Source organism: Haliotis cracherodii, unplaced genomic scaffold (genome assembly GCF_022045235.1).
Source record: "Haliotis cracherodii isolate W230 unplaced genomic scaffold, xgHalCrac1.p SCAF_2, whole genome shotgun sequence".
Lineage (NCBI taxonomy): Eukaryota > Metazoa > Mollusca > Gastropoda > Lepetellida > Haliotidae > Haliotis > Haliotis cracherodii.
In genome coordinates, this window is record NW_027266275.1 from 15,760,095 (window position 1) to 15,870,061 (window position 109,967).

Genomic DNA, 109,967 nt, shown 5'->3' on the forward strand with positions numbered 1-109,967 from the left:
TTCTGGTATGTGTATAGATTGATACATGTGGTTAGTGTTGTGGGGTGTGCGTGTCGATTGAATGACACATTTGTCCCCACCCCCCCCACCAGCCCCCACCACCCAACCCCCCACCCCCCCACCTCACCCCTCCCCCATGAAACATGCTTATGATACAGTCGGAACTAAACAATGGATTCAGCAGAGATTCGTCGTTTTTATTTAAGAAATTGTATAAAAACTTCTTGAACCAGTTTTTTTGGGGGTTTTTTTGGGGGGGGGTTATAGTGTATTATATTTTATATCATATTTTGGGGCACGGTTGGCCCAGTCGTCTCAGTCGCCGCCTTTCGCTGTGCAGAGTTGCGTCCCTTGGGCACGCCAGAAACCGATGATTGTGGGTTCGGTCAGCGCCATATCCGTGCTCGTGGGTTTCACCGAAGTGGTAAACGTCTAAGACCTGCATCACTTTCACATTAGGCTGACACGCCGTGACATAACTGGAATACTGTTAAATCGGCGTTAAACACAACTCACTCACTCACTTATATTATAGTTCATCATGGAAACGATTTCATGATATATGGTGTACCTTTCCTAGCGCGTTTATATGTTGGGTTGAGAATAGTCGGTAAAAGTGCATGTTCCCTATAACACAGGCAAACTTAAAATAAATGGAATCCCAAATGTCTACTTCGTGTGCAGTAACCGTTCCAGATATCAATACTATCTGTTAATGCGTTCTTGATGTACATACATTTACACAAGGGATTATTGACACTGCCATAACTTGAAGACAAGAATTCTTAGAGCTTACGGTTTTGGCATAACATGAAAAATTGATCTGAGGCAAAGACTTACCATTTTTACGAACACCTGGTGTCATCACTGACCTTAAGTGACCCATTCACATCAATTTTAACGTCGCCTCTTACGCCAAGTAAAGGTTCAAATTAGTAACCTGAACTAAATATTAATCTTTCCCTTTAAAATGTTTAACTCACAAAAGTTGATGTTACCTTCATCAGACGGGGGGTAGTGGTTAAAGCGTTCGCTCGTCACGCCAAAGACCCGGGTTCGACTCCCGACATGGGTATAATGTATGAAGCCCATTTCTGGTGTCCCCCGCCGTAATATTGCTGGAACATTGCTAAAAGTGGTGTACAACCATTCTCACTCATTCACTCACTCACTCAAGCCAGACGCTAATTGTGTTTAAATAGTCCATGTTGCTGTCTCATTAGACTCATTAGGCGAGACATGATCAAAACAATATGCAATATATGGCGCTGAAGAACTTCTTTAGATGGCTAAAAAATAGTTTTTACACGTGAACATACCTTGAGCTGCATCAAAAAAATTATATTTCATAATATTTTGTTATTTTTAAATACGTGTATCGAAAATCAATCAACATACACTACAATACATACTACTCACTTGATAAGGAACTGTTTGTTTTTGGATTATTTAATTTGAAACATGATTTTCTTGACAAACGATATACAAGTATGTGTTGAAAAAAGGTGAAACGGTGATCAGCAGGAGATTAAAGGTGAGGTGAAATTGGGTTTAACGTCGCGTCCAAGATTATTGCACTTATATAGCGACGTGCATGTACGTGTGTGTTTGTGTGGCTGCTTGTACTCGTCCGGACTGATGCCGATTTATAGTGCTAGCTCACTGAGATACCATGCCGCAGTTTAACATGAACACCCCACTCAGACACAGTATACTGACTCCGAGCCGACCAGTCCTTGTTTTAGTTCCTTAATGCCGAGCGCCAGACAGGGTAACAACAAGTACCATATTTTAACGTCTTTTGGTATGAGGCGGCCGGGATCGAGCCCGGACCTTCCGCTCTCCGGGCGGACGCTCTACCACTAGACCACGGAGGCGGTCCAGCAGGAGATTGAAACTATAATCGATATAGTGTGTTGATTTTACATGTAAGTTGTATGTGAAGAGTATACAGTGTGCAACTATAATATCCTGTGGTCTCTAGTTTTATTGAATCCAAATAAAAGAATACATTCTCAGAACGAAGGACGAGGAGAAATATATATGTATATTTTATATATATATGTTTCTGTTGAATATTATATGGGTACACAAAGTTTTGTATGGAGGCTTCTTATTATTTTCATGTACCGACGTTTGACATAATTCTGATAAGATTATGATTTGAAAAATTCTAAAGTGAAAGTGACATTTATATGATTTCATGCACACCTATTGTACACATGAAATAATGTATGTCGACAATTGAACATCTGAAACCTTTAGAACTGTATGCTCAAACTGAACAGGGGAGATAACATACTGTAATAATGGAGGTGGATTTGAGCCCAGCGGGAGTAATCTGAGCATTGGGTGAATGTTTTAGGCTTAGTAGAGGGGAGTGACCTGATTCGTGGCTTAATTACTCTCGAGTGATTTGTAAGGGATTGATTTGAGCCTGCTTAACCAGGAGACTGAGCACATTTATATAGACAAGAACATAAAAAGGCCTCAGTGCCCTAGTACCGTGAACTTATCTTATTGTTGAGGGGGTGAAATAGCAGGACTGATCCTTCTACTGGCAAGGATTATGTAGCAAGGCTGATCCTTCTGTTGACAAGGATTATGTATCAGGCTTATCTTTCTGTTGAAGGGATTAAATAGCTCGGCTGATCTTCTTACCGCACGGACGGGGATTATGTAGCAGTGTTGATCCTTCTATTTGCGGGATTATGTAGAAGGACTGATCCTTCTGTTGAGGGGATTATGTAGCAGTGCTGATCCTTCTCTTGACAAGGCAACTGGCGTGGGGGTACGTGCCCAGACGGTGCGAAATCGTCTGCACAGATAGCATGTTAGTGCACGACGTCCACGTGTCATCCCACAACTTACTGAGACCGCCTCTGTGGTCTGGTGGTAGAGCGTCCGCCCGGAGAACGGAAGGTCCGGGGCTTGATCCCCAGCCGCCTCATACCAAAAGACGTTAAAAGACGGTACTTGTTGTTACCCTGTCTGGCACTCGGCATTAAAGCGGCTTAAACAAGGATTGGTCGGCTCGGAGTCAGTATACTGTGTCTGAGTGGGGTGTTCATGTTAAACTGCGGCATGGTATCTCAGTGAGCTAGCACTATATATCGGCATCAGTCCGGACTAGTACAAGCAGCCACACAAACACACACACGTACATGCACGAGGGGCGGTCGGGTAGCCTAGTGGTTAAAGCGTTAGCTCGTCACGCCGAAGACCCGGGTTCGATTCCCGACATGGGTACAATGTGTGAAGCCCATTTGTGGTGTCCCCCGCCGTGATATTGCTGGAATATTGCTAAAAGCGGCGTAAAACCTCACTCACTCACTCACGTACATGCACGTCGCTATATAAGTTCAACAATCTTGGACGCGACGTAACAACCCATTTCACCTCACCTCACCGCAACTTACTGAGTGCCATTTGAATCAGAGGAGTCAGTGGTGTAGGGAACATCAACACTTGGATAATCGACGTTGGGGGAATAACATATTTTCTGACGAATCGAGCTTCACTCACGACTTCACTGACTGAAGGAATCGAGTCCTAATGAGCGTATCATGAACGCTTACGTCGCACAGAATGATCCTTTGGAGCCTGGGACCATAATAGTATAGGGTGGTATCACAATGAATGGCCGAACTGCGATCCATATTGCCCATGGCAGAGTCACAGGTCAATACTGGAGAGACACGATCATTTGATCATTGCAACTTCATTCGTGGTGCCATTTGCACCATGTGTTGGGCAGCGTTTCGTCCTTCAAGATGGTAATGCACGTGCTCATCGTGCCTGGATTATGACCCAGTTCCTCCAACAGCAAAACATCCATGTCATGCCATGGCCAGAACTCAGTCCTGACCTACACACTCATTTAACACGTCAACGCCATAATCCAGCCATTACTCTCCATGAACGCTGCGCTGCTCTCACCAATGAGTGGAATAACATGGGCTGACATTGGTCGACTCATCAGAAGCATGCCGCGCAGAGTTCGTGCATGTCCACCCTACAGAGGTGACCCGACATTAGTGACGTCGGCTGCAAAATGCAAATTTCGAATTTGACCCCCCGACCTCTTTAACGACCTTGTGCGCCACAGTCTCATCACACCAACCATTAAAACCCATTAGATCTGATCGTCCACTACCGAACAGATTATGATGCTGTCATTTCCATGTACCAATTCCATATAGATCAGAAGATATGTTTTAATGATTCCCGCTATTCCATGCTTTTTTGGCATTATATATATATATATATATGACGCTTCTCTACGACAGCCATGGGAAAATAAAAAGGCACACTAAGTTAAATACATATTGTATGAATGTGAGTGAGTGAGTGAGTGAGTGAGTTGGGTTTAACGCCGCTTTTAACAGTATTCCGCTTATAATATCACGGCGTGTCAGCTTAATGTTGGAGGAAAGCCTGAAGTGATGCAGGTCTCAGGCGTTTACCACTTCGGTGAAACCCACGAGCAAGGATATGGTGCTGACAAACCTAGAAACTTAATCGGGGCGAACCGGGATTGTATGAATGTGAATATGGTAATATTTGGTTACAGCAACCTGTAGACTTACCACAGAACTTTATAAGCCGTTTGGAAAAAACCTCAAAGTACACGTATCATGGGTATATACAACTTTATTATAATGACATGGACTAAGACCGGAGATAGACGTACGAACGTACGAACTAGTGCGTCTATTAACACAATCATGACGGGAGGCTAACTCGCCAGAACGACAGTGGCTGCTTATGGAGCGGTCTTTTTTACGGGGGGCAGAGGGGATGGGGCGGTCTGTGTTTTTTATGAACTATTGTACTAAAAATAATGACCCTCCCCATGTCCTTGTTCATTATATTCACGACTCTCCCAAATATGGGATTCATGTTTACAACCCTCCGCTAGGAACTATCATATTTATGTCACCCTCTCCTGATGATACCCTCTCACACCCCTACCCCACCCACCACTATCCGACCCCCTATTATAAATGACCTGTCCCTTAAACATGTGGGGCAGTCAGGTAGCCTAGTGGTTAAAGCGTTCGCTCGTCACGCAGAAGACCCGGGTTCGATTCCCGACATGGGTACAATGCGTGAAGCCCATTTCTGGTGTCCCCCGCCGTGATATTGTTGGAATATTGCTAAAAGCGGCGTAAAACCATACTCACTCACTCACTTAAACATGTTAGATCAATGTCAGAGCCGGACACGGTAGTTCAGTGGTCAAGTGCCTGCCTCCGAGTCACCTGACACTGCTCCGACTGGTGCGGCGCTTCACGGGCGACATGGTTTCTGAACATTACTCTGATTTACCACATTTGTCACCACACGCCCCTTTCCATAACCTGCAAGATGCTTGTTCCGGAATAACACGAGTTGGTTGAATTACCCAGCATTCATCCCCATTCGTCTTTTCCCGTAACCTACCAGAATTCCATTTCCCTGGAGTGACACAAGTGGTCACGAACGTCTACCCAGCTGTTCAAAGGGTACCTGGAGGGTTTGAATGGTGACGTACATGTGCACTTGTCACGCTCATATTCACGTCGAGGGAAGAGAGGTAATGAGAATATATCAGGACATATCAGGAGGTTCATGACCAGCTGTTTGGGAAGAAGGCCAAAGAACACGCAGAGACGTCCCTATCATCCATCCCATGATACATGATCGATGCGTGAAACAACTTGATAGCGTGCGAATCTATTATATCCTCAATAAGTCAACTATCGCGAGATTCGGTGATATTTGAAGCGTACATAAAATACGCCATCGTTGACCGTGAAGTGGAGATTGTTTTCCACGTTTTTTCTTGGTTTAGGGTTTCTTTGACTGAAGTGTTCGCTACGTCGAGTTATTTAAGTGCATTCCTTCAATACTAGTTCATAGTTGCATCTAAAACGTTAAACGTGCGTCCTTATGTTTAGGAAACGTTTGCGGTATTGATCTTGAATACGAAGTTTTCGAAGAGCTGCTTGTTTAAAGAGAAACTCTCACATCACGTGATTCAGTGTCTCACAACTAAGACCGCCTCCGTGGTCTAGTGGTAGAGCGTCCGCCCAAAGAGCGGAAGGTCCGGGCTCGATCCCTGCCGCGTCATACCAAAAGACGTTAAAAGATGGTACTTGTTGTTACCCTGTCTGGCGCTCGGCATTAAGGGGCTAAAACAAGGACTGGTCGGCTCGGAGTCAGTATACTGTGTCTGAGTGGGGTATTCATGTTAAACTGCGGCATGGTATCTCAGTGAGCTAGTACTATAAATCGGCATCAGTCCGTACTAATACAAGCAGCCACACACACACACGTGCATGCACGTCGCTATATAAGTGCAATAATCTTGGACGCGGCTTTAAACCCAATTTCACCTAGCCTCAACTCACCTCTCACAACTGAAACAAAGAGGTTCGAACCTGGTGCATGTAAGCCAAGAAGCGCTGTTTGACCTATGCTTCTGCGATATGTACGTTTTGCCTGTGCAGCCCGGGGTTGATCGTGTTGAACTACCGACTGTGAAATAAATAGTGTGTGACATGGGTTTTGCGCCGCTTTTAGCAATAATCCAGCAACATCACGGCGGGAGACACGGCATGGGCTTTACACATTGTACCCATGTAGGGAACTGAACCCGGGACTTCGGCTTGACGAGCGAACGATTCAACTACAAGCCTACCCAACCGCCCCCTGAAATAGAGATTATTAGCCGCCGAAGCGGTTCCTATGTCGGAAACATCAAAAGTGTTTTGAGCAAGTGAACAACGTGTCGGTGCGTGCAACGTATTATAAGTAGTTTCGGCAAGGTCACCTCATTTGCATACTTATCGTGTTGTGATATCAAGATTATCGGTTTGGTGTATCACATCAATATAACAACCCGTGAAGATCCGGGGTAGAATAGGTCTTCAAGCAACCCATGCTTGCTGTAAAAAAAACGAGTAAGCTTGTCTTACTGAGGCGACTAACGGGATCGAGTGGTCAAGCTCGCTGGGATTTTCAGACAAAGTGTATTACTACATATACGTGCTCAACATATTAGAGCTAAATAATTCTTTTGATTTGTCACCCAAAACGACGAAAAATAATTTTCCAAATTGAAATACTGGTATCCACGTACAAAGAAATGGCATCCAGCTCAGTGCACTGCCGTATCCAGAATACCACAGGGTTCGACACCCGGAGTACCAAAAGGGGTCCGGCACCCTTAGTCCCAGGAAATTGTTCGTCTTTTAAACGCTCTTTGTTAGTCTGCAAAATCAACTGTCATGGTACACATAAATCTAGTGGTTAAAAATTACTCTAATATGGCACCTAGACAATGATCGAATCAATTTTACACATGACACGAAAATCAACGTCTGTTTAACATCTCTTTTTAACCGGAAATCAAATACATGTAAACAGCTGGTAAACAAGTATTGTAAAATATATATAGATCTGGGGAAAGGGACAAAAACTGCTTGAAAAAAAAATCGATCAACCTTCATCTTGTTTTAAATTCCCCGCCATCATTATATAGTTTCGGAATTTGTCATGTGACTGTCATGTGATCAAGCCCCGACCATCTAGGTCATCAAACGAACACAATGGCGGCAGGGTCTGAAGGCATGGAGCGAATGCTCCCGGAATTACGTCCGAACAGAAAGCACCCTCGGAGATCTATGTGTGCCTGCACTGCATATAGCTGCAACAAACTTCTGTTGTTTCTCTACACCTTAGTTTTCGTGGTAAGTTGGCACTATCTGACTCCTGACGTAGAACGCGAAACAGGTGCGCTCAGTGAAAGCTCTCTCTCAGCATGAAAACTGTCAGGGCAGGGAGTGTCCAAGTGGCACTGTACCGATGGAATGCATGGGGTGTGTTGACAGTGAGAATCACCCGCTTGTCAGTGTGGACAGACTGTAGAATTATTTGACAGATGCGGTTTTAGCAACTATCCACAATGAACACTTGTGTAGTTGGCACTAGAATTTGAAGGGGATACCCATGCATTGAGGAATTTTTATGCCGGAAACTCGAAGAAGTTTTGTTCTTACTTGAATATGCTCTCTGGGTCTGTTTTCATGCTTATAGATTATCGCTTGTTCGACATATATGTTGTTATTGTTGTTTGGATAACTGACAGATGTGCACGATAATGCACTCTTAAAGGCACTGAACAGGTCAGTCCTCACGTATTGATTTTTCTGTGGAGGCCCATGCAGCAAGTTGGATGCAACATGAGTGTGGATGGGGCGTCGCAGGACCCCTGTTGTAACAGTATGTCCAGCATATAGCTGTGTGGTTTGGATGCAGATGTTCTTGTAGCACGTTAAAGTGCCTTGTAATCAGGAATTTTCAACATGCAATATAGCAAAGGGTCAACGTTTGTTGACTTCATTTGATCTTCCCAAACGTTCGTTCATAACAATGATTGTAAATTGGTCACAATTCAGATTTGCAGAATGTGTCATCAGCATGTGATTCATCATTGTTGTTGTCATGTCATGCCCCTCAAAATATACCACTCCACTTTTGACAGGGATATGTAGTTTTCTATGATACACAAAACGGGTTCACATAAGCAGATAAGATCACATGTGACTATTGAATAAAAAGACATATCTGATTATCCCTATCGTAAGTTGAGCGGTATATATCAGTCCCCTTATGGGTTGTTGCTCATGCTATCAACCACTAGTGTGCTTCATCTGGACTTGATTACTGATCGGCTGCTGGGATATAACTGTACGTAATACTGAAACTGCACTTTGCAATAACATTCACTCACTCAGTACTACATCTAAAGATGTTTTGTAATAATTGTAAAGTGACCCCCCCACACACACCCACATACACCCACACACCTTGGTCTGGAACCTGTTGGTGTTGGAAACCATGAATTCCAGTAGGCTTGGAGTATCCATACTACTCAAAAGAAGTTAAATAGCAAGCCAATTTTTTATATATGACTATAGTTATTATAGTAATGACATGACAGATTTACCAAATGTAGGAACTAATTGGGTGTTCTTTAACTTTGTTTGAGTAGTAAATATCAAATAAATAGTTTTTTAATAATAACCTGTGTTTCTATGCCATATTGTTGTTCAACATCATTGTTTCTGTTATTAGTGTTAAAGATTACATCACATTATCATGAAAATGCACCAGCTTGTCTATTAATAAGTTTTTCTTATACATGTGTCATTATTTCTATATACAATGTGTTGCCATGGTTATCACACACATTGCAGTATAACGGTGATCAATATGATTAATGCATGCAAACATTTAATAGAATTAGATTGTGTTTTTAAAGTTGTCATGCAATAATTATAGTTCTGATGCACATTAGTATGATTAGTGCATGTGTCATATGATCCATTGCTGCCAGATGTATTTTTATATGGATGCTGAACTGAAAGAGAAATTTGTTGATAGTATTTTATTATTAGTGTACACATTTAAGGAACAGTTATGGTGATGTCTGAAATTTTTTTGTCACCATGATGTGTAAAGCCACATTGATATCAGAAAGTGAGACTGTGAGTTAATATAACATGTAACAAATGTTATATTTGGGATAACGCTTTCTTAGTGAAGTACAGTTTCTCATACATATTTGGGTTGAGTCCCATCCAGGATTCGAACCCACACTGCCAGAGTGAGGCACCTAATCACCAGCACACAGCGATCTAACCCACTCAGCCTTCGAGGCTTCCACAAAATGAAAGTCCGACAACTGGTCGTCTAGCTCACGTACTTTGTGTACCCCTCTGACAAGTGTAAATTGGCACGGCTCCCATGGCCGAAAGCTGTGAGTTAATAACTGACACCATACATCCAGTACAGATAATTATGAATAAAGTCACAACAGTTTTTATATCCAAATTACTAAGAAAGAACAACACCAGCTCCTCACTTTTGACTGGATTAATCTCACAATCAAACAAATCATCCACTTGTTTCTGCATAATCCACAAGAATCTTCTCTCTATTTTGTACACATACTGTGGTAGTATAGCGTCTACCCAGAGAGCGGAAGGTACGGGGTTCGATCCCCGGACGCGGGGGGAAATCACTCATCCTGATTTGACATACTTGTCTGGACTTTTAGGCTGTATGGAGGAGATTTAATAGTCTCAAGAAAGTCAAGTGTCTTTGCCATAACCCTAGTGTTACGAGTTAAAAGCTCAAGGGTCCCGAGGTTCAAATACTTAGGACCAAATCTCAAAGACTCCAGGAACCCCTTTTTCGAACACTTCTCAATAATATTTCAGCATGTGTATCAGCTGGAGTTGTTGTTTTCTTTGCATATTTCCTAAATTCCATGCTTAAACTACACAAGTGAGTACAATTATATAAACAAGTAAATTACAATGTATTTGATCTATATACCATGTCTATTCCTCTGTAGATTTGAAATGTTAGGTTAGAAGACAGTAATTATGTGATGTAATCATTGCTAGACAGTTGGTGAAGGCTGTAGGCTCCTGTTACAGGAATCGGGGATGTGTTCACAGAGATCAAGAGGAACAAACTTGCTGTGAAAATGTTTTTCGCTTCAGAGATCAATATTTTCCTTGTGTACTGTAGAGGTCTATAAGGGAGCTGTTTCTGCTCTTTATCAATAATCACGGCTTGTTAGGAATGGTTTGAACAGATTTGACCACAAAAGTGAAGTTAATTGACATTATTAGATTCCTGGGGCGGTCGGGTAGCCTAGTGGTTAAATCGATCGCTTGTCACGCCAAAGACCTGGGTTTGATCCCCAATATGGGTACAATGTGGGAAGCCCATTTCTGGTGTCCCCCATCGTGATATTGCTGGAATATTGCTAAAAGCGGCGTAAAAACCATACTCACTCACTCACTAATAGATTCCTGAACTTGACCTATCTAACTCTTTGTAAGATCTGTGTATTATATGTACTACCCTAAAAGAGTTAAAGAACACCCAAAGTTTTTATATGACTATAGTAAATCTATCATGACCATAGCTACTGTTCTAATGATATAAGTGTGTAGGTTGCTTTGCATTTTGTTTATGTGGCTGATTTGTTAAGCAAAAATCATACTCTTTTGAAATGAGTGTATGAAAAGGTCCTGAGATGCTGTTTGGGTTGATTTCAGTGTGATTGAAACTACTTGAAATCTTACGTTAGCTGCCCCTCTTTCAGAAAAAAAGTGTATGCTATACTCTAGAAAATACAGTGCAGGGGCCACTTGCACAAAACCATCTTAGCGCTAAGATTATCTTAAGCCTATGTTAAAGTATGGGAGTTACAATCATCTTAGCGCTAAGATTATCTTAAGCCTATGTTAAAGTATGGTAGTTAGAATCATCTTAGCGCTAAGATTATCTTAAGCCTATGTTAAAGTATGGGAGTTACAATCATCTTAGCGCTAAGATTATCTTAAGCCTATGTTAAAGTATGGGAGTTACAATCATCTTAGCGCTAAGATTGCTTTGTGCAAGTGGGCCCTTGTCTTTGGCATTTACCGCTTTGGTAAAACCATGAGCATGATGTAGACAAACCTAGAAACAGTATAAGGGAAAGCCGGGATTCAAACCCTATCATAGGTTTCTAGCATTGTTTCGTGCTCCTTAGAAGGAGCAACTCTGCACCACAAGGCATAGGCAATAGCGCTATAGCTCAGTAGTAGGGCTGGGACAAGTCCAAATTTACTACCCAGGTACCCAACCCCCTATTACCCGACCCTACCCAGGTACCCACTGTAGGTCTCAAGAGTAGGTACAAAATGTTCAATTGGGAATTGTTTACCGGAGCCCTGAAAAAAGTGTTAAGATATAGTGTTAAACGATCTGATCATGCATACACTGAAGTTGACTGACGCTTTGTCTTTACTCAAACATATAAAGGTCGGAAAGAATGTGTGCATAGTCAGAAAGAAATGTGAACATTAGCGAGTTGTACTAGTGTAACCATGGAATTTTATTGTTATTGTCATTTAACCATGTATCACATGACTGACCATGGGTACGGGTAGTCCTGGGTTCGATCCCCAGCCGCGTCATACCAAAAGACGTTAAAAGATGGTACTTGTTGTTACCCTGTCTGGTGCTCTGCATTAAGGGGCCTTAAACAAGGACTGGTCGGCTCGGAGTCAGTATACTGTGTCTGAGTGGGGTATTCATGGCGTCTCAGTTGGCTAGCACTATAAATCAGCATCAGTCCAGACTAGTACAAGCAGCCACACACACACATCTATCAATGTGACTGGGATTTTGTTTCGAAATTAGATCTTTTACAGCTTAGCTGCAAAACCAGATATTCCTTTTTATTTCTAACTGTGAGCCTGTATTTGTTTTTAGAAAAACACCTTGCACAAATGTAATTTTCATTGCAGGCAATTCCTTTTTTGTCAAAGGCCAGAAGTATACTTATTTTTTTCATGGACAATTTATTTTGGGGGGCAAGAACCCATTTTGTATAACCTTGAAGAGTTTAGCATTGTAAGCCATAGTCAACGTCATGAACATCTTGATTGGAAAACATTAAAATAAAAAGGAATTTCTGTTTGTTTCTTTTGGATAATTTTCAGGAACTAGCACTGAATGATCAAATAGGACTCATAGACATTATGATTAGGGGTATTTGGGATAAAAATGCCATTTAACCATATACTTTGCTTTTAAAGATTTTATTGATTAATCAGTTTCATACAGGCGGTGTAAATTGATTCATCAATAACAGGATTAAAGGTCTGTGTCAGTGTTTGCACATAATTTCCAAATGTTATGTTTTAGTTTGGATCCTGACATCCTGACTTTTCCCTGAAGTCTAGAAGATTAATATTTGTTAAAATCATGAATATGTCCTACTGGCATTTGGCTCCAGCCAATTTCCTGGTCTAAGGACTCGATAGCACAGTGACTATGCTTGTCGTAAGCAGTGGTAAGGGACAACTAACTGCATCGGGTGATCAGGTTTGCTGACTTGGTTGATGCATGTCATTGTATCCCAATTGTGTAGATTGAAGCTCATGATGTCAATCACTAGATTGTCCTGTCCAGAATAGTTTATTTACAGACCATTGTCATATAGCTGGAATATTGCTTTGTTCGGCATTAAACAACAAACAAACAAACAAACTTGTGCCTTCATGTGTCTAATTCAGGAATCACAAACAAGTAACTACTTTAGATGATCATGCAGATATATAATATACATGAGATGAAGCGCAGTGTTATGAAAAGCAAGACCACACGAAAGGTACATAACGGTAAAGGGTAAAATATGTTTTGACACATCCTTAAACACGAAGTGTTCATTTCTTTAGGTGCAGGTGTACTTCTTGTTTAATTGAGATGCACCTGACAGTAGGGCTGGGATGGGTAACTCGGGTACTCGGGTCGGGTGGGTCCTGACTAGGACCCTGGTACCCACAGGACTATCCGGACCCGTGGTGAGTCACGTGATCTATTGTTTAATGACAAAAATGATCTAGAACTCTACAGTTCGCATTTCTTTCTGACTATGCACCAATTCCTTCTGATTTTTCATATGGTTGAATAAAAATATAACTTAATTCAACCTCAGTGTATGAATGACCAGATTGTTTAATACATGTATCAAAATACGTTTTGCCAGGGCTATGCTAAAAATGTTCCCGTTTGGACATTTTAAGACATCTCCTGAGACCTACAGTGGGTACCCAGGTAGAGTCGGGTAATAGAGGGGATGGGGGTGGGGGGGTACCCGGGTAGTAAATTTGGACTCATCCCAGCCTTACCTGGACATTTTCATACATGAAGTATCTTAAAACATCTCAAAAGTGTCTTAAATTTTCCATTGAGATTTTCATTAGCCATGTCTGATGTGAAATATTTTTCAGTGTCACTTCAAAAGCATAGCAATTGATTCCGGGTTGAAATTGCGTTCCACTCAATGATTGAATTAGCAGACCCCATGCAGACTGAGCGAGATGGAGGGCATTCATTACTTAAGGGATGTGGTAAAATATCTGTATTTGCTTGCAACATTTTGGCCGCAGGGTGTGAATTTGGCTTTTCAATTTTGAGCTGGTGGCACTCTGGCTATAAATAGATGTCTCAAGACATTTGGATGGAGGGAGAGATCATCGAAATTGGAAATTTTGCATTATATTTGAGTTGATGGTCTATAAAACCTGATGTAGCTGGTTTATTAATTGGCCAGCCGGTATTCAGGCTGTGATGGTGTTCATTGTGGAAGGTATGGGTTCGGCTGCTGCTATTGTGTGTGGAGCTGTCAGGCTGAGGTCTGCCATCCCTCATTATCCCATGGACACTATAGCCTGGCCTCCTGGTGGATACATCCTTTCATTAATCTCCACTCGTTATTGGACAATTTGCACATTTTCACGACTCTCTTGATTTGCGTGTTATTGTCATCAGTTTCATGGCTGCTGATTGATGGTGGATTATGTCTTAAATGTCTCCTCCGTGTTGCGTTTTATTGGTGTTGGAAGCAGCGTCAACTATAGCTATAATATAATAAGGACACGCTTTGATTGTTTGTTTGCTGTTTCATTTTGCATTCAGCAATAATCCAGCTATTTCTTTGCGGCCTGTAAATCATCCAGTCTGGACCAGACCAGATGTTATGAGCAAAATCTCACACTGTTGGAGCACCATAATCAACAATCAACCAGGAGGGGGACCTGCGAAGATCCAGGTCAGAATAGGTCTTCAGCAACCCATGTTTGCCATGAAAGGTGACTGCTTGTCGTAACAGGCGACTAACTGGATCGGGTGGTCAGGCTCGCTGACTTGGTTCATGCATGTCATCAATCCCAATTGTGTAGATGGATGCTCATGATGTCAATCACTGTATTGTCTGGTACTGACTCGATTATTTACAGACCGCTGTCATATAGCTGGAATATTGCCGAATGTGGCGTAAAACAACAAACAAACTGAGGGGGCACAGGTCTGATGCTATATATGTAAGGGAGGGATTATATGGTTTGTTCATGTTGTAAGGACATGATACATGATGTAATTGAACTTCATTCCAAAATCTAAAAAAATTGTCACAAAAAGAAACAGTTGAACATGGATAGAGCGAACACACGAATACCACAAACCCTTACAAAATCCCTGACTTGTTTCCTCTATATAATCTTATAAAATGTGCGCATACAACAAACTCTCTACAGCGAATTAATGTATATAGCGAACTGATATCTGATCTCAAACAAGCCCAAATACCACTAATTAGTGACGTGTATAGGGAACTGAGAAATCTCACTCAGTGTCAAGTGTCACTGAAAATTGGCGATCAGCGTGAATCAACACAATCAGCAGTGACAATTTGAACTTGTTGAACTTACATTATGATACTCTTACCTGTAACTTGTGTAACTGGACTAATCTTGTCTGTAAGACAAACATAAATTTCACGAGATTGTGTCAAAGTGTCACTTCACTTGCATATGCTTTCATGGCTGGCAATGCTGCAATTACGTGATACTGTGTTTTGTTTGATCCAAGATGGATGTCTCCGATCGAAAACGTATATAACGAACAACCTATATAACAAACTGATTTCTCCAGTCCCTTCAAGTTGGTTATACCAATGTTCTACTGTATTGAACTCAGTCTTTGATGCAAATAATGAGACACTGAAGCCTTTCAGGCAAATGACAACCAGGTTGAAGCAGTCAGCTTGGTGTACTATCATGTTCATGGAATGAAAGGCATTTCCTTATCAAAAGTTGAGTGTTGTTTTATTAAGCTGTCAAAAGTATTCCAGCTCTATCACACCGGCCTGTAAATAATTGAAATCCGTTATTTGGGGGATCACGATTTCTTTCTAAGTAAGAAAGGGGCAAAACAATTTACTTCAAGGTCAGTCAAGGAAGTTTGATTTCCGAACTCTGTTAGTGTGCAAACTGTCGTCTGTTCTGGGGAAGTCTGTGCAGCTGGGACAAGGGACATTAATCTAGATTTATTATGCACTGAATCAGTTATGACTGATCGATTTTGCGAAATTAATGAATGTCAAATTGAACATTATGTTCGTGTCATTGATGCCGTTTGTGAAGTTACTGAGTAATCACAATGTATTATCTTTTGTGTGTGCTGTGTCATTAGAAGAAAATAGGTATACGGTTGTGTTTCCTTGTTCCAGTTTTGTTGAAAACAACATGGCAGATCCTTGATTCAACAAACAGAACAAAAATTGAGTGTGAGGATAACCAGGGGCTGTGAGACAAGAACACGTTCTTGTTCCTGGAAGTATCTGTCTTATCGGTCGACTGGTGACATTCAGTCCTGCATCATCTCGTTTACAAGGATGAAGATGGTCGTTCTGTACCTCTCTGTCCAGGACCCTCGTGGGTACAATGTGTCAAGCCCAATTCTGGCGTCCCCTGCCGTCATATTGCTAAAAGCGGCGTAAAACAACTCTCACTCACTTTGTCCAGGGGGCAAGAAGCTTGCTTCAAATGGCTTCAATTCACTGTTCTAGTTTTAGCAGTAGTAGATTCTTTAAAATCATATATAGACTCCTTATGTTTCACAGTCTCAAAACCCGAGAAATTCTTCTGTAACCCATGCTTGCAGTAAAGGCCGACTATGCTTATTGTAAGAGGCAACTAACGAGATCGGTGGTCAGGCTCGCTGACTTGGTTGATGCATGTCATCGTATCCCAATTGCGTGGTTCGATGCTCATGATATTAATCACTGGATTGTCTTGTCCAGGCTTGATTATTTACAGACCGCCATCATAAAGCTGGAATATTGCTGACAAACACTGTCACAATGCTTGTCGCAAGATGCGACTAACTGGAGGTCAGACTTGCTGACTTGGTTGATGTCATCGTATCCCAATGGCATAGATCGATGCTCATGATGTCATTCACTGGATTGTCTGGTTTAGACTTAATTATTTACAGACATATGTGTCATATAGCCGTAATATTGAGTGAGACGTTAAACATCTACCAGTAACCATCCAAACCACTTCTCAAGTTTTGAAAAGATCTATTTGTAAGAGTCTGGAATGTGTCTCCTTAAGGTCGTATGTGTGGAGTTAACATCTGGGTATCATGTATTGTATCCTTGCTATAGAGCTATAGATTATGTTGTGACAAAGGGTATCTCTAAAGCCTTTGTCTCTCAGCATAATAGTTCAACTCTCGACCTGGCTGGCACAGTTTAATGGCTAGCAGAAAATGTCATTGTAGAGATTAATGTGGACATTGAGAAGACTTTATAATAGGCTCAATGGCACAAGATTCCTTGATAGTTATGCTGTGTATATGGCTATGAGTTTTTATTATACAGGCAGATTGTCCGACTGCAGTTTCAGAGATCATATAGTTATGAGTATATTCATTTATGACTACATGCTAGGGCTGGGACAGGTAACTCGGGTACACGGGTACTCAGGTCGGGTGGGTCCTGAGTAGGACCCAGGTACCCACAGAGCTACCCGGACCCGTGGTTAGTCTCGTGGTAATCATATTGTTTAATGACAAAAATGCACGATAACTTAGTGGTTACAATGCAAGTCACTAATGCTCGCATTTCTTTCTGACGATGCGCACGAGGTCTGGGGCGGGGTACTCGGGTCGGGTGGGTCCTGAGTAAAAACTGGGCACCCACAGGACCTGTGGTTAGTCATGTGATATATTGTTTAATGACAACAATAATAAAATTCCATGGTTACACAAGTACAAATTACTAATATTCACATTTCTTTCTGACTATGCACACATCCCTTGAGTTTATATGTTTGCACAAAGACAAAGCTTTGACAGTCTTCAGTGTATGCACGATCAGATCATTTTTTACTACATGTGTATATCTAAATACTTCCTGCCAGGGCTCTGGTAAAACAATTCCCAAATGAATATTTTGTACCCAACTTGATACCTACAGCGGGTTCCTGGGTAGGGTCAGGTAATAAGGGGTCGGGTACCCGGGTAGAAGGCGTTTTCATAAATTATAACTGATTGTCCATCATGGCATTTTAATGTTGATGATTTGTCACAGTCAGGACATATGGTTCTTACACAGCAGAAAGCAAATGTTTTAATCATTTCCCTTATCATTTCTAAGTGATGGGAGGATATTGACTAAATTGGCAATTTGGGAAATTCAAATACAACATTTTTTCTGAGAATGTGGAGATATGGATGAAAATGTTGCAAATCTTATATTTCTGACCCAACCCACTTTCCTTTGTATTGTTACAGATCTCCTAGGGTGGCCCATTGATTAAGTGTGCTTATTAGAGTTATGTCCCTTAGCTAACAGGGTCCTCAGTTTTCTAGTTTGAATCCAAGATATATCCTGATCATGGAACTTGGTGTGTTGGTGCCACACCAATACATTTCCCTTTTAGTGGCCAAGTAGTTCAGTTGGAAAACACTGCAGCTTGCTGTGCAGAGTTTTGTCCCTTTGAGATCAGTATCCTGGTTGTAGGTTTGAATCCAAGATTGATCTCGATTATTATCCTCGGTTTCATGAATTAATCTAAATGATGTTACAAGCAAATTGCTTACTCATTAACAGGAGTTGTGCTACTGTCATGTTTTGAAATGACAAGAAAGATGCAAAGAAATAACAATACATGCAAACATTTCAACATTCATGCTGAAGTTGAGTATCTAAGTAAAGACTCAAGATACCCAACCAAATATGTTGGGTACAAATATTATATTTGAGATAACACTTTCTTAGTAAAGTACAGATTTTAGTCCTTATTTGGGATGAGTTCTATCCGGGATTCGAACCCACACTACCAGAGTAAGGCATCAAATTGCCAGCACACAAAGTAAGTGATCTCACCCATTCAGCCACTGAGGCTTCCACAAAAAATGAAAGTCCAACAACTGGTAGTTCAGATCACATACTTTGTGTACCCCTGACATTTTTCCTGCCTTGCAAACAAGCTGTATGTGCTATTACGGGAACAACTTATCATGTGTAGTTGACAGTGAAGAGGACTTCTGTTGAAAATCTGAAATTTTAGTTATAGTGTAATTGCAGCCAAAATAAGGATTTATGGCATTGGTGCAATAGAGTTGGTATTCTTAAAATTATTAACAATGATACCTATTGTTTTGATATCTGTGTATTGACTGTAAGTAAACAATTTGTACAACCTCATCAGTTGAAATGACCCCAATCAAACTCAGCTTCAAATCCAATCCTGAGTGTTTGCTTGCCAGCCTCAGTTACCTGATCCTGGTCAGTGTGCTTAATCTCACTGCATGTAAATTGTGTTCACCACATTAACATGAGGAAGGCGTCTTATGCCAGAAAATGCTTGATCACTGTGAGTGTTCCTTTAAACATGCATGTATATTTTTTCCTGGAAATTTGTTCATTATTTGATGAACAGATGAGATAAATACTTCAGATGCAGATTTTTAACTTTGAAATTTTATGTGTGCAATACATTCAACAGATACCAGATATCCAACATGCCCAGCATATACATTAACACTGGTCCTTGAATGACAGATCCGGGGTAGAATAGGTCTTCAGCAACCCATGCTTGCCGTAAAAGCCGACTATGCTTGTCATAAGAGGCGACTAACAGGATCAGGTGGTCAGGCTCTCTGACTTGGTTGATGCATGTCATCAATCCCAATTGCGTGGATCGGTGCTCATGATATTAATCACTGAATTGTCTGGTCCAGACTTGATTATTTACAGACTGCTGTCATATAGCTGGAATATTGCTTAGTGTGGCGTTAAACAACAAACCAACCAACCTTGAATGACAACCGCCTCTGTGGTTTAGTGGATAGAGCATGTATCCAGAGAGGGGAAGGTTTGTGGTTCAATTTCCATCCGCATCATACTAAGATACATTTAGGTACTTGTTGGTATTTGTTGTTACCCTGCCTGGTGCATGGCATAAGGGGATAAAACAAGGACCTGTTGGCTCGAAGTCAGTATACTGTGTCTGAGTGGGGTATTGAAGTTGAACTGCAGCATAGTATCTCATTGGTCTTAACACTATGAAACCGGCATTAGCCCATGCACACATGTTGTTGTAGAAGTGCAGTGAGACTCAATTAAGTCCATTTCACCTCACCTCACCTCACCTCACCTCACCTCACCTCACCTCACCTCACCTCACCTCACCGTGGGGGCACGGTGGCCCAGTCTAAGGCGCCGCGATTCGCTGGGCAGAGTTGCGTCCCTTGGGCACGTCAGAAACCTATGATTGTGGGTTCGAATCCTGGTTCGCCCCGATTATGTTTCTAGGTTTGTTAGCACCATACTCGTGCTCGTGGGTTTCACCGAAGTGGTAAACATTTGAGACCTGCATCACTTCGGGCTTAAGCTGACACGCCGTGATTTGTAACTGTCACTCATTCACTCTCACCCACTCACTCACTCACTCACTCACTCACCTTGTATCACAGAGGGTTGATTATTGGGTTCAAACAGGAATTGTAAAACAAAGGCAGTGAAACTTCTGGCTCCAGGATACACTCTATAACCTATAGTAAGCATGATGAGATTAATGGCCGCCCTACACAATCCTCAGAATCCAGCATTTTATATTTTGTACTTTTCAGCACATGAGCAGAATATGATTGTGTTATTTTCTGAAATCCTCAAGAGATTGATAAATGAGACGCTCTGCTCAGATGAAGCATATTAAATCACCAGACAAGAATCGAAAGCAAGTAATTTATTTTGATTTTTGAACCCAATGCTAGAAAATCACTTGCCTGAAGGGAAGCATGCCTTGAAGAAGTCAGTTCATTTAGCATTAAGATTGCTTAACTCAAAGGAGTTCACTTAATAATGATGCTTCAAGGTTCTGGCCATGAGGTTTAAATTATTCAGATCGATGGAGCTTCCATGGAACTGGTTATAAAATCATATTTAAAGGTGCAAGATCAACTGTCCAATATTTTTCTTATTTCCAAAATCTAATTTATAGAGCAAAACAAATACAATTTCTTCAGATATGGAACAGGATTGGCCTCTGCACATCATAAACATGATGCAACATATACACCACCCTGAACCAGTCGGTGTATAAGAAGGATTCCATTTCAGCATGTGATATTTGTTATGGCCTCTGTCGCCCATGAAATATCTTTGTGAGGAGCCTGCGAGTGAGTCTATGTGACTCTATGGTTTAACGTCTCTTTTTGCAATATTCCATCAATATCAATGACGAGGACACCTGAAATGGGCTTCACACATTGTACCCACGTGGGGACTCAAACCTGAGTTTTCAGCATACCGGCTTCTGAGACTTGTATCACTTCAGGATTTTCTCCCACATCAAGCTGAGACGCTGTGATAACTGGAATACTGTTCACAGTGGTGTTAAACCCAACTCACTCACTCACTCACTCACTCACTCCTGTTTTAGACCTTACTTTTTACATCCAGCTCATTTTTTGGGTTCTTTTGGCTCAAAAATGCTTCCTAGCGGATTTCGGGACGCTAGCCTGTGCGCGCTTATATATAAGCAAAGCTCCCATACAGGGAAGAGGGGACCCAAATACTGCAGTTGACCCAAGTCCCGGCTGGTTCTTATAACTGGTGTCGTGTGTAGAAACATAATTCTGATGTTACATGTTTTGAGTCACATGTTACTTTGAGTCTTCCAGCCTAACTGTGATGCTTGATGGTTTCCTTTGAGGCCATAGTTAAACAAGCTTTTTGATCTGAATAATCTAAACTAAATTAGAAAGTAAATTCAAAATATTCCTCTTAGAGAATATGCAAAAACACACCATAAATATGATTAAAAACAAATGTATATAAACATTATAAAAATGATAAATGATTATGCATCTTTCATACCCAGCCTAATGCTGGTGTATCATGATCTGGTCCAGAGCCTGGCTTTTTCGCTTTCCTGAAACTGTAATGGTTGTATTGAAAGTTTTTTGTCGGATTTTCCATTACTTTGGCTCGGTAATGTCAAAGCTATAGTGAGTCATGTTTTGTGGACAATCACTAATGTATAAGGGTTGTGTAATCGGCAGCTTTTATCTAAATAATTTATGGTATATGTCCTATTACAGTGATAGTTTTGTAAGTAGCGTTTCACATCCAAATCTGTTTGTAACGATCAGTGAGTAGTTAACAAATAGTATTTGGTTTGTTTTGTTTGTTGTTTGAGAGGATCTGTACTATGCTGCAGATAATTATTTAGCCTCATTTGTAATCTGTGTATGTTTGTTTGTTGTTAACCAAACCGTCGCACACAGCAATATCCCAGCTGTCTGGAAATACTCAAGTCAGGCCCAGAGAATCCAGTGATTGATAGTGTGAGCAAAAAGCCACGCTGTTGGGTTACAATGACGCACTAAGTCCACAAGTCTCAAAAGCCATTAGTGTGTAAGAACAATATTCATCATTACCCAGTGTGGCCTTTTCAGCTTGCATGCCTGCATTTTCTCACAGATCTCTTTGTACTGATTGAATGCAGGCATCACTTCCATGAATTCTACTGCAGTGATTAATGGGCAAACGTGCATTGTCTTCTTGCTTGTCAGTTGCACATGTATCAATATTGTGCACTTAATGGACATGGGACATACTTCGGGCCGCAGTTTAGCAGATGCATATCAGAAGTCACCTCAAACAACATTTTTATCAGAATTACTTTTCAATAAATTTCTACCCATTGTTTAAAAACACACCAAAAATGGGACCTCAGGGAGTGGAACATTGAATGCTGTAAGAAAATTGTTATTACCCAATGATACGACTACATGTAGATCCTAGGTCCCCAGCAAGTTATGCTTGTTGTAAGAGGTGACTTAATGGATCCGGACTCAGTGATTTGATTTTTAGGCCTGGGACGAGTCCAAATTTACTACCCGGGCACCCACCCCCTTTTACCCGACCCTACCCGGGTACCCACTGTAGGTCTCAAGAGATGGGTACAAAATGTCCGATTGGGAAACGTCTTATCAAAATGTATTTAGATGCCTATGTAAACCGATCTGGTCATGCATACACTGAAGTTGACTGAAGTTTTTTATTTTTTCACAAACATATAAAGTCAGAAGGAATGTGTGCATAGTCAGAAAGAAATGTGAACATTTGTCCTTTATTAAACAATATAATCACGTGACTAACCATGGGTGTCTGGGTAGTCCTGTGGGTACCCGGGTCCTACTCAGTGCCAACCCGCCCTGAGTACCCGAGTTACCCGTCCCAGAACTGGTGTCATTGTACCCCGACAGCGTGGATCACAACATCAATCACTGGATTGTCTGGTCCAGACTTGTCAGAGAGCTGGAATATTACTGAGTGCAGCACTAAACAACAAACACACACACACGATTACATGTGAGGTTAACAATCAACTGCATCACTGCAATTGCTCCTCTAATTCTGAACAAATGCCTGAAATTGGTTCCTAACTAAAGATCATCTCTCGGCTTTTGTCACCGACATTAATTAGTAAATGGGCGTAGATTTCCCCCACCTATACACATGGAGTGCAGGGTGGGGCCTCAGGAGTGTTTGGTTCAGTTACAGCGCTGATGAATGGGGGTGTTGACTGATTCATGAGGGCACCTGATGTACTTTATTCATTCAAAGATGCACTTTATTCATTCACAGATGCACTTTTTCATTCAAAGATGCACTTGATTCATCCACAGATGCACTTTATTCATTCAAAGATGCACTTTGTTCATTCACACATGCACTTTATTCTTTGAAAGATGCACTTTATTCATTCACAGATGCACTTTATTCATTCACAGATGCACTTTATTCATTCAAAGATGCGCTTTATTCATTCAAAGATGCGCTTTATTCATTCAAAGATGCACTTTATTCATTCACAGATGCACTTTATTCCTTCACAGATGCACTTTATTCCTTCAAAAATGCACTTTATTCATTCACAGATGCACTTTGTTCATTCACAGATGCACTTTGTTCATTCACAGATGCACTTTGTTCATTCACAGATGCACTTTATTCATTCACACATGCACTTTATTCATTCAAAGATGCACTTTGTTCATTCACAGGTGCACTTTGTTCATTCACAGATGCACTTTATCATGTTTATTCCTTCACAGATGCACTTTATTCATTCACAGATGCACGTTATTCATTCACAGATACACTTTATTCATTCACAGATGCACTTTATTCATTCAAAGATGCTCTTTATTCAGTCACAGATGCACTTTATTCAGTCACAGATGCACTTTATTCAGTCACAGATGCACTTTATTCAGTCACAGATGCACTTTATTCAGTCACAGATGCACTTTATTCATTCACAGGTGCACTTTGTTCATTCACAGATGCACTTTATTCAGTCACAGATGCATTTTATTCAGTCACAGATGCACTTTGTTCATTCACAGGTGCACTTTGTTCATTCACAGATGCACTTTATCATGTTTATTCCTTCACAGATGCACTTTATTCCTTCACAGATGCACGTTATTCATTCACAGATACACTTTATTCATTCACAGATGCACTTTATTCATTCAAAGATGCTCTTTATTCAGTCACAGATGCACTTTATTCAGTCACAGATGCACTTTATTCAGTCACAGATGCACTTTATTCAGTCACAGATGCACTTTATTCAGTCACAGATGCACGTTGTTCAATGAGTACTTGGTGCAGGTCAGTTTAACTCCATCTACGGGATGGATGTAGACAATAACATATGAGCAATTACCAGCAAAAGTTGGTTGGTTGGTTGGTTTAACGCCGCACTCAGCAATATTCCAGCTATATGACGGCTGTCTGTAAATAATCGAGTCTGGACCAGACAATCCAGTGATTGATATCATGAGCATCGATCCACGCAATTGGGATCAATTACCAGCAAAAGTAATGTCATACGTGAGACTATTAGGATTTATATAGGTATTAGGCAAAATTTGGGGGTTTTTTTTAATATAAAAGAATATCTGATAAAGAGCTGAATCTGTATTTGATAAGCATGATGAATAATTTTATACAATTTGCATGATTAGTATGCTGGTTACCATGGTTACGTAAGATAGGTTAGGTTATGAGAAAACCACAAAAATATTTTTTCCTTAATAAATCGTTTCTGCACTAGTGAAGCACTTTGTGTAATTTACCATTTGATAATTTGATTTACATTATGCATTGTATTTCTGTGTTGTACACGTTGACACGGTGTTCACAGAACCCTTCGTTAAGATGCACAACAACCACACGAAGGTCTAAGTGAAGGACATTGTAAAAGATTGCTGAGATTCATTAAGTGGAAAAAAGTAAATTACAACTTTAAGGGATTTTGTAAAGCAGTACTCAATTCCTAGATTCCTGTAAAGCTGAGCTATAACGAAATACATTAACGTTTTTAGAGAAGTTAGCTTTCAATTTGTAGCATGTATTTATTCCAACAGATTGAACCATTCTCATTGTTCGAAATCCTAATGAGCAGATGAATTGTGCTAAAGTGTCTAACGTTGTGTATTGATTGCAAAGTGTAGCTAGATTGTCCCCATGGTCCGATCATGATTCAACTCCTATCCGGACGATTCGATACCCTTGGAGTGGCCACTGTTGACCAACTTGTCTGATTACCACTTGCGTTTGGAAGGCATAGACGAGAGATGTATTTACTGTGACCAACGCTATATTTAGACAGTTAGGATTGAGAAGCTATGAAAACACAGACAGGAAGTCGTCTGCTATGGTCTTGGCCTGAACTGAGCAGAACTGTTATCACTGGGTCAATAGCTCAATGCATCATATCACCAACAATCAAAATCTTTACTCTATTGTTGGACCCTGTGAAGAATTCAATGAGTCTTGCACAGTTGGAGAATTGAACGGTTGATGATTAGACTATGGAACGTCCCCATGGCTATTGTTTGGGTAGCTTGTAGGAAGTACTTTATAATGAAGAAGGGCCACTGGTTCAAGCATAGCATGATTAGTAACATTTCAGAAATTACAACCAGAATTAGCATAGCATGCAATGGCGTGTTCCATGTCATCTATGGAGTCCCATGAGGCGTGGCTGTGTGCGGATTTGGAGTGTTGGGAGGGGAGGGGGTATTGGGAGGTCGTATTGAGTCATCAGCCTAATGGAGCTGCCATTCCTTGTGCAGAGTTGCTTGCCTTGATAATTGTTTGTGTGCTGGCGCTGATGGGTTTCAGCAGTAAACATCTCACTCACTCACTCACTCACTCACTCACTCACTCACTCACTCACTCACTCACTCACTCACTTACTCAAACACACCAACTCAGTCACTCACTCAAACACACCAACTCACTCACTCACTCACTCACTCACTCACTCAAACACACCAACTCAGTCACTCACTCACTCACACCTACCCACCAACCTACTCACTCACTCACTCACTCACTCACTCACTCACTCACCCACAACGATATAAGGATCTATACCGAAACGTTGCTTTTTACAGTATTAAAGAGTTTGTTATCCATAAAATTTTGTGTACCTAAGGTGCGCAGTATAGTCAAGACAAATACAATACACATTGAAAGTCTTCATTTTAAGTGCTGCCATTTGGATGCAGTGTTGACATTTATCAGAACAATGGCCATATAAATATCAACAAATATCAATTTTTTAAATATTTTTACAAGCTTTTCATAATGCTGATGTGATGGCATCGCCGATAACATCGTGATCTCAATGAGGCATCAGTCCACTTTAAATTTTATTTCTACTCGCGATAGCATCAATGAGAACTCAGTTTTATATAAAAAAACACTTTGTATTTCGGTATCAAATTGCATTGAGGCTCAATTACATTGCCTTAGCCTGGCTGGAAGTGGTGTCAGTGATGTTCAGATGTGCTTCATAATAATTCTGTCATTCAGGATCCAGAACCTTTAGCAAAATGGGATTATCAGAATGGCTGTCACTCGAAAAACAAGTTTGTGCTCAGGGAGAAAAAATAACTTTCAAAGAATTATTCCTATCATGGATCTAGATAATCATGATAATGTGCCCTGATAATATGTCCTAAAAAAGTGCCCTGATAATATGCCATGATAATGTGCCCTGACAATATGTCCTAATAATGTGCCCTGATAATGGCCCTGATAATGTGCCCTGATAATTTGCCCTGAGAATGTCCATCACGGAAAACAAACAAGCTAAAGTGATGAGTTGGCACAATATTTTGGTAAATGACAATATATTTGTGTAAATGTTGATACCACACAGCACCGACTCCAGTGTCGGTTATCGGTTGTCAGCTGACCAAACTAAGCTGTGAAGGACTTGAACAATCATTATATGGTGCTGAAATTTGCTGTGTCGAGTTGCGTCCCTTAGGCATGCCAGAATGGTTAGGATGGTCGTGTGTTTGGATCCCAGATGTACCTTGATTGTTTCCAGGCATCTTTGATTATCTGATTCTATTTAGATCAATCAAGGTAACCCTCCACTGGTTTGATACTACAGCTTTGTGTGGGAAGTAACGTCACTGTCTCCATCTGTGTTATCGGAACTCAGCACATATCAAGGATAAATTCTAGGTTTTCACCATTATATATATGTAACCCTTGTTTACCAAAGTGGTAAAGTTCTAAGACTGGAGATCTAAGATCACTTTGTTTTTCCATGTCGTGATATAACTGAAATCCAATTCAAAGCGATTTTAAACCCAACTCATTGTATTCTAAATGTCAGCGTATGGCGTGCCAATGGTCCCAGTGCATAAGCATGCTCGATGCTAGCTAGGCACCATCACTTGTCCATCACCATTAACTCATGAACGACCATGAATGGAAGTTAATACCATATCGTTTCGGGACATAAATGCTATAGCAACAAGTCACTGATAAACATAGAGATCCTATCGAAACAAAATCCTGATTAATCGGTCTATCAGTGTTGAAAGTTCTTGAAAGAGGTGATGCGTTTCTGTCGTGCAGTCATCGATGCTGAAGTCACCAGACCTGCTTCCCGAGTCTGCTTATTAGCCGTGAGCGGTATGATCAGTGACACAATCTCCCATCAGTCACCTCCGATTTCCACCCTGTAATTGTATTTTCCTGTCGGTGATCAAATTAACGGACTTGAAAGTGACACGACCTGGTGAGCCAGTGGCGACATTTTTATTGACAGTCCTAGCGGTGATAACAATCCTGGTATTTCCTGTACAGTGTGGTGCAGTCAGTTGATTGCTTGATTGCTACAAATTTGGGAATGTCTGTTTAACCCATATAGTTTATTGTGAGGGGAGCCTTTGTAGTTTACTTCGCCTGTTATTTCAGGTTTGGTGCATGAAATGAGCGTGGTTTGGGTTGGGTTTTTTTGTTTAACGCCGCACTCAGCAATATTCAAGCTATATGACAGCGGTCTGTATATAATCGAGTCTGGACAAGACAGTCTAGTGATTGACATCATGAGCATTGATCCACGCAATTGCGATCCCGTTAGTCGCCTTTTACGACAAGCATAAGTCGCCTTTTACGGCAAGCATGGGTTGCTGAAGACCTATTCTAACCCGGATCTTCCAGGTCACATGATTTGTGAAACCATTAGCACAAGTTTAGTATATTTTCTGACTTCATCAATAATTAAACTGAACATGAAGGATAAATAGTTTGTTTAAGATGATGCAAGATAATCGTGTCAGAAAATGAAGTAAAACTGATGTTTAAGGAACCAGTTGAAAAGTTTGATGTCGGATACAAATCTTAATTCCTTAAGTTTAAGTGTGGTGGGGTTTATGGCCCTCCAAGTATTCCATAGACAAAATCAACTTACCTGATTTGTATGTTTTATATAGGAAGTAAACTAAGCAAATACTCTGATCCTGTTTCACCGATCCCATGTTTTATTCATGTGCTGTTAGCACTGTCATTAAATACATCCAGTCTTTCCATGAGGTAAGGGTTTATTGTCATCAGCACTGGCCCTTCGAGTGGAGTGCGGAATATAGAATGGGGGATGTGATCTATAAATAAATACAAATGATTTTCAACACCTTGTAAATAAACTTTAGTTGTTATATAAAGTTTTCTGAAAAAGTAGGGCAAAACACGAGAATGGGTGACAATAGAGGCCACTAATCTAAGATGTTCAAATTTTCAGATTTAAGTTGTTGTTTTGTTTTGTTTTGTTTTTGTTTTTGTTTGTTTCGGGGTTGTTGTTTTGTTTTTTTTGTGGGGGGGGGGGGGGGGGATAGTGGGGTATGTCTCTCAAAACTTAAGGAATAAAGTTTTTATACAACATCAAACTATTGAACTGGTCCCTAACCTGACTCTAAAATTCTAATACTAATCCTTTGTATGAAAAACATGCCCTAGATATTTTTTAAGTCGTGTTTGCTCAAGAAATAGAAGGTACAATGGGTAGCTCAGAGTTATCATATTTGTGTCATCATTCTCTGGGTATTCAGTATATTTTTATAGCCTTGGGTCCAGTCTGTTGGGGTTTGTAATACATTAAGTAGACTTTTTTTACAATAATTTTACATCAATGCAGTTTTAGGTAACTTCTAATTAGCATATATTCATGTGCCGCCCCAAGTGAGTCACATGTCACATAACATGGTCATACAAGTCTGGGTTACAAAAATAATACATAATAAAAAAAGACCATTTATATTGCGCTTTTTTCCACTCTACACAGGGGCATGTTCAAAGCACTATCATTATCCCAGTCACTGGATCAGTTTGCTCACATTCTCAGCTCCCTGGGGAGTATACAACCCAAGCTACCTTATAAGCAAGCTATTGGATTATTCACTGCATTAGAGTCCATGTATACATGCTGCTATACCATGAAGGGGATGAATACTCCTAAAACTGCTTCAAAACTCTAGGGGCTGTCGGGTAGCCTAGTGGTTAAAGCGTTCGCTCGTCACGCCGAAGACCTGGGTTCGATTCCCGACATGGGTACAATGTGTGAAGCCCATTTCTGGTGTCCCCCGCCGTGATATTGCTGGAATATTGCTAAAAGCGGCGTAAAACCACACTCACTCACTCACTGCTTCAAATCTCACTTCTGGCATACATGCTTCCATATTGTTAAAGAGATCTTGCCATGTCGGCACACCAGATACCATAGATGCAGCACTGATGGTCACTAGGTGGGGTTGAAATAGAGTGCTGGCCTCACTCCACCACCCCGCGGTGTCACAGGGGCCCCAGGGTGCAAATGAGTCCTGTCAATATTCCTGTATGGTATCGTGAAATAACAAGATGTGTATGAATGGTTGGTTGGTTTGTCGTTTAACGCCGCACTCAGCAATATTCCAGCTATATGACAGTGGTCTGTAATAATCGAGTCTGGACCAGACAATCCAGTGATTAATATCATGAGCATCGATCCATGCAATTGGGATCGATGACATGCATCAACCAAGTCATCGAGCCCACCCGATCCCGTTAGTCGCTTTTGATGACAAGCATAGTCACCTTTTACGGCAAGCATGGGTTGCTGAAGAACTATTCTATGTGTATGAATGCATAGCCAAGTGCGTTGGTAAAGCACTCTTCTTTTGCTCAGTACAGTCATTTTACTTGAACTGGGTAATTTAAACCAACTTGTATCTTAAAACTCCCTACTGCCATGAAGAAATAGTATCATGCAGACATTCAAAGTAATGGGAGGTTTGCCATTAATAATTCAACATTGACATTTATTTCAGGTGGGAGGGGAGTGTAGATTTCCAGGTGTGATCTCTGTTGCTAAATATACATGCAGTTTCCTCTCAACCAAATGAGCTGTGGATTTAAATTGACTTTGCTTTCCTGATTCTGAAACAGAAGCAGCCACTCGACTCTTCAAGGCAACTGAATTCTAAAACGGGAATGCTGATGGATTTTTGTTGAACAGTAAAAATCTTGCTGAAGAAAGAAGTTTAAATCTAAAATACAAATGCTTTTAATGGTAAAATAAAACATTTATTTTTATTTTTTTCTCTATGTTTTATTTTTTGTTATCTTTGTATTATCAAGACTATACTATTTCAGAAAGTTGCACCTTTTATCATGTTCAAGTTCTCATGAGTATATAATCTTTGAGGGCAAGCTAGCAAAAAATGCTACATACCAACAAAATGCTGGATTTGATTGTATGTGTTATTGAAAAAGCACCAAAGTACATAGTTGCATCCCTTGGCTGTAGCAGGATCTGCTTATCATGGGTTTGAACCCAGATTCATTTGTCATTTGAACCAATTTCTGTTCGCACCATACTAGTTGATGATGAATTTTCACATTGATAGATAGATATTGTTGAGGGGCACAAATTATCCCAAGTTTTGCATCTTACATATATAAAAAATCGTGTTGTGTGATTGATTGAATGATTGATCCAATCCTGCTTTCAGTACCTGTTCTCTTCTCAGTACCACAGAATCACTCAAACACAGCAGCTCAAGGACATGCCTTTCAATTGTTCTGGTTTAAAGATTGATGACTGTGTTACCAAACAGGGACTTGTTTTACACTTAAATACAGTTATTTAGATATTTAAGCCGTAGCTGCATTTTAAGCTAAATTGGCCCTCTAACCTGTCTCATCTTGTTTCAGTGTGTTGGAATTATCTTGTTGTGCATCGGGATTATTGTGGAAGTTGATCGACTCTAGTATGACCAACTCTAGTATAACCCGATCTAACCTGTCTCATCTTGTTTCAGTGTGCTGGAATTATCCTGTTGGGTATCAGGATTATTGTGGAAGTTGATTGACTCTAATATGACCTGGTCTAACCTGTCTCATCTTGTTTCAGTGTATTGGAATTATCTTGTTGGGTATCAGGATTATTGTGGAAGTTGATCAACTCTAATATGACCCGATCTAACCTGTCTCATCTTGTTTCAGTGTGTTGGAATTATCTTGTTGGGCACCATGGTTATTGTTGAAGTTGATCGACTCTAATATGACCAACTCTTATATGACCTGATCTAACCTGTGTTTTATTTGTTTCAGTGTGTTGGAATTATCTTGTTGGGTATCGGGATTATCGTGGAAGTTCATCGACAGGACATCCAGTCAGTAAACAACCGACTTGCACTTCCTGTTGCTCTCCTGATCGTGGTGGGGCTTCTCATTGCCATCAATGCTTTCTGTGGTCTTGTTGGAACCGTCACCGAGAACCCAACTTTACTCAAAGTGGTAAGTGATGTCTTTGATGCAGAGTCTGGCACAATGTGAATATGTCTGAGTTGTAATGGTGAGAATGTCATTATTAACACTGCAGAGACAAGACAGTCCAGATTAGGAACGATCAAAGAACCCTGAGTGGCTCTTTGTAGCTTTATTACCCAAGTAGAAGTGGAATAAACAGTATAAAGCACACAGGTCTGACATCAGGTGAAGTTAAGCAACGTTGGTCACGGAGAGTAGTTGGATGGGTGACCACATTCGGAAGCTTGACTCTGAGTATTTAGGGGTTGGGTCCTGCCCCAAACTGAACCACATGTTCATGTCTCCTTAGGCAAATGACTTGTTCAAAATATGACTCTACTCACCCAGCCGTGAATGGGTAACCGGTAGGAAGAGATGTAATTTGACTGTTCACCTTTCCTTCTTTGAAAGTGAGCTATATAAATTAATTACATCTCGTCGCATCGCATCACATCGCATCACATTGCACCACATTGCATCACGTTGCATCACATTGCACCACATTGCATCACATCGCATCACATTGCACCACATTGCACCACATTGCATCACGTTGCATCACATTGCACCACATTGCACCACATTGCACCACATTGCATCACATTGCACCAAACTGCACTGCACCACATCACATAATTGCTTAAACCATACTTACATAGATTTAGAAATTACTCTTTTTGATTGGTTAAATATCAATTTCAGAAGTCTGTTTGGTTGTTCTTACATTATATGATTTTATGCCATTATGAAGTCCCCAAAGGGACATTACATTACCTGAAATGTCAAAAAAAACACTACCGGTAATTTCAGAACTTTACATCTATGGGAAAGGGTTTTTTTCAATTTGATTTCATATTAGGTAAACAATACAACTCAGTTGTCCATGTTGACACTCGGAAATCTTCATCTCTCCGTCATTTCCCTGTAAAGGTCCAGGTTAGAATTGGTCTTCCACAACCCTTGCTTGTCGTAAGAGGTGACGAATGGGATGGGGTTGTCAGTCTTGGTGACTTGGTTGATGCATGTCATCGTATCCCAATTGCATAGATTGAGGCTCATCATGTCAACCGCCTGATTGTCTGGCCCAGACTCATTTATTTACAGGCCACTGTCATATAAGTGGAATATTGCTGAGTATGGTGTTAAACAACCAAACTAAAAATATGAATTAATGTCGTAATTTGAAAATGTGGGAGTTATTGTTGTAAATAATTTTTATAGAAAAAAAACAAAAAATGTTCACTGGGATGATGACCTTAATAAAATTTATGTGGATCCCACCAAAATGGTTTTGCTTGAAGAATTCAAGAACAAAAATCCTAGCCAACTTCATGATATTAAGTCCTTGCTAAGTAATTTGCTCACAAGTGTGATATAATGAGACCTAATATACTGACTCAAACCTCAACTACTCAGTTGAACCCCACGACAAGGAAGAGTTCCCAGTGGCCATGATTATAGTGACAATCAAAGTACTCGGAAACACGTTGGAGTCATTAAGTGGCTCGACTTGGATCAGTGATGTCACAGGAGAGTATCATTGTAGTCTGACCCATCGATTCATAATGGCAGGTCAACGAAGTATGCTGTCTTCTGACATTTGATTGCTTGACATTCGTCTAGATAAGACAGTATGCCTGTAACACATCATACCATTATCCAAGACGCGGATCACCTGGTTGTGATTGTCTTAAGTGTCTGCATAAAGTTGTTACTCTACTGTGCTGTCATTAGAATGAAGATTAGATGACACCAAAAGGCGCTCTCTAGATCTAGATGTATTTGCTCTGTGTGTGAAATGTAGCCATTGTGTTGCATTCAGTAATATTCAAGCTAAATGATAGCGGCCTGTAAATAATCCAGTCTGGACTGGACAATCATGTGATTTGATATTATGAGCAAGATCCACGCCATTAATCAAGTCACAGAACCTAACCATCCAATCCATTAGTGAGTGAGTGAGTTGGGTTTAACGCCGCTTTTAAACAGTATTCCGGTCATATCACAGCGTGTCAGCTTAATGTGGGAGGAAAGCCCAAAGTGATGCAGGTCTCAAGACGTTTACCACTTCGGTGAAACCCACTAGCACGGGTATGGTGCTGACAAACCTAGAAACATAATCGGGGCGAACAGGGATTCGAACCCAAAATCATATGTTTCTGGCGTGCCAACGGAAGCAACTCTGCGGAGCGTTAGGCGACTGGGCCACCCCCCCCCCCCCCCCCCCCCCCCCCCCCCCCAATTCATTAAGTCACCCCTTTTAACCAGCATTGGTTACTGTGGCCAAATTCAACCCCAGTGTCCCCAATAAATAATTACCTCTTACAACTGGCAATGGGATGCTGGGGCACATTCTACCCCGGGTCTGACAGCCTCCGTGGCCTAGAGGTAGAGCGTCCGCCTGGAGAACGGAAGGTCCGGATCGATCCCCGGCCGCATCATTCCAAAAGACGTTAAAAGATGGTACTTGTTGTTACCCTGTCTGGCGCTCGGCATTAAGGGGCCTTAAACAAGGACTGGTCGGCTCGGAGTCAGTATACTGTGTCTGCATGGGGTATTCATGTTAAACTGCAGCATGGTATCTCAGTGTGCTAGCACTATAAATCAGCATCACTCTGGGCTAGTACAAGCAGCCACACACACATACACGTACATGCACGTCGCTATATAAGTGCAATAATCTTGGACGCGACGTTAAACCCAATTTCACCACACCTCACCTCTACCCCGGGTCTGTGTACAGTTGTATAGTACTCAACTTTTGATAGGGATACCAGATAATGTCATTCTATTTATACATACACTTGACATATTAAGAGAGCCAGTTTTGTGTGGCGTGGAAGGATCAAAATATGCCTATCATAATGGAGTACTGGTAGTTTCTGTTGCTAGATTGATCAGCATTATTAACTGTGAGTTTGCAGACAAATCTCTGATTGTATGATTTTATGTAAATTTGCTAGGACTGCATGTTGGGTGGAACCTAATCCCCCTTTAAGATGAAAGTGTCTGCCTTAAGGCTTTGTCTAGAATATCACAGGAATTCACCTTAGGACATCATGTTGGCTGTGTCATGATAGCGATACTTTCTACAAGATGCTTGTAGCACCAACTCATGTGAATGTTAATTTGCAGGGGGTATAAATTAACACTGACATTACACTAAAGAGTACACTTATGTGTTAGACCAGGGCCCACTTGCACAAAGCGATACTAGCACTACGACCATTGTTAGCCTATGTTATAGTATGTGAGCTACAATCATCTTACCGCTAAGATCTCTTTGTACATGCGGGCCCAGGCACACCATCACTAGTGCTAGAGTCAGTTCTCCTTTTTCTTGGGGGAAATGAATATGAAACTGAAGGCCTGATATTTGTGATGGATCACTGATATTATTTTCATTGAAATCATAATTGAATTTTCCACGTCAAAATGTGTACTCAAAGGAAAGACCTTTCATATTGCAAGTTGGGTAAACAGCGCAAAGTACTCGAAGACCTCACCCTAAAGTGTCCCACTAACTGCATCCGAGTCCGAGGAAAACATTTTAGCTATTCCCTGCATATCATCTTATCAACGGATGGGATTCAATAACTGACGAGAGAACAAGTCGAGCTGAGATGGAGCAGCGAAAATTTGCCACTTAGATTTACCATAATAACAAGCCTAGGGCCACGGGAGCTGGAATCATTTCATCCTGTTAACTACCAGCCTTAGGGCATGCTAGGAGTGTTTTTGACAACTGCCATTTCCTCCGTCCTTTAGCCATGGCCAGCACTGGTCATCCACGGCCCAAATAGGGCTGCAGTAGTCGATACTAATTTCAAGAACATGATGAACACTGTGTTATGAGGTTTGGTTATCAAGTGCCTATAAACTGGTATTGGTTGACCTACAAGAGTTAAAATGCTAAAATTGGGTTTGACCATCGATTCCAGCTTCATCATTCGCCATCCTTTAGATGGATATAAGCTTCAGATGGATTATAATATAGCATGGTTATACAGGGGACTCTATTTGATGGCAACACAGCCTTCACCCTACGATGGTTCAGGTTTGTCAACTGGCCTGAAATAAATGTTCCATTAAGTGGCTTCTTGAGGAACCTATAATGAAGGGGACAGCTCAACTCATTAACTGACAGGCACAGATGATGCCATGGTTACCGGAATTGAAGCCATGATGACTAGCCTTTGGCAGGAAGGAGTGGACTTTAAGCTGTCTAAATATCTTAAAGTGTCTCTTTAGTGGTATTATTTGTGCACTGAAAACCTGCTGCTCTCTTTTCCAAAGTTTCTGACCAAGTCATAAGGGTAATTGATAAGGTATCCATATTGAAGTCAAAGTTTTCTGTTTACTCATCAGTGAATGGGTACCAGGTAGGATGAGATAGTAATGTGAATGCTAAACCTAACACCAAGCAGGAAGGGTCTGTGATATGAAACAGCAAACTTGTTTTTTGATAGCTATATTGATCTCTATATTATACCTGTTAGACAGTCCAATACTGAGCAGGACTGTGTCCAATAACAGCCTGAGTGGATTCTGGGTTAATGTAGTACACCTATGTGTGTCATAAGAGGTGGCTGATGTATTTTGTCGTCAGTCTTTGTGCAATCTCATTAAAATCAGATCACTGTAATGTGATGTCTACTGATCTTTGTTTAGCGGTAGCGAGAACGAAGATCTGATTCTAATGAGATTTGTCTTTTTGATGGTGATTGCATGTTATTGTACCCCGAAGGTATGGGACGTTGCTCATTAAAAAATTACTGGTTTGTCTGGTCCAGACTCTCTTTACCGGCATCATATAGCTGCAATATCAATGAGGTCAGCATTAAGTAGTAGACAAGCAAATATGATGCATTAAGTTCTTATAATTCCCTACTTGACGTGCTGACTGTCAAACAGTGTTCCACACATGTTGTGCCTCTTATAAGTGTTCAGTGATGTAGTGATAACACTCCGATTGTGATGGCGACAATACCCCCTGCAGCTGTGACATCAAGTATGTGTTATGCATGATGTCATCATGTTCCACTGGTTGAAGACGACAATTGAACAAGATTGATGAGAGTAATCCCCCTTTGATGACTCTTTAGCCTATAAATTAGAATGTTATACTATTCTACTGCCTAGACAATCCCTAATGAAGAGCCTTCAATGTTACGTTTAGTTCTTGGAAGTTAACGATGGTATTTGTCTATTAAGGTTGACAATGTCCGGGACATTAAGTTGGTTGGTCAAGATTAGTTACACATTATGATTAAAGGGTTGGGTGCTTTCACCACTCAGTGCTGATATTGCAGCAACGAGATCCAACACCAGTGATGGTGTGTGAAGAGGTATATTGACCTTGTGTTGGAGTTGAACCACATTTGACCTCTCATCTGCATATTAAATAGGACCGAGCTCATCTAATTGGCAGTCCTAAGTGTGAGTTGTCAGTATTGCAAGACCACTTTGTTTGTCTGCTATCTGAAATTTTATTATGTAGATCAATCAGAGAGTTGATTACTACCCTAATTACAATAAGAAAATGTTAATATTCCACATTAGGTTCAACCTTGTCAGGCCACTTGATGAGATAAACATATTATTTGACAAGAAAATGCAAATAGCTTCTGTAGATGACCCACAACAGATCAAGGGATTGAACTTTCTGATTTTTGTGCTTGTGCACTTTAAAGATTCTCAAGGCTGATAGATTTGTGGAAGCGATATGATGTCATATTGCAAAGAATAGGTCCTCAGGCAACAACCGTTACATGGTGTACAAGACGACTGTATGGATCTGGAGTCAGACTCAGTGACTTAATTGAATGCGTATCAACGTACCCTGTCAGTATGGAACATTGCTCAATCACAATTTATGTCTGGTACATACCATCATATAGCTGAAATGCTGAGTGTGGGGTTAAACATCAAAAAACATTCAACTGATATTAAAGGATTGGCAGTGCTTTGTGATGTGCACAGGTGTTATAGGGAGGAGTACTACAGGTATAACTGTACATATTGATACAAAGTCTCCATGTAATCCACTCCATCTGGGTCTAGCAATGTATTTACTCTATGTTACCAGATAGCTGGTGCATATGAATTATTTATACCCTAACTGACACGTGTTGTGTTTCACTGGGTGATTTTATCAACATGAGTGTTGTAAATGCCCATCACATAGGCTGCTGATGATGTTGTGGTTGTCACGGGAGATGAGGGGGTTCATGCCCAGGCCTCACAGTGATGTATAATCATAATAATTGAATGTTATCAGTCTAAACAGATCTAATGGAAAAGAAATAGTTTAGATTACCGTGTTTACCAGATTAACAGTGAATGTTGGTTTAGGCTGTAGTCAGCAGTATTCAATATATACTACACAAAAGAAGTTAGAGAACACCTGATTCTTTTATAATACAAAAGTGAATCTGTAAGGTCATGACAGACATATAAACTAAGTAATATGAAAGAGTTTGGTGTTCTTTGACTTCTTTTGAGTCGTATATATTAAATACTGCTGACTACATCTTGGAAATGTCTAAGTATTGAGCAAGTATTGTCAGTGCTTGACAGCCTGAGCATGAAGGAATACTGATCAGGGTAGGTTCTCATCTCCCCGGGTCTCCATTCCAGCTGACCAGTGACTGGTTACACTGTGAGACCACACTAATAGTGTGTCATCATGTCCCCATAGTCTGTCATCATGTCCCGATAGTCTTGTTATCGTGCCCTGACAGTGTTCTTCATGCTGTCAACCACAGGTTTGCCTGAACCAATCTTACTGATTTAGTGACAGCCATAGAATATCTGGAATATGAACTATCAGTGCGGCTTAAACATTGAACATTCACTCCCTACCAACCCTCTTATCACACATCTACCGATCCATCTTATCACCAATCTACCAATCCATCTTATCACCAATCTACCAATCCATCTTATCACCCATCTGCCCAACCATCTTATCACCCATCCACCTATCCATCTTATCAATCATCTACCCTGCCATCTTATCGCCGATCCACCCATCTCTTATCACCCATCCCTTATCACCCTTTTACCCATCCATCTTATCACCCATCTACCCACCCAACTTACCACCTATCTACCCATCCCTTATCACCAGGGGTCCGGAAACCGTCATATGCGCCGGACATGTCCGATTGGGAATCTCAAATGTCCGGTCTAAAATATTGCTTACCGGACATTTAAATTTTTCTGTCCGGACATTTTAAAAAGTATTGTCCGGACATTCTTAAATTTTGACCGGACATGATCAACAGTTAGGACTGAGCAATTTCTGTCTGCAGTTGTAACACAATGAAGATTATCTACACTGACAAGCTTTGTTTGTTTTGATTGCTGTAAATACATCGTACCTAGAATGATAGTCCAATCGGTCAATCACTGTAATAGGCAATAAACTGAGTTGACACTGATTAATCAAGGATTTATTACTGAGAACATCTTGTTAATTTGAGTAAAATGTATTTACAACTGTACATAAATATCTTGCATCATCGATATACCTCATTATCCTCACAATGCTACGATACGTAACCTCAGTCAAGAAGCGAAAGCGTGACGACAGCCAGTCGACCGATGCAGATCAGTCGAGCGGATCTGCCAAACCCTCAAACCCTCAAAGTCTGAATGATCATTTTGTAAGTCGTGGCTAACGACTTTCACTTGGTTGACATACAACAAGGATTTGCAGATTTTATTGTTTTCAGTAGCTAGTCGTATATTGAATCTTGATTGACCGCCATTTTGCTTTCTGTGACGATCGATAACAAATTTTTTTATGGTCAATAATTAAGTACAGATGAAAAAGTATTCAAATAACTACTGCTATCAACAATAGTTTAGGATTTATGATTATATTATCTGTCTTGTTTTAAATAATCTCGATCCAAATGTTACAACGCGTACACTCTAGCAGACTCATGAATATTAATTAGACCGTTCACAACGTTGACAGATCGTTATTATAACAGAAACAAACGAATGTTTTCCATATATATCTAAAATGATATTATTTGTTATTAATTGTCCGGTGAATTAAACAATTTAAATTGAAACAATTCATAATTCATCATATTATGAATACGTAACAACTTGTAATTTGTGTGTAAAAAGTCGTACTAAAACACGCTGTTTGAAGGGGGCGTGGCATAAATGTAAATGTCCGATTGGGATTTTAAATTTTCCGGACCCCTGCTTATCACCCATCTACCCATCCATCATATCACCTATCTACCCATCCATCTTACCACCTATCTACCCATCCCTTATCACCCATCTACCCATCCATCTCATCACCCATCTACCCATTCCTTATCGCCCATCTACCCATCCATCTTATCACCCATTTACCCATCCATCGTATCACCCATCTACCCATCCATCTCATCACCCATCTACCCATTCCTTATCGCCCATCTACCCATCCATCTTATCACCCATCTACCCATCCATCGTATCACCCATCTACCCATTCCTTATCGCCCATCTACCCATCCATCTTATCACCCATCTACCCATCCATCGTATCACCCATCTACCCATTCCTTATCGCCCATCTACCCATCCATCTTATCACCCATCTACCCATCCATCGTATCACCCATCTACCCATTCCTTATCGCCCATCTACCCATCCATCTTATCACCCATCTACCCATCCATCGTATCACCCATCTACCCATTCCTTATCGCCCATCTACCCATCCATCTTATCACCCATCTACCCATTCCTTATCGCCCATCTACCCATCCATCTTATCACCCATCTACCCATGGCTTTTCACCCATCTACCCATCCATCGTATCACCCATCTACCCATCCATTGTATCACCCATCTACCCATCATCTTATGTCCGATCTGCCCATCCAGCTTCCCACCCTTCCACCCAGTGTTGTATCAGTCAGTGTCTCGGAGATATTCGCATCCTGGACTCGCTATCACAAGATCAGCCATCCATGAGACGAGCAGATCAATAACGGTTTCCATCATCAATCAAGTGCAATATGACTGTTTCTGCTGCAACTCCCTTCAAGCTATAAACCTAAGCAATATGAGGAAAGATTAATGTAGTGAATTTCAAAATATGCTCAATAAAAAATTATCGTGAATCCCGAATTCTCCTCTGACATGTCTGATAGATTTTCTTGCATTATCCTGACAGTTTACATTAGGGGACTGGGAATCAAATTTATGGTTAATTTACACATGGAATTGAAATAGAGCAAACTTTTCGCCTGTTATTTTTTTGCACTTTTATGGAGGCAATGATCACGATGATAACCCTGAGGGAATGCCACCACAAATCCATAACTCACAATATACACTTTCCATGATGCCAGCCATCAATACAGCCAGTCCTTACAATTGTGTTTACATGATATTTATTTCATCGCCCAAAGGAATCCTCGGCCATATCACCAGCAGCCCAGGGGAACTGAAATTAAGCCTCTAAACTCGTACCAATTCACACTTGGTAGTGTCATGTTACTTCCTTCAACTTCCTTCCAACCAATCAATGATGGGTATGCTGGTCACTCGTACTGATAATCCATTTAAATTTTCACTGATCACTCGTAAATTTTCTCGATAGCATGTTAAACCCTTGTTGCATAATAAATACACTTGGAGGCATTTCATGTATGTTGTTGAACCAATGAATGCAAATCCTCTGAACTGAGACTGACAGACTTCCTGCCCAAGTCTATAGAGACTTAGTGGACAATGAGCCCTTTTCATACGGGATAGCTTCGTGAAGAATCAATAAGCGATTCACAATGAATTTTGTTCGATATTCAAAGGATTGTCATGGGTGATGAGACTAGATTGGTGTGAATCGGCGCAACCCTTGTGTCAAACTGTTATGCACCTATTCACTTTCGTTTACCAACTTCCTCTTTGATCACTCTGCTAGTGACAAGAGTGGATTAGTTTCATGGTTATGTGTTCCATATTAGAAATCGTGCTAGATTCACGGACAGTGTTGATGAAAGGGAGGTGGGATTCAATTTTTTAGGTTATAAATAGACTTGATGCAATCCAGTTGGTCCGAGGCTGAAAATAGAATGTCATGTTGCCCGCATAACTATTTAGTTTGAGACTACATCAAAGGAATCATTTTCTGTTTCTAATTTTGCGCTTGAATAAATGACTCATTGTGCTGTGAAAAGTGTTTGTTCGTTCTGTCAGAAAGAATGTGTCCCTTAATGGGAAAATGATGAAATTATGCCAGACAGAAAAATTGTTGGAGGGTTCTTAGTGTTTAAATATCAATCTTGACATTTCTAGATTTCTACAACTGATTTATATAACTTTGTACAAAGTATTATTAGTTCAGAGCTATGGATACCCTTTTGGTTATTTGGGTATTTTAACCAGGGGTTTGATTTTGATTGGGTATCGACAAGTTTTAGAGGGTATTCAAATACCTGTTTCTTCACATTTGGGTATTTTCCCAGGAGTTTGATTTTGATTGGGTATCCACAAGTTTTAGAGGGTATTCAGATACCTGTTTCTTCACATTCGGGTATTTTCCCAGGAGTTTTATTTTGATTGGGTATCCACAAGTTTTAGAGGGTATTCAAATACCTGTTTCTTCACATTTGGGTATTAAACTTAACACCTGTTTTGTAACTCCCTGTATTCCTTTTGAAGCTATGTAAATAGTAGTATACCCGTCTGTGTCTGCTTGCGACTCCCTCCCCGGAAAAACATTTTTTGTTACTTTGTCGTTTTCTTTAAGCACCAATCAGTAACTAATTAAGATACAAGATGTACACTGACGAGGCACATTGATGTGTTTTTCAATTGGCAACAGGATGTTTGTTGCAGAAGCTTTCCGCATGTAACTGTCGGTTAGTGAATGTGGTGCTCGGCTGATGCACAATCATTTTATCTAGCAGTTATAATATACGCAGTTAGTTTATTTCAAAGCATATTTATTGTTTTTGTTAATAGGATTTGATTTGTCTGCATATTTCCGTTATTTTGTGTGTATTTTACGCAAATACACAGCTTATCTCGAGCTCTGAATAGTTTCCTGATAAAGGTTTGTAATGTCATTTAATTCTGACAGGTGGGTAGCACATGATTCAAGCTTCTCTGTGATTTGTGTAGAATTTGATTGGAAATTGACCTAGTATTACACAGCTATGTATACATTATAACGAAAACTGCATATAAGACTTGATGAGTCCACATCGTATTCTGATGTCCATCTCAAATAGCACCTATACATTTATACAAAATCCTTTTGATTCTTGATGAAGCAGTAAATTGATTGAAACATCCATTGAAATGTACTTGATACAACTGGTGAAATAACAATTTGAAGCATGATTCAATGATTTCAATTTGTGTCTTTGAGTAGAAGCACAGACAGACTGTGTTTTACCACAATACAAAAGGCCCTATACTAAATTGGTAATGGTTCTGTTCTGTTTGTTGTTTTACGCCGCACACAGCAATATTCCAGCGAAATAATGGCAGTCTAAATAATTGAATCCAGTGAATGACATCATGAGCATCGATCCACGCCATTGGGATACGATGACATGCATCAATCAAGTCAGTGAGCCTGACCACCCGATCCCATTAGTTGCCTCTTACGACAAACATATTATAAAGTCGCCTTTTACAGCTAGCATGGACTGCTAAAGACCCAATCTGCCCCAGATATTCATCATAATTGTGACCAACCATGAGAAAGGGGACCTTATGGGTGAAAAATCACATTTTGACTTCTTATTATGTTTTAGAACTACAGTATCCTAGGACCCGAAAAATACAATTCATAACATTCAGTTCATATATATTACAGTGATACATGACATCAAACTTTTGGACTCATTTTCTACAAAGTCCCATTTTCAGACTCATAACTGTTTATGTAATGATTGCAGTATTTTTATATAGCGTCTGATAATTGAAAGAAGACATGTATGCTGAAATGTTTTGAAATAATGTTTTATTACATTGCAAACTAATGAGAGAAGAATAAGATATTTTTGTACAGTCCAAACTCATGGCGATTTATGCAGAAGTAAATTGACCTCAAATATCATTCTTTATCACAGCACAATTGTACCCTAGCATCAACAAGGTCTCTTTTCCCCTTTGGGTCACATGTATATTATATAGTAGTAATGCTTGATCATTATATTTCAGTTTCTGGTGGGGACCATCGTTGCCTTCCTCCTCCAAGTTTCCATCGGAATAGTGGCCTATGTGTATAGAGAGAAAGTAAGTACTCAGTTTATAACCTTTGTACATTGGACACTCTTAATTCCACCTCACATTTCACAATGGAACTTTCTAAACAGGACATTCTGAATTCTGCCTCATAATAAACAGTGGACATTCTCAAATATGACCACTGAATTCCACCACATATTATACAGTGGACACTCACTAACCTGGACACCCTGAATTCACCCTCACACTTTACAGTGGACACTCTCTAACCTGGACACCCTGAATTCCACCTCACATTATACAGTGAATCCCACATCACACTATTAAGTGGACATTCTCTATGCTGGACATTCTTAATTCCACCTCACATTATACAGTGGACACCCTCTGAAATGGACACCCTGAATTCCACCTCACATTATACAGTGAATCCCACATCACACTATTAAGTGGACATTCTCTATAGTGGACTCTCTTAATTCCACCTCACATTATACAGTGGACATGGACATGGTGTCTCTGAAATGGACACACCTCACATCCCAAAACAGCTGATGCTGATATAGACCGCTAGTGTTCTTTGTTCACTACACAAGTAACAGTGATTGTGTTGTCAGAATGACTGCTGATTTCAGTAGGGGTGTCCTGGTAACCCCATGCTGTACAATGTGGTCTAGTGGTAGAGCCTCCGCCCGGAGAGCAGAAGATCACCGGCCGCGTCATACCGAAAGGCGTTAAAAGATGGTACTTGATGTTACCCTGTCTGGCGCTCGACATTAAGGGGCTAAAAGAAGGACTGGTCGGCTCGGAGTCCGTATACTGTGTCTGTGTGGGGTATTCATGTTAAACTGAGGCATGGTATCTCAGTGAGCTAGCACTATAAATCGGCATCAGTTCGGACTAGTACAAGCAGCCACTCACACACGTACATGCACGTGGCTATATAAGTGCAATAATCTTTGACGCGACGTTAAACCCAATTTCACCTCACCTCACCTTACAATTTGGCTTGTTGCTGTCAGCCAGTATGTGTTTACATGCTTCATTGGTTATTTATGCTTGTTCTTATCGTACCTGATCTTACCAGATCTGTTTTGCAGTTTTTTACCACCACTATTACAATTTAAAAAAATACAGTAATACTTTTGAAAATATATCAAGAATTAAAATATGAATTCATACAAAGGTAAGCATATCATTCTTTGTATCTTCATACTATACATAATAATTACTGTAATTGAAAACAATAAAACGAAAAGAAGAGGAGTATGTTTGTGTCGGCTTTAATAAAAGCTGAAATCACAAATGTCATTGCTGATCGCAGCATGGTCAAGATGGGTTACATCAAAATGTGCAAATTTTAAATGGAAAATAACCCAAACAAATTTAGCATGTATGATTTTGTTTTAAGTTTTAAGTTGGAGACGATGTTGGTTGATTATAAGGAATAAGACACATGTTTTATAAGGGCCTAACTGTAATGGATATTTCCCTGCTACGGTGTTTTTTGTCTTTGATTAAGATGGCCTCACGATGTGTAGACCTGTGAGGTTTAAATATCAATACTATCATACTATAACACACAGGTCAGAAACTCACTTAAGCCTGATTACAACCAAGGAACAGAGTTACTATGGAAATTAAACACATGGGAATAGGATTGTCATAGACAATTGATTTGTTCTTTTTGTTGTTTAACGCTGTACTCAGCAATATTCCAGCTATATGACAGCGGTCTGTAAATAATCAAGTCTGGACCAGACAATCCAGTGATTGCCATCATGCGCATTGATCCATGCAATTGGGATTGATGACATGCATCAACCAAGTCAGTGAGTCTGACCACCCGATCCCGTTAGTCGCCTCTTACGACATAGCCTCTTACGCATAGTCGCCTTTCTGCGGCAAGCATGGGTTGCTGGAGACCTAATGTACCCCGGATCTTAACATAGACAACTCGAAGAGACTTGACCTTCACAAAGTGATTAAAAAATAATTTACAAATAAACCAAAGCAACAAATCCTCAATGAGCATCACATGAGCAGATCTTTGCATTTTTTGGAAGATGGTAGTTGAAACAATGAAGTGGTAATACATATTCAATATATCATCATTATCACACACAAATGAAGGTAAATGGTGGGATGTATGCTTACACATATCCATCAGTGGATTTAATACCGGTAATTTCCGGTCATCATGGTCATACCATTCAGTTGTTTGGCTGCTCACTTGGGAAAAGGGTGTAATATTTAGTTTTTGTGTATAAATACGCACCCCTAATTTTGAAGTCTATATATTATTAAAAAAGTGAGTATTATGTATAATAATTACAGTAATTGTAAACAATAAAAACAAATGATGGAGGGTATATATAGCAACAAATCAAGACGATAGATAAGCTTTTGGTTATTTATGTATTGTACCCCGGGGATTGATTTTGATTGGCTATCCACAAGTTTTAGAGGCTCGGAAATCATCAATGATACCTGCTCAGAGGCTTATATTCGGCCCCAGTCTGCAACAAATGACAATACAAATAGCTAAATTGAATTAAAAAATTCTCAATTCATAAGAACATTAACAAAATCAAATTTTGAACCATGTCACAATTTCTCCCCAATTTGCCTTCCCCGTGAATTACATGTATTTTGATGCCTTCGACTGAAGACATCAGACACATCTTAGAGGTACATCGTTTTATATTGACATCCTACAGAGATTCTGTTCTGTCAACATCTAACCACAGAAGCTGTCAGTTTACCCGTTATTATCCATGTTTGTGTTTTATATGTATTTTCACTTAGCGTAATGGGTGCCCTACAGCCCCGACTCTATAATACAGGCTTTATATACACCGACTGCCGTACTTCAAACAAATGTAATGTGGACGGCTCATTGAAGCTGTGGTTCACAATGGCAGTATGTCAACTTCCTGTATGCAGGATGCAAAACTAGGCTGCTGGAGAACATTACTTGTCTGGTCCTTTGGGTGGAGATAAAGCAAGAACATACAAATATAGCCTCGGTGCTGAGTATTTTGTATAGACAGCATGAAAACATGAACCTTAAAAACTCTCAGGATTAATTTCTATAGTGATATGTACGGCCTTTAGACCTTTTATATTTGTATTAGATGATTAAAAAAACTTATCCACATAAAAAAATGAAATTTTACAAAAAGAGACCTTGTTACAAATATTTTTGGGACAATTCACTATTTGATGCCGTAATAAGAACATGTATTTTGTTAGTGTTTAAAACACAAGACAACTGCATTTTACAAACTGATGGCTGAAGCTGAGCCATGGACACACTAACGAAGACACCCATTGTTCTTGTGTTTTGCTATAGTGAGTGAGTGAGTGAATATGGTTTTACGCCGCTTTTAGCATTATTCCAGCAATATCGGAGGGGGGGGGGGGGGGGGGGATACCAGAAATGGGCTTCACACATTGTACCCATGTCGGGAATTGAACCCGGGTCTTTGGCGTGATGAGCGAACGCTTTAACCACTAGGCTACCCGACCGCCCCTGTTTTGCTATAAATAAATACCATCAAAAGAAGTTAGAGAACAACCAATTTTTTCATATTTCTATAGTTAATCTGTCAAGTCATCTGGTCAATGCAGGAGTGATCTTAAACTTCTTTTGAGAGTATTTTTGGGTGTATGTGACTAGTATCAAATTGGGACTAATGTTGGTTTTTCAAGTTAATTTGGAAGTTGAATTTGTAAATATATTTTGTTTGTAGACCACCTACATTGAATGCTTTCCAAAAATGTTTACAATGGATATGTTTGTATTGTAGCTAACTTGACATGCTTAAGACTTTCTGTATCTGACTTCTTAACACTATTAGCATAAGTCTTCAGATCATGGGGCGGTCGGGTAGCCTAGTGGTTAAAGCGTTCGCTCATCAAGCCGAAGACCCGGGTTCGATTCCCGACATGGGTACAATGTGTAAAGCCCACTTCTGGTGTCCCCCGCCGTGATATTGCTGGAATATTGCTAAAAGCAGCATAAACCATACTCACTCTGACTCTTCAGATCATGTACAGTGCTTAAAATCAGTGAGAGTCTGAGAATCTCAAGGACACATTAGGAAAGCCCAGGTAAGTCCCTGTGTGGTGTATATAACAACGTATTGTCTCACAAGGAAATATGTCTGGTAGTAATAACAGCCTGATGAGGTGCTGCATCAGACGATACAGTCATTCATGTGATGCGAATGTGTTTTTCCCAAACATCTAAGTTGCCTCAACAGGAAATTATGTCTGGAGAGGTGTGATGAGATCAGTCTTGTGTGATATCAACATGGCCATTGTAGGAGATTTGCCACATTTCATTCCTTTCAGAGCGCTGTGTATTGTGTGGAGTTCAATCGAATGTGTTTTCATTGTGGTTCCATGTTCTCTGTAGGCCTTTGCTTCAAATGAATTGTCTGGAGGGTGTATTGGCTCACAGATACATTGACTTAAAGCTAGTGGCTCTTTGTTAGGATGAGTGCTTTGCTGGAGGACAAATGACTAAGTGAGTGAGTGAGTGAGTTGGGTTTAACGCCGCTTTTAACAGTATTCCAGTTATATCACGACGTGTCAGCTTAATGTGGGAGGAAAGCCCAAAGTGATGCAGGTCTCAGACGTTTACCATTTCGGTGAAACCCACGAGCACGGGTATGGTGCTGACAAACCTAGAAACATAATCGGGGCGAACCGGGATTCGAACCCACAATCATAGGTTTCTGGCGTGCCCAAGGGACGCAACTGTGCACAGCGAGTCGCGGCGCCTTAGACGACTGGGCCACCCGTGCCCCCTACAAATGACTAAGACGTCACTAAATGTGTGGTGAAGAGTGGTATGGACTAGAGTGCTTGCTGGTGAGAATATTGTCCTGTTGAAGAATAGAACCAATGACCAGCATTGTCATTGTCAGACCAGTGTCATCTCCCCCAGGCAAGGGAGTGAACTGACTATAGACGTCTGAACTGATATAGAGAATAATAATTACATATCACCGTATCCTGACAGCATGGATCATTGCTTTCAATATCAATCACCGGCTTGTCTGATCCAGACTCAGTTATTTACAAGCCATCATCATATAGCTGGAGTATGGCTCATAGTCGGATCCAGAGGGGGTCAAGAGATCCCCTTTTGAAAACCAAATTTAGTATGTAGTGTGTTGTAGACAATAAAGTTATCTGAGAGCTGATTTTGATATGTTGGACCCTTGATCAGCCCTTGTTGCTGAGTGCGACATTATACAACAAACAAGCAAACAAAAACAAGAGCTGATACTTCAGAAGAATAGTCTATGCCTTGCTGCTAATCCCAAATGTCATGCGGTCTCCCTGCAGTGAAGGGTTCTGATTTCAGAGGTTTGATCAAAGATAATGCATTCATTCACGCATAAGCATGGCATCTTGATATCAGCTTTCATGAACAAAGGCTTTTCTTAGCGACAAGTTTGTGTTCACTTTTTCAAGCACAGCTGTCATCCAATGGTCGGCATAGTTTTGCAAGCTGATCTACCCTGGCAGTTGTTTTAAATTGATTTCCAGAATAGATCCTACATAACAGGACATCAAACAGACCCAGTTTGAGGATATTGATAAGCTGCTGTGGCTCCAGCTAATATAAGAGCTTTTAAATGTCAATGAGTTTGCTAATATAAGCTTAACAAGATCGTATCTAGTGACCCAGGGAAACAGTAAAAGTCAATATCTACCACTGACAAATAATTGATGAAGTGCTCCATCACCAACACCATGGGACAGGAAGTAGATCTTGTAGGACTTACCCATGATGCATCAGTACAGTTTAATGGCCAGTTTCTAATGACATATAGCCAGCTATTAATCTAGTTTGTAATGGTGGAATTGCTGCATGTCAAATCATCAAATTTTTAGAGCTCTTGATCACTCTTGTTGGTCATCCATCAATTCATTGTCAGGACAAATGTTCAAATTGTACAGCATGGCTCTCCATATCAATTTTCAATCTGCAGCAAAAGAGGTTGTAATTGTTAAGTAAAGAAATGTCATGGTAAGATCCTGAAATGTTCTGTAGTTTCAAGGGGGCATGGTTGGCCCTGTAGTCTATGGTGCCACAATTAACTGTGCATAGTTGTGTCCCTTGGGCTCGCCAGGAACCTGTGATTGTGAGTTTGAATCCAGGTTTGCCCTGATTATGTTTCTAGGTTTGACAGCACCATATCCATGCTGGTGGGTTTCACCGAAGTGGCAAACGTATGAGACCTGCATCACTTCGGGCTTTCCTCCCACATTAAGCTGACACGCCGTGATATAACTGGAATACTGTTAAAATATGTTTAAACATAGTTTACTCACTCTTCTATTTACTCTCTATATTTTACCCTCTTTGATATAATCCAGTGAAGATCCAGGTTATTGTTCTTCAGCAACCCAGGGATGATGCTTGTCGTAAGAGGTGTCTAACAGGATCGGGTAGTCAGGCTTGCTGACTTGGCTGATCTTTGTCAGTTGTGTACATCCATGCGATGCACCATCAGTCACTGGCAGCCTGTTAAGAATCAAGTCAATCCAGTAATCAATATCGTGAGCAACGATCCACACCATTGGGGTACGATGACCAAGTTGGCAAGCATGGCCATCCATCCATTTGGTTGCCTGGTATGACCAGCATAGGTTGCTGGGGACCTATTTTAACCTGGAATCCCATTGGGGCCACTAAAACGAGGATTGGGTGGCTATATTACATGGCCTGTCTGATTGTGTATCATCATAACCCAATCCTGGAACTGTTGGTTTCCCATATCTTTACTATCTACTACTATCGTAATTACAGGCTTCTAGGGCTGGGATGAGTCTAAATTTACTACCCGGGTACCCACCCCCCTATTACCCGACCCTACCTGGGTACCCACTGTAGGTCTCAGGAGATGTCTCAAAATGTCCGATTGGGAACATTTTTAGTATAGTCTTGGCAAAATGTATTTAGATACATGTATTAAACAATCTGGTCATTCATACACTGAAGTTGAATTAAGTTATATCTTTATTCAATCATATGAACAATCAGAAGGAATGGGTGCATAGTTAGAAAGAAATGTGAACATTCGTGACTTGTAGTGTAACCATAGAGTTCTAGATAATTTTTGTCTTTAAACAATATATCACATGACTAACCACAGTTCCGGATAGTCCTGTGGGTACCCGGGTCCTACTCAGTACCCACCCGACCCGGATACCTGAGTTATTCATCACAGCCCTACAGGCTACCTTAATCAAACTGGAATATTGCCAACTGTAGCGAATTGATTCACTCCATTTACTATTCCTGCCAAAGTGAAGGAACAATTAGAAATTCCATAACAGTAATTGTCTGTTTTCAGGAATCATATATTTAATATAATGAATGGTTTTCAATAGCTTTCAATAGACAAAATTGAACAATTTGGTGGTAATTGATAATCAATACTGCACAAGACATTTGTCAATATCACTTAAAGGTAGTGAATGTTCAATGGAAGAAAACTTGGAATGGAACATAAACGTTTGATAAAAAAAACATGCAGGTCAGAATAAGTTTCTGGGCACCTGATGATGTTTTTGTGGAATAAACATAATGTCGTGCTGACTTACAGACATGTTCAAGTCTGCAGAATATGCACGCTTTACCGCAGCATCAGTAATTAATGACAATGTAAGGAGCTTTACAGATCCTAGTCTTGGTGAATGGTCACATTTTACACCTCAGGTTTCAGGGTCAGGCCTGGAAATGTCAAAAGTATTTATAATTTCAGTGGCTGCGTTGGGCAGTCTGACCAGATCACCATGATCTGGGCTGGGGAAGGACATAGTCAGGCCCTGAATAGGTTTATTTTGTCATAAGATGATTAAACTGTGGTCTGGTTTGGCTGGGTGATAACATTGTATTCTGTTTTGTTGACCTAACGTATTGGGATTTTGATGATGTTGGCCATGATTGTCTAGCTGTCTGGTTGAAATGACCGCGCATTGACTGTGTAGGTTGACATTCAGGAGTGTCCAGACAGACAGTATAGTATGGGGACTGTGTGTCAGATGGGTTTATGAATGTGCCTTGTCATGAGGGCTTTTGTGTCAGGAAGTCTTCATTGATCAAGGTTGCCTATGGTTTATGCCTACAGTCTCACATTATGAAAGAAGGTAGTCTGTAGTGTATGCCAACAGCCTCACATCAGTGTTTCTGTTCTCCAGTGCTTATGGCTTTTACCAAGTGGTGAATGTCTGACGTCTACATCACTTTGGGCTTTCCTCCCAAATTAAGCTGACATGCCGTGATATAACTGGAATACTGTTCAATGTGGTATAACCCAACTCACTCACTCACTCACACACTCACTCAAACTGTTCAGTGTGGTATAACCCAACTCACTCACTTACTCACTCATAAGCATACACCCCGAAGTACATGAATGCCCATTTCTTCTTGATTTGTCAAATCTATGAATGAAGTAGATAAATACTGCAGCAGTGGAAATGGAATACTAGACCTTTAAATGGCATTTGCATGTACAATGGATCCCATGCTGGATTGAAGGATAAGACCATCTTAAATTGCCCGCAATGATAAAACCAATGAGTCTAAGGTTATTTCAGAGACCCTTTAACAAGATATTTGCTTTTGGGGTGTAACCATGTGTCGTATTCAATAGCTACGGCTTGACTATGTTTTCCATAATGACTGGCCAGTATTGACAATGGCCAGGGGTGTCACTATTGTTGTGTTAAATGGTCAGAGACTACCAACACTGAGGAAATAACAGCATGTTCACAGATAGGGCGTTTCCTTTTTGAGTGATGGCATGAATACGGCGTGTCATGGAAATGTCATGCTGAGCTTGAAAGCGTTTGTTTCACTCGAAAGTAGGGTCTTTCGGTTACATGGTCATCGGACGGGATGTGAGGGACGTCAGCGTGTGCCGGGGACCATCACCATTAATGGACCTGTGACAGGTGTAGCTGTCAAAGGAGAAATCCAGAAGTGGTGGGAAATATTAAATGTCTTTGAAAAAATGTGCCGTGGATTGAAATGTATAGCTAGTACATGCCAGAATTAAATGGAAATTTCCGGAAAATTGTCATTCCTGCCATTTCATGGTTTGGGTTGGTGTCAAGTTGTTGAAAAGAATGACCAACTTTCCAGTGAAACAAATAGCACAGAAACCAGACAGCACCAATCAGGATTGTTTTTGGTATATTAACTTAATAATTGAACTGCTTTCCGTAGTAAATCTTTTATACAATCATTCCCATATCTGAAATTAACAAAATATATATTGTGTTAGTGAAACCCACAAATTTGAATTTCACACTGTACTACGAAAGGCTAATATAAAATAATTTATTAATTGTTGTTTGATTCAATCTTACTATCAACCAAATCGTGGGAAGGTCCATGCTTCTTTTAAGAGGTGCGTGATTAACGGGATCAAATGGTCAGGCTTACTTACTTGGTTGTTGCATCCAATTGCATAGATTGATGCTCATGATGTCAATGTCTGGATTGTCTAGTCCAGACTTGATTATTTAAAGACCGTCATTTTATAGCTGGAATATTGTTGAGTGCAGTATTATTCTACAAACAAATTAACAAAACTGTCAACCAAAGGGAGATAACTTACATGACTTCCTGTAATATTTCTTTTTCATGATTCCCAGACCAGCTTTTGCTTGTGCATCTTTTAAGCTACCTAAACAAACTTCCATCCCCAGTGATCATGGCTTTTTTTAACCCAGGCCAGTGCAGACTTCCTTGGGACACTAAATCTTCTTTTATCAGACTCTGCTTCCTGTTTTACTGCTTTCCTGTGAATGAGAAGGGATCATTATTTGAAGGAGATCATCTTTTGTTGTTCTAGCCCATAAACTTCTTCCATCACAAGCCCAACAGGGAACTGTTTCGAGAGGTGTGTCTAGCTCACGGGGTATAAAGTTATTTCACGTAATTTCACTGAACGACTGGGGAGAGGATTCTGAGCAGTCTGGTATTTAGATTGACGGAGCAGTGATGCTTCTTAATGGCAATTGTAAAACTGTTTGTCTCTAGAATTCAACCAAATCCACATATAAGATAGGTGTTGTTTTCTACTCAGTAAGGTTGTTTTGTAGGTTTTGCAAAATAAAGATTATGTTAGTATCACAAAGCCAGAGGTTAATCTCGTTGCTGGATGATTTATGGGGGAAAAAAGGTTTTATGTCTGTCATGAGAAAAAAGGATGGTTCAAGCTTTCAACTAACTAGAAATATGATAGGATGTCACTGTTGCAGGTGACTTTTTTATCAACAATATGCACAATTATAAAGCAAGAAAATGGTCACTGCGTTGTCAAGACCATGGTGGTAAAGTGCGATCATACTCCATCTGTCTGTGTACATTTGTCCTTTAAGCAGAGTGATATATAGGGACTCGTTAACTCTTAAGTCCCAGAAACCATGGAAACATGCCAAGTTATCTGTAGATTGGGACAAGCAGTGCCAATATAATGCCGAAGTGTTGATGAACATTCTGCCAGGATTTTAAACCTACAGTGAACTCTTTTTACAGATTTTTAATTAATAAGTTAATATAGGGAGAAAATGTGGTCGTCACTGAACTGTTCGGCCAAATCTGTACACAACAGGGTGTGGTAGAGACCCTGTTTTGGCAACAGGGACTGCATAATTTAAGAAATGAACAAACTTTTTAAATGGTTATCAAATTACCATGTGTTCACATAAAAGAAAATGTAACTCTCTTTCTTTCAACACTGTTGTTTATAAGACTTACAATATCAACAAATTTCCAGGATGCCATACTCAAATGCTTTTGACCCAAACTGATTTTTTTTTTAGATATAGATAAAGACTGTATAAATACTGTATTTTCTTGAGTATGGTGCCCACCTCTCTTTTTTTGGTGGGATAAGTGTGCACAATACTCAAGAAAATATGTTATATGGTATAACATTCATTTTTGGTCACAGACACGTTCATCGTTAGATATTCGCTTGAAATTTGCAGAATTGGCAATTTTCACTAATTTTAGACGTACAATTGTACTTGATCATGTCAGAAGTTTAACAAAGGAAAAAGTCTAGTTTTTTAGTCATTTCAATATGTTGATTATTTTCATACTATTTTTTAAAAGTTTGGCATAACTTTATAGACTTAACATTTCCTGTGGTCCAAAACAGGTGAGGGATCTCAGTGAACATCACCCTTCTCCACATCCAGACAACATGAACTCTACATCACTGACGCCTGGTTAAATGCAGTTTGTTTTTGGTTTAATCAAGAGTGTGTAACATAAAAACAGCTTTGAAATAATAATGGTAACCCTGCCACTTTGGTGCTGATGCTGCAATCTTCATTAAACGTGTCACGCAATTCACTGACAACTCAGCTTGCTGTGATTAATAATTTACACCAGTAATACTACTAATGAAACCGTTCAGAATTGAATGGTAGGTCCCGTTTCTGATCGATTTGCCTTTTCTGCCACTTTTAACTTGTGTTAGAAATTTGAACTTGTATTTATCCTCAGTAATACTGAATAATGCATATTATACATGCAACTGATGGGTAGAACACAATGCTTATTTTCATGTGTGAGTTTAGTTGACCTCTAGAAACAGGTAGTTTTACAACTGCTTATTATTTAGCCCATGAATTGTTTCATAGGCATTATAGATCCTTATACCATTGCCTTGCTTGACAACGGTATAAGTATCTATACTGAAACATTGCCTTAAATAAAGAAGTTGTTATCCATAAATTATCTCTACTTCATGTAGCCCATTGTGAAATGCTAAGAGTAACTTAGACTAACATAGTCCCCGAATTAAAGTTATGCATAAGGTTAGATAAAACTTATTCTGTGATGGAACCCTTGAGGATTAAAGAACCTCAAGTTTCTTAATTTCGGATCTAGGGTCAGTCTGGTTGAGCAATATTCAAGGAAAATAATACCACGGCAAGGGACACCAGAAATGGGCTTCACACATTCTACCCATGTAGGGAATTGAACCCAGGCCTTCGGGGTGACGAGCAAGTGCTTGGAACACTAGGCTACCCCTCCACCCTTCAGAACTGAGAGATGACAAGCTAGGGATGGATATTGGCTGCTAGGGGTGAGAAGGGGGTGAAAGTGGGATGATTATTTTATTAAATATAGTCTCTGGGATCTGTATGAGAGACTGAAAGTAATCCAATGGTAACTGTTTGTGTTGACTGACTTGTCATTCCGTGTTACTTATAGTAACCAGTGTGTTGTGAGCAGGACAATAAAGTTATAAATAGACACAAGAAGTACCTCTCATGTTTTGAAGGAATTTAAGTCCACGAAAATAGTTAACATTACGCTTATGCTAACATTTTACCTGGTGTAATGTCATGAGAATGCTGAGAAAATTATTCAGTGCGATCTTAAATATCAGGTCCAGATTATATCTTTCTGGTCAAAACCGATATTTACAAGTACAAAAACAGGTAAAGTGTTTGTTTGCCATGAACAAGGCAAGAGCGGACCCAGCATTTTTAAAAGAAAGGGGTCCAAAATATCAAAATCCTCGCTCAGATCATTTTGCTGCCTAAAACATACTACATTTGTTTTTCAAAAGTCGAGAGATCCGGACCCCTGGCACCCCCTCTCTGGATCCGCCTTTGCAAGGTCTGGGCTTTTTTCCCCCTAGATACCATATTTTTTGAATAGATGAAAAATCTGTATTTATTTATTTGTATTTCTGACAATATATGCATAGATAATAGATTATACAGAATGACTTTGCAAAAGAATAAATTTCATAGCCTTAAGTATACTACCAAAAGAAGTTATTGAAAATCTCTACAATGATCAAATGGCAGATTAACTGTAGTTATATGAAAGAATCAAGTGGTCTTTACCTTCTTTTGAGTAGTCCATGTTGTGTTGTCAAGGTAGACAACAAAATAATTACAGATACTTTTTGAATTAGCTTATGGATCACACTCCGCTACAGTTCAAACACTTATGTTTATACTAATGTCACAATATTATGGCATTTCTAGACAAACCAGTGCTTACAAGCACTGCCAGAAAATGTACAAATATTTTGAAAAGTAAGTTATGGATCACACCCTCACCGTCTTGGATACACTTTCTTTCCACATTGTGAGGTTCTGTTTGAATGTTCATTTATGTTGATAACTTGGTTATTAGTGCTATTGATTTTGACAACATGCTATCACTGAATCGTAATCAATTCGCCCGATTTAGTTCTTAGACTGGATAATAAGTGGAACGTCGTCTGTGCTTAATGCTGCATGTCAAACAACATGGCCGACACATGATTGACTGGCTTGTTGGGAAACAGCAAAACAATCATTGTCGCTTAATTTATTGTTGCTATTAGAAGATGGCGAAAAACATGCTCTGGTATGAAAAAGGGAAAAAGTAAATATTGCCTTATTAGGACATATGATGGCTTGTTGGTTGCATCAATGGATGCATTCTGGCTTCATTAAGGGTAATGGAAATGTAATTTGGGGGTTAAATGAGTTAGAGTTTCTGCAGCAGAAACGATTCAACTAATTTCATCATGAGATTTCCAAACAAGGACATTTGTTTTTGCTGGAAATTGTATCCATAATCTTATTTTGATGGTGAATATTGTTGTGAAAATGTTTTTTTATCCCACTTTCATGTTGGATGTTGTCCACATAGGATGGATTTATGATTTATATTTTTTTATATCAACAATGACGTTACATTCACTCTGACCCACAAAATGCACCACAAGGTTGATGGTAGGCCCACATGTTAGACCCAAAAGATGGATAATAGACCCACATGTTAGACCCACAAGATGGATGGTAGATCCACGTGTTTGTCCCACGAGAAGATCCCACATGTTTGACAATAGAAGACTGACCCCCAGCATGGATGCACAAATGGACTGTCAACTTCCACAATGGAGCTACATCTCTGATGATCCACAGACTGGATTCAGTTGTACTGATCACATCTATTGTGAGTAAACACAGCTCCACTTAGACCACATCCACAGGTCAAACAAAGACCATACAGACCAATCTGTTAAGTCCCTGCTGGCCGTGACACACCATAGCTTCCACAGATTAGGCCCTCATGGATTAATTAGGTTCTCGTCAGAGAAACTGACACTGCCGTGGCCACACAATGCCAAGAAGGAACCCTCATTTCTATCATTTACAAATCAGTTTATTGTGACATTAGGAATGCTGTGGCTGAAGAAACACTTATTCAGTTACTAAAACCAATTTACAGTATCAGACAAACCATCATTTAATATTTTTCTCATGATGAGGAATAGTAATGGCTCCCAAAAGATATGGCCATCAATTTGGGAATAGTCTTACCTTCTGTGAAACCGTTCAGCTGGCAAGCAAACCAAGGCAATATGACATACATGTCACCAGGCTTGCTGACTTGGTTGGTGCAGGTCATCATATCCCAATTGTGTAGATTGAAGCTCATGATGTCAAGCACTGGATTGTCTGGTCCAGACTCGATTATTTACTGCTGAAATATTGCAGCGTTAATCACAAAAACATATCACAATATGTCTCATAGTACTTTTGGCAAGTATTTTAGTTGTCAATACTTACACAATACTTACACAGCTGCATATAGTTCCTTTGTCCTCTTTTTAAAGTTTAAATATTCTGTTTGTGAGATGTGCAACCGTCACACTATTTAATATGTCGACCCGTGAAGATCCGGGGTAGAATAGGTCTTCAGCAACCCATGCTTGCCGTAAAAGGTGACTGGGTGGTCAGGCTCACTGAATTGGTTGATGCATGTCATCGATCCCAATTGCGTGGATCGATGTTCATGATGTCTGGTCCAGACTCGTTTATTTACAGACCGCCGTCATATAGCTGGAATATTGCTGAGTGCGGCATTAAACAAAAAACAAACAAAAAAACTAATATATGTCACTGACTATTACTATATTTATGGAAGAATTGACTTGTAGTCATATCGGTAATTACACATGTTTTGGAGATGATGCAGAGTTCAAAATTACACAAGTCCCAGACTGGTCACACTCAGTTAGAACTAGTGCCATATTTCATGTGGACAGCCACTTTAGCTATTTGGTAACATGTCATTGCTGTGAAATATAAGTGAAAACCAAAATGAACTACTAACCTGATTTGTATTTGGCAATCTATCACAATGTTGAATATCGTATATCACAATAATCGTGATATACTTCGTAGATATCAATACATGTCCCTTGTGTATGTAGTATGTACTGTTTTGTTATACTTTGGAAGATAGTTCTCCAATAATAAGATGCTGCTGAGGGAATTAAACAATAAACAAATAAACAATAAATGTACATTTAAAGAACAGTAGTAAAATATAGTTATGACAATAAAGTTGAATGAACTGTCATAGCAACCGATTTGGCACAGCCATTGCCTGAATGAACATTTAATTCCAAAGATTAATTACCCTGTAGCCATGATGTAGCCAATTGTTAATCCCCATATGAGAGAGAGAGAGAGAGAGAGAGAGAGAGAGAGAGAGAGAGAGAGAGAGAGAGAGAGAGAGAGAGAGAGAGAGAGAGAGAGAGAGAGAGAGAGAGAGAGAGAGAGAGAGAGAGAGAGAGCAACAACTATTTGCTGACCTGGCACATAGTCTTTCTTGTATAATTATATCAATCTGTATAAAGTAAACCTGTATATACCACAAGCCATCGACTCCATGTTGTCACTTCCTACCTAGAACCATTATGTAACACGGACCCCTTTCATATAGGACTGCAAATAACATGAATCAATGTCACACCAACCCGTTGTTAGAACACTGACAGTTTCTTGAACATCATCAACAATGCCAGTTTCTTGAACGCCATCAGTCTCACAACCTCCAGTCTAAACTAATCATTTGAAAAAACAGTATCAGTTTACATTAGTTTTATCGTTAATTTGATTTTCAGGGTGATAATTACTAACTCATTAGGATTTTCATGACACTATGAAAATGAGCCTTTGTTTGACACAATGGAAATTATCTCCCTTGACAATGTCCGCTGGGTACCCTAAATCTCAATTACCTCCCCTGGGAGGCCCAAGTCAACACCCACAGCGGAAGCGATCACAGTCACATCTGTTGCCTCCAGGGCAGGACCATGCTAAGACTATCAGTTGCAAGAACAATGTTTTTTTAGTAGTAGGGCAATGCACAGCCAACATCACGTCCGATGTCACAGAATCCTATGTGACTGACAACTATTAATGAGTGATGTGACTAAAGCAGACATTCTCAAGGATGATGCTTTGATGTATGTCACGGAGCGAATTAAATTATCATTTTGCAATTAATTATAGCATGATGTGGTGACCATGTGTGACGATTGGATGTCACTTTGGATTGGATTAACACTTTAGTCATCAGTACTCCGGCCTTCTATCTTTTGAAGCTTGACCAGAAAATAATAGTGGAATGGAACAAAAATATGGAAAAATGAAACCAAAGATTATATACAGAGTCATCTGAGACTTTTGAGTAAGGTTTTACGCTAGTAATTCTAGCTCAGCAAGATGCTGGATATGAATTAATTTGTGGTCACCCATCCAACAAGTATCCACATGGAACCGTTCCATTCTTCACAATTTGCAAGTATATAGTTCTTTATATCAATATCATGTAAATCTGGGTTCCAATGTATTCACCAGAATATCCCCTGGCCCAAATACATGTATTGGTTTATCATGGTGCACAGTCCATGGTATAACGTCATTACAAAATTTACCATTTCCATCGGCGCCATGGGATACATTCAATCACATAATGCATGTAGAAGTATGTATTTGTATGATCAGCTTTATTTGTTCTTTTATTGCTCCCTTGATACAGAAACTATATATTGGACTACCACATTATGTGATCAAAAGTATGCTCCCAAGACTGATGTAAAAGACAGCGTAATTACTACTCATGCAGCGTTAAGCTACACATGAGGGAACTATAGACAGGCAGCTTCAGCTGAAGGAAGGGTGCTTCTCTCTATCTGTGTTCTGGAAATGAAAATTAGCTGATTGTCAGCCCAACCCAAAGGGAAATCTGGTGAAGGGACAGCTGTGAATAAAAATACTTATGCTGAAAATAACAAAGGAACAATAAAAGGATATTTTTTTACATGAGCCTATTGATGTTCAAGCTTCAATTACATTGTCCAGGTAGAGCTATCCTACAACTGATAGTATTAGGTCAAGTACACTCTCAGAGAGGAGACAGCCACAAGGTCTATTGTCCAGATATCACCCTCTGAGAGCTGAGCACTGCCCGATTGTGCTATTATTGATCTCCAGCTAGCTGATTAGTCGAAACTTTAATATCATTCCCGTCCCCATGCGAAAACCACCAAGACACTCTCAATTAGACACAAACTTTAATGATGGAGGCCAGGTTACGATGCCAATAGCGATTTCGTTCATCAAATAAATTAGAAGCTGTTGAGGCTCCCCTGTGCTATAATTCAGAACGTGTATCCTTGCAAGTTAAGAGGTCTTCAGAATTGCTTTAACTAATTTTTTTGGCTGAAGTGATTTACGAGTGACTTGGCTTGACAGACTGGGTAACAGAATTCAGCCACTGTTTGATTTAACATGCTAACAGGGTCTAAAGAGGAAAGAACCAGCAAATAGAATTTACGCTGATTCAGCGTCCTTTGCAGAATAATGATGGAGTCTGCTTTAAGATGGAGCAAGTTGGGACATGGGTTAAAACAGAGACTGGCTGCTACTTTGAAGTTGTTGAAAAGCTTTTACCCTCTTCAATTTGTGTCATGTTAGATGGCGAGCAATCATTTTGGCCAGAAATAGGCACAGCAAGAATTGAGGTGTTGTCCCGGAGGTGCCATGCCGTCTGCTTCCAATTTGCTGGTGCCTGTACTTCCAGGCTTTACCGTAAACTTTACACATGCAGTAGTAAATGTTTGTGTAAAGTTGTAGGCTGTGTGCAGAGAGGTTGAGTAGCTCCTGGAACACCCATGGTGGGAGTGTGTGAACATTTAAGGGCAGTGCTACAGATATTGTTATCTGTGTATATCATACAAAATAATAATCACCATTATCCAAATAATTTGGAGTTGTTTTCATACAATTACACATTAAGAATTACATACCCAATAGTTTAACAACACTCTGCGTAGATAGTTTAACAACACTCTGTGTATATAGTTGTGTATTTATCTAGTGTAACCCTTTCCCTGCTTGCGTACCTGTATTTCCTCACTGACAGAATGCAGGCATCACATACGTGACCCCTATTGGGTTAAGAAAAGCTCTTGGTTATTGTGACATATTGTAGGCTTGAAGTGGAACTCATGTGACTTCCTGTTTATGGAAACGTCCAAAAAAATGTCCAAACAGTGCCAGGGATGAAAATCTGTGCGGCAAATGGCACCAACAACCTACAATGTGTATACCGGTACATGTGAAGATAACACAACCGGGTGAGGGCTTTCCATTGGCCGAGTACATACATGTAATGGATGGCAATGTCTAATGTGTTGGTTTTAAAACTACCCCGGATCCAAAGGGGTAAAAAAAATTGAATTCCCATAGAAAAATTGAAGTACCCAATGAAAATGGTTACATGGGAGTAAATACTCAATGACATGGAACATTTATCTGGAGGTCAGTGCTACGTTGGTTAAAGTGTTTTTCACAGTGAAAACTTTGAGTTTAGGCTACCCACATGGGTTCAATGTTTGAATTTGTTTGTCTAACCTCCGACATATTGGGATAATGGCCTAGAAACAGTTATTGACCAGTTACTCTATTTAACGTGTGATGTTTGATGAAAATCTTGCCTCAGTTATGTCCAGTTTGATACTGAAGGTCCAGCTCCTGTATGACTACCATATTTGCCATAGTAAATGTCCAGCTTGGTACTCATTCAAACAATTCACAATGCTTTTCCTGTGTTAAAATGCCAGCGCCAATGTGTTCACTTTTGGTAAAAGAAATGGCAAAACTCAATGTCTACACGTATAATATGCACCCCTTCTACACCGTGTAATTTCTGTAAATAATGTCTTTTATACACAAGAAGATATGGCCAGTCATATAAACTTACTGCTCAGTACAGGGTGCTTATAAAGATTACTTGCAGATGAGTCTAGAAGTTAGTCAGGGGCACTTATTGGCACTTATTGGCACTGGGTGCTTAATGCAGCGAATATGATATATCCGCATGGATTCGAAAATATATTGTCCACCATACTACTGAATACATATGTCATGTCATTATGTAGACATTCAACGAGCCACACAGTGAAGGAATCAATACTGTATATTCTAAGTATGTCTCCGTCTGTCATGGCAGACATTATGCAAGCTTTGAAGAATTCTTGGTCAGTGGAAAGTGGGCGGAGGTTAAGAAAAGGGCAAGCATCGTGGACCTTTGAAAGAAAATATGCAGCGTCTATGTGTACTTGTTTTAGACAAGTCCTTCATTGATACCGTCGGTCTCTCTCTTGTTACAGAAGATACCGTCGGTCTCTCTCTTGTTACAGAAGGAGATATTTTGAAATGATGCCTGGCGCTTGAACCAAGCCAGTGCATATTTCATCAGTACAGGGTCTGGTACATCTGTGCTGGTCGGAATAGCGGTTTCAAGGACAAGACAGCAGCATTATCTTCCGACAACCTGGTGTCGGACAGACTATTACCATAGCTGGGCCCATTAAGAAACCATATTGTGTGTGTGTCAGTCTGTGATATAGAAGGATGTCTTGTCTGTGACGCATGCTTCACCTGCTTTCTGTTAGGTGCCGATGTTACTCTGGAGATGGGTCCTGGATGTGGGGTGGGCTTGTAGATACGTAGTTACAAGATCGGTACAAGTTGGCAAAAAGGGACTGGCAATGGTTGAATGTTGGATGGTAAAATGGGATTTGCATTAGGTAACAAAATGTGAAAGCAATGTTTGTACGCTTGATGCCAAGGGATATGACAGCTGGGCCAGGACATGCTATAATACTCCATGTTCCTGATGAGCACTGTAGACGCATGATAGACCAGGCTAGACTTGACAAGAACTGGAAAATACAGATTTCATCTGCTTAGACAGATTTTATCTGCTTAGACAGATTGTCTTGTAATCTTGTAGATCTAGATGACCAGATATCCAGACATATTAAGTATAGTGACCATATGCCATCACCTTAATACTTGGTGTAATAAAACGTGAACCTTTTCAGGACAGCTGTTACAAGTAACTGTTTGTTGTCAAACTACACGACTAAAACTAAAGTTAAGAACTACCTGATTCTTTCATATTACCGGTACTATATGGCATGACAGATTAAAAAAAGTAATATGAAAGAATCGAGCAATCCCTAACTTTTTTTTAGTAGCATGGGTCACACAACAATGTAACCAGATACCTATATGAATACTGAAAGGAACCTGGAAGATCTCCAATGTATAAATATCATGTCCCGCAACTGCTTGATATGTGATCAGCTGCTGTAAACTGTCTCTTGATATATAAAAATGGTGACAAATCTGTTTACAGCAGGATTATTTTGTTATGTATTTTGAAGGTTAAAATGTAATGATACACATAACCAACATCAGATGTATTGTAAAAGAGATATTACTGAAAAGAAGTCAAAGAATACCCTTTTCTTTCATATTCCTGAAGCTAATCTGCCATGGCATGAGACATCCACACTCGATGGTGGCATGACATCAGTTCAAGTTATATAAAATAATGCTCTGTTCTTTAACTTCTTTTGAGTAGTATGTGTGTGGATAACCTTTCGGTACTTGAAAGATTATAAATTAAGCATCAGTGGTCTTTTTAAAATAGATGACATATATCTTACTTGTGTTATGGGGGAAGTTGGGTAGCCTAGTGGTTAAAGCGTTTGCTCGTCACGCCAAAGGCCTGTGTTCGATTCCCTACATGGGTACAATGTGTGAAGCCCATTTCTGGTGTCCCCCGCCGTGTTATTGCTGGAATATTACTAAATGCGGCGTAGAACCATACTCACTCACTCACTACTTGTTTTATGACTCAAAATGAAAACAAGAACTTAACAAAGGCAATGCTAAACTGTTCTACTTCATGGAATTAAGATTTTCATTCAACATGGAACTTTTGAACTGGTCCCTTACCTGACCTTTGTCACTAGTTTGCTGGTCAGCAGTTTTGGAAGTGTCACTTTGATGTTGGATGAATTTAAGTACGTGAATAAGGATGTGTCACTGTGGGTATATTTGACATCTCTCAGTTCCTGTTTGTTGTATTCATATCTACCTAGGTTCATAGTTGTGTAGAACCGTGAAGATCCGGGGTAGAATAGGTCTTCAGCAACCCATGCTTGCCGTAAAAGGCGACTATGCTTGTCATAAAAGGCAACTAACGGGATAGGGTGGTCAGGCAGACTGACTTGGTTGATGCATGTCAGCGATCCCAATTGCGTGGATCGATGCTTATGATATCAATCACTGGATTGTCTGGTCCAGACTCGATTATTTACAGACCGCCGTCATATAGCTGGAATATTGCTGAGTGCGGCGTAAAACAAAAATCAAACAAAAAATCATAGTTGTGTAGGGGCGGTCGGGTAGCTTAGTGGTTAAAGCGTCGGTCGTCATGCCGAAGTCTCCGGTTTGATTCCCAGTCAACCCAGTCTCGGGTCAAATTTGTGAAGCTCATTTCTGGTGTCCCCCGCCATGATATTGCAGGAATAATACTAAAAGCGCCGTAAAACCATACTCACTCACCCATAGTTGTGTAATGTATGTCAACTACCCCATGAGATGAAGGGAGATAATCAGGTACACCCAGGCTATCACAGTGTCAGCATGCACGGACAAGGTGGCCAGGGTGTCAGATTGTAATGTAGATCTCTATACACTGACACCTGTCGGAGGGCACGTAGGCATGGGGAGTACATAGGTAAGAGGACAATGACCTTTCAGGGTTCAACATTTCTTGTATTTTGTTAAAAAAATACAGGTTAAATTGTAATGACATCGTTTCAAAAGTTCCTAAAGGGCACATTTGAAATCATATTGTTTTACACCATACCTTCAGACAATGTTTATTGTATGTAAACACAAATAAATATGACATGGAAAGTAATGAACTTTGAACACCCTTAATGCACAGTGAGATTAATAGCCTTGGTGAAATTTAAGGAAATTATTATTCTAGAACACATTGGACATATTTCAGAGCCCTGTGGCACACTTTAAAATTTGTTTATGTCCCTTAATTACATTAGATATTGATAATACATATCTATCTTCAGAGGTTCACAGCAATTTGTCAAAAATGAAAGCAAATGCCATCTGAAGTTTATTGAGAAAACAGTATGTGAAATGCTGGACTTCCTCGTAGATGACATCTATGTTAACTTGGGGGATAGGGCATTTAGACAGGAAGTAGGCATCTCCATGGTAACCAATTGTGCTCCAATCCTTGCTGATCTGGGCCCACTTGCACAAAACGATCTTAGCGCTAAGATGATTGTAACTCCCATACTTTAACATAGGCTTACAATAGTATTAGCGCTAAGATCGCTTTGTGCATGTGGGCCCTGCTCTTTATGCATACCAGTCAGAATTTCGTCTTGGATTGGCAAAACCAAACAAGGGAATTTGGCCAAGAAGTAAACGTAAGCTTCAAGTATATCAATGATCTGATATCGTTCAGTAATGGTCAGGTAGCCAATTATGGAAAGAGTTTTATCACTTTTAGTTTCTGCATCAAAGCAGGGTATAGAACTCTACTGGTTTGGGCCGTTTTAGCCTTTGTCTACGCTGATGTTTTCTATGGCCCCAGGAAAGTCCTGATCAGCATTATCAGCTTATGTCAGCTCCCGGCTTGCCTCAAACTAACATATCAGTTCCTGATGGTTCAGAGTACTCCTGTATAAACCAGATTTTACTGTCGTTAGTGACCTGCTCCTTGAGTAAAGGATAGAACATGTTGATAGGATTAAAATAGGTCTTCAGCAACCCATGCTTGCCTTAAAAAGGGACTGCTTGTCGTAAGAGGCGACTAACGGGACTGGGTGGTCAGGCTCCCTGACTTGGTTGATGCATGTCATCGTATCCCAATTTCGTAGATCGATGCTCATGATGTCAATCACTTGATTGTCTGGTCCAGACTCGATTATTTACAGACTGCCGTCATAAGCTGTTTAGCTTTAAACAACAAACAAACAAACAAACAAAGTATTTTAATAGCATAAAGACTAACAACTTAACATTGGAAAGGAGGGGGGGCTAGAATGTTTGTGAGAAACCCCCTAGTATGGCATGTGGTCAGTTCCTCATGAATTTGTCATATCAAGAAGGGGGCATGAATTTGGAAGGGCCAAACATTTGACACCTTAGTACACTTGGAAGTTTCCCCGACCCTAGTTCATGATGAACCAAAGGCCCATTTCACAACGGAATCGTAGCGCTATGGGGGGCTGTATAGTAACCCCCAATGTTTTGTATAGTTTTACGATAACAGGATGACCAAAATGAGTACTTGATGAAAGGGTCAAAGATGCCAGGTGTATGCAGCAAGCATGGTGCAGCTGATGACGTATATCACCGGCTGGGCCAGACCAGCACAAGACCAAGTCCAGTATCAGCCAGCAAGAAGTATATATTGTGATGGGCGTGTGGCCTATAGATCTATAGATATAGATTAGCACTACAGACGTCTGACATTTGGTTGACCTACATGACCTATTACCCCAGTAACTGTAGGCCCTGCTGTTGCTGCATGTATCCAGCACATGGCAGAGGGAGGAGTCGGTGAAGAGGGTTACATGACCGAAATGTACCCTGGATTCTTTTCTGTGTTCATTGTCTTTGTTGTTATCCCCCGCCCAACAAAGTTGGCGGGGGATATAGAAACAGGCTCTGTCCGTAAGTCCGTACGCTGTCCCTCCGTCCGTCCGTCCCTCATGTTTCATTTCCGGAGCATAACTCAGAATCCGTTCAATATTTTTTCATGAAACTTTGCAGGTTTGTCAGATACATGCTGAAATGGTGCCTTTTGCTATTTAGAATTTTTTTTTTTTTTTTATTTTTTACGTTTCCATGGCAACAAGATGGACTTAGGTTCAAAACTTTTCTTTTTTTACAATTTCCATGACAAGTTCCACCTCGGTTAAAAAAAGTTAGGGTTTCTTTAGATTTAATTATGTCATAAATTCTGCATCAGGGGCAGGGAATATAGCCACGTTAGTGGCAAACTCTTGTTAAACACTATCGCCTCCGTGGTCTTGTGGTAGAGCGTCCGCCCGGAGAGCAGAAGGTCCAGGGTTCGATCCCGGGCCGCGTCATACAAAAAGACGTTAAAAGATTGTACTTGTTGTTACCCTGTCTGGCGCTCGGCATTAAGGGGCTAAAACAAGGACTGGTCGGCTCGGAGTCAGTATACTGTGTCTGAGTGGGGTATTCATGTTAAACTGCGGCATGGTATCTCAGTGAGCTAGCACTATAAATCCGCATCAGTCCGGACTAGTACAAGCAGCCACACACACACATACACGTGCATGCACGTCGCTATATAAGTGCAATAATCTTGGACGCGACGTTAAACCCAATTTCACCTCACCTCACCTTGTTAAACACTGCATGTAGCAGTATTCCAGCTATGCGATGGCAGCCTGTAATTAATCGAGTGATTAAACCAGTGATTAATATAATGAGCAACGTCCCTCACCGACTAAGTAGACATGATTTATGGATGACAACTTCTTAAATAACTTTATACTTGTATCATTTTGTATCGATACACGACATGCCGATTTAGATGTACTGTGTCGCAATTCATCGAACATTTGATGAATTGTTCCACCCCTGTACAAAAATAGACCCGGTTCCTGTCCAGGAATCTTTTGCACTGCTAATAAAGGACAAGTCTGATATCATTCCAAAACTTTAACTTTAAGCAAACTCTCATCACAGGGAAAATGTCTTTCTAAGAAAGGTTGTGGCTTAGAAAGGTCAATTTGGCCATGTTTGATTTTGAAACATGGCGACTGCTGTTTTTGTCCACTGTTCTATTTTATCAAGTATGTCCTTGGACAGAGTGTATGATAGCGAGGTGCGATGTTTACCTGTTATCTATGACAATGTGGGTCAGTTTGACGACATGGTCAGGGTTCAAGAGGAGGTTGCACTCGGAACATGATCGGATGCTAGACAGCTGTAAATACCAGGCTTAGATCTATGGCAGTACGCTATAGTGATAGGTGGAGAGATGTGTAGTGGTCGTTCAAAGTGAGACCTTGTTATTCTCAACAGAATTGTTCCAGTAATGTTTCTTTGGATAATTGTAGACTTTCTGGGAGATTGGGTTGCTGCACTAAGAAGGTTTCACTCTATAAAAAGATGAATTTCACTTTATAAAAAGATGAATTTCACTTGAAGTGAAAGTTGGGTGATGAAATGGGGTTTAGCGTTGTGTCCAAGATTAATGCACTTATATAGCGACGTGCACGCATGTGTGTGTGTGTCTGCTTGTACTTGTCTCAACTTATGCTAGTTTTATTACGCCATGGACACTTAATAATTCTATATTTAGGGTCCATGATTACGCTAGTCCACTGAGATACCATTCCACAGTTTAACATGGATACCCCACTCAGGCACATTATGCAGACTCTGAGCTTGTCAGTTCTTGTTTTATCCCAGAATAACAAGCACCAGACAGGTAGCAACTACCATTTTTTGGTGTCTTTTGATATGACGTGACCAGGCGATCGAACCACCAACCTCCCGCTCTCCAGGCAGACTAGATCCACTAGTTGTCATGGGGGCTAAGTCTTCACTTCCTGCAGTAGCTGCTAAATTGCTGTTGTATTGGTATAGTTTCCTGTTGATAAAAGGAGTTTGTAACAGCATCGAACGAGACCGGAAGTGATATTGTGTGGAATACGAAGGGAGATAACTCAGTCATAGGATAACTTAAAGGCCTCTAGAAAATATGTTCTGAGTATAATTTCACAATACCATATTTGTACCCAACAAATTGTCCAAGGCTACGTAGGTGCCGGAGTTGCATGACTTAGATGTACCAGAATCTGATGATCGTGGGTTCGAATCCCAAATCACCCTGATTATGCATCTAGGTTTGTCAGCACCATTCCCATGCTTATAGGCATCACTAAAGGGATAAATGTCTAAGACCTGCATCATTTTATGTTTTCCTCGCACTTCAAGCTGAATGACAAATACTGTTCAAAGGGACGTAAGTGAGTGGGTGAGAATGTTTTTTAGCAATATTCCAGCTATATCGTCACGGGAGACACCAGAAATGAGCTTAACACTTTGCACTCATTTGGGGAATCAAACCCGGACCTTCATCATGACAAGTTGAAGCTGTGACCACTAGGCTACCCCACCTCCCCTCAAAGCAAGATAAAGCTTAGTATTGAGAGGTCTCAGCAGCAAATCCATCAGTGATCATCCTTATACATGTACATTGTATAACAATCAAACATTATATGAAGACAGATGAAGTCACGAATTGTCACGTCGTTTCTATGAAGCATTCTCTGTAATGTTGTCCAACACAGCCAGTTTATACGCAGCAAAGCTACATTTTGAAAAGGTCATCTAACTTTCACATGTGTGGCCCCCATTACTCATGTTCACAATGAAACAGGTTTAAATCAATTTGAAGCCAAAGCCTGATGCAGGGGTTAAACTTTACATCTGTAGTTCCCAAATGATTAGTGATTGCAACTGCCCCTGGTAGCAGGCTTCAGAAGCTGATGCTGACAAATCACATTTTGATAGACCACAAGATGTGTCCATGATTGTGAAGCATTGACCGTTTTGGATGTGGATGTAGATTGCGGCATATCCTGCCATTGACATTTATCCAGTTATTTCTGTCACCTGCCAGCGTCAGCCAGCGAACCAGTGCAACCAATCAGCACCACATAATTAGATCGGCCACAGTTCGCGTACATATCTCTAATCCAGTAAGCAGGCTGAAAAGATAGCTACATTTGTGTGAGAGACTGGGGTAGTTTTATGTCGATTTGTAAGGAGAATTGAAGTTGTTACAAATACAGCATTGTTTGTGATGTTGCCATGATGAATTGATAAGAATGATCAAGATGTTTCTAAATATAGTTCAACATATCTTTTGTTACTAATTTGTTTCCATGGAAACAACAATATTGTAGTCTTTATGTAAGAAGATTGTTTGAAATGGAAAGACTCACTTAAATATGAAGTATTGAACTTGTAAAATTCTGGTTTGGGATTCAGATAGGGCTGCAACGATACAGGAAGGTAACGATACGATACGCATCTCAATATTCTGGTCACGATAGGATACGTATCTCGAGTGAGATAAGTGAGACAGTGATACAAAAACAAGACTTAAAGCGTGTCAAGATTGAACCTTTCCTGATTTTGGAACAGTCAACATTATTTTATAATAACAAGACTACTGAAGTTGTTAAGCTTCAAAGTGGAACTTTCTCTAACTTTCCTTCAAAACAATTCAAAGTTCAAACACAAGAAAATAATTAATGTACTTCACCAGTTATACAACTTCAAAGAATTTGTATGCAGTGGTCGAAGAAATTGTATCTGAAATTATTGTTTTAGCAGGAATAATATATTCCAATATCGTGTTACTTTAGTTGCAGCTTTTACTCTATATGTATTTAAAATGATAAAAAACACAAGCGTAGCATTTTGGTACTGGTGATTGTTGTTGCAGGATATTTTTACATACGGAACAATTTGACCAGTCACAGTAGGGACTTCGCCACGACAGGTATTTCAATTGCGAAAATGTTAAGTTGAAAAAGATATTAGCCAAATTTCCACAAATATGACTTTTAACAAGTCAAAGTATGTCATTTTTAATATATGTATCCATTCTTTAGTAACTAAAGTTCGTTTAAATGCGTCAAAAGCGGTTATCTGACCGTGGTTGCTGTATCTCTTCACACACGATTTCACCTAACTTAATGAAAACAATATAATATGAAAGTTTGAATAAAATTAATAAAATATTTAACAAACACATGTCCAGATATACAAAGAACACGTTTTAATAACAAGATAGTATAATGATGGTATTGAATTGTGTACTTCAGTTCGGTTTTGCTGACTGGTATTTCCGGTGTTATGGGCTTGTGGTGATCACCTGATAATGTTTTTTGAGATGAGGAAAAAACATCTGTTAGTGTAAAACCTGAGCTTATTAAAAATGTAAGTACATTTTGGGGAGCCATGCGTTACCGCGCGCAATAACTAAGTTAGCAGTTTATTGAAAGGCACAATTTCGAGGAATAGCTGTACTTGAGATTTGCATTCCGTATCGTTGCGCATCGATAAATGGGCCCACGTTTATCGTATATGGTACCGTGGGTCAAGTATCGTGATGCATCGGAATATCGGTGTATCAATTCACCCTCAGATTCAGAGCTGACCTGCAATATATAGCAAATAGAGAATTGTAGAACTCAATTAATAAAGTGAGTGTGACAAGCGATGATGCAGTAATTATAACAAGGTCTCATTTAGCATCATCATCATCACCATCATCATCATCATCATCATGAAGAAATAAGCTGTAATGAAGCCAATCCTAATCCATGAAGATAGGTAACTTTTACTGTTGTCCATGCAAGCGACAATGGGATGATTATGACCATTCACTCACTGCCAATAAGTGTACATTAATGTGAATATCGTTACACGTTTTGTGATGCTTGACAAAGCTGCTCATTAAGTAACAAAGTAGACACAATTTATGGATAACAACTTCTTTATTTACTGTAATGGCGACGTTTTGGATCTAAGGATCTATACTAAAACATCGCCTTTACAGTATTAAAGAAGTTGTTATCCAAAATTTGTATCTTCTTTGTCTTCCTTCAACCTCTAAGTAATGCCAGCGTTCAAATTACCCGCCTGCCCGACCCTCTGAGACGGGTTGATTTCAACTCGGGCTGAGAGATTTTCAAATCCCCCTGCCCGACGGTTGGGTTATATTTCATAGGTGAAAATATTCTAAATATTTCCCGATGATAAGCATTAATTCACATGTAAAGATGAATGATAAAATGTAACCAAAAAGAAACCCTGTTAGCTTTTAGACAACCTAACATTTAGCAATGCGCTTATGCTACAAGCAATCAGTTTTCATATTTTTAATTAAATTATCCTGAGAAACATATGATTATAGTGGGCAGGCAGGTTAGGGTCAGGGCTGGCAAGTATTTCAGCTAGCCAGTCCTGTGGTTTGGCTGAAATATTTGGGAGTTTCATACCCTGGTAATGCCTATCAAACAGTTGCTCATTGTAATAGGATGAAGGTTGTGGGGTAGTCTAGTGGTTAAGGTTCATTACACTGAAGGCAGAGGTTCAATTCCCCACGTGGACACTGAATGTGTGAGGCCCATTTCCAGTGTTCTCTGCTGTTAATTATGTTCCTGGAATGTTGCTAAAAGTGACGTAGGACCACACTCCCCGAGTTCCTGTATCAGGGAATATGAGGGGAAATAAACACTGAATTAGGGTAATAAAATGGAGATGAAACAAAAGTCCTTTTGGGGGATGGTCCTGTGATGTTTAGCTTAGTTTTATCTGGAGTTGGCTGTTAACAGTCCGTGAAATTGTTGCCATCATGGACATTACACATTCCACTCTCCCAACCATTGTGGTTATTCCAGACCAAAAACTAATATCTACATACCTGACTATAGTAACTTGAATAAGTTGCTAATAAGTAAGTGAACAACATTTTTTAACTATTTATTTACTTTCTGATGAAAATATCTTGTTAAGGATAGGGAGATTTATGTACCTGATGATTGACGTCATAACAGAAAGTGATGTCATGACCAAAAGTGACGAAATGCTATAAGTGACCTCACAATCAAAAGTAATTGGTGACCGGAAGTGACCTCACAAACCTGAAGAGAGATGGACTGAAAGTGATGTCACAATCAGAAATGATGGTCTTGGAGATGAATTTAGTATTCTAATAACAACTATTAATGGATGGAATCACAAGAAGATTATTATCTACTGACAACTATACAGGGTGTTTACTGGAAGCAGAACCCGCCTAGGCCTGTTCCCTCTGGCATATTCTGGCAATGATATAGTAGAGGTAGAGGATTTGCAAGAATTATCTAAACAATACTTATCATTGTTAATAATTCTAAGAATGCTACCTCTATTACATCAGAAGTACTCCCTCACACGTCCCAATCATCTGACTTTAGTTGGTAGATGTTTGGAATGAAGTGAATATTTTCCAGCCTTTCCGCAGAGGGGAGCTGTACGCTGCTTGGTGCTGTCTGGGAACAACTAATAATGTTTGTTAACAGTGAAGAGGACTTCAGTTGAAAATTAGAAAATTCAATGATGGTGTGATTGCAGCCAAAATACAGGATTAATGGCAATGATGTAATGAAGGTACTTTTCTTAGAATTATTAACAATTAGTAGTATTGTTTTGATATTTCAGTTGTCAGACATTTTGTTTTGGTGTGATCTTCTAAATGCTGTTTGGTAGGACTTCCACCTTGTTACAACCTTACTCTGGTCAAGTCGTTGACTGATTCATTCTGGTGCCTACTAAAGCTATCATTAGGAGTCTGGATCACATGATTACAGTTAGCCAGTGTCACATCAATCTGATTGGCTAATCTAGTCGATGTAGCTGATGACCTTCTCAGCTGCCTGTGATGCTTCTCCCGTGTGTTCAGAGGTCATTGTGAGCGGTCTAATTATAGGTTTAAGTAGACACTTCATTTCCCAATCAATCATTATATGTCACTTCTGTATAGTAGCAATGTTGGTTTTGTGTGTAGTGGACAATATTCTGTACTTTCTATCATAAACCTAACACTTGGGTACTTGGGGCAGTTGGGTCGTGAGTAGTGACCCTGGGTACCCACTAGACTCCCAGAACCTGTGGTTAGTCATGTGTAATATTGTTTAATGACAATAACAGTACAACTCCATGGCTACACTACAAGTAACTAATTGTGGCATTTCTTTCTTTCTGTTTGTTGTTTAACTCTGCACTCAGCAGTATTCAGTAATGGCGTCTGGACCAGACAAGTCAGTGATTGATATTATGAGCATTGATCCACGCAATTGGGATACGATGACATGCATCAACCAAGTCAGCGAGATTGACCACCCAATCCCGTTAGTTGCCTCTCACGACAAGCATAGTCGTCTTTTACAGCAAGCATGGGTTGCTGAAGACCTGTTCTACCCGGATCTTCACGGGTTGCATTTCTTTCTGATTATGCATTCTTATATTTGCATGAGTAAAGATAAAGCTTCTGTCAACTTCAGTGTATGCAGGGGCAGATTGCTTTTTTAAGTGTTTTTAAATAATTTTTGCCAGGGCTTCGGTAAAACAATTCCCAATCAGACATTTTGAACCCATCCCTTGAGACCTACGGAGGGTACTGAGTAGGGTTGGGTAATAGAGGGTTTGGTACCAGGGTGTCCCCTCTCTAAACCTAACTGTAGTTAAACAGCACATTCCTGAAAGTACACTACCCAGGGTGTAGCTTGTAAAATGTAGGTTTGGAATTAGTTTTCATTGCGGATAAAGCCTTTAAAAAGCTATATTTTTTAACAAAGTTTGCGGAAATCTGCTACTTTAGTAATTTAGGTTTCAACTGTTGGGCTCATTCTTTAAGTAGGTGGTCTACATGAAAGTTACACTTGACTGAACATAACGATGTAGCTTCTTATCGTGTTTGAAAATCTTGCCATTTAAGGTTGACAAGTGACAGAACGGTTGGCACCTCAGGTTTTCTGTGTACTGTCTGGTTAACAAGATTTACAACAGTGCTTGACATCACTAGCATTGTTGCTCTCTGAAGCGTACAGCTGTAGAATATGTATAATTGATTCCTTGAGGATGAACCGAGACACAGTACACAGCACCTCCTTCCGTGTCAGGGAGGACGCAAGGCCACAGTTTGACCTGTTTGTGCACACGGAAACATGACTGCTTCTGGAAATAAAGCAGATAAGAACATACTGCACTAACAGTGGGACAGGGGTTCAGATCGGTTCCTTGTCAAGTATTCATTGTCATCCAAAGCTTCCCGAAGACTTAAAAAAGAAATATAGTAATAATATAGAATTTCCTATCAAAAGCCGATACAATCATGAAAATGTTCTAATCCCTGTGAGTCGTCTCCATCAAAAACAAAAGAGAAGAATGTATGTGACATGGATGTATATGACGACAACAACAACAACAATAACAACAACAATAATAATAATAAAAATAATAATAAAAAGTTTTGTTATTTTACTGTTAACATGTCAAAAATAAATCCAATAAAGCTCTCACGACACAGGGAATATTTGGGAATGGTTGCAAAGAACATTACACTGATTTAGGGTCAGTGGCTGTAGTTCAGCAGTGTGTGAAATAGGGCTGGTCCCTCCCAACTGAATTACAGTCGTGGCTTGTAAACAATCAAGTATAGACCAGACAAACCAGTGATTGACGTTATGAGCTGTGTCCCACACCGTTGGGGTACAATGACATGCCATCATCCAAGTCAGCAAGCCTGACCACCCAATCTAGTCAGTCCACTTACAGCCAGGGTGGGGACCCTCACAGGGCTGGGAAGATATGCTGTTACAAGTTGCCTGACAAAGCCCCATTTAACCAGTGACAGTCGGATTGTGTTGCACAAATAGAACCCTCCGTCCATCTGACATCAGTTGGTGGTGAAAGTTCAGGTCTAATGCACACTAAAGACAAAGCAAAATGTCTGATGACATTGATAGCATAGTCCCATATGAAGACATACCCTTAGTTTAATGGGGTCATGTATTATCAAATCAAGTATTGGATATGTATTTTTCTATCTTGTTTGATCAATGTATTTATTTTCTTTTTGTGTTTTGATCGCGTTGTGTGTTTTGATCGCGATACACAATGTGCTGTTGATTTTACAATGTTTTGGTTTACTGCTGATGGTCGACTAACATATTCAGCCTCTGATGGGAAAATATTTACACATCTTGTTCAAAGTAGACATAAGTTAAGGATAACAACGTCTTTATTTTACTGTAATAGCAACATTTCAGCATAGATCTGTATACCGTTGTCAATATGCCTTGCTTGACAACGGTATAAGGATCTATAAGGATATGTACCGAAACATCGCCATTACAGTAAAACAAAGACGTTGTTGTCCATGAATTGTGTTTACTTTGTCATCCGTCAGCTTCTCAGAAATGGCTGTCAAACAATAGATCGTGTTCAGTTTAATTGTTTTCTATATAAGGCCTCAAGAACGTAATTGTTGGATTTCATCAATGTTTTTCAGAAATGTAAGACCTTTTTCTTCAGACATTTTTAAAAGAAACAGCCCAGTGCATCTGTTTACATAAAGTATTGGTAGATGTGGTGATTCACATTCAGCAGATTTGGTAATTCACATTCAGCAGATTTGGTGATTCACATTCAGCAGATTTGGTGATTCACATTCAGCAGATTTGGTGATTCACATTCAGCAGATTTGGTGATTCACATTCAGCAGATTTGGTGATTCACATTCTGCAGAAATCTACATATAGGGTATATTTTATCAAGAAAGAAAAATAGGTAACAAGTAGAGCATTTTTCTTCTTTTGTGAATACTTTGGAATAATATGATAATTAATGTATGGTTAGCGGTGATGAAAATCTAGTAAATAATTTATCTTTATAAGTGACATGAAGGAAAGGAGCTTCATGAAGACGTTCAGACTTATTGTGTAATGTTTTTCATGTCAAAAGTATGCATTTGACATACTGTAATGTTTCATTGACTAAAAATAGAAAATAATGGACCCTCCCACTTTCTCCATTCCTGTTAGATTCATTCACTATTTAGTGTCATAATGGTGTTGTCATTGAATCTACAGTGGGTCTTGATGTCATGAATCAGATATACTTTAGCTGTTCAAACATGACCTACAGAACATCTCATTTGGCAACATGTACTCAGGACGGACCAATCAGAAAGTAAAGAATTCTGGTCATGTGAACACTATTCACATTTTTATCACACGTGTTTGGAGTACAATTGTCATTTCTTTATACTGCTAAATAATCCATTGCACTTTTCACTATGTCAGTTCAATGTGATGAATAAACAAAAACTGGGTATTGATTAATACAGGATGAAAAATGTAACAAAGATTCTCCACCCCAAATAGCCTTCTGTTCACTCACGCATCACCCCCAGATTAAAAAAAGACATTGATAAAAATATTCTGTTGTTTCCATGGCAACATTTCAGACAATTGTTCAATATTCAAAAAGCCATCATTTTGTTGGAATGTATTGATGAACAGATGACTGCAGAGTGACACATTGTGTCAGTGTTCAGTCAGACAGAAGAGACTGGGATTCAGGTGGTGAATAATTTATTCTGTAATATCAACTCTTCTGTAATATTTAGTTTAGTGGAAAGGGAGGGTTGGGGATGTACCTTTGAAACTCCCGAATGATGTAGTAAAAGTTTTGATGTGTGGCTGTACAGTTTTAGTTTAATAGCTGTAGATAACATTATGATCATGGAGAAGGAGTCCTAAGTTGGATAACTTGTTCCCAATCCATTTCAATCTGAATAAAATATGTTTAAATCATATGATCAATACACTGAGGGTGTACCTGAGTCGAAACACACTGTGCATGATGTTTGTCAGTCTTCCAGAGACTAACTGCATTCAATCAATGTCATTATTGTAAAGCATGGAAATTGTGATAATCTAATAATGCAAGTCTCGCCACTTACTGCTGCTGAAGAGTAATGTTAATTGTTCCTGAGGGATAAGTAGAACAAGAATATCTTCAATTTCAATTTTTTTATCAAGTATAATGCAGGTCTCGCCACTTACTGCCGATGTCGATCAATCTTAAATGTTCCTGGGGGATAACTAGAAAAATTATATTTCAATTCATTTCTTCACTGAGATGAGCTTAGAAACTAGACCAGTCTGGTTCCCTACTCCCGCTATTGCCTGTTTTTTTTTTGACAACATTTTAGTTTTCCCAGGAGGAAATTGGAGAAATGAATTGGTGATATTGCTGTAATGTTATGAAACCATTTCAATGGCAGTTGGATTAAATATTGATTGTATCACTGAATATGTTAACCTGTTACAAATAGGTGACATTTAGTGTAGTCGTACATAAGTCATACATTCCTGCCTGATAATGTTGCTTTGTCCTTTTATTTGTTTTGTGTTATTTTATTTCTGTGCAAAATGTTCCGTCCTTTGTAAATTTTATTGACTCGTGAAGATCTGGGTTGAAATAGGTCTTCAGGACCCATGCCTGCTGTAAAAGGCGACTATGATTGTCGTAAGAGGCGACTAACGGATCGGGTGGTCAGGCTCGCTGACTTGGTTGATGGATGTCTTTGTTTCTCAATTGCATAGATCGATGCTCATGATGTCAATTCACTGGATTGTTTGGTCCAAACCCAATTATTTACAGACCACCCTTATAGCTGGAATATTGCTGAGAGCGGTGTTAAACAACAAACAAACAAACAATTTATAATTTTATCAAGTATAGATCTCAATAACAAAACTATGCCTGAGCTACGATATGCATAGGTGATTTTGAGTTTTTCATCCTGGGTTTAACACTACTTCAGTCACATAAGTAAAAATGACAGGCTATAGACTTAACACTCTCAAAACCAAGGTTCAGAATTGAGGCAAACCAGTGGGATTTAAACCCAAGATCAGCAGATCCTGGCATGGCCAAGGGACTGTGATAATCAAACTATAAATATAACAGCAACAGCGGTATGGATCAGATCACCCTGGGTCAACAGTGAAATGAGGCACCTCACCTCTCTAGGCTTCCCTGTTCAATATTAAAGTGTTGATGATCTATGTTCTGTGTCCGCTGAGCGGCCATTCTTTTGCAATGTTCTGTCATCACACTGAAAGAGGCTGGTGTGATATTGATACAATTTTGTGAAAGTACCATAATAATTAATCTGCCGAAATTCAACATGTCAAATTCAGAGCGATGACACGGTGAAAGTATGATTTGTGTCAAGTTCGAGGTACTGACCAATTAGAGAAAAACCAGAGAGCTACAAGACATTCCAGATTGTATGTCCTGAGTAAATGAATCGTGACATCTCAGAACCCTTGGCAGGGACTTTAAGCTGTCATTCATGAGGTACAGATCGTCTGCAATTCCAGGATTTGTGTAGGGTATTCTTTCTTTACTCATTGTCATTTTAAGGAGAATGAAAAGAATATTTGAACTGTCAACCTTACAGAGAAACTTCACTGAAGTCACTGTTGAGGTGATTTAATGTTATCAGTTTGAGCAATTATGAATATATCACTGCTTTAACTAACCAATCAGGGTCAAGACTTGCTAAAGTGCACAGGGGCGGTAGGGTAGTCAAGTGGTTAAAGTTTTCGCTCATCATGTCGATGACCCGGGTTTGATTCCCTGCATTAGTACAAAGTGTAAAGCCCATTTCTGGTGTCCCACACTCACTCACTCACTCACTCACTTACCCACCCACCCACCCACCCACTCACTCACTCACTCAAACACTCAAACACTCACTCACTCACTCACTCACTCACTCACTCACTCACTCACTCACTCACTCACCCACCCACCCACCCACTCACTCACTCACTCACTCACTCACTCACTTACCCACCCACCCACCCACTCACTCACTCACTCACTCAAACACTCACTCACTCACTCACTCACTCACTCACTCACTCACTCACTCACTCACCCACCCACCCACCCACTCACTCACTCACTCACTCACTCACTCACTCATGCACATGCACAACTAATCATTCTGTATGTCATGTACAGCTCAGTCAAAGAGCTTCTATGATAGCGATTAGTAGATGAACATTTATTATAATTTGAGCAAGCATGCGAAGCGAATACAACTGATTGTGGTTGGTCAGTTTCTATGGAGACATGTCACATAACAAGCCGCAGTGTGAGGTTCCGACTGTCCTCGATCACACCCTCCATTATTGACTGTGTACCAGTTCACACTGAAATACCCTTGCACAATTCATTTGAAGGCCATGCATGAGTTCATTGATGTTTCTCCCAGGAGTAATAAAACAACCCTGGATGATTTCACATGACAGTGGAGGACTGTACTACAAGTGTGTGGGAGCCTGCATGGCAGAGAGGTGGGGAACGCTGGGATAGAGGGTGATGGTTCTACTTCAAGTAGGACGAGTGAGTGAGTGAGTGAGTGAGTTGGGTGTTACACCCCATGAATGGTATGTAAGTCATATCACTGCATATCAGCTTCATGTGAGTGGTGGGGGCACGGGTGGCCCAGTTGTCGAAGGCGCCGTGATTCGCTGTGCAGAGTTGCGTCCCTTGGCATGCCAGAAACCTATGATTGTGGGTTCGAATCCCGGTTCACCCCGATTATGTTTCTAGGTTTGTCAGCACCATACCCGTGCTCATGGGTTTCACCGAAATGGTAAACATCTGAGACCTGCATCACTTCAAGCTTTCTTCCCACATTAAGCTGACACGCTGCGATATAACTGGAATACTGTTAAAAGCGACGTTAAACCCCACTCACTCACTCACTCACTCATGTGAATTGAAAGCCAAAAGTGTGATGCAGGTCTCAGACGTTTTCATACTTTGGTCATACCCATAAGAATGGGTTGGCGCTGACAAACCATGAAATATAATCAGGTCCAATCTCGGATTCAAACCCGCTATCATAGGTTTGTGAATGGCAGGCATATACGTATCAGCATGTATATATATAGTGAGTGGGTTGGGTATAACGCAGCTTTTAACAGTATTCCAGTTATATCGCAGCATGTCAGCTTAATGTGGGAGGAAAGCCCAAAGTGATGCAGGTCTCAGACATTTACCACTTTGGTGAAACCCGTGAGCACGGCTATGATGCTGACAAACCAAGGAACATAATCGGGGCGAAGCGGGATTCGAACCCACAATCATAGGTTTCTGGCATGCCCAAGGGACGTAACTCTGCACAAGGAATCACAGGGCCTTAGACGACTGGGCCACCGTGCCCCCTTATATATATATATATATAACTCAATACACTTACTCAGTATTCACCTGATGGAGGGGCAAATGTAGCCCTGAAACACCATTACATTAAAAAAAAAGTTGTTATCCATAATAAAAGTGTCATGTATTCATCAGTGTAACAGAGAATTATTACCCTAATTACCCAGAGACAGTGTCTAAGTTTGACACAAATAACTCCCGACAATATCTGGATCGTTTTGCATAATGCCCCTGAGGAGGATGGAATATTAATGACTTAATAACTGTAAGGTACCCCGGCTCAGTGATAAATGGAGGAGATATTTAGATATTATGGGATAGGACTGAATCAGTTGAGTGCGTGTTGAGACCTGGATGATTCATGTCATGGATATATCAATAGCCTGCAATATCTGAAATAATTGCTGGAGATAAAGGGAGACATATGGTCAACTGTCCTGCCCACAGTTAAAGGTTACATGATCAAATCTATAAATGAACTCATCATTTAGTAGGATAATCTCATCACCTGTACACAGAGTTGGACCAAATTCAGTTTGCAGGCAGTTAAATGCATATGGCTAGAATGTACATGCACTAAAGGGATTGGCTAACCAGATCCCATCCTCTTTGCAGCTGTAGTTTCCTGGCTCTGGGACATTTGATATCAGCGTAAATTGTTGTGGACTGATTTGTCAAGGGGACACAACCTATTTCAGGACAGACATCCTTTTCATGTTCTAAATACAAATCAACCATGCATTCATGCACATGAGTCAACATGATCATCATTATGATTACATTGTTTTAACACAACCTATCTCACATGACCAACCTACCCACTATCCCACATGACCAACCAACCCACTATTCCACACCACCCAACCAACCCACTATCGATCCCGACCCAACCAACCCACTATCCAACACCACCCAACCAATCCACTATCCCAACCAACCCACTATCCAATACCGTCCAACCAACCCACTATACCACACCACCCAACCAACCGACTATCCCACACCACCCAACCAACCCACTATCCCAACCAACCCACTATCCCACACCACCCAACCAACCCACTATCCAACACCACCCAACCAATCCACTATCCCACACCACCCAACCAACCCACTATCCCACACCACCCAACCAACCCACTCTCCCACACCGCCCAACCAACCCACTATCCCACACAACCAATCCACTATCCTACCCGATCCAGACAGCTCACTATCCCACACCGCCCAACCAACCCACTATCCCACCCAACCAACCCACAATCCTCACCCGAGCTGGAATTCATTCTCTACATTATGTCCAATTAGCCATTTCTATACTGATGTTTCATTCCCAGTTATGGTTGAAGGTTTAAGTGACTAAATCCCATGTGAAGTAGTAGAGTGACCAGCTCTCTCATCACTTCATGCTGCATGGCCAGAAATAGCTTCAGGGGAAGGATGGGTCGGGGAGAATTGGAGGCGGGTCAATGATAAACATGACATGCTTGGGGAAATAATTATGTAATTGAAGGGAAGGTCGTGAAAAAATGGTTGAGTAATGAAAGAGTTCAGTGAACATACCATTTATTTTCTTCATGGCAGTGAAAGTTTACTTATTTTTTTCCCAGTAGTGATGTTTGACTTGTACACTAAGTACCACCTTTACCATATTACAAGTCCCTAGGGTTTGTCATGTTGTATGCAGTAAATAGTGTCGGTGATGGACATAGGCAGCTTTGGGAAGATCTACCGTGTCAGATACTGAAGCTGCTGCAGAATGTTTCATTATCATTATTTGAGTCAGTGTCAGCGGTCTAGTGGAGTGTCTACCTGGAGACTGAAAATCGGTTGTTCAATCCACGGCTCCATATTAAAACACATCAAAAGATGGTGTTTGTTGTTACCCTGCCTGTTGCTAGGCATTGAAGGGCTTAAAGAAGGACTGGTCAGTTGGGAATCAGTATGCTGTGTCTGAGTTGGGTGCCATGTTTAACTGTGTCTGAGTTGGGTGCCATGTTAAACTGTGTCTGAGTTGAGTGTCCATGTTAAACTGTGTCTGAGTTGGGTGTCATGTTAAGCTGTGTCTGAGTTGGGTGTCATGTTAAGCTGTGTCTGAGTTGGGTGTCCATGTTAAACTGTGTCTGAGTTGAGTGTCCATGTTAAACTGTGTCTGAGTTGGGTGTCATGTTAAACTGTGTCTGAGTTGGGTGTCCATGTTAAGCTGTGTCTGAGTTGGGTGTCCATGTTAAGCTGTGTCTGAGTTGGGTGTCATGTTAAACTGTGTCTGAGTTGGGTGTCCATGTTAAGCTGTGTCTGAGTTGGGTGTCCATGTTAAGCTGTGTCTGAGTTGGGTGTCATGTTAAACTGTGTCTGAGTTGGGTGTCATGTTAAACTGTGTCTGAGTTGGGTGTCATGTTAAGCTGTGTCTGAGTTGGGTGTCATGTTAAACTGTGTCTGAGTTGGGTGTCCATGTTAAACTGTGTCTGAGTTGGGTGTCCATGTTAAACTGTGTCTGAGTTGGGTGTCCATGTTAAACTGTGTCTGAGTTGGGTGTCCATGTTAAGCTGTGTCTGAGTTGGGTGTCATGTTAAACTGTGTCTGAGTTGGGTGTCCATGTTAAACTGTGTCTGAGTTGGGTGTCCATGTTAAACTGTGTCTGAGTTGGGTGTCATGTTAAGCTGTGTCTGAGTTGGGTGTCATGTTAAACTGTGTCTGAGTTGGGTGTCCATGTTAAACTGTGTCTGAGTTGGGTGTCCATGTTAAACTGTGTCTGAGTTGGGTGTCCATGTTAAGCTGTGTCTGAGTTGGGTGTCATGTTAAACTGTGTCTGAGTTGGGTGTCCATGTTAAGCTGTGTCTGAGTTGGGTGTCCATGTTAAGCTGTGTCTGAGTTGGGTGTCCATGTTAAACTGTGTCTGAGTTGGGTGCCATGTTAAACTGTGTCTGAGTTGGGTGTCATGTTAAGCTGTGTCTGAGTTGGGTGTCATGTTAAACTGTGTCTGAGTTGGGTGTCCATGTTAAACTGTGTCTGAGTTGGGTGTCCATGTTAAACTGTGTCTGAGTTGGGTGTCCATGTTAAACTGTGTCTGAGTTGGGTGTCCATGTTAAGCTGTGTCTGAGTTGGGTGTCATGTTAAACTGTGTCTGAGTTGGGTGTCATGTTAAGCTGTGTCTGAGTTGGGTGTCATGTTAAGCTGTGTCTGAGTTGGGTGTCCATGTTAAACTGTGTCTGAGTTGGGTGTCCATGTTAAACTGTGTCTGAGTTGGGTGTCCATGTTAAACTGTGTCTGAGTTGGGTGTCCATGTTAAACTGTGTCTGAGTTGGGTGTCCATGTTAAGCTGTGTCTGAGTTGGGTGTCATGTTAAACTGTGTCTGAGTTGGGTGTCCATGTTAAGCTGTGTCTGAGTTGGGTGTCCATGTTAAACTGTGTCTGAGTTGGGTGTCCATGTTAAGCTGTGTCTGAGTTGGGTGTCATGTTAAACTGTGTCTGAGTTGGGTGTCCATGTTAAGCTGTGTCTGAGTTGGGTGTCCATGTTAAGCTGTTTCTGAGTTGGGTGTCCATGTTAAACTGTGTCTGAGTTGGGTGCCATGTTAAACTGTGTCTGAGTTGGGTGTCATGTTAAGCTGTGTCTGAGTTGGGTGTCATGTTAAACTGTGTCTGAGTTGGGTGTCCATGTTAAACTGTGTCTGAGTTGGGTGTCATGTTAAGCTGTGTCTGAGTTGGGTGTCATGTTAAACTGTGTCTGAGTTGGGTGTCCATGTTAAACTGTGTCTGAGTTGGGTGTCCATGTTAAACTGTGTCTGAGTTGGGTGTCCATGTTAAGCTGTGTCTGAGTTGGGTGTCATGTTAAACTGTGTCTGAGTTGGGTGTCCATGTTAAGCTGTGTCTGAGTTGGGTGTCCATGTTAAGCTGTGTCTGAGTTGGGTGTCCATGTTAAACTGTGTCTGAGTTGGGTGCCATGTTAAACTGTGTCTGAGTTGGGTGTCATGTTAAGCTGTGTCTGAGTTGGGTGTCATGTTAAACTGTGTCTGAGTTGGGTGTCCATGTTAAACTGTGTCTGAGTTGGGTGTCCATGTTAAACTGTGTCTGAGTTGGGTGTCCATGTTAAACTGTGTCTGAGTTGGGTGTCCATGTTAAGCTGTGTCTGAGTTGGGTGTCATGTTAAACTGTGTCTGAGTTGGGTGTCATGTTAAGCTGTGTCTGAGTTGGGTGTCATGTTAAGCTGTGTCTGAGTTGGGTGTCCATGTTAAACTGTGTCTGAGTTGGGTGTCCATGTTAAACTGTGTCTGAGTTGGGTGTCCATGTTAAACTGTGTCTGAGTTGGGTGTCCATGTTAAACTGTGTCTGAGTTGGGTGTCCATGTTAAGCTGTGTCTGAGTTGGGTGTCATGTTAAACTGTGTCTGAGTTGGGTGTCCATGTTAAGCTGTGTCTGAGTTGGGTGTCCATGTTAAACTGTGTCTGAGTTGGGTGTCCATGTTAAGCTGTGTCTGAGTTGGGTGTCATGTTAAACTGTGTCTGAGTTGGGTGTCCATGTTAAGCTGTGTCTGAGTTGGGTGTCCATGTTAAGCTGTTTCTGAGTTGGGTGTCCATGTTAAACTGTGTCTGAGTTGGGTGCCATGTTAAACTGTGTCTGAGTTGGGTGTCATGTTAAGCTGTGTCTGAGTTGGGTGTCATGTTAAACTGTGTCTGAGTTGGGTGTCCATGTTAAACTGTGTCTGAGTTGGGTGTCCATGTTAAACTGTGTCTGAGTTGGGTGTCCATGTTAAACTGTGTCTGAGTTGGGTGTCCATGTTAAGCTGTGTCTGAGTTGGGTGCCCATGTTAAACTGTGTCTGAGTTGGGTGTCCATGTTAAACTGTGTCTGAGTTGGGTGTCCATGTTAAACTGTGTCTGAGTTGGGTGCCATGTTAAGCTGTGTCTGAGTTGGGTGCCGTGTTAAACTGTGTCTGAGCTGGGTGCCATGTTAAACTGTGTCTGAGTTGGGTGCCATGTTAAACTGTGTCTGAGTTGGGTGTCCATGTTAAACTGTGTCTGAGTTGGGTGTCATGTTAAGCTGTGTCTGAGTTGGGTGTCATGTTAAGCTGTGTCTGAGTTGGGTGTCCATGTTAAACTGTGTCTGAGGTGGGAGCCATGTTAAACTGTGTCACACACACACATACGTGTACACACACACACATCGTTAAATAAGTGCAATAATCTTGAACTCGTTAAACCCAATATCACCTCACCTCACCTCACCTCACCTCACCTCACCTCACCTCACCTGACCTCACCTCACCTCATCATTCTTTGATGGGATTGAGGCAAGATGGAGCTGCTCGTGTCCAATAGTTCAATAATTGGCGTACGTCCTGAAGATTTACATGGACTGGTAAGATTGTTTACTCTTTATACCACTGGTAGCACAGACAACAGACGGAGACACAAGCTTCTAGTTGTGTAATGTGTCTGTAGACCCAGTGTACAGTGTGATCAATACGAGCGTAAAGGCCAGACACAGCTGGTGGTTAGTTAGGTGAGGACATAAACGCAGGAGTGGGTCACAGATGGGTGCACACGGCATATGCTGACCACAGCGTCGACCGCGTCTACATGGACCCTGCACACGCCTTCATGCTGGGTGCCATTGTGGAGCTCATGCCTCAGTGTTGGGGCAATGTTGTATAACAATATTTGAGACTTTTACAAAATGTGTTAATGTAGGGAGTTATTGATTGGTGTGTTTTGTTGTAAAGAACCTAGCATTGCCCTTTGGGCCTGGCTGTCAGCTTCGTAATAGGATGTGTTTGTGCGAAATTTATGGATATTTTTTTTCATGGCGGGTTAATAAACCTTAGGGTTTATGGTGTTCGACTTTTGTTAGGGACATTATGAGGAGTTTTAATGCTGTCATAAAGGATATTTTGTGGTAGGGGACTTTCTGGAAATGGAAGAGAAGAATCATTAAATGAATGAAAACTCAAGGAGTCGTGTATGATAGTTACACACTGAACTATGTCTGTCTGATTGTGAGGTAGCCCAGCGGAGAGTGTGTTGGTCTCCCTTGGGATGATCCAGGTTTGATTTGCTACATACAGTGGTTAAGGTCCAGTATGAACGTTTCGCTGTCCTGATATTGCAGCCAGTTTCATCCCCAGTAAGGGGCTGTGGGGTAGCTTAGTGGTTGAAGTGTTCACTTGTCATGCTGAAGACCTGGGTTTGATTCACCAAATGGGTGCAATGTGAAGCCCAATTCTGGTGTCCTCCACTGTGATACTGCTGGAATAGTGCTAAAAGAGGTGTGAAAACCATACTAACTCACTCACTCAGCTGCTCACTCACTCACTTTCACATACACTCACTCACTCTCTGAAACACACGCACACACACTCACTCACTCACTAACTCCCCAACCCACTCACTCACTCACTTTCACATACACTCACTCACTCTCTCAAACACACGCACGCACACTCACTCACTAACTCCCCAACCCACTCACTCAAATACACTCTCTCTCTCTCTCTCTCTCTCTCTCTCTCTCTATCTCTCTCTCTCTCTCTATCTCTCTCTCTCTATCTCTCTCTCTCTCTCTCTCTCTATCTCTCTCTCTCTCTCTATCTCTCTCTCTCTATCTCTCTCTCTCTCTCTCTCTCTCTCTCACACTCACTCACTCACTTCAGTTGACTCATATCACATTCAAAAATAGTATACATTTTATTTCATCACTTGAATCAGACTTGTGATAATATCTTGTGTGACTTTGTGAAAGTTTGTTTTGACTGTACTGACACTTTCTTTCTTATTCTTCAGGTCCCCGACATCCTCAGTGATGAATTGATGTTTGGTGTGGAGAAATATACAGAGAACGATGACATTGCCCGGGCCATGAACTTCATACAGAAATCTGTAAGTGTGTCACCACTATAGTTCAGCACTGACACTCCTGCCCCAACTCCTGATGGAGTAGCTAGGAGACTTCCCCTTGTGGTGCAGGTGTAGACACAGCTTGTCATATCCAACTAGACTGAGCTCATTCCGGACTAGTTGTTTATAGAAAATAACCCATGTTGTTAGAAAACAACTAGTCCTTCTGGATTTCCACTTGTGTCAGACTAGCGGACTCGTGACCGTATCTAACCCTGTAGGGCACTTTGTTTCTACATTTGTCCCAGCTGGAATTCTTTGGTAGAATAAGGGCGGCCAGGTAGCCTTGTGGTTAAAGTGTTCCCTCGTCACGCCAAAGACCAGGGTTTGATTCCCGAAATGGGTACAATATGTGAAGCCCATTTCTGGAGTCCCCGTCATGATATTGCTTGAATATTGTTAAAGCAGCGTAAAACCTTACTCACTCACTCTTAGGTAGAATAGGTCTCCAGTAACTCATGCTTGTCGTAAGATATTTCACAGCTTGTTACCTGGCTGATTGTATATGAGAAGTGTGGTTCGGTGCTCATGCAATCAACCACTAGTCTGCCTGACCCAGATTTATCCACCATGATATAGCTCGAATATTGCTGACTGGCATAAAACAACATTCAATCACTCACTGGCCAATCCCTTAACAACTTTGGTCTTACAGTCATTATTTTAGTTACATTACCAATGCTCGGGAGTCAAAATTACATTTGTTTTAGCTGATAATCTTCTATATTCAACTGGGGGCACGGGAGGCCCAGTCATCTGAGGCGCTGTGATTCGCTGTGCAGAGTTGTGTCCCTTGGGACGCCAGAAACCTATGATTGTGGGTTCGAATCCCGGTTCGCCCCGATTATGTTTCTAGGTTTGTCAGCACCATACCTGGCTTGTGGGTTTCACCGAAGTGGTAAACGTCTGAGACCTGCATCACTTTGGGCTTTCCTCCCACATTAAGCTGACACGCCATGATATAACTGGAATACTGTTAAAAGCGGCGTTAAACCCAACTCACTCACTCACTGTATTCAACTTGTCAGGAGATGTGCTTCTTTCTGCAAGTTAAATAGGAGCTGTCTTCTATACATGTGTGGTATTCTCTGCAGTTCAAATGTTGCGGCTTCAAGACGTTTGAGGACTACATAAATTACAACAAAGACTTTTCTTGTGTGTCTCCTAAACCCATGGCATGTGGCGTCCCCTATACCTGCTGTAAAGTAAGGGAGGTAAGTGATATAGCTAGTTCAGTATAGTGGTAGAGTGCTGTCTGATGGCCATAAAGGCTGGTGCAGTGACTCCTATAACAACTCCTGTAGATTGGTTGTCTTCCAAGTTGATTCACTTTATCATCCTGGCAATTCTTACCATGATGGTCTTGTGTCCAACTACAGTAATTTAATAAATTCTTCATTACCTTGACAACATCTAGTTATTGGGGTTTCACAGCAACTTCGGTAACAAACCAGACTTTAATAACTTCATGGTTAAAGATATTTTTCTAACAATTTGATTTTGGATTTTTGTTGTCTTTTTCAAAGATGGAGTTGTCAGACGAATAGAAATAAATTGAAGCTGTGTTTATTTATTTTACTGATGGTGGCTTTTTGCCTGTCAGTCAAATCCATGAAAGGAAAAATATAATCACTTAGAAAGTAAAACTTTCTTTTTTCTGCGTACAAAGAATTCAGTAAATGTTGCTCACCCTCATCTGTGTTTCCTGTCCGATGCCACTAGACTGTCTCTGTGGTCGAGTAGATAGAGTGTCTGAACGGAAGGTCGGTGGTTCACACCAAAAGACATTCAAAAATGGTATTTCTTACCCAGCCTGGCGCTCAGCATTAAGGGGCTAAAACAAGGACTGGTCGGCTCAGAGTCAGTATACTGTGTCTTAGTGGGTTATTCATGTTAAACTGGACTAGTACAAGCAGCCTCATACATACATACATACATACATCATGATATGGCTGAAATATTGCTGATGTGACTTTAAATATTAACTCACTCGCCCATACATACATGTGAAGCTCATCGCTATGTAATCGCTATAATCTTGAACGTGACGTTAGAGCCCATTTCAACTCTTATGCCGCACTTATATCTGTGCATCTGCTTCAGAATGTGGCCCTACCCAAGACGTGTGGCTACGGGGTGATGGGGAATGCTACAGTAAGTATACCAGTCCATCTCCACCACGTTAAATCATGAAACCAAGGACGTTGTGTTTTGTTGTAAATATTTGTACAGTGGTCCCTCGCTACAACGCTACCAATGGGGTCCAAATAATTGGTGGGCGTTATAGACGATGAGCCGTTTAACCGAGGCCGAGGCGGGAGAGCGCGCTCGGCCAATCTCACGATCTTCGCCTTGTCCCGCACATTGCAATGATACAAGTTGTTTACCGTTCATAGTGTAAAAATATTTATCCATTATGTTTTTCGCCTTTGTTATTATTTACAAGCCCATGTGAAGACTTGAGAACCTTGTGTTCCAGCTGAGTGACGTCATCTACACGGAGGGCTGCACCGACGCCTTCCTCAACTGGCTGGCTAGTCACCTGGACTACGTGGGCGCCACGGCTCTGGGGTGTGCCATCCCACAGGTGGGTGTCCTCACAGCCGGAGGTCATACATCACTGCTAGGCCTTCGAATGAGGAGGAAACTCAGAATCCAGTCTTAAGTAGAAATAGAAAGACTGTATCTGTAAAGCTTAAAATAACAGTCAATTAGGCCATCAAACCAACAATCCATCCATTAAACTAGCAGTATCCATCAAACCAACCGTCTGTCTATTGTTCAATCAAAACAACCATCTGTCTATTGTTCCATCAAAACAACCATCCATCCATCCATCCATTCCATCAAAACAACCATCCATCCATTTAACTAGCAGTATCCATCGAAACAACCATCTGTCTATTTTTCCATCAAAACAACCATCCATCCATTTAACTAGCAGTTTCCATCAAAACAACCATCTATCTGTTGTTCCATCCATCCATCCATCCATTTAACTAGCAGTATCCATCAAACCAACCATCTGTCTATTGTTCCATCAAAACAACCATCCATCCATTTAACTAGCAGTATCCATCAAACCAACCATCTGTCTATTGTTCCATCAAAACAACCATCCATCCATTTAAATAGCAGTTTCCATCAAAACAACCATCTGTCTGTTGTTCCATCCATCCATCCATTAAACTAGCAGTTTCCATCAAAACAACCATCTGTCTATTGTTCCATCCATCCATCCATTAAACTAGCAGTTTCCATCAAAACAACCATCTGTCTATTGTTCCATCAAAACAACCATCCATCCATTAAACTAGCAGTTTCCATCAAAACAACCATCTGTCTATTGTTCCATCAAAACAACCATCCATCCATTTAACTAGCAGTTTCCATCAAAACAACCATCTGTCTGTTGTTCCATCCATCCATCCATCCATCCATCCATTAAACTAGCAGTTTCCATCAAAACAACCATCTGTCTATTGTTCCATCAAAACAACCATCCATCCATTAAACTAGCAGTTTCCATCAAAACAACCATCTGTCTATTGTTCCATCCATCCATCCATCCATTAAACTAGCAGTATCCATCAAAACAACCATCTGTCTATTGTTCCATCAAAACAACCATCCATCCATTAAACTAGCAGTATCCATCAAAACAACCATCTGTCTATTGTTCCATCCATCCATCCATCCATCCATCCATTAAACTAGCAGTTTCCATCAAAACAACCATCTGTCTGTTGTTCCATCCAACCATCCATCCATTAAACTAGCAGTTTCCATCAAAACAACCATCTGTCTATTGTTCCATCCATCCATCCATCCATCCATCCATTAAACTAGCAGTTTCCATCAAAACAACCATCTGTCTGTTGTTCCATCCAACCATCCATCCATTAAACTAGCAGTTTCCATCAAAACAACCATCTGTCTATTGTTCCATCCATCCATCCATCCATCCATCCATTAAACTAGCAGTTTCCATCAAAACAACCATCTGTCTATTGTTCCTTCCATCCATCCATCCATCCATCCATTAAACTAGCAGTTTCCATCAAAACAACCATCTGTCTATTGTTCCATCAAAACAACCATCCATCCATTAAACTAGCAGTATCCATCAAAACAACCATCTGTCTATTGTTCCATCAAAACAACCATCCATCCATTAAACTAGCAGTTTCCATCAAAACAACCATCTGTCTATTGTTCCATCAAAACAACCATCCATCCATTAAACTAGCAGTTTCCATCAAAACAACCATCTGTCTGTTGTTCCATCCATCCATCCATCCATTAAACTAGCAGTATCCATCAAAACAACCATCTGTCTATTGTTCCATCAAAACAACCATCCATCCATTTAACTAGCAGTTTCCATCAAAACAACCATCTGTCTATTGTTCCATCAAAACAACCATCCATCCATTAAACTAGCAGTTTCCATCAAAACAACCATCTGTCTATTGTTCCATCAAAACAACCATCCATCCATTTAACTAGCAGTTTCCATCAAACAACCATCTGTCTATTGTTCCATCAAAACAACCATCCATCCATTTAACTAGCAGTTTCCATCAAAACAACCATCTGTCTATTGTTCCATCAAAACAACCATCCATCCATTTAACTAGCAGTTTCCATCAAAACAACCATCTGTCTATTGTTCCATCAAAACAACCATCCATCCATTAAACTAGCAGTTTCCATCAAAACAACCATCTGTCTATTGTTCCATCAAAACAACCATCCATCCATTAAACTAGCAGTTTCCATCAAAACAACCATCTGTCTATTGTTCCATCCATCCATCCATCCATCCATCCATCCATTAAACTAGCAGTTTCCATCAAAACAACCATCTGTCTATTGTTCCATCAAAACAACCATCCATCCATTAAACTAGCAGTTTCCATCAAAACAACCATCTGTCTATTGTTCCATCAAAACAACCATCCATCCATTAAACTAGCAGTTTCCATCAAAACAACCATCTGTCTATTGTTCCATCAAAACAACCATCCATCCATTAAACTAGCAGTTTCCATCAAAACAACCATCTGTCTATTGTTCCTTCCATCCATCCATCCATCCATCCATCCATCCATCCATTAAACTAGCAGTTTCCATCAAAACAACCATCTGTCTATTGTTCCATCAAAACAACCATCCATCCATTAAACTAGCAGTTTCCATCAAAACAACCATCTGTCTATTGTTCCATCCATCCATCCATCCATCCATTAAACTAGCAGTTTCCATCAAAACAACCATCTGTCTATTGTTCCATCAAAACAACCATCCATCCATTAAACTAGCAGTTTCCATCAAAACAACCATCTGTCTATTGTTCCATCCATCCATCCATCCATCCATTAAACTAGCAGTTTCCATCAAAACAACCATCTGTCTATTGTTCCATCAAAACAACCATCCATCCATTAAACTAGCAGTTTCCATCAAAACAACCATCTGTCTATTGTTCCTTCCATCCATCCATCCATCCATCCATTAAACTAGCAGTTTCCATCAAAACAACCATCTGTCTATTGTTCCTTCCATCCATCCATCCATCCATCCATCCATTAAACTAGCAGTTTCCATCAAAACAACCATCTGTCTATTGTTCCTTCCATCCATCCATCCATCCATCCATCCATTAAACTAGCAGTTTCCATCAAAACAACCATCTGTCTATTGTTCCATCAAAACAACCATCCATCCATTAAACTAGCAGTTTCCATCAAAACAACCATCTGTCTATTGTTCCTTCCATCCATCCATCCATCCATCCATCCATTAAACTAGCAGTTTCCATCAAAACAACCATCTGTCTATTGTTCCTTCCATCCATCCATCCATCCATCCATCCATTAAACTAGCAGTTTCCATCAAAACAACCATCTGTCTATTGTTCCTTCCATCCATCCATCCATCCATCCATCCATCCATTAAACTAGCAGTTTCCATCAAAACAACCATCTGTCTATTGTTCCATCAAAACAACCATCCATCCATTAAACTAGCAGTTTCCATCAAAACAACCATCTGTCTATTGTTCCATCAAAACAACCATCCATCCATTAAACTAGCAGTTTCCATCAAAACAACCATCTGTCTATTGTTCCATCAAAACAACCATCCATCCATTAAACTAGCAGTTTCCATCAAAACAACCATCTGTCTATTGTTCCATCCATCCATCCATCCATTAAACTAGCAGTTTCCATCAAAACAACCATCTGTCTATTGTTCCATCAAAACAACCATCTGTCTATTGTTCCATCAAAACAACCATCTGTCTATTGTTCCATCCATCCATCCATCCATTTAACTAGCAGTTTCCATCAAAACAACCATCTGTCTATTGTTCCATCAAAACAACCATCCATCCATTAAACTAGCAGTTTCCATCAAAACAACCATCTGTCTATTGTTCCATCAAAACAACCATCCATCCATTAAACTAGCAGTTTCCATCAAAACAACCATCTGTCTATTGTTCCATCAAAACAACCATCTGTCTATTGTTCCATCCATCCATCCATCCATCCATTTAACTAGCAGTTTCCATCAAAACAACCATCTGTCTATTGTTCCATCCATCCAACCATCCATCCATTAAACTAGCAGTTTCCATCAAAACAACCATCTGTCTATTGTTCCTTCCATCCATCCATCCATCCATCCATTAAACTAGCAGTTTCCATCAAAACAACCATCTGTCTATTGTTCCATCAAAACAACCATCCATCCATTAAACTAGCAGTTTCCATCAAAACAACCATCTGTCTATTGTTCCATCAAAACAACCATCCATCCATTAAACTAGCAGTTTCCATCAAAACAACCATCTGTCTATTGTTCCTTCCATCCATCCATCCATCCATCCATTAAACTAGCAGTTTCCATCAAAACAACCATCTGTCTATTGTTCCATCAAAACAACCATCCATCCATTAAACTAGCAGTATCCATCAAACCAACCATCTGTCTATTGTTCCATCAAAACAACCATCCATCCATTAAACTAGCAGTTTCCATCAAAACAACCATCTGTCTGTTGTTCCATCCATCCATCCATTAAACTAGCAGTATCCATCAAACCAACCATCTGTCTATTGTTCCATCAAAACAACCATCTGTCTATTGTTCCATCAAAACAACCATCTGTCTATTGTTCCATCTAAACAACCATCTGTCTATTGTTCCATCTAAACAACCAACCATCCATGTATCCTTCCACCGAGCCCTCTCACTCAAGTGTGTGTGTTTCCTGTTCACAGATATTCGGGATGCTGCTGGCCTACTTCTTCATCCGCCGCGTCGGTGACCTGAGGGTGTGGTACCGGGTGGACAACTTCCGCTCCGGGTAGCCGACCCCGACCCCGACCCCCCTTACAGCTCTAGTCAGCACCGCATCCACACAGACGTGCCCATGTACCTTCACAAATAGGCCATAATCTCATACTGTCATGTCCAAGTAGCACTACAAGCTTCAGGCCTCACTGAGGTGTATCACTAGCTGTGCAGTGTTGACGTATCAGGGTACATGCGGTACAAATCGTGTATCAGGAGTGTCATAAGTAATAGAGTGGATAGCCACTATCAGGGAGCACCATTCCACACAGTGATCTTAACGCTATGTCATAAGTCATTGCTAAGTCAAGGAGTTATGGTTGTCTTAGCGCTGAGATTGTTTTGTGGAATCTATTAAAACAATAACTACTACGTTAGATTAGAAGTGAAACAAAACCATAACTGATATAGACTACAAAGTAGACACAATTTATGGATAACAACTTCTTTAATTACAGTAACGGCAATGTTGACAATGGTATAAGGATCTAAACCGAAACGTCACCTTTACAGTTATTAAAGAAGTTGTTATGCATAAATTGTGTCTGGTTTGTCATCCGTCATCTTCTAAGTAATGCCTATCAAACAATTGATATAGACTATCCAGAAATGTAAAGCTCACTTTGAATACACTTGTACAGTTTCACTTTTTGACTGTCTGGGTATATCAACATTCATCACACATCAACTGTTACCAGGTGAGAGTAGAAAGGCATTCAAGGCACTCCCTAATTCTCAGTCCTAAACTGTCAAGCCAGAGATTTGGGTTGGTGCTTTTTATTATCGACCTTACACTGTTGTCATGCTGATCCAGATATGGAGAATATATCGCTTTAAGGTATCCAGTCACTTGGTTATTCAATACCCAGAAATATACCAGAAATATTGATGAAAAGTTTCTTCAATAAATTATTTTATGAAAATAATGAGTAATATTTTTGCAAAACAAATTGGAAATTAGTCGTAACATATAAAGTTGCCTTGTACATAGAGACCCATCCCCTGTATGTTGTGATATTTCTTCTATATATTATGCAATACTCAATATCGGTATTAAAGGTATACTGTCCTAGTTACGTACACTGTACATTCAGGCTATGTTGAGTTAATGCAGGAGCACACCAATAGTGTATGCAATGTGCATGGACACAGTATGTCAATTTTCTTATACCATGTATTTTATCACGACATATTTCATACTGTTATCAATGCATTAAGATATTTAAATGTTTTTTAACTCTTTCTACGAGGTATAGACTAACTTCCTTAGGAATACTTCAATGAGGGTTCCACAAGACATGTTTGATGTATCAATTTACTCTCAATGGACGTCCATCTTTTTCAGAGACTGTAACTGTACAAGTATCATTCAGATTATTTCATTTTTTTAAGCTAGTATGAGCGTCATTCAGATCATTTAATTTATCAAAGCTTTATCTCACTATGTGGGTCGGTTAACACATGCCTCCTGAATTTATTTTCATTAAGATCAATAATTTTTGGTCCTGTCTGGTAAAAAGTCCAATATAATTACCATGTCAAGATTTTAAGATTTGTAATAAAAGAGGTATCTTTGTTTGCCTGGACTATACCACCATGGTTGCTAATCGGTTTGAATTAGTTTGAGAAAAACATAGGCCTGGTCATTTTGAAAATCAGTTCTGAGTTGAGTTGGATGATGTTGGATTGCACCGTGACAGTGGAGTGGTGATATCTGCAGGAGTACCCCCAGTGTAGACCCTCACTCAGCTGTGACTGTGGAGTGGTGATATCTGCAGGAGTACCCCCAGTGTAGACCCTCACTCAGCTGTGACTGTGGAGTGGTGATATCTGCAGGAGTACCCCCAGTGTAGACCCTCACTCAGCTGTGACAGTGGAGTGGAGATATCTGCAGGTGTAGACCCTCACTCAGCTGTGACAGTGGAGTGGAGATATCTGCAGGAGTACCCCCAGTGTAGACCCTCACTCAGCTGTGACTGTGGAGTGGAGATATCTGCAGGTGTACCCCCAGTGTAGACCCTCACTCAGCTGTGACAGTGGAGCGGTGATATCTGCAGGAGTACCCCCAGTGTAGACCCTCACTCAGCTGTGACAGTGGAGTGGTGATATCTGCAGGAGTACCCCCAGTGTAGACCCTCACTCAGCTGTGACTGTGGAGTGGTGATATCTGCAGGAGTACCCCCAGTGTAGACCCTCACTCAGCTGTGACTGTGGAGTGGAGATATCTGCAGGTGTAGACCCTCACTCAGCTGTGACTGTGGAGTGGTGATATCTGCAGGAGTACCCCCAGTGTAGACCCTCACTCAGCTGTGACTGTGGAGTGGTGATAACTGCAGGAGTACCCCCAGTGTAGACCCTCACTCAGCTGTGACTGTGGAGTGGTGATATCTGCAGGAGTACCCCCAGTGTAGACCCTCACTCAGCTGTGACTGTGGAGTGGTGATATCTGCAGGTGTAGACCCTCACTCTGCTGTGACAGTAGAGTGGAGATATCTGCAGGAGTACCCCCAGTGTAGACCCTCACTCAGCTGTGACTGTGGAGTGGTGATATCTGCAGGTGTAGACCCTCACTCTGCTGTGACTGTGGAGTGGTGATATCAGCATGAATACCCCCAGTGTAGACCCTCACTCAGCTGTAGTATGCAACCAAATCACATGTCCAGTGTCTCTTGTCCATCCATCAGTCCATCTGTCCGTCCACACACCTTTACACATTTTGGCCATCTTTCTCAAGCTTTGAAATATGTTTTGGGCATTCTCTTTGATATTACAAATTTGCTTGTCAAATTTCCGTGGATGCTTGAAGTTTCTGTGTGCGGTACGCAGCTTACAGTAAATTCATTCGTGCGAGAAGTAAATACTCAAAATGACATTGTTTTCCTCTGGGTCATTTCTCTTGTTTATTTGTGTTTATTCATCGACAGCATTTCATTCGAGATGTTAAATTACATGATACGAAACTGGATGTAAACATAACAGTGATCAAGTTTAAAGAACTGGAACTGATAACAGACACTCTACATTCTGTGTAATTAACAGTTTTGTGTTTCCTCTTGAATTAATGTGACACAATTAAGTTGTCAAGGGTCAAAGGAGACATATTGTTCCATCTCTATCACCGAGAAACTGTCACATGTATGACATGTGCTTAGATCTCTCAAACCATGACAACGAAAAAAACCTTAGAAGTTCAAAACTTTTGGACATTTGTGTGTTATCTTGTGTTTACTAGATATTTAATGAGAAAATGTCATTATGTTATCTATATTTTCTATTCTCGGAGATAATATCCATGAATCCTGTTCAGCATTTGCCAAGTTTTATTGTTTGATGATGGTTTTGTGCATAATATTTAAACTTTTAGATAAAATATTTCTACAAGCTTTTTACTTTGTTTTACATTGATATTTTGTTTTGGGAAGTTGTTTCTTTTCCTTGACTGGAAGAACAGCAAGTTGATCTGTCTTGTTTTTTTAACTGCTTCCATTTTGATTGCCATATTTACAGTATAGTTTGGTGTGCTCTCCATTTGAATTTTTAGCTCACCTGACTCAAAGTCAATAAAATTTTGTTCATTTGTTGTCAAGGATGTGCTTGTTCATTTCAGTGTAAGGATATATTGAACTAGTGAGCTTATGTTTTGTATCACAAGTTCAGATGGATCAGTAGATGCTACAGGCCTAATTAGTGCTAGGATTATCTAACTGCTCTAATACAGATTCATGGTCGTACTACAGCTGACATTGTAGAACTAGGTCAGCTGACTGACCTCCTCTACAACTAGACTTTAATTAATTGATTTTGTTTTAAATCAGATGGAGCAAGTGGTAAGATAGAAATTATAGAAAACAAAACATTTTTTTTTCTTTAAAGAAATATTTTGGGAAAGTCAAGTCAATCGTTTCATCACTGGAATATTTTGTTCACATTGACCAAACTCTGCCAGTAACCAACACCAATACACCTGAAGTCAACAATAAGTTCTTTTGAGGGTTAAAAGGGGGGGGGGGGGGGGGGGGCTGTCTGGTAGCCTAGCGGTTAAAGCGTTCACTCGTCACGCCAAAGACCCGGGTTCGATTCCCGACATGGGTACAATGTGTGAAGCCCATTTCTGGTGTCCCCCGCCGTGATATTGCTGGAATATTGCTAAAAGTGGCATAAAACCAAACTCACTCACTCATTATGAGGGTAAAAGCAGTCCATATGTGTATTCATGAGTCTGACGTTGTAATAGACAAACAAGAAAGGACTTATTCAACTAGAAAAATATTTTTGTTATTACTTTACTTTTTACTTTTGATGAGTTGCATTTTGGAAATCAATTTGTGAGCACAATCATTTTATTATATTCGTTTATGTACTTGCGTAAACCTTTCTGGTCGATTGTTTGAACTGAAGTACATACACTATTGTTAGTGAGACAACCGGTATATAGCATTGGACACAATGTAGTCCTTTTGTTTATTTTGCAATCATTCTACATTCCTATTAAAGGAAATATATATCTAAGTACAGCTTTGTTACTAATAGCATAATTCTATTTTGATTACATGCATATTTATGTTTGCCATGTATTACATAGTATATTTTTTACGTCTTAAGATTTGAGTTGTGGTTAGCCATTCCTCTACTGTAAGGGGCGCACAAAACGGTTGACAGTGTAGGTTGTGTTTAGAAGAGGATCTGGCATTTGATGGGATTTTCTGACCAGCAATCACCTTCATTTTTTAAATACTCAAACACAGAAGTAACTGATAAAGTTGTCAGGTATCATTTTGTGAATTTTAGAAGCACACAACTCCATACTCACTTTTTCTCCTTGAAGAATTGATGTGCTTTTGTTTAATTAGGCTTAATAGAACCAACAAGATTTATGAAATAATTATTTTAGAATAGTTTTCCGTTATTGATTATCAAGTGAGAAATAAAGTAACAGTTTTTAATAAACAGGGATTGGATCAAGAACAATCAAAAAAGGACTGGATCATGAACATTCTGAGAACAATCAGACTGATGCCATATTTGATTTTTTTATTTAAATCCTATTTTTAGTGATGATGTACTGCTGTTTCCATGTGAGTGATGCTTTAAGTTTTATGAGTTAACTGAGATCTCCTTGTGACAAAATGCAAGACTAAATATAATGTACTATTATATATTAAGTACTGCACAACTTTCATTACCATAGGAGCTATGCGGTTAAGAAATAATAACAGTTCATGTAATAGATTGCTGAAGTCCTTGTCACGTCTTCTTGCCATAACATTTCATGAACTCTGGTCACCATATTTCTCGTATTGTACATTTGTATAACATCCTGAGTGTATACTTCGTCTTTACCTGTAGCTTGCCATGTGCAATACTGCTTGTAGGGTAGTGAAGTGAGTTGCCCAGTGAGACATGATTATTGTTGAAGTTAGGTTGACAATGTTGTGAGTTAGCCATTCAGGGATTTGGCTGTAGCTGTTGTCATGTTCTCTGTTGTATTATATGTTCTCTGTTCTTTTTTCTTATATAAACTTCTGTTAGACAAACCAGCATTTGTTGTCTTTGAACCTTGCCTCTTGTTCAGGCAGCCTGGTGGTTAAAGGGCAAGTTCACACGGAAATGAACCATTTTTTCTTGTACTTTTTCCTCATTAAAAGTGTTAACATAGAAGTGTCATAGACAAAAATATAAAAACATCATGTTTAATTAACATATTTTTGGCACTAAAACGATTCATATTTTTCACATTCACCAAGTGTTCTATTTCCATAACAAAAACACCATGGCTTATGTCCCTTGCAATATGACGTCATTGGTGCCAATTGATAAACATTATGACGTCATCATGCTATGTTAGAGCCGCTTCACGTGGTGTAGGTACAGGTGTGTGATTCTAGCGTCTCAGATGCCAGCCAGAATTGTGTTATGCTGAGACACCACTGCGCCGGAGTGTGTCGTAGACCATGTTGTTTTACCGCAAACTGGTCCTTGATATCTTTTGCGTTGAGAATAGACAGGGACCCACTTGAATTGGCACCAATTACGTCATAATCTAAGGGGGATAACTCAGGCCTATTTCGCTCGTAAAACGAAGGCCTCATAACGGCATATCACTTTCACACTATTGTGAGCTTCCTACTTTCATTGTGAAAAAAAATGAGTGTATATTTTCAAACACAGATACTAACTAATTCTAAAATTGCGTTTTGTTTAGAAAAAGAAAGAAAGTGATTTTTGCGTGTACACTTCCCCTTTAAAGACCATACCCTCGCATATGTAGAGAAGGGAGAGTGGTTTGGTCACAGCTTCAGGAATACTGTAGCCATATTACCATACTGTATGTATTGGAGAAAACACGCTTACGGTTTTTCCCCCGACCCCCAGGGCATGCTCTGTCTACCAAAACCGAGGGAAAGTGTTTTTTCATACTTATAAACCAAAAAAAGAAACTTAAAACAACATTTATCAACATTTTTATGTTTCGAACATACTTTCCATGAACCTTAGGAAACGCACGTAAAATATCTGTTATATTATAATATATTAATAAAATACCCAGGACATTATATAAAATCCCTGGGATATTATAGCAAATATGACTTGAATATCCTATAAAATCCCAGGGACATTACAACGTCGCTGTTTATGAGATTTAACCTGACTGGAAAGTAAAACCTCACAATAGGTTTTGATGCCTATAGAAAGAAACCTCTTACTTAATAGTGATCCCAATGAATAGGTTTATAAAATTGTTGTAATACTTCCTGCGAGGTGTTACCACAATTTAAAAAACTCCATATTGAGTTACACAAACAGCCAGTAGGTTTATAACTTGTGGAGAATCAAAGCCAGGAATATCACATCACCAAGGTGTAGTGCGGGAACACAGGTGTTGATACACCTTCCATTAGCAGACACACCCCAACACACACTTTTCAGACACTTTACATGTTAAATGCATCCTCAGCCAAGTCACTTGAACAAACACACAGCCATTTTCAAAATCCTGGATCTGCCTCTGCCTTTGTGAATTTGGTTTCAGAAACATTGACAATTAGATCCACAACTCTTCACCCACTGAGTGAGTGAGTGAGTATGGTTTTACGCCGCTTTTAGCAATATTTCAGCAATATCACGGCGGGGGACACCAGAAATGGGCTTCACACATTGTACCCATGTCAGGAATCGAACCCGAGTCTTCGATGTGACAAGCACACGCTTTAACCACTAGGCTACCTGACCGCCCCTGCACCCACTGAGATGACGGTTACATCATAGAGAAACAGCTTCATGCAAGAGGAGGGCCCAAGTTCATAAAACGTTTCTGTAATTTGGTAAAACCCACAAGTATGGGATCGTTTCTGTGTTGAACTCACAATCAATGGCTAAGACTAAGGGATGCAACTCTGCCCAGCATGTGTTGCACCTTACATCACAGTACCTGTTTGAATGGTGAGGTGGGGTCTTAACGTTGCGTTCAAGATTATTGCACTTATATAGTGACGTGCATGCACATGTGTGTGTGTGTGTGCTTGTATAGTTTGGCCGATTTTATAGTGCTAGCCCACTGAGATACCATGAAACAGTTTAAAATGAATACCCCACTCAGACACAGTATACCGACACAGATGACCAGTCCTTGTTTTAGCCCCTTAATGCCAAGCCCCAAGTTACATCTTTTAACATCTTTTTATATGATGCAGTTGGGGATCGAATTCATGACCTTCCACTCTCCAGGCAGATGCGATATCCACTGGACCACAGAGGCAGTCAATTTCATTAGTTCTGCTTGAAGATGACAAAGAAGAAAAACAAATGGCCTACAACTGTGTAGTTGTTTTATTAGCATGCTATTATGCATGAAGACAATACAGAGACAACTCAGAGACGTATGATCCTAGAAACTGTACAGACTCTGTACAGGGGGACTGTGAGTGGCTAGGGGTGGACCTCCACAGTACGGGGAACATGTGTAAGGCTATTAAACTGCATTACAACAGACTCAACTCGAGTCTAGTAGGTATAGGATACACCCAGGCCTGTCTACAGCATCGGCAGGCTTCAGTTAAAATCTTTTCACATCGAGTTATGATACAAGAACCACTAGTCTCACAAGAGGTGTGGACAAGTAGTTAAGTCACGTTCACCCCCCATAATACAGATGGAAAATAATTGTAAATTTGCCAAAATATTTTCTTGACGGAAATCTGCATTCTACATCACTAGGGAGCTCAAACGATAAAAAAAAAAAGATAAAAATTATTGTTTTGTTCATTAAACTTATGCAAAAATATAAGGAGCTTCAACGTGCTGTTTGTAATTTGGTATTTAATTCAAAAAATTAATGTAAAAATTCAAATTTTATCCACTTTTCTTTAAACCTTCCCACCTCCTCTACAACACCTTAAATGCCAGTGATCCGTCCGATGCACTGATGCTGTAGTCAAGCTGTGGGGGTGGCTTATCTCTACAGTGATTCATACCTACCCACAATAACAACTACAGTACTGATCTACAAACTTCACACATGAACATGGTAAGTCCAGCATGTGCCTCACATTGTTTGGTGTATGACTGCTCCCATGTGAACCTGCAGGATGGACAATGTATTTGATTGAAGTACTTCAGCCTGCAATGATGTCTGAACCAGGTACTCAACACCAAAATGTACATTTAATGTCAACAGGTTTCTGAAAAGGTGTTTGGTGTCAAGTGCCTGTGATTTGAATTAATGGGTAACTGGAAAGATAATCTGATGAAAATGTAGTTAAACATTGAAATAAATTTGAACAAAAATATTTGTCACGTAATTAAATGTTTTTAACCAACTCTGATAAAATTCTGCATCAACATTTAAACCTCAACAATTTGAAAATTATTCAACTCTGAAAAAATTAAATTTTATTTTAGTTCAAAAGTGTATTTAAACCTCATTAAAATCCAAAAATGAGTTGTCTCTTCCAATAGAAATCAAACATTCACATCGGCGCACTGAGATTTCTCATTATAGGTAAAATATAGTTCCATATTTGTAATGAAAGCACTAAGATACAACATGACCCATACCCTAAATGACAGATGATGGTTAAACATGTACAATGACCTGCTACTGACAAGTTACCTCCAATTAGGACACACTATGTATACATACACATAACAAACAGACATCAATATGTTCATTTCTGAAATGTACACAACTTGCAATGTTATTAACATGATAAAACACTTCCTTCAGTGTATTCCAATGGAGTCGACTCACTGTACACATGTTCAGATCACACATACACAACTGTTGCTGGTTGTATGGTGAAATCTACAACAATGCTGTTATCACAAATATATTTCATTCAGTGGTGGTGACACCTACATCAAGCTACTGTGCTGGTGATTGATGGTGAACTAGACATGACTAAATGAGCATGGAATGCAACCATCAGGGAACATATCCTTACAAAGGGTCTCGCACATTTTAACCAGACTGAAATTAACATAATTAATAATGTGGCATGAAATCACACCTTAACACATGAACAATTCAATAGTTTCATCCAAATAGAAAAGATCATACATGAAGATGACTTAAAAAAAATAACATAATTTTTGGAACGACACTTTTTTAACCCGCAAATATCCATTTCTGTACCATATGATAGCCTGATACTGATGGCGATATTCTTAACAATATACATTACCCAATATACATTATAAAGTGTTATTTATTTCAAAAATCTTAATGCAACGATATCCAGATACATGTACATAAGAAAAAAAACAATGGTCACCTTGCCAACGTGCAACTCCAATCATTCCTTGCATAGCAAGACCTAGTAACTGACAGCAGTTCAAACTTAATTCAACACGTTACAAGTTCGACCACAGTATCAATGTTTACTGCCTTAGGAACAACAAAACAGAAAACGCCCCAAACTCCCACACAAATTGATCTCATTAGAAACATTTCAAGCTAAAAAAACATGTTACTCAGGCTTCTCCCTAAAACATCTCTATCGGAGTGAGTGAGTGAGTTAAAGTTTAACGTCACATTGGCAATATTTCATCTATCGGAGTGAAAATGCTTAGTTTTTCTGACACATTCGTAAAGCGTTTATCCACATTTTTCGGTCTGGATTCAGACATCTAGAATGACAGGAAGGCCTTAAATAGAACATATACATGTATAGAGTCTGTACTGACAACTCAAAGTATAGCCCATAAGAAGCACGGACAATGACAACTTGTGGAGAACTTCTTGCAACTCAGGTTCATGAATATTAATAAGAGATTCACTTAAATTCACACCACAACTTTTCAATTGTGTTCATAACAAGGCCTCCAAGCCTTTAAAGCTAAAAGCAAATTGTTGCCATCGGTTTTATAGATTAGTTAGAATTATTATATTTCTTCTCAGCATATATTAACAAAGAATCTATACAATAATGGTGTATTGCTATTTCATGTGCACAAAAACACATTTAAAAAAACATTTGTTCCCTACATCTATACATGTACTCTGTATGACTTAGAAATTTAATAATTCAATCCATCCAATATCTAAAATCACAAGTCCAAGTTTGGCTTCAGGGTCCCATTCCACAAAGCGATCACAGCCCCAAGACAATGATAACTGCCCTACTTAAACACAGACTAGAGTCAGCCTTAGCGCTAAGATCACTTTGTGAAATAAAGCCCAGGACTTTCAGGTTTTGGCCAGGCTTCTTTTAATACTTGGTTTACAAATCTACCAACTTTGAAAACTTTAAATGTCAAAAAAATAATGAATTGTTTTATTCTTCAGACAAGAAATAAGTAAAATGTAAATAAAAATATCATTACTGTCGCTATCTATATAAATAGTTAACAAAATAAATAATTAAAACCTGTTGAATATTTATCCTAAAAACTTCAAAACAACAAATTATCACATATCATGAGAAAAAGTAAAAAAGAATTGAATTTTTTTTATATTATTTTATTTATCTGACCAAGTGACCTTAATTTTTTGGGCAAAAAATCTGCAAACCATAAAAATAGAAGTCTGGCCTTGAACCGACTGCTAAGTACTCCCCATCAGTGATTCTCAATCAGTGTAGGTTACCTAATATGGTGTTGGGTTGGTGTAAAAGAAGGACTGGTGACTGTTTCACATAAACAACTAAACAACATGAAAGAACTGTGGTAATCTCTTGACTAAGGACTTCTACACTAACACGGGCTACGCAGCACTAGCTTGTCTATAAACTATCTACTCTACCACGAAACAAACCAGCAATTTGGAAAGTCTTTGCAGATTTAGTTTGGACTATAATACTCTTCGGCATCTACTTAATTACTTGATTATAAATCAAATGATCCAAACAAATAAGAACAAAAAAACATTTCTTCGTGCAACATCTGTTGACTATCTGTCGTAATGAAAAAGTCCACAAAGTAGGTGAATGGAGAAGATACTACTTAACAAAAAGTTAAAGAACACCCAATTCTTTCACATTAAACTCAAAGGCAAAAGTTATTGTGACGTGGATTCTTATATGAAGTTTTGGATTCAAACCTGGGAAAATGTGAAAAAGCTCGAAGAAACGCAACCAACAACCACGTGAGAGACCGTCCCTTGGCCTGCAAGAGCCCCTCATCTGCCATCAATCGAGCACATGAAGAATGAAATGAAACGATCTTTGAGACGTCTTCCATATCCAATAACAACTTTGCAAGAACTCCGATTTATCCTTCCTCAAATATGGAATGTCATTGCCCCGACTTTTCTTCGTTTAGTGATCTCAATGAGGCGAAGGTGTTAGGCCTGCTTCAATGCACAAGGTGGCAGCACTGGCTACTGACTGGGTGAACTTGCCTCTGAACCCTCTCTGGTGACATGGCTCACTAGCATATGGTAGGAGCACTCCTTATATGGACTGCTGTTTGTTACCATTCCTTCAGACATTGAGCTTTCTATGTTATATAATTCCATATGCACCAGGACAACTGTTTGACCAATCCTCTTTGTGTTTGGTTATCACAAGCACTTTAGCCTTTGAGTATATATTAGTTAATCCATTATGTCATGACAGATTAACTATAGTCATATGAAAAAATCGCCCTTAACATTTTTTAAGTAGTATACTAACACTCGACTTTAAGAGACACACATTATTCAACATTTAATCAAACCATCAAAAATCTGAAGTGATCGCTTAAAATACAAAATTCCTTTTAAAATTTCATTTTCATATTTTCATATTTTTTAAGTAGTATACTAACACTCGACTTTAAGAGACACACATTATTCAACATTTAATCAAACCATCAAAAATCTGAAGTGATCGCTTAAAATAAAAAATTCCTTTTAAAATTTCATTTTCATATTGGCCATCGACACATCTGTTATGAATGGTATGATATCTAAACAAAGTAATTAAGAAAAGACCATACAGTCTAATTCAACATTTCTGAATAAATTATTTGATTAAATATTCATTAAATATCATTGACTAATGAGAACATAAATGCCCATTTCAGTAAGAGATTATAACACAATGGAGCCGCCCCTTTGGGATATTGCAACAACTGAGGTCCAGCAAACAACGTCCTGAATGTCGGGAGTACACGGACACTACGCATAATAATGTCTTTGGCAACATACAACAGAGGGGATAATAAAGGCTACAGTTCATTTGCATACTTGGAAAAAGGTATTGTAATAAAAGTGAGTCTTTATGGAATGTCTCCAAATGATTATGTACAAATTGGATAGCACACATGGCCTGAATAATCTCGAAACTAGTTCTTATTATGTGAACATTTGATTGCTGTTGGGACTGAAATATCTGTCTTCTTTCATATCTCATTTCTCACAACAAATGTTTTAAATCCTTGTATTTCCAGTAGTTCTACCACCTGGCAAAACAAACAATAATTATGCTTTAGGAATCTTGGCAATAGGTTTTAGTAGTGCACGTATTATGTTGATCAATCTTATGCATTTAGTAGTGTCAAGAAAACCAATACTGATACTGACGTGATTCCTGAAAGTTGAACCCAGACCAAGTTTTGATTTGTTTTTCACAAAGTATCTCGTACTCTAAAATCATAGGAAGTATGTACCAATGGTGAAAATACTGTCAGAATTCTTTCAGTGATCAACTAAAGAACTTGTATGAGGAAAACACAGCTCATGATCAGTTCAAAACAACAAAAATATTTTGTCAACATGGAAAGTAGTTTTCTGACTGACCTATTCATGTATCTGTTTGTTTGACCATAAGTAATGGCCTAGGAATATGTAAAACCAAAAAACAAATTGGTCT

At 40.0% G+C, this 109,967-nt stretch overlaps 1 protein-coding gene across 1 annotated transcript; it reads left to right on the plus strand.

Annotated features, from left to right (window-relative positions):
* The first annotated feature begins 7,593 nt into the window (after positions 1 to 7,593).
* LOC139468752 (tetraspanin-15-like) lies at positions 7,594 to 98,688 on the plus strand. Its single transcript, XM_071250883.1, has 8 exons — positions 7,594 to 7,736; positions 31,892 to 32,077; positions 44,287 to 44,361; positions 89,200 to 89,295; positions 90,408 to 90,527; positions 91,417 to 91,467; positions 91,793 to 91,900; positions 96,606 to 98,688. The coding sequence occupies exons 1-8, from the start codon at positions 7,596 to 7,598 to the stop codon at positions 96,693 to 96,695; spliced, it is 867 nt and encodes a 288-aa protein (XP_071106984.1). The 5' UTR covers positions 7,594 to 7,595; the 3' UTR covers positions 96,696 to 98,688.
* The last annotated feature ends 11,279 nt before the right edge of the window (positions 98,689 to 109,967 follow it).

Coding starts and splice junctions, on each gene's coding strand:
- LOC139468752 (XM_071250883.1), top strand. CDS start 7,596: ATGGCGGCAGGGTCTGAAGGCATGGAGCGAATGCTCCCGGAATTACGT. Junction 7,737..31,891: donor TCTACACCTTAGTTTTCGTG/GTAAGTTGGCAC, acceptor TATTTGTTTCAG/TGTGTTGGAATTATCTTGTT. Junction 44,362..89,199: donor CCTATGTGTATAGAGAGAAA/GTAAGTACTCAG, acceptor CTTATTCTTCAG/GTCCCCGACATCCTCAGTGA.